Raw genomic sequence first — 144,179 nt, forward strand, 5'->3', positions numbered from 1 at the left:
GTTACACAGGGTAAAGCTAGGATCTGCAGAAATCTATTAGAAAATAGAAAGGGGGGGCTGCTTGTTAAAGAGAAAACAGTAGTCTTGAGAGGCAACACAATAGTAGATTACAAATGGCATTTGCTATTTGCCTTAAATAAGTTCATGGATATTAAATTGGAAAAACCGGAAAACCTATAAGTAGAAAATGTAGTAAGCTTGAGAGCAGAATGATTGTGAGAATAAAATCAAACGAAAAAAATTCAGACTGAAAAATCGCTCACACATAGGCTAGACAAGGAAATTGTCACTGGTCCAAACAAGGAACTTGTGTGTGACAAAAACAGAGTTTTCATTTGCAACAAGAGACCAGCTCAAGACAGTTCAAGTGAAGGGGGTTTATTTTAATAACACACAGGGATTCCATGGAAATCAAAGGACCAGAGCCGTAACAGGGCTCAGCCTAAGATTGGAGCTGTAGGATGTTCTCTCTTCAATCTGGCTCCTGGTCCCTAAGCAGCAAGCATCTGTGGAATTGCAGCATCTCAGGTTAAATGTAAAAGGTAAGCTTTCATGGTCAAAGTGTTTTTGCAAAGCAGCTTAAAATGGTTTCTACAGGATTTGTCAAAACTTTTATTGTTTACCACGTGTTTTGAATCGTCAAGCATAGGCTGTAAGATACATTTTCCTAAAGATCTTTTTAAGTGGACCACAGTATATATTCTGAGAAATGCTGTGCTAGGCATTCTTGTTGTACTGGATCAGTCCAACCTCTAAGCCTCTGCTGGAGTCGGGGCTGACAGGGCTGGAGGAAGGCCAGTATAAATGACTGGGGCCTGGAGGTCCAGAAGCAGGCCAGGTACCCGTCAACACTGAATGTCAATACCAATCCCACAGAACAATGTTTAGCCTCTCTGCCTTTGCTGGGCGGTCTGAAGCCACTCTCAGCATTTGTGAATCTAATATCTGTAGTTTCAGTGCTGGAGGGCAGTCTCCAAAACATTTTGGACAATGACAGCCTTACCGAAGTATAAGGGCTCCCAAAAATTCAGACGTATTTCATTGTTCTCAGTACGCGTAGAAGTTCTAGAGTTCAGCTGTTCTCAACTCCCTTTCCTATAGGGATATTCCTGTGTTAGAGATGAGTTCTGCTAAGCATGAAGAATGACTACAGTGTAGCAACTTACATTTTCATATTGTATTTTGCAGCTCTGCAACATTTGACCGGTTTTAGGAGTTCTTCATGATTTCAAGGGAAATAAGCACTTAAAATTAGGCATTTGTCAAAACTCACTCAACTATACACACTTTAGACGGTAAACTTTATAAATATTTATAAATTATACCTCAATAAACCTGGCTTTAAAAAAGTTAGGCAATTCTACATTTTAGTATATTCTCCTGAGGAAGATACTTACTGTAAGACTTGTGCAATTTTTGGCCAATTCTGGGTGATCAGGTTATCAATGCAGGCAATACGGCTCAGACCAACTCGAGCCCTCTGGAAGATGATGTGGAACACACCTGTTTTCCTTCCTGAGAGATCAGGAAGTTGGCCTGGCAGACATGCAATCGTGCCTCTCAGATCTCCTAGGAGCACACCCTGGTTGCACCAGGGCACATTCCCCAAGAGTGGATCTCCATCAATGACTGGGCATGGCAGGGATACAAAGGAAGGCATGCTCCTGGAGACATGCAAGTCTCAGAACCGTGACTTTGGATTGAGGATTCTGTTAGCCTTGCTGAAACCTTCTTGGAACTTCCCTAAAGCCTGAGACCTTCCTTAATTCTCTCTCTCCTTCAGAGGTCACACTTGCCTCCTGATCTCTCAGCTCTCCCATCCTCCTCCATCTCCTTCTCCTTTTCCCCTCGTCTCATTTCCCCCAATAAACCTCTTGTATATCTAATGCCATCTCAGTGACTGCTCCCCAGAGGACCCGAACTAACACATTGGGGTTATTTATCCTCCTGCTCCTTTCTTTAGCTGAGGGCTGCTCCCAGGGACATGGCCTGGTGGATTCTACAGACTGTTGACAGGCCAAGAGAAAGCCCGCAGGCAGAGTTGCAGGTGCTTGCAGTAGGACACCACGGCATCAACAGGGTAACAGTGGGGCGTGAACATCATTTGGTACAATAGAAATCAGTCTTTATGACAATGGTTTGTATTGTTTCAATAAAACAACTTTCCTTTTCAAAGACTTTCCTCACCTATTTGGGACTTAATTCAGAACACTGCTGCAAAAGAAAAAACTAAAAAGACAAAACTTCAGCTTTATTAAAATGTCACCTTCTGAATTTATCTTGTGACAATTTCCTTCATAAAAAAGAATGTCCTTTAGCTATTTCAGGAATGAAAGTTTTCTGGTTGAGAAATGAGAACCACTTGTTTTATGCATAGTTATATGCTAAATTCATGTTACATCAAGGTCCTAGTGCGGTGTTCAAACCCATTCCTGAAACCAAAACAGCTTGATGGATTTCATAGGATGAGAAGTCCCAGAGTTTACTTCAAGAGTCCTTAAAAGCAGATACAGGAAAAGTAATCAGTCTAATGCGTTTGGAAACACAAATTTAAGGCACAAATAGTGTGCATGTCATACATATATATGTTTATGTTTTATTCCATTGAAGGTAAGAATAAGTGTTCTCATTTTAATTCTACTTAGCAGGCCACTAAGGTATAACAAAAGATTCATCCAGAATGAATATGTAGGGATAAGGAATGTTCCTACAATAAAGATAAAACTGACAGGGCAATTAGAATGATGACACTGTTCTAAATAATATTTGACTTGACCAAGGGGACACATGCTAATAGTCTCGCTATATTAGAATCATCTGAAATGCTCTAACTAAAATTAGTTGCCAGCAAAATACAACAAACGATGTATTTAAAAATTAATTTAATGCTTGGCTAAAGCTTAATTACATATATAATTATCAAACAATAGTCCTTAATTTCCAAAAAGTTCCTCTTTTGAAAATCACAGAATCAGAAAGCATAAACTTTAAAACAAGTTCTCTGAATATTTACAACATGGTATAAACATTATAGAAGACCATGGATATTAAATTGCCCAGGTGTGGCTAACCAGCAAGGCGTATTCTTTATTGCATATATAACTCACATGTGTGGGATTTTAAATATAATGACAGACTACTAAAATTCAAATGCATGTATTTGTAAGCTGGTCAGGGAGTAAAATCATGAATGAGACAAGACAGTCAGCCCCAAACCATGCAGTTAGGTTGTGGGTCTATTATTTCTAAAAATCAAACTTCTATGTTCTTTTCAAAAAACCTACGTTGCATATATCATTTAGAGTTCACATTAAACCCACATTTGACTGTAATGCTGATTCAAGGAAGAAAGTTCATCATTCACCCAATGACTGAGTCCACACCCCATTCTCAATCTTAAGGCAGCACAGCTACAGTGACAGCAACTGCTAACCAAAAGGTGATGAACACTAGTCACCTGCCAGCCCTTTTGTTGCAACAGTGTAGGAGTTTCCCTAAGACAATTTGCTACTGAATAATTTTCTGCTGTTAAAAGGCTTACTCTGTAGGAAAAAAACCCACAAATTTCCAGTGTGAAAGTAACTCCATGGTGGTATAAATATATATATGCATAATCACACAATTTACACTGCATGAATCGTTTATAGAGAACAATTAACTGAGAGGGTTAATCTGAATGACCATATAAAATACTTCTGTAAACAAAGTATGACAGGCAGTAAGGAAAACATTCATAGACTTCCTAGAAATAACGTGAATTCCTTTCATTCTGAAGAAATTGCATTTAAGGACACAGTATTGAATATTAATAATGTTCTTTGTATTAAAACAAGAATCAATATTTTACAGTTTAAGAAACTTTACATATATACAAATTTATACATTGGGAATGGTATGAAAGCAAACAGGCTTTTCAGTCTCACAGATCTATTTTCCTTCAATTAAAGACTTAAATTCTTTCACATTGTGGTCACTTGCAACAGACATAGCATGATCCAGAGCTCGAACACTTGCAAGGAGCTTTACTATCTGTTTTATGTTTTCCCTAAAAGAGAAAAAATGTGGCAGTATTTCATTAATTAGCACAAAAGCCTTTTTAAGGGAAAATTTGTTATTGACTTTACGACCATTTTTGAGGTTTTGCAATCAATTTTCTAAGCATACGTTTTTAAAGAAGGGAAACAAAGAGATAAGCAAGCTACAGTGGTTAAAAAATTTTTTATCCATATAAAAGTGGGTCCTTCTAGTTGTGGCATGTGGGATGCTGCCTCAACGTGGCCTGATGAGCGGTGCCACGTCCGTGCCCAGGATCCGAACCAGCGAAACCCTGAGCCGCAATAACGGGGTGTGCGAACTTAACCACTCGGCCACAAGGCTGGCCCCAAAACATTTTAATAATACTAAGTCTGACAACTAACCAAAGACTCTATATCACTACCATTTCATTAAATAATTACATATAATTACCTTGCATTTCTTTTTTCCACATCAGAGCATCCGATACTATTTCTGTAAATTGTATCTGCTAAGTGTACAAGGTATCGACAGAAGTTTTCTAGCTGAGGAATAGTTCTTTCTCCTTTCAGATTCATGAACCACTGCTTGGGGAAACAATTGATTACCTGTGAAGAAAGATGTAAAATAAAGTAGTTAAAAGAAAATAAATGAAAGTGTGTAAAAGCTGAGTCTAGATAACAGGTACAATGTATTTAACTAGAAGACTTGCTAATGAGCTATATATAACTGATTACTTTAAAGGGATATTCTTTTAAACCTGACTTCCTACATTAACAATACAAATACACCTGAATATACCTGAATTTTTAACTTCAACAGATAGGTACTCACAGCAAAAGATAAATTTCTTCAATATTTAAGCAAATTAGGGAGATCAAATTGACAACCAATTGCTTCATTTTCCAGTCTTCCAGGAAGCCCTAAACGAACTGAATTGTCCTTTACCAGCAGCTTTTGATATAAAAACATATGTTGTAACCCCTCCCTATGCTGAACAATTCAGTTAGTAGGCATTCATGCCAGCAGTGGGAGCCATGCTGGCCCAGAGTGGGGTGAAGACAGCATCACACCAGAGGGTCAGCCTGGGGCAAGAGCCTACACAGGGTGAAGAGGACACAGCTGCAGTATAAAATCCAAGCAAGGAATGGCTGATTTGCACACAGGAAAGGGCAGCTTAGTAGGCGGTGTCAGTCCAAGAAGGTAGAGACGGTTCCCCACAAAGAACTCAGGGATGCTTGGAGAAATGACTGATTTCAGGGCTGGAGCTGAGCAAACACAAGATGAGAATGCAACATGGTGTGCCAGAAAGTAAGAAAGAGCTCCTCAAAATGAGAGGACATGCCAGAAGGTCAAAGAAGTCAACTTGAAGGGACTCCTACTAATGAAATCCAGGAAAGTCCTGCCAAACATGCAGAATCTGAATCTAATCATGAGAGATTAGCAGACAAACCAAATTTGAGAGACATTCTACAAAATAACTGGCCTATCATCTTCAAAAGTGTCAAGGTTATGAAGGGCAAGGAAAGACTTCAAGACAAGGAAAGACTAAAAAGACATGACAATTAAATGCAAAGGATGATCAGGAATTTCTTTTAACAATGATGGATATTATTGTGATAACTGACAAAACCTGAAGAGGAGTATAAGGATTAGGTGACAGTAACCTATAAATGTTAATTCCCTGATGTTGATGGTTATATTGTAATCATGTTGAAGAATATGCATGTTTATAAGGAAAAGACACAGAAATATTTGAGGGTGGGGGATATCATGTCAGAGACTCTGACATGGTTCAGGGAAAAAAACTCTTTGTACTGTACTTGCAAATTTTAATTTTGTGATTGTTTCAAAAAAGATCAAATTAGGTAACTCACATATTTAAAGTAGAAAAAAATAATATTAAGTAAAATTAGTTCTTAAATGAGAAAGGAGACCATTTGTTTAGTAACACACAATAGCATTCATTCAACTGTTAAAAAATTATTATTCTGAAATTAAAACTTTTATTACTGCCTATGAAAATACTGATATAGACAGACGGAAGGATAGATAAACATGTATAACAATATGAATTCTTATATAAAAAATGCTAAGGGGGTTTAACTACCTGGGAGACAAACTGATTTTCAACATTACACCAAATTCAATAATCAAGGGAGTTTCCATAAAATTCTCAAATCTCTCTTTCTTAAAGATTGGCACCTCAGCTAACATCTTTTGCCAATCTTCTTTTTTTTTTTCTTCTGCCTAAAGCACCCCCCAAGTACATAATTGTATATTGTAGTTGTAGGTCCTTCTGACTGTACCATGTGGGACGCCGCCTCAGCATGGCTTGATGAGCGGTGCCACGTCTATGCCCAGGATCTGAACCGGTGAAGCCCCGGGCCGCTGAAGCAGAGCATGCGAACTTAACTACTTAGCCATGGGGCTGGCCCCTCAAATCTCCCTTTAAACAAAGAAAATTTAATTCATTTTAGCTTATGCACTTTAAAAACTACAATATGTGTCAACTCACATTTTGGGCTTTTTTGATGCTGTCATCTCCATATTCTGAATTCTGGAAAGCCATGAGAATGTATCTATTTAATAAACCATCTATTGATAACTCCTGAAGAGTTTTATTTGAGAAAATGCCATACCACTGAAGAAAATTCCCTAATAGCTAGAAAGAAGAAAAAACAATTATTTTTCTCAGTTTTATTGATATAATTGACATATAACACTGTATAAGTTTAATTATAACACTATACATATATATAACTTTAAAGTCTACAACATAATGATTTGATATAAGTATATATTGTGAAATGGTTACCAAAGTTAGTTAACATCCCTCACCTTATAGTTACAATTTTTTTTCCACTTGTGATGAGAAATTGTAAGATCTAGCAACTTTTCAATATATAATACAGTACTGTTAACTCTAGTCACCATGCTGTACATTACAACCCCAGGACTTATTTATCTTCTAACTGGAAGTTTGTATCTTTTGACCCCTCTCACTCAACCCCTCCACCCCCTACTCCCTGCTTGTGGCGACCATAAATCTGATCTCTGTTTCTATAAGTTTAGTTTTATAGAAGGAAAAAAAAAATTATTGAGAGGCAATGTTAAGCAATTAAATTAAGTACAAAGTGGATTAAACAGTAAAACGTCTTATGAAATTCGGTGGACTGTGTCTTGCCGAAGTACTAATAAGCAGTTTTAAAGGTCCCAATTTTCCTACAATGACTGAGGATTTGAATTTTAAATTTTAATTAACGTACATTTAATTAAATAATTAAAATTAACTAATTAACTAAAATTCTAAAAGCCACATGGAGCTAGTGGCTGCTGTATTGGACAATGCAAACATAGAACATTTTCCACCATTACAGAAAGTGCTACCGGGCAAGTACTGATTCTTAGATACATGTCCTCCACTCACAATCGTGCCTAAGCTGGTCCAATGACTACCCAAAAAGACGGAAATTCCTTTTTTTTTTTTCTTTTTCTCCCCAAATCCCCACAGTAGATAGTTGTACACTTTTAGTTGTGGGTCCTTCTAGTTGTGTTTTTTTTTGTGCGTGTGCACGCTTCTTTTTTTTTCTTCCCCAAATCCCCCCAGTACATAGTTGTATATATTTTAGTTGTGGGTCACTCTAGTTGTGGCATGTGGGACGTCGCCTCAATGTGGCCTGACAAGCGGTGCCATGTCCGCGCCCAGGATCCGAATCAGCGAAATCCTGGGCCACCAAAGCAGAGCGAGAGAATTTAACCACTCAGCCATGGGACCGGCCTCGGAAATTCTTTTTTTGACTACAATACTGCATGCCTACTGGATCTCACGAACCTAAACTGAGCCGTGTCGCTTGGACATCTCAAACTATTCAAGCTCAGTACATATAAAATGGAAGCCCCCAGCCCATCCCACCACAAAATGTTCTAAGTTTCCTAGTACTTCTCATCTCAGTAAACGGTAACGCTGTCCAACCAAGTGATCAGGCCAGAAGCCTGGAGTCATTCTTGACCTCTCCCTCAAGCTGTGTGACCCCACCTCCATCCATTCTGTGCATTTCTCTCAGTTCCTGCTGCGGCCTCCCCTAATCTAGGCTGCCATCATCTCTTCCTGGACCTTGCAGCTACTCAAGTGATTAGGAGCATGAGCTCTGGAGTAGTCTTTCCCAAGAAGGGTTCTGTGACTCTTTACTTATGGTTCCCAAGGATGGTGCACAGCAAGTACCTCTCTAGACACACAGGAAAGAAGAGAATTCATCATACACAACAGAGGCTTTAGGGCATTAGGTATTAATTCCTTTACAGAAGCCCCGCCGAAAAGAGCTGCTGAGGAGTCAGACTGGCCTGAGGTAGACTCCCACCTCTACCACTAACAAAGGAATGGCCCTGAGCAGCTTATTCTGTGCCTAACTGTCCCATCAGTACAGTGAGAATAATAGTGTCTAGCTCATGGGATTGTTGTGAGGATTCAGCAAGATAATAATCCATATAAAAGGTGTGGCACAGTGCTTGCAGTAAATATATACTAATCCCCATCTTCACTATTACTGTCCTTATCTACTCAGATGCATTATCTCCACATAGCAGCCAGAGAAGTCTTAAAAATGGCAATGTATTCATGTCACTCCCCTGCTGAGAACCCTTCCACGACCCATACATACATGGTCAACTGATTTTTGACAAAAGTACAAAAACAATTCAATAAAGAAAAAGTCTGAACAAACAGTGCTGGAACAAATGAACTTCAATCCAGGCCTCACGTCGTATGTAAAAATAAACTCAAAGTGGATCACAGGCTTAAATATATAAAACCTGAAACTATGAAATGCCTAGAAGGACAGGAAAAAAACTTTGTGGCCTTCTGTTAGACAAAGATTTCTTTTTTTTCTTCTCCCAAAGGCCCCCCCAGACATAGTTGTATGTTCTAGTTGTGTGTGCCTCTGGTTGTGCCATGTGGGACGTGGACTCAGCATGACCTGATGAGTGGTGCCATGTCTGCGCCCAGGACCCGAACCTGGGAAACTCTCGGCTGGTGAAGCAGAGCGCACAAACTTAACCACTCGGCCACAGGGACGACCCCAACAAAGATTTCTTAGATATGATGCCTAAAGCATGATCCATAACAGGAAAAAGTGATAAACTGGACTTCATCAAAATGAAGGACTTGTGCACTTTGAAAGACTGTTAAGAGAAATAAGACAGGCCACAGACTAGGAAGAAAAAAACAGCCTCTTTGCAAATAATAGATCTGATAAAGTCCCTGTATCCAGAATATAGAACTCAAAGCTCAGTAAGAAAACCCAATTTTAAAAAATGAGCAAAAGATTTGAGGAGATACTTCACCAAAGAATATATACAAATAGCAAATAAGCAAATGAAAACATGCTCAACATCATCAGTCATTAGGGAAATGAAAATTAAAATCATACTGAGATACCACTATATACCTAGCAGAATGATTTTTAAAAAAATAAATAAATAGGGACTGGCCCTGTGGCCGAGTGGTTAAGTTCGCGCGCTCCGCTGCAGGCAGCCCAGTGTTTCATTGGTTCGAATCCTGGGCGAGGACATGGCACTGCTCATCAAACCACGCTGAGGCAGCGTCCCACATGCCACAACTAGAAGGACCCACAACGAAGAATATACAACTATGTACCAGGGGGCTTTGGGGAGAAAAAGGAAAAAATAAAATCTTTTAAATAAATAAATAAATTGACAATACCAAGTGTGATGTGTGGTGAGAATGAGGAATAACTAAATAACTAGAACACTAATATATTGTTGGTTGGAAAACACCTTTGCCTAAGGTATTTATCCAAGTGAAATACAAACTTATATATCCAGAAAAACCTATATCCAAACACTTATGGCAACTTTATTCATAATTACTCCAAACTGGAAACAATCCAATGTCTCTCCATTGGGGAAGGAATACAAAAACAAAACAAAATAAAAAACCTGTGGTATACCCACTATACAATGGAATACTACTTAGCAATAAAAAGGAATGCATCACCGATAACAGAAAACTGATAAATCTCAAATGCATTATGTTAAGTGAGTGAAGCCAGACTCAAAGGCTAGCTAGTACATAATTCCACTCCTGACATTCTCACAAAGAAAACCACAGGACAGCAGAAAGGGCCAGGATGTAGAGGTGGGCTTGGGGAATTCTGGGAGATGGAGCAAGTATTACACATGTTGATTTGGGTAGAGGTTACACATCTACATGTAAATTATAGCTCCTGTATCATCTGGACTGCTTATCTCCTCCCTTACTCTAGCCATCCGGGACTTTTCTCAGTTCTTCTAATGTACCCTGCTCTCCCTCACCTCTGGGCCAACTCTTATTTATTCTTCTGGTCTAATAACCTAAATGTCACTTCCTCAGGGTGGAAGGGGATCTTCTGTGACTCACCAGTCAAGGTCTCTGCGCCCCTTACCTGTGTTCCCGTACCACCTTGAATTTCTCCTTTCATAATTGCTCACACCTGAGAGTACTTATAATAGCTCTCTGTCAACTGTGCTGGATTATGAGCTCCATGAAGGCTCCACTTCTATCTTACTCAGTGTTGTATCCCCCAACTTAGAAGGGTACCTGGCACTCTTTATTTGCTGAATAAATTTACTGTGGTTTAGCAAGGCATTTTGTTGGCTACCCTGGATCTAACATTAGAACTCAGAATTTATTTTCTCCTGTGGAAACATGAAACCTAAATAAACTTGGAATAAAATTAGTTTGTAAAATGGAGAGTGTAGATAGACAGATCTAAGCGTATGGAGTTACTTAATCAAATATTTAAAAACTTTTCAAAATATAATATATGAAGTCAAACAAAACCTGAAGTCTTTTAGACAGCCTACAGACACATACCTTAACTGAAGACCAAAACTGTCGTTGAAAAAACAAGTAGGGCCCAGAGTTTTTATTTTCCAAGACACTAAGAAAAAAGGGGAAACACTCCATCATCAAATGTTTTAAATGTTAGTGCCATCTGATTCCCAGAAGAAAAGATTTCAGCAAGTAAAATAGGTGAACCAAAGAATTAAGTAATTTTTCAAGTTTTCAAACAATTACATTCCAGAACATAGTAAGTTTAAAAGGTAACGGAAATTTATTCTGAGATAATAAGGGAGAACAAAGAGCATTACTTGCTTTATTCTGCTTAAGGGAACGATTTATCCCACTGAGCTAGTCTCTTTGGGCTACAGGTTTACACTACATAGGTAAAGTTTATATTTCAAACTACCTTTAGTTTTTCCAGAATTTAAGAAGCCTTCTCTGGAAGATAATGGAAAATATCATCATCTTTAGTGTTCTTAAGAGTTACTTACTTTTTGGGATATAAGGGCATGAATACATCATCGTCTAAAGTTCTCCTCATTCTCAATAGAAGTGCTTTTAGGTATACCTAAAAAGTTAAAAATAGATCACACATTTTAACAAGGGTTATAATGAAAGTCAACTTTTAGAAAATAAAAATCAGCTATATGCCAAATCATATAAGTAATTGAGTATTCAATTTTGAGTGAACTGTCTTCTCTAATTTTTTACTTTCTTCAGTGAAGGCCCTAAGATCTTTAATACTTACAATTCTTAGTTCACCCCTCATCAATTACCAAGCAATAAAGCCATTCAGAACTCTTTCAACCCCTTAATCTACCATATAAAGATTTTTAAGACCGGACACATAATCTGGTTCTTCTCAAAATGAAGTCAGTGAAAATACAACAGTGATAACGAGCACCTTTTCCAGTGTCAAAATAGCTCATAAGAATGCACACTGAGGGATGGCAGAAATTTGAAGTTTGGGAACTAGTTAAAAAACAATCTTAGTGGTATTAAATGCTGTTCAAATGTTTTAGCATTTAAATCATCATTACCCATTCTACTAGTTTTACACTTTTCTTTTTTCTAAAAAACGAGTTCTTAAAGGAATGTTTGATTAGTCCGATTGGGAGTGTGGGTGTGGCGATGAGGATGAGAGAACAGTACAAGCGGGAGGCTGTCTTAGACGAGTAATATTATCCTCTGTATACATATTTCAAACTGAAAACTACTATCTCAAATTTTGTATATTTCAGGCTATAAAGGATTGGATGACCCACGTGGGAGAATCAGATTTTCAGGTTGGCTTAGAACCTAACCACTTATTTTTCTCAACTCTTGCTGATTTTCAAAAGGAGATGGTAAAACTCAAAAAACAAAACACAAACCTTTCATAGATAATAATTAAATTACCTGCGTATTTTTGTTTTCTGCATTCACTACTGAAGGATATCCATTTATTAATTTTAGTGTAATTCCAACCATTCTTGAAGTCTGTGTTGTAGAAAAAGGGTCCCACATATTTTCAGCTATCACTATTGAAAAAAAGTAGGATGTGCTGAGATACAGAAGTAAATTGCAGCGCACTTAAATCTGATGTTAAGCAGTCCTCAACTTAGAGGTGCCAATCCTGATTTATTTTTTCTCTCTTTAGAGAGAATAACCTTCAGTCATCTTTGTTCTATTAACTGTGGAAATGTTGCAGATTAGGCAAATACGGAGAGAAGATAGATTCCTCTTACTTTCTGCCACTCAGTGAAAGTAAAGATGGGGGGAAAAAGAGTTTCCATATCCTAGGACATGTTGTCCCAGCATCAAGAATTTCTAACCAAACTCGAAACTTACTTTTAATATCATAAATAGGTTCTTGTCTCAATGTTTCCTAATCTCTTGTGAGAAATTGATGAAAATAATGAAATTTTGCTCCCCAGAAAAATGCATAGCCCCCCCAGCTATGTATTCACTTTTGCTTCAGGCAGTCTTTAAGAGTCTCTACAATTCGCCTGTGGATCAGTTACTGACTCCATGGACTGCCCCAAGGTAGTCTGCAAGTCCTAGGTTAAGAGACGTCTACCTTTTAGCCATCTCTGGGCCCGGCTGTAACTTAATCATTTATAATGTAATCTCTATGGGGAAATACATGCTAACTTAAAAAAAATCTTAAAAATAGATTTGAGAAACCCATTTGTTTGAATATTCAGTTCAGAAATCTCTACCTGTTAGTTTAGGAAGAATCACCTTTTCCACAATGGTAGGCAACAGCGCAACATCAACATCATCTTTTTCTTGCTCTCGTTCCTCACAACCATAAAACAGCAAAGATTCAAACCACAGCATAGTCTCAAAGTCACGACATTTTGCCTAGAGAATATTGAAAAGGTTATACAAACATTTAAAATAGTGGCCACTTCTGCTTCTAGCCAGGATAAGAGCAAGAGGAAGTGGGTTTAGTCTTCAGTCATAAACAACTAAAAACTGGACAAAACATATGAAACATCTATTTTCAGACAATGGACCACAGGCAGTACAAGACTATGACCCCTGAAAGACGGGAATTAAATGAGGCGAGCTCCTGGCCAGGAGAGCAGAGCAGCTGGGGGATCACAAGCAGAGCACAGTTGTGCTGGTTGAGGAGACAGAAGTTGGAGTCCAGGAAGGCTGGGACAGCTGCAAGCTGTGGGCAGAGGAGAGGGCTACACGGAAAGAGAACTCCTGAATGTACACAAGTCCCCTTGAGCTTATGCTGTACGCTAAGACACACACACACAGGGTAAAACTCCACAAGATCTGGCAAAGAGTACCTGGGAGCTGGGAGCTGAATGGTTCCCAGAGCTCACTTTTTTTCAGTTGTTTCCATGGTTTCAACCTCAGCCCTCTTTTCCTTATAGTTTACACATTCAACCCAGCCTATCTCATTCATGCCCACAGCTCCACCCATAGGTTGGTGAGTTCCAAAACCGTATCTTAAACATGACCACTAGACGTATCTAGTCAATTCTAGTCTCCTCCCTTATGTCCCAGGCCAATAGTTGCTACTGATTCCTAACTTTATCAATTTGCCTCCTCCTCCCAATTTCCATTTCCACTGACCTAGTTCAGGTCCTCATTTCACACCTGCCTCAGTGAGCTTTCCCATGAGAGTCTAAGGTATTCTGGGATCAAAGGACCAAGTTCTTACCATTCAGTTATGTTCATATCCCAGTGTCATTACATATAATCTTAGTTGACTGCAAAAGGTATTGTATATAAATTGAAAAACAATAGACAGCTCTCTTGAGAAGGGAGGGAGCATTAAAAGGAAAGATCCTAAGATCTTTCTGTACCAATTATAGCTACAATCTGTATCACTTACAGCCCCATGCCCTATCTCCCCTGAAACATACTTTGCTTAAGCTTCTATCTCCAGCTTTGAGATTAAAATCACCCAGGCATCATGTTATACTGCTTTCTAACAGTGACAGAAGCCACCCACCTCAAGAGGAGTCCAAGTGAGAAGCTGCAGCCTTATGAGGGGGTTGAACAACTTCGGCAAACAAAGGCCAATGTAAGCATCCTTGTAGAACATGTAGTATTTTGAACGCCAGGCTTCAAACTGGGATTTAATACAGTCAATTGAATAGAAACTCTCAAGGACATCTTCAAAAACTTTGCTGGATTCTTTTGAAATGCGATCTAAAAAAACAATAACAAAAAAACCACACAGAGAACCATAATTTAGTATGCAGGAGAAAAAACACAGTTCCATATTTTCAGCGTTTTCTTTGTAGCTTGAGTATCAATAAGACAGACTTATTAACAAATAAATAATTGTTAATTGCAATTTAAAAGAAGGGCTAAACTTGGGGCCAGCCTGGTGGTTAGCAGTTAAGACTGTGTGCTCCGCTTCAGTGGCCCAGTGTTCATGGGTTTGGATCCCAGGCATGCACCTACACACTGCTCATCAGGCCATGCTGTGGCAGCATCCCACACACAAAACTGAGGAAGACTGACACAGATGCTAGATCATGGCTAATCTTACTCAAGCAAAAGAGGAAGACTGGCAACAGATGTTAGCTCAGGGTGTCTTCCTCACCATAAAAACAAAAAAGAAAGAAAAGAAAGGATAAACAGAGATAAGTTTAGATTCCAAATGTCTTTTATGCAAACCCAAGTGCAGGTGGTCTTCATTTCACACGGTTCCAATATGTACCATTTTCTGTTATCACACTTCAGTTAAATAACGCCTGTCCCCCAACAACTCAGATCAAATTTCAGTTACCATGGTAGATTAACTGGAGTAATTGCTGCTAACTCTTCAGTCCACAAATCACTGTGTAAATGACAGATGTGCATCTTAATCAGTAACCAATCATATTGCTTCTTTCAAAGTCTGTTGGTGATTGCAGTAACTGACCTAGAAAAGTATCAGCAATGGATGCTAGGATCTTTAAGTGAAAGGTTATTTGATGCCTCCCATGACTTGGGAAAGGGGATCTCTATAATGCAGAGACCTAGTGTGACAACTTAATCAATCTTAATTAACATTGCTAATAGTGGAACAATCTAACATTGGTCATGTGATATTATGCAATCTTATACGAAATATTCTTGCCAAAAAAAGGTTTAACCTGAATCTAATCAAGGCTTCAGACCTAAATTTCAGTTTACAAGAAATACAGTGAATGGAAGAACAAGTTTCCTTAATACCACAAGGAAACAGACAAATACAGAATGTAGGACGTTCTGCAAGTCAAGTGGCCTGGTCTCTTCAAAAGTAATGTCTTAAACAAGTAAGTAATAGGGGCGTGTGTATGTATAAGGTAGCCGTGGATATTCATTAATTCTAGATAAAAAGATGTAACAACCAAATACAGGGCAGGAACCTTGTGTGGATCCTGGTTTAGAAAATAGAACAACCCAGAAAAACAGTCAAAAAGTGTTTTTTGGGGGCTGCTGAGGAAAACTGAATACAGAAATGATATTTAAAAATTTTAATTTTCCTTTTTGTTGTTTTTTGGTGAGAAAGATTGGCCCTGAGCTAACATCAGTTGCCAATCTTCCTCTCTTGTTTCTTCCTTCTCCCCAAAGCCCCAGCACATAGTTGTATACCCTAGCTCTAAGTCATTCTAGCTCTTCTAGGCAGGACACTGCCACAGCATGGCTTGATGAGCAGTGTGTGGGTCTGCACCCAGGATTCGAATCGGTGAACCCTGGGCCGCCAAAGTGGAGTGTGCCAACTTAACCATTCAGACACGGGGCTGGCCGATAGTTAATTTTCTTAGGCGTGATAATGGTATTGTGATTAGGTAGAAAAATACCCTTGTTTTTAGGAGACACATGCTAAAGTTTTTAGAGGGAAGTGCCATGATGTCTATAAGTTACTTTTAAACGGTTCAGCAAAAGGCACACATATCGATAAATAGAGTTAAGGCAAACTTGGTTAAATGATGGTAGAATTGTTGAATCTGCGTGATAGATACATGAGTGATCACTGTGCCACTCTTTCAAATTTTCTGTATGTTTAGAAATGTTCACTCTAAAAAGTGGGAGAAAAATAAGTTTCTCCGACTAAGTTCCAAATGGCTTGCAACCAATATAATTCCAAATAATTATAGCCAACAGTGGAAAATGAAGACTTTTATTTGGGGATCCTTCTGGAAATGCCTGGCACATAACAGTACCAACTAATTCTCTTGGTTGAAATTAGTGGGGACTCCCAAAATCAGGAATTTCCTTCAGGGCTGAGTGTCCTACTGCCAAGTTTTACTTTTCCAGACCGGACAGGCTGCATCAGGGCTGCCCTTGGAATCCGACACATCTGTCACTTAAAATTCTACAACGCTTAAGAATAATGTCATTTACTATGTGAATACTAAATAAACCCCACGACAAGGTGTTACCACTATTTCTGAGAACTATCAAGGTATTTATTAATAAAAATGAGTGTAAGTTTTAACAATGAAGAAAAAGGTGCCTAGTTCTAATGCAGACGCCATGAAACTTCAAATTATTTCATGGTAAAAACCAAATCTAAGTAGAAACCAAATTGACAATAAATTTCATTTCCAAATAAGTGTCTAACCTTTTTCCAGATTGAAATTTGTAATATCTGTAGAAGTTTCTTCATCATCACTGGAAAGGCCTTCAAGGTGATCTGCCATCTTACCGGTTTGCTCTCTGGCTTGTCTACGACGAGTCCTAAACAACAAACGTCAAGTTCGCAAACCACAACAAAGACATTGCTCCCTTCACAAACCAACCAAAAGACAGCATTTTTAGAATTACCTCCTGGCCTCCCGTTCTGCAATCCGACGTTTTGCATGCTCTTGATACAGTGCCCGATCTCGTCCAAAGGAATCAAGATTTGGTGCCATCAAAGCTTTATCTGTAAAACAATAATGGTTAAAATTAAAAGCCTTCCTTCAACAACCTTGAGGAAAGAGTTTGCACAGAATAAGCCATAATGACGGACTGCTTGCTAATCTCAACAGCAGGATTCTGCAGTCAGTGGTAAACCAGACAGTTTGCTAGTTTAGAGCAAATCTCACTATTATTCCATGCTCCCATGAAAAGGAATAGAAAAATTAACGGAGAGTTCAACAACCCTACACAAAGGCAACTGAGTTTAATCAGGTTTTACTCTAAGTAACAGAACTAGTTTATGCTATCATGATGACCAAAAATTAAAAATCTAAATTACCTGTTCAAAGAGAAAAACAATAGATTATTTTTTTAAGGAAGAAGAACTTGAGCATCACATGCTGAATGATATGAAATGACAGCAAAGAAACACAAGGAGGATGAGAAAAAAGCTTTGTTGCATTTACTAATCTATTTTATTCTAATTTTGCTTTGTAGAAATTTATTCTCTATTACTATGTTTAAGGGCAGAATCAACATGTAGACTGAAAATCATATCCGAGTATGACCACCTTATGTTTTCTCAAACACTACTCTTTCAAAGCACAACTTCTTTATTTCTTCTTTTCCCTATTTTCTCTCTCTTTTTTAACTTTTTAGGACAATTTTCTAGCTTTAGCTTCTAACTTTCCTATTTAAATTTCTATTTCAGTTACCATATTTTCAGTTTCCAAGACATAAAGGTTCTTGTTCTTAGAACGTTCCTTTTCTATAGCATCCTCTACTTGTGTTATGTGTCGGATACCCTCTGTTATCCCCCTGAGAATATCAATGACGTTTTAAATTTTCTTCTGCCACCTGCATTGTCTTTGTTCCCTCAGTCCCTCTGGTTCCATTGCTTGTGTTGGACTCTCTGATGATCATTAACTACCTCATACATAACAACAAGACTGGAAATTCTGTGGACAACAGGTAGGATTTGTCTAACAAAGGCATCTCCGTCACATTACTGGGTAGAAAGTCAACTCTTGCGTTGGGGGCCCCCAGATGTTAGTGTCTCAGGGTCTTTTCTCTGGACCCATTCTCTTTCTCCAGAGAAGAGTCCTCTAGTCTCTTGCCTAGGGTAGAAGGAGGAGTGGGGAAAACATCTGTCTGCAATACTTCCCTGATTTCTATATTTCAGTTCCACACTATAAAGATATTCTGTAATATATGAGGTAGAAATGGCAATCAAACAACCCAAGAGACAGGAGGGGGGAAATCACATGCAAAATGAAAGACATCACTTTAAGCCTTTGGCATATTTGTTCCCTGGTATCAGAAATGTGTCACCAATAGCAGCAACAGAAAAGATAAAACCAAAAAGTAGCTCTCTACTTCAGTGTAGCCTAACTATCCTAGACACTACTATTTTTAAAAATTGACTTTCTTACTGAGTTTTTCATTCCTATTTCACAACAGCTCAGATATTAGGAAGTAAGATTGTTCCAGAGTTCACTAATTATGAAGAAAGGTTAGTAGAGTAAATAAGAAAAATGCCCCAGCCCTACCTCAACTGTGGGTTCACTACACACCATAGATGAATTAACTAAAAAATCCCAAACAGAAATGACTCCTGTCTCTTTAAGAGGGATCTTTCATTACCGAAATATTTTAAAGAATATTTATTACTCTAATAAAGATTTACAACGATGCTATGTTTATAGATTTTATAAAATACGCATTGAGGGAGATATGAGTAGATAACTCAAGTGACAGCCTCCTTCAATTCTGTAAGAACTATATGCAGTAATTGTGGTGTTTATAAATCTGAACAGATGGATTTCAGGCTTTTTTGTTTCTTTAAAAAGAGATCAGAAATAGAATTGATACTTCAGTGTCCCAAGTAATTTTCCTCAAATCTTTGGCAATTAATGAATACTCCCTCTAGGGCAGTATTTTTCACTTTCTCATTATCTTTCGATTTCTTTCCAAATCTCAGTCTAATTAACATACATCATTCACCCCTTATTTGAATTCCACAGTAAGTAAATAGCTTCAAATTATAAAGAACAGATTATGGGCAAGAAAAGTACTTGATAAGATACATAGCTCACATAAACCATTTAACTTAAAAGAAAATTACTTCGCTTCATAGGTATAATGGTTACCTGTAATCTGCCCCAGAAATCTGGTTCTGTCTGGATCAAAAGTGATCTGGGAGGGATGCATTAGTCATTTAGGTGCCTGCCCAATACAGCAATAATCCAATTTAAGCTTTTGTGGCAACAAGAGGAGGTCAAAGCCATTCTCATGGCTCACGTCTGAGTCAGAATCAGCTCTGAGGGCCACATTACCATCTCTTTACGGTGCTCCAAAACCCATCCAACATACAGGAGGATGCCTTCTCAGGGATCCAATGTCTATCTAATTTAGAGGACACCCTGAATGACAAAGGATGGTTTTCAGAAAGAATAACACTAGGGCCCTTTGCACTTGGATCATCCAGGGTGGCTGTTTAACATGCAGATTACTGGACACTATCCAGGACCTAGACAGAATCTCTGGGGATAGGACCAGGAAATCTGCATTTTAAATAATACCATGGGTAATTCTGATAGACACTTCTATTTGAGAACTGCTGACATAGGGAACAAAGAGATGACAAAAGAAGCCACAAGAAATCCATGCTAGGAAAATTCCTATTAGGGCACCCAAGAATATGAAGGGCAATGGAAAAATGGAATTAAATGGTTTAAAAGGTCTGATTAAAGCATCGTAACTAAACTAGTTAATAAGAGGTTTCCAATTAATTTTGGTTTTCCATATACATCATAATGAAAAGAATATAAATTCAATTTCTAAATTTTTTCACTAAAATTTCAAGAATTGCAGGCATCAGTTGACTTACTAAAAAAACCCAATATATAAGGCAAACTAGAAAATAGAAAAAATTTTTAAATACAAAAAATTTTGCCTTATCCAAGGGGTGAAGCTAAAAATTAGTCCCCTAACCTTGGAGTTGTATCACTTGTTATATAATAACCCCCCCCCCCCCCCCAAAATTCCCCAGTCCCTAAACTCAAAATCTTTCATTGTGGTCAACAATAGCATTTGTAGTGGTGTTATGAACAGGATGGAAATGGTGGGGAAATCATCTAGGGCCAAAGAGATAGTGGTTTTAACATAAAATACTTATGTCTTTGTCTAAACTCTAAAGAATGAAAAAATACACCCAAAGAAGAATAAGATTGATAGAATATTAGTACATGTTTTTGAGCTCCTTTGAGAAGCTATATATTCTTAAACACAATCCAAGTACATGCTGTTATAATTTTTAGATCTACCTGACACAAGAGCAGGGAAATTTCTTTCTTTAAAAAAAAAAAACAACGCTCTGAGATCTCTAATTTTCAATTAGGCTGTACTAAGTAAACAAGGTTGTTTAATGAATAATAAAAACCTTCAAGATGGACTGACTTGAATGGCTTGAAAACTCCGAAGATTCATCTTTAATATCATCTTGTCGTCTTTGGACAAGGCGGGAAGCTCGCTGTTTGTACAGCTGATGTATTGCTGATTCAAGTTCATTAATCAGTGGCACCTGTAAAAATACAACACACTCCGTAACACCAAACTCCTCAGCTGCTTCCTTATTTGAGGGTTCCATACTATTTCCGGATTTCTGAAAAAGTACCCTCTACGGATCATGATCATGAATTCCCTTTGGGACACAAGCACAATTCAGTTTTACGATGTTTAGGAAACATCACTTCTTCTCTTAATCCATACACAGAGCTATAATGTCCAGTGCCTAGTTATTGGAGCAAAAGTTTGGTTAGGAAACTTAACACTTCAATATTAGTAAAGAGAGCAAGTAAAGAAATGTCAAAAATTTTAGTGCTTTTCTTTTAGAATAAAGTACTTGGAAGTTTTTTAAAGTCCATTTTTAGTTTTCCAGCAGCATGATCTCTCCCTCACAATTTTTGCAGTTTAAAATAAACCATTATTGCTGTATGATATCAAAAATACGCACAGTTCTATTAAGAACAGGGGTCTGCTAACTGACCAATTTTGGACACTTAAATTGCCCTGCCACTCCTTTGCACCAAGTACCTTACAGTAACCTTACACTATTTTGTAGCTTTATTATACATTTTAAATGTAAACTGCATTTATTTACATTAATAAGGCAAATAAAATTTCTAGCTATCACTAACCTGTCTAAAATCAATACATCTCAAACTCAGAAAGATCTATTATGTAATAAATTTTTCCCTATTGTGTAATAAAATAATAAAACTCTTCACATGAATTGTCAGTTTACAAAGTCAATAAGTTTTTCCAGGTTACTATCCATAGCTGAGCATTCACTTGGTTCATATGGAATGCAAAAGGTTATAGAATGAGACCTGATTTAGAAAGAAAAAAACAGAAAACTTTCTCTTTATAAATACCTTATGTTATAACCAAATGCTATGAAACTTTCACAAAACACTAATGACCACTACACATACCTGAGGAAACCAGAAATTCTAGTTTCCTGATGGTTAGTGCAAATGGAAAACACATTACTACTTAGAGTTTGGGAATACTGGCACCAAGTGTTATAGCAGCTTCCTGAACTGAACAGACTGCAAATGGAAAACAAAAAAAGGCAGGTGGAATACAAAGATGTCTGTAATAAAAGCAATTTCATACACTTGCACAATTCCATTGCAAAGTAGCAAATGTTTACAGAAGGTCAAACTGACGGAGTAATTTTCTTCTTGAATATGCCACAGCATGGGCAACAATGTCCCCAAATGTGCACTGATTATTTTTGACAGCTGAGCCCAGAGACACTATCTTTAAAATGAGCTATAATCCATTTTCTAAGCAATTACTGCCATTATCATTGTAACTTACACTTCACCACCCCCTCATTTTTTTTCAAACCATGCAAGACTGCAGACAAATGTACCTATGTGCCTAACGGGAGTCCTTGAGCCCTGGACACCGCTGACAGTCCTCTGCTGCAAGAGCTACACACCTCAGGTTGCACGAGACAGAATTATTCAATTTCTACTTAAAATCCTGATAACGTAACTTTCCTGTTTAGGTAACTGAAATGCCTTTTAACAAAGCCCAGAGAAAATTCTATTGAGACAAAAAGACCTAAAACACATTTTCAGCTCTTATTCATGTTTCTTAACAATACTGATTTATCACAAGAGTATGCACAGTGACAATTTCTTTACCCTCTCCAAACTTAAAACTGTTATTGACTATTATTATTGCAAGACCAAATTTAAGGCGAAGAACACAAGAAGGAAGATGACGATAGGGAAACAAAACAATGGAAAGTTAAAATGATCTGCAAATAATTAAAAATCTAAGTTCAAAACCACTTCAGCTTTTATAACAAAAGAGGGAAAAACAAAGGAATAGTTTATCTTTTTATGGTCTTACTCTGAAACAATATTTTTGTAGTATAACTGAAACAAATATTCAAATCTATCTAAATGTTCCTTAATATTTCCAAGATGACAAGTTATGACGTTATTAACTCAGGAGCAGTCTCTTAAAAAAACTGAACGTGTAGGAAAATGTCAAAATGAAATAAAATACTCATTTTTAAAGGAGGGGATCTTTTAATTAAAATGTAGTCACTGTATAATATATAAGGTTGAAGATATGCTCCAAAAACATTTACCTAAGTGACTCTGTGAAACCATATTAGCACAATCTGAAGTAAACTTCTCTAGTAACAGGGTAATCAATGCAAGATAAGTACCCTACTAATTGTTTGTAAAATAGTCAGCAATTGAAAACCATATGAACTAGATGTCTACTAGTCTCTCTAACCCAAGAATGGTATAATCCAGCTGAATATTACTGTCAATATTTCTTAAGAGTTCAGTTTGCAATTATGAGTAAGTTTACTTAAGTAAGTTCCAAAGCAAAGGCCAAGATATTTCAAGAAAGAACTACACAGGGACAAACCTCACTTATAAAGTATCACTTAAGACAAAGATCCTTTCTCTAGTCACAAAGGTTATTAGACCTGCTCCCATCATGCCCAATAGGCTCAAAAGGGCTTTATTAGTAGGAAGGACAGAACCACTGGCTCTGACACTTAAGTCCCCTTCCCGTCTTGACTCTAGCCCTCTGCACAGAGTCAAACCTATGTTTCTTTCCCACTCCTGTTCTTGTCACCCTAAGCCACTCATCTGCCACAAGATACCATAGCTCAGACTGTAATTGTTTCTCCAGAAATCAAGAAGATAAATTCTACAGAGAGGACCTGATGAATGCTGTCTCAGCCTGCATCTCACCACAGACCAGCTAGAACCATTAAGATTCACGAGGAAGATACAGTTTGGCAGTGTTCTTTTGCCAGCCTTTGGCTTTAGGGTATTAAAGTAATCAACAGAGATAATAAAAAGTTAAGATAATCATTTAAACATACCATATGCTTACAGATTCTATGCTAATCCACATAGCCAATAAGGGAAAATGTGTCTTCTAATCCTATATGACTTTAAAGACAGGATATTCAAAGCACCATGATTTTATTTTTTTTAAAAGATAAAGCTGCAATGTCCACAAATGCTTTTAAAGCAATGCATCAAACAATATATTTACCTCAAAGAAGGAAAATCAATTAAGAGGTCATTTAAGAAGAAAAGGGATTCTGTATGCAGCTAATTTTAAAAATGCAAACAATAAATGGTGCAATAGAACGCAAAAAGTTGTGCCAACTGACTATCATACTAAAAAAATAAACTTGGAAGAAATGAGACCTTAAAAGAAATTATGGCCAATGAATGGTTTCTGAAATGGATGAAGCATAGGCTTACTTAGATGAAAATTATTAGCAATGACAGCCAGCTTTATCTAGAGTAAAAAATAAAAATTAATAAAAAATTTGCAACTTTATGCATATTTGGAATTACTTGTAGAAACAGTTTAAAGAGAAGTTTAGACTGAAAGACAATTCCATCAGATGAGTCCCTTATATTCTAATAATTCAGGGCAGGCCAATAATCTACCACTACATTAAGGCAGGACCTGCCAAAGTCTCATTTAAATGTGTTCTGAGTTATCTTTTTTTGTCGTCAACAAAGGCACTATATTGCCCCCAAGATAGAATGCCGCTAATGAAGTGAAGAAGATGAAGCATGACTTTTCATCACTTCTAAAGTCGAATGCAATGGATATTCTAAACTTCTAAAGCTGATATTCAGTGTATTTCTGAAAAATACAGAAATGATCTACACAAGGCCACCTAGACCTCCCTAATTTTGCCTTATTCAAAGAGATTAATATTTTTACATTCTTACCTTTTCACTGAAACACTCAAGCAAGTCTTGGACATACCCTCGCATTTCTTGCAAAAATTTATACCGTTCACCAATACCCCCAGAAGACCCTTCTAATCTTTCAATAGCCCTGGTAGAGTCCACTCGGCTTTGTAGATGCTTCTCATGCTGCTGTCGATTTGTTTTGTGCAGTTCTTTCATGGAGTCCAACCTTAAGAACACAAAAGGATAAATATAACACATTTACATCCAAAAGTCTATGCTGTCAGAGACTCTTGCAATATTATAATAATGCATTTAGTTCCACTATTTGAATATAAGAATACTTGGAGTGGCATCTTTTCATCTGTACCGCTTTTTTCTCAAGAAATGGCAGTTTACAGACTTCATATAAAGTTATTTGGTGAGCTAACCAAAATCTCACTGTTTTGCTTTGCCCCCCATAGCTTGACTATACTTTTTCAGAGTCCAAGAGGTACAAACTCAGAACTGTCTTCAACAAGATCATGGAGTGGCATTTTTTATAACTTTTCGAGGCTTCCACAGAAGTAATCCAAGAAGGTAGCAGAACAAAGTATGAAGTCATCTTCTGTTTAGCTTTTGAAGATGGGCCAGGGAATCTTCTTCGCCGATATCCTGCATTGGCTACCCCAGACTACATGTTGCCTGAGGGAACAGTAAGCTAGAGGACAGGTCTTTAAGAAGTTGATCTGCCCTACCTGTCTTTAAGCTGTTTCTTTACCAAATCAATAGTAACGGGAGTCATCTCATTACTGGGTGTTTTGAAAGGGACTGTATTATCTGTTTTTTGAGATTTGGCATCAGATGATCCATAGGCTGTATAACTATAAGGAATGCCATAGGATGAACCATAAGGCATTGTCTGGTAAGTGTTCTGGTAGTACATATTCACTTCAGTGGGCTGACTTGCTTGAACCTAGAAAAGAAATGGGACATACATGAAAATTAGTAGCTAAAATCAGGAAAATAATAACCCCATGCCTTTAGGGTTTAAAAAAACCCCTAACAGCAGAAATTATACCCATTTTCCAATCAGCATGTAATTAAAATAAATAATTGCAGAGTTCTTCAAAATCAAATAAAAATAGGGCTGGATGAATGTTCTAACTCTTATGGAATAACTGGATTCATTTATAATAATTTTCAGAAAAACAGAAGGTCAAAAAAGTTTAAAGTTGAAAGGTACATTAAAAATAATCCAAAGCCACCAATTTATCAATGGAAGAGGATGAATGACTTGCCACGGTCACAGAATAAATACATAAGCCGAGATTATCACCTAAGACTGCTGACACTGAGACCAGGACTTTCCCTGCTAAACTGCATTTTCTTAACATAACCCAAACGCATGCAAAATTCTGTGTCAAAACACTAGTAACAAAAATAGTTTACATACATGACACACGTATAGTTTACATACAACATTTCCACTGTACTACTTGCTTCTAAAAAACACATTTTTATAGCTATTTAGGAAGACATTTTCATCTACAATAAGTTTTCAGACTACTGAGAAATCTATTTTCTACAAAATACTTTTTAAGTCAGAAAAATGAAGGTATACAGGAAAAAGACACTTTATCTCTACAGAGGTTTATCAAACTTCAGTGTGCATCAGAATCACCTGGAGGGCTCATCAAAAAGATGCCTGGGTGCCCCCTCAGAGCTCCTCATTCACTAGGTTGAAGGAGGGTGAGAACCTGCATTTCTAACAAGCTCCCAGATAGTGCTGATGCTGCTGGTGCAAGGACCACTTTGAGAAGCAAGTGATCCAAGAACCTAGAGATTCTTCCATCATTCTACCCGTAAAAAGCAAAATATTCTTCTAAAAGTTTATTGGATACATAACTCCATGTAATTTTCTTAATTATGTTACTTGAATAAATGACAAAGACTCAGCTCAATATGCAGTACGTTTTTACTCTAACAAAACAGGCAAAAAAGGTTTATTTACTTTTGCATTTTTGAAGTTTAATTCTTTAGTTCTTACCTGAGGGATATTAATTCCTTTCCTTATCTGCTCCTGCTCCCATCGGCTGAGCTCTTCATCTTGCTCTCCAGTTACTAAAGCATCATCATCACTCCCCTCAATACCTGTAGCCAGAAGCAGCAAAGAAGAGTGAATAATACGAGAGAAGCAGGGAGGGAAGAGACGTGATCCTCTTATTTCACAAAAATTAAGCAGAACTATTGGTATTAACTCAATCTTACTAAAATGTCTATCATGATCTCCTCTCTCATTTGACACTCCTGACTTTGCTTGTCTTATACATAGTATCCTTTGAAGGAAAAGGCAATATCAACAAATGATTAAAACCTCAGAAAGATTTCCAAATCCCTGTGAGCTTGACATCAACTCAACAAAGGGAAGAACTAAACCTAACGCCTCCTAAGAATGTTGAGCCGATTATATAAATTTATGCATGCCAAGTGCTTAACACAACACTGGCCACACAGAAGTGCTCAATAAACGTGAGCTATCACAACCTTGCTATAGTTTTCAAAAAATTCCAACAAGACGCTTGTACTCAAGAACAGTTCTCTACATTAAACATAGTTAAATAAATGGAGGTACTTTTTATTTGACTATGGTATCAAATCACAATTAATAGCAATGTAATGGACTTATTATCCCATTAAATCAAGTTACCTATTTCCTCAGCAATCTTTTGTCTTTGTGACTTTTCTTTCACAGAGAAAACTATCCGGCGCTTCTCATCATCATCTTCATCATCGCTGGCATCATTCTCATCTTCTCTAACAAGGCGGCCCTTACCAGGCTCGCTATCATGAGGAGTGAAATCTCCCAATTCTCGGGCCATTTGACGCTTTTTCCTTGCAGCATGTATAAAAGCTGCATCTGGAATTTCTCCTGGAAACAAATGGTAAGGGTTGTAAAATATGGCAGCATTAGGGTTATAAAGTTATTAGCCCCATGATCAAGTAGTTAAGTTTGTGCACTCCACTTTGGTGGCCCAAGGTTTGCTGGTTCGGGTCCCAGGCGTGGACCTACACAGTGCTCATCAAGCCATGCTGTGGTGGCCTCCCACACAGAAGAACTAGAATGAGTTACAACTATGTACTGGGGCTTTGGGGAGGGGAAAAAACCCAGGAAGACTGGTAACAGATGTTAGCTCAGGGCCAATCTTCCTCACTCAAAAATAAAAAGCATAAAATTTCTCTTTTCTTGAAAATATGAAGGGTAAAACAATCTCACCAAGATTCTAATGTTAGTTGCTGGCACACCCTTCCCAAACTGTACCTGCAATCCAATTAATTTACTTTTAATTTAGTTTAAATGGAAACAAAGTCAATAAAGAACCTGAAAAAATATATAATGGGGGGATCTAGCAAAACAGTTTTATTTTAACTAAATTCTTTTCATTTTTAAGAAATAAACAAAAGTCACAAAATCAAATTACTTAACTAGAAAACAGATAAAAATAAAAGAGATGCCCATAATCTCACAACCCTAAAGGACACTACTAGATTTACAGTATATTTCTCTTGCAAATAGTTCTCAGTTCACCTGTTAAATATATTGAATATATATTCTGTATCTAATTTTTCTTCATATCAAAACATAATAAGCTTTTCTCCATATTGTTGTTTTGCATAAATATAATTTTTAATGGCTTAACAACATTCACTGAACAGATAAAGGATAATCTACTACATAATCCAATCAATTGACCTTTTCACCTACAGTAAAAATTAATGTCTTGCTACTTGTCTAACTGTTATTTTAATAACTATGTAATATCCCATCATGTAAATGTACCTTAATTTACTAAGCCATTCCTCGCCTACTGGACACCTTGGATTCAAACAGGGATGTCATAAGAAACACCACTTAGCTAATGCCTTCCTTAACAACCATCTTTACAGATGACCCATCTTGAGGGCTTACTTCAGTTCTGATAAGTATTTCAAGTACACACCTGGACGGAGAACATTCAAAGAAGATAAAGCATTTGAAAAAGCTCCGCCAGCCTTTGGCTTTTCTTCCTCCTTCTCGCTTTCCATATCCATCTCATCTTCACCATGTTCACTGATGATAACTCCATCTTCTTGACTGGTGTCCTTAACATGTCCTGTTTTGTCCAAAGACGGTTCATCTACATTTTTTAAAAAAGAAATTAAAATATATTTAAAACAAAATCCATCAATTAAAAAGGCATTTTTTATTCAAATATAGGCTCAATTCATTAAAGCTTGAACTATTTTTTAAGTGTTTATAAAAAATTCAAACCACTGATGTATGAAAATGAAATACCACAACAGTATGCATAATTGGGAGGTAAAAACAGAGGGGATAGAGGATTTGAGACCCTGCTCAATCCTACCTTTAGTTAACTTCATCAAAATTTTACTTACTTACTAATCAGAAACAGTTAATCTGTTTCTTGCTCTAAACTCTCATAGGTAACTGTTCATACCTCTTTGAAACATTATCTCATTTTACACGTCAGTATTTTATTACACTCTAAGCCCATTCGAGGCAGCTTTCTATCAAAAACAGTTTACAGACTAGATAAACCTCCCTGTAATGAACACTTTATGGGATATCTTCTCAGTTCTTAACCCTTTGTCACCCATTATCTGAAGGGTTGAGACCTAAAAGTCACATGTACTCTGTGCAACCCTGATCCCACTGCCACGAGTGAATGTCTAACCACTGCCATGAGTGAATGTCTAAGAGTGAATTTGTGACCAAAGCAGAGTCACCCTGATTCTCTTTCTGGAAATCTGGAACTGGAACAGAGAGATGTGTCAGAGACCAGGTGGCACAAAGAACAATCACATGTAAACCAGGAAGGGAGCTGTAGAGTGGCCATAACCTGCCTGGACAGAGAAGAAAGCTCTCTAATTCTCAGGCCATTCCTGAAGCCAGTTTCAACACTGCTTTCCTGGGGCCAGCCCTGTGGTCAACTGGTTAAGTTCTTGTGCTCCACTTCAGCAGCCCAGGGTTTCGCCCGTTCGGATCCTGGGAGCAGACATGGCATTACTCATCAAGCCATGTTGAGGTGGCATCCCACACAGGACAACCAAATGCACTCACAACTACGATATACAACTATGTACTGGGGGGCTTTGGGGAGAGGAAGAAGAAAAAACAAAGACTGGCAACAGATGTTAGTTCAGGGCCAATCTTTTTTAAGAAAAAAAAAAAAAAACTGCTTTCCTGCCATGGAGTTCCAGCGGGCACCACTGTATCTTTACAGCGGTTTACTTTACTTGTAACTGAATAGTCTACTACACCCTCCATCCTACGCAAAAATCAAGAAAGTCAAAGTGTCTTTCACCTTGAAGCACTGAACCCAGCAATGAACACAATAAACAGTGAATATAATGAAAGAGTAAAACAAAAGTTTTTCTTTTTAGTAAATTTTTTTTTAAAGATTGGCACCTGAGATGTTAATAGATGTTAATCTACTGCCAATCTTTTTTTTTTTTTCCTTCTTCTCCCCAAGGCCCCCCAGTACATAGTTGTATATTCTAGTTGTAGGTCCTTCTGGTTGTGCTATGTGGGACGCCGCCTCAGCACGGCCTGATGAGTGGTGCCATGTCCATGCCCAGGATCCGAACCAGCAAAACCCTGGGCTACAGAAGCGAAGTGCACAAACTTAACCATTAGGCCATGAGGCCGGCCCCGACAATAAAACCAAAGTTTAAATATGAAAGACATTCTTTTGTTGCTTCCCTAGAATGTGCCCCTCCCAAAAATTGTTTCAAAAGCACTCTATTCTTCTCAAACCATATTCTACTCCCCTAAATAAGGGTCCTAGGGATAATACGACCTCCCCTTTTAACTTTACCGAGAAGATTTAGGTCATTCTCTTTGAGGCTCTTTAATTTTTTTCATTTACCATCCTACCTCATTAGCCACAGACTTCCTTCTGAAGCGCATTCTGAGGCCATGAGATTTTAAAACTCACTTTATCAGATGTCTATGGTTAGATGGAGTCAAAAGCTATCCATTTCCTCCTGCACTAAACCCACACTAAATCAATGGCTTTCTTTTTCTTTTTTTTAAGATTGGCACCTGAGCTAACACCTGCTGCCAATCTCTTTTTTTTTTCCCCCTTCTTCTTCTTATCCCCAAATCCCCCCAGTACATAGGTGTATATTCTAGTTGCAGGTCCTTCTAGTTGTGGCACGTGGGATGCCGCCTCAGCATGGCCTGATGAGTGGTGCCATGTCCACACCCAGGATCCGAACCGGAGAAACCCTGGGCCACCAAAGCAGAGCGCATGAACTTAACCACTCGGCCACGGGCCGGCCCCAATCAATGGCTTTTACAGACAAAACAGAACTGCGAAAGGTCTACTAGTTTAGATATGCTCAGATAATGAATTCTGCAAGATCCAATGTTTCATTAAATTCATAAGGATTTGCTTGTGATTGAGTAAATACAAGTCCAAAACATGGTAACAGCTGAATTTTTGTTAGTGGTCATGTATTATCTTTCCAGACATCTTTATAAAAAGAGATGCTAAACCACCTTTTTCTAGGCTCCTCTTGTGCCCTCAGTTTCTTCAGCTACTACTCCAGGAAACTTGCTCTCACATTCTCTTTACCTTGAACCTGGCGACGTTCTCCCTCTCCTCTCCCCTTCTGTCTACAAAGAGACACAGGCTTCTCTTTACCAAAAGGACTTCTACTTGATCCCAATGGTCTCTCCAGCTATTGTCCTCTACTTCTGTCTCTGCCCAACTTTCCAAAGCAGCAGTGTGGACCTGCTGCCTTCAACCTCCTTACCAACTTGTTGCGCCTCAACCCTGGCAAATGGCCCTTGATTTCTCCCACTCCAAGCTCACCAGCTAAGCCGATGGCTGCAGCCACAGCTAATTCATACAGTATCATGGAGCAATTTAACAAAAGATGCTCCTTCCTCAAACAGGCAGCGCTTGGCTAGTGGACTAGCGTCTTTTGCCAGATGCCCTCCTCCAGAAAAAAACATAGCAACCCTGCCAAACCTTCCTCCGTCCTTACTTTTCCTGACCTTTCTGGTACTATTTCATATAACTGACGTCATCATCTTGAAGCTTCCCTGTCTTTTCTCCTTTGGCCTGTATGATTCTCTTATGTCTTTAACAAATCCTCTTCTTTATGTGCATGCTTTTTATAGGTAGAAGTCTTTGGTCCTCAGGAATTTTTCCTTTACGCTGCTCCCTCATCAATTCCATTTACTTTTGGTTTTAATTATCATCTCAATAAGCACCATGCCTAAATCTACATCTCCAACTATTCACTGGCTATTTCCACTCAAATTCAAGTTTAAAACCGAACTCGTTATTTTAGGAATATCACAAGAATAGGTTTTCCAAGTCGATACTACCCTTGTTTTGAAGTTAATGCATCTCTGTCTAGCTAAGGAGGGTAGGGGTAGGAAGATCTTGGGATTGTAAGTAGATTAATGAAAGAGCTCCACCGCACCATCATTTCAGGGATAATGATGACAATCTACAATACAGAGCCTCCACCTTTGGGGAGGACATTAATTGAGCTATCTGGTGAGTGGAATACCAGAGTTATGTGAAAGTGGAAGATAGAAGGGGTCATGGAAGATGGCCTCATAAACCTGTACTTGCTTCAATTTCTAAACTCCACAGCAAACGGTCCTTTCTCAGTTCTCACTTTTCCTGACTTTTCTTGTACTTTATCATCATACACAGTCGGTTTTCACAAGATTTGGAAAAAATGAAGCAGTTTTCTAGACTCCAAAATAATCAGTTCTCCTAAAAATATTCTTCCTCCCACCTGCCTTTCCTACTTCTGTCTATAATACATAATTATTCTCCCCGTCACCCTGGCACAAAGGCTCAGATTTGACTATTTCTTTTAAATCCAATAGCTAAAGCATACATCGAGTCTACCAATTCTTCCCTTGGAACGTTTCTCAAATAATCCTTTCTTTCCATTTCTTCTCCCACACCCACAGCAAACATTTTTAACTCATCAGCAATTTCCCACTGAGTCAGGAAAAGCCTCAGTCTTGCTCAACTGAGACCTTTTTAAACCCACTATTAGAGAGTCAAAGCTGGTCCTTGCATTTAAACTGCATTAGGCCTCCAGTCTCTCCCCGTGCCAATCCAAGCTGCATGCTAACAGCAGGTTAAGATTTCAAAAGGCATTTATCATGTCAACATCTTGGCAAGCCACTGAACACAGCAATCCTAAACTCTTTACTAGATACTGAACATCCTTCATAATCTGTCAACAACCTAACTTTCACCCTAAACCTCTATTTCCTCCACAAATCAACTACTTTTGCCTGTCAGGTGTACTTCCTCTTTTCCAAAACAGGCTTAGACAGTTTTTTCTTTGATAATACCCCCACACCTTCCCTCTTCTGTCTTTTGGAATTTAAATTATCAAAGATCTAGCTTCAAATTCTACTTTATCTATGAAGCATTCCTTCTTCCAAATCTGAAAAAAAAAAAAAGTGTAGCTACTCTTTAAACCTCTGCTGGACGTTCTGCCAAACACTGGGCCCAATTATACATTTAAGTGATGTTGTCTCCAAAATTAGACTGTAAATTTGAGATATAATGACATACTTTTTTCACATTAAGCCTGTAGCTGAGAACCTAAGAAATAATAATCCTATCTTTAATTCCATAAAATAACAAGATTTCCCTAAGGCATTTGCATGAGAATAACTCAGACCATAGTGCATTATAATAGATCCACTTTCCTAAAGACAAATATCTACTTAAACTTTTTTAACTTGGGCTGTGAGAGGACATGAGAGATGTGAGACGTCCGTACAGCACAGGCAGGTGCCTCGCCCTGAGGAGTCTTCAGCCATGTAGCTGACAAGGCTGCTGAGTGGCAGTTATTATCAACATTAAACTTAGGGCACTCCTAAAAAAGTTCTCTAAGAATTTAAACTACTGTGGAAATATCATCAAAGAAACTGAAAACCTGTCTCTCTAAAACACAAGTACAGGAATCTGCACAGCAGCCCCTCCAACAGGAATAAACCTGGGTGTCAGGTCTGAATGGGAAACCTCCCTTCTTTGTTCAACAGCAGTCTGAACGCTGGCAGGAAAACTGGAGATGATTTAGTCATTGCAGCAGAAACATTCCAGTGGCAGTGATTCTGTCTTTTTTAAAAACGCACTTATAATGCAATTTGTTAGAATTATGTATGAATTTGTAGAATTATGTATGAATTTGTAGAATTACGTATGGCTACTCATTTTGGACCCTTGATGATGATAGTCAACTAAACGAACTCACAATATATATAGCAAATCCACTCAATCTCTGTGAGAAAGAGCTTTCATTTTGTCATTTCAAAAGAATCCTATTAGTTTGGTACCTACTGTCAGCTGATGAGTTGAGTTCTGTCTTAATCTTCGATTTTTCAAGATCTTCTTTATATTCTTTCTTAAGCAATTTTACTATCTTTTTGCTATAACTTGATTTCTTCACTTTGAAAACTTCTTCATTTTCTTAAAAAAAAAATAAACACAATAATTCAAAAAGGTAAATATACCCCTGTATTCATTGAAGCATTATTCACAATGGCCAAGAGGTGGAAGCAACCCAAGTGCCTGTCAACGGATGAATGAATAAAGATGTGGTAGATACACACACACACACACACACACACACACACACACACACGCACTTATATACACACACACAATGGAATACCACTCAGCCTTAAGAAAAGACAAAAGCGTGCCCTTTGCAACAACATGGATGAACCTTGAGGATATTACGCTAAGCGAAATAAGTCAGAGAAAGACACATACTGTATGATTTCACTCATAATGAAAGATAAGCAAACACACAGATAAGGAGAACAGATTGGTGGCTACCAGAGAGGGGTTTGGGGGAGCGCAAAAGGTGTAAAGGGGCACATATGTATGGTGACCGACAGAAACTAGACTTCATGGTGAACACAACGCAGTCTATATAGAAAAAGAAATATAATAATGCACACCTGAAATTTACACAATGTTATACGCCAATATGACCTTAATAAATTAATTTTTTAAAAAAAGGAGCGAAGTCTGTAGTAACCATTTTCAGACAATATCTTCCCTTCTAACTTTCGCATGATCTTATGTGCTTTCCAAATTCTTCAAAATATATACTCATACAACCCAAATAATTACATAACTTGGAGTTATTTCAAATCTGTCATAGGCTCTCAAAAGCTTCAGTCAACTTTATAAATTAATCTGGAAAATGCAAATTTGAGACTTTTTTTAAAGGCATAATACATGTAACTGCACAAAATTTTCCTATGTCTTCTTGTCTTCCTTAAATCATCTATTTCAGGAGGAAAAAAATCATTGAAAAGGCACTTAATCACCAAATTATTAAGGTATCTGAAACAAAATATCCCAAATCAAAAGGTGCTGGTTAACACAGCTGTCAAGTCAGAGTAACTGTATCTATCACAAACTGACATACTGTTATTTCAAGACTGAGCTGACAGCAAATCACTTTTCAAAAATACATTTCAAGGATGTATCCATCGTCTTTGACTTGAAAATTTTAAAGTCAAACGCAAACACTTTATCAAATAGTCCCTGCAACATCAATAAAAATCAGGCTGTACTCCTCTCAAACTTAAACAAATTAAAATAAAAATAACAGAACGGCCAGAGAAACTGCCAAGCTTACTGGAAATACAAAGCATCTCAAATCAAGATGCAAGGGAGATTTCCAAAAGCCTCCATTTCTTTTTTCGTAACACGGACTTAATTGGGTTATATAAACACACCCTAAACTGGTCGAGAAATAAAAAGACTTAAGATTCATTTACGATCAGAAATCTAAAATTTATTGTAGCCTGGCCTCCCACACAGGATTGGATAAACTGCCTCGAATCACTACTACACAGTCTCTCTTCGCTGTCCAAAAGCCAACGGGGGAAGGCCAGACATCTGTTTCCCCATTTACTTTGATGGGGAAACTGAGGCTCAGCGATTGCAAGGAACTGGCCCAAAGTCACTCAGAACCAGAGCTTCAATTTCGGGCTTTTGTTGCCAGACCTAGCACTCCTCTTTAAACACCCGGCCTTCCTGCTCAAGGATGTCTCAAACAGAGCTCCCAAGAAGCGTGGCCACAGTGCCCTGCAGAGGGCTCAGGGAACGTGCCAAGAGCAGTCAGGGAACACGACAACTGCTCCCCGAAACACACCCGCCAGCAAAGGGGCAGGACAGGGGACAGTGACTTTCCACTTGAAAAACTCAGAATGACGGATCTGAGCTCCGAGCTCCGGCCCCTCGGAGTAGGAAATGCACAGGAGGACGGTGACGAGGGGGTGGTTGTTAAAAAAGGGCTGGCGGCGGCGCGGGCACGCGTCCCCCGCCGGAGCAGAAGGCGGGAGGAGGGGAGAGACGTGCAGCAGGTCGGGCGGGAAGGGACTCCATCCCGGGGTGGGGGGGCTGGGCGCCCAGGGAAGGCAGGGACCCGCGGTGGGGGCCGGGGTGGGGATGCCGGAGCCTGGGGTCCGCAGCGCGGCGGTTACCTTCCTCCTCGTCCTGGAAGCTGAGCAGGCTGGCCCGGGGCACCTCTTTGTTCTCGCGCGGCCTCTTGCGCGGCTTCAGCCCGTTGCCGGGCTCCGCGCCACCCGGGAAGCAGCCCCCGGCCTCAGCCCCGGGGCCCGGGGTCAGCGCGGAAGGAGGCGGCAGCCCGGGGCCCAGCAGCGACTCCCCCCCGGGGGCCCTGTCGCCGCCGCCGCCGGGGCCCGGCTCTTCGCCGGTGCCGGGCGGCGGCAGCAACGGCGGCGGCTCCTGCTCCTCATCGCGCTCTCGCTCCTCCTCCTCCGAGTCATTCCGCTTGCGCACGTTCACTCGCCGGGCCTTTCGGAACATTCCCGCGGCCCGCACGGCTGTCTCACACTCGCTCCCACACGGCGGCCCCGGCTGCGCCGAGCTCGCGACGGCGCACGCGCGCTTTCCCCCAGTACTCCAGCCGGGTCCCGTCTTCCCTCCTGCTACGGCGCGCAGCGCCCCGCCCCCCCCTCCCGCGAGCACGCATGCGATCGCGCTCTCACCACTAGGAGAGAACTCCGCCCCTGTCGCGAGAACGGCAGTTTTTTGCACTGTCCTCTATCGGCGTGGAGGACTATTGGCACGCAACTCTGGGGCGCCGGTGCTATCCAACGGGTCACAAAAAGGATCATAGAGACGACAGGAAAGAGTAAGCTCTGTCGTCTCCCGGCCGACGGTGCTGCAGTGCGTCTTCCGCACTTACGCGGAGCTGTCACGCGAGGAAACCTCCCGCCAAGCGCTGGGAGGGGCAAGTAGAGAGGGAGGAGGGGCAAAGGGAGGCGAGGGGGTGGGGAGTGGGGGGTGGGGGGGAAGGGGAAGGGACGGGGAGGAGGGAGAAGGAGAAGCCGGGTTTGGGGAGGGAAAGTGGGGTGCAGTGGGTGGGATATTCTTCTCGAAACTATGAATTGCGGTGTGATATAGTGTTATTACTGACTATTGAGTAATACTTCGTGTTTCTGCAGCCTTATAGCTACAGAGCACTTTCAAAAACATTGAATTTCATTTATGATAAATTGTTAGCCGGCCTGATATTTTAGCCCCTTTTCTCTGTTGCAACGAAAGCAAAAGTGTTTTAGTGCTTGGGAAAGAATGCCAAGTTTGCTAGCAGTTTTATGACTAAATGCTTTCTGAAACGTGGGTAGTTTCAGAAACAAACGAAAGGAACATGGACTTGTGGGCTGGGAATGGAGGTGGCACGTTTCAGACCTGCTGCACGGAGGTGACGGTCTTAACTGGCAAGGCGGGAACAGGGCCCTGGACTCCAAGGTTGAACTCACAGGCTTTCCCGTTGCATCACCAGACTTGGGGCCTTTTCCTTCACGTGTGCGTGTATATGTGAATTCGTTTTTATGTCTCAAAATTCAAAAGGTGGCAAAGGGCATTCAGTACAGTGAACAAAGCCCACCCATGTCTAGAAGCCTTCCAATTCACCTCCTGGGCAGCGGTATTAAAAGTTTCTCATGATCCTCCAGAGATATTGTATGAACATAAAAGCAAATATGTATATTTTTGTGAATTACCTTCTTTGCACAGACAGTGTGTCAACAGTGCGTTTTTAGTCTAACATAAACTGGAGATGGGTTCACATCTCTGTGTAAAGCATTCTTGTCTTTTACCCTGTGGCACAGTGATCCATCGTTGGAATGTACCATAATTTATTTAATCAGGCCCATGAAAATTGACATTAAGGTTATTTCCAGTCTCACTATAATAATCAATGCTGCAGTGAAAAGCTTTGAAAAATGGTCGCATCTGTGGGATGGACTAGAACTGAGAGGTCCAAATGTATGCATTTGTAGTTTTGCTAATTCTCAATGGCGCTTTATAGAAGTTGTGTCAATTTGTGCTCCTACTAGCAAGTATGAGAGTACCTGTTTGCCTACACCAGCCTGTCAAACTTTCACTTGAGATTTAAGTTCCAAGGTGAAGCAGAAGATCCCAAGCCCATCAAGCATTTCTCTTTCATCCACATCTGCCTCTTTTCTCTGGTCTTTGATTGGATTTGAAATCTGCTCACCCAGGACTGACATTTGGGTATTGGAAAAATGACCCAGGCTAAGAGCATCCTCTGTAACATTTTCGTCCAGTCAATAGGAAAAGGTAATAACATCTGGCTTCCATTCTACTCGCATTACCCAAAGTTCTTATATTCTGGCTGTTCAGCGTTGATTTAAGTTCTGATTGCAACAGAGTGTTTCATTGGTGAAACTGAACTCCAGTTCCTATCACAACAGATTCACATTGTGCCTGGTCAGCCTCCAGACACCTGAGCCGAGAGACAGATTTACAGTAACATGATTAGGGTAGAGGGAGCCAAGATAAGGTGCAGAACAGAATATGTTAATATCTTGGCCTAAAACTTCAAAAGATCTTCCGCCATAAAAATGGTGATTGAATATAGATAGAAGGGAGAACGTGTGTCCTTTTAAAGCAAGCCGAGATATTAAAAGACAGCAAATGCATTTATAACTTTGACACTCTTCCTATTCAGAACATTAAAGGGCAAAGTAAAACACTTAAAAGTTATCTTGCTGCCCAAGCAAGCCAAAGGTCCTTCAAATAGAGGTTATAGACCTTGTGGAAATTAAACTCCTGAAACTGAATAGCTGCTCTTATTGCCCGTCAGCCAGTATATTGTCCAAAACTAATTATTTGATAAAATACTTCTGTGCTTTGAGTATTAAACTAATTTGTTTATTGAATATAGTATGTTATCACTGTTTAACATGGTGGTGTCTTTAGTATTCTGAGAAGACAAAGACTGCTTACATAAAACTGTTACATCGCCCGTATTTTTTGAATCAATGTTAGTTCAGTTCTTTTTAAAAAGTCGTCTTTCCAAACAGTAATTCTGATCAGTTTTTTTTGTCACCAAAATGTGACTTTATATGGATTAATTGGCTCATAAGTTCAGACAAAATGGGCAAACCAGTTTTGTTTGCTGGCTCAGTCGTAGGCTCTCATCTAGAACAATGGTTACCAAATGCAGGCCTATGAACTGGTGGAAAGTTTTCCTTGTCAGTTACCAAGTGAAAATAGTAAGAACAGTCTGTTTATGTAGAGTAGCCAGATGTCTTTCTTGGGGGAAAAAAGGGTCCTTTATTCTGCAATTGTCTTTCTCTTTCCATATTACGATACTAAAATCTCTTTCCTTTTTTGAAATAATGGTGATAGTAGATGGTAGTGTGTTTGTTTTTACTCTTTTATTTGGCAAACCAAAAGTAGTAAAAGCTACAAGTCCTTCCCCATTTTTTATTTTATCTAAAAATTTTATTTGACAGGCGAAATCTAATAGTCTAGGAACCCCTGATCTAGGAATTTCCCTTTTCTTTCTAAAAATATAACTCGATAACTGTATTCTGGAAAAAAACTGAAGAAATCGTTTCATTATTTAATTAAGTTTCTTTAGACCTTGCCTTGCTGAAGGTGGTTCTGCATGAAGTTAGAGTAGAATGTAAGCTCCCTGAGGGAAGAGATCTTCTGTTTTGTTCACTGCCATCTTCTCAGCATCTACAATAGTACCTGGCACACAGGAGGCACTCAATAAATATTTGTTGACAGGATGACACTGGGCAGTATCTGTTTATTTCATTAGTGATAAATGTTTTACCCTATTTTGATGTAAATGAATATTTTCTATAGCTTCCATCCCTTTATTCTCAAAACAAGATTGCAATACATTTGTTATAAATTATTGAATAGATTAATTCTTAAAGTAGTAATAGACATCTCCCCCTCCACCTTTGGGAACTGCCCCCAGTAGGGAGAAAGGCAGCCCCAGCCAGTGAAGACTGGAAGCCTGGTTACGTTGCGCTGACTGGGCGAAGGATGGGCACCTGATCCAAGGCGGGCCCATCAAATTCTCCCAAGATTTTGCACTTGAAACAGACACTAAGTCCGTACCTGAGGCTGGAATTGCAATGAACTGAAAAGACAAAGGAAAGCCATAAATTACCACGTCAATTCAAAGCCGAGAATACTAGTCTGTGGTAGCAGGAGAGAAGAATGAAGCAGATGTGCTAGAAAGCAGAAGAGGACAGAGAGAGTAGCATGTGGGATTCCAGTGGCTTTCCAGGTTCTTGTTCTCAACTTCTTGAAGCAGGACTGTACGCCTATCTGCTAGTTCCTTAGATATCCCCAGAATCCTTAGAATAAATTTCTTTTTTGTTTTCTTGTTGTTGATGATGATGTTTTATTGTTTGTGGGTGTGCGTTTGCTTAAAGTAGTTCAGGTTTGTTTCCATGACTTCGAACCAAAGGACGCTAGAGCCAAAGAATTCTAACAAAGTAATCAAGAGTTATTTTAATTTTGTAGTAATGTTAATTTTATCTGTGCAAATTATACAATTGTTTGGGGGGGAGAATGCCAGTTTAATAACTCTTCAGCTGTAGCTTTTGTTCAGAGAGGAGCTTTCTTTCTTTTTTTCTCTTTTTAAGCTATCCATACAGATATGCTCACTGGCAGTTAAGCAGCATGTAGAAGTGAGGAAAGCTCTTTATCTTGCAAATATATAGTTATTGCAAATAAAGAGAGACAAGTACCTCTGTCCAGAGCATGTGAATGGTTCTAGTTTAAAATGTTAGAAAATTTCTAAATTCTTTGCCTCAATCTCCACATTGAAATTAAGGCATTGTATCTAATTCAGCACCATTAATCAAACCATTTTCATTGATGGAACCCAGATTTAAAACATTCAGGGTTTTAAAAGTTAAAAAAAAAAAAATTTGTCACATTAATATCCCCAGTAGAGAGCCGCTCAACTTTTATGAATATATTGGCAATTGACCTATAATGGGTATTCCTTCATTTTCTTAAGTGACAGTTTCTTCAACAAAAAGAAAGTGAAATTTCCCTTCTCTTTATCCAAACTTAGAGTGTCATTAAAAAAAAAGTAAACAATGTTTTGTTTCCTTGCATGGAAATACTGAGCTTTTTCAGTATTTTTAAAGTACATCCACTATTTAGACCAGGTAATTCTATTATCATCCATTCATTCAACAAAATTTATTGAGCATCTGCCATGTTCTAGGCATTGTGCTAGGCAATAGGAATACAAAAGAGAACAAGACAGATGTGTTCTTTCTCCTTCTGGATCTGTAGTCAGGTGCTGGAGAAAGAATAAACAAGTAAATAAACAAATTAATTATTAATTGTGGTCAACATTGTAACCTTGGGCCCTCTGGGACCAGTTCTTTTGACCCCACTTATCAACAGAGTGATTAAGAATTGCCTTTCAGACAATTTGGAAAGTCATGTAGTCAGAGCATGTGCAAAAGAAGAAATCTTGACCCGAAATGACCACAGAACCAAAGATTCTCTTCCCCATGGAACCAAAGGACCAGAACATGACTGGAACTTAAAAGTCAGACTCTTAGCAGAAGCAAGCGGTCTGTCATTCAGGAAGATCCTGTGTTAAAATTCCTTCCCCACTTTACCATAAATGTTTAGAACCTCATCATAAATGTTTAGAACCTTACCGTAAATGCTTGAAGCCCACCAGTCGAAACCTGTCCTGCCACCATTTCCACTTGCCAGCCTGTTCTCCCTAACTTCTTGAATTTCACCCCAAATCCTGAACTGGGGAGACAGATCTGAGGGCAGACACCCCCTGTCTCCCTGCAGATGAATCTCGTGGAATAAAACTGATTTCTCTCCCAAAGGCTGATGCCATAATTAATTGGCTTGTTTATGTGCATTGGGTAGGAGAACCCCATTTTTGTGTGGTAACAATATTATGAAGAAGTCACTAGGATACTACATCTTAAGAACCACAGATGTAAAATGATAGAAATTTCAGTTTGATCCATTTTTTTTCCCATATGCCAATAGCCATTTAAATATCTTTATCATTAGTAAATGTGTAAGGATTTTTGGGGATTGAAACAGAACGTTTTCCTTCAAGATGATTACAATTAATAGCTCCAGAATATCTCCTTTAGTAAGCTTTTCTTAGACTATTTCATATAAAGTGAGGAGCAGTTGAAATCATTTTATCCAGTTCAGTATTTTACATCTTCTAGTGTTACTGTGTGAAACTAGAATTCATAATCATAGTGTCGATATGATATTTATATTACATTCATAATGGGTACTTTATGAATACATCTAAGAACTATACAATCAATGCAAAATCAAAAACAGTAATGTATCCTTTCCAAAAGAGCTCACTAATCATCTGTTACCTCACTATCACTCATACACTGTCCTTCTTGAGGAAAAAAAATTAAAAGCAGATACCTTGTTAAAGACAGCAGTGTTACAAGTCTCTCTTCTGGGTATAAAACACAGAAGAATTAATGTTTCTTTCTTCTGTGTTATTTAGTTTTACTAGAGGGCAGCAAAGTTGTACAAATAAATACACAGTAACATAGTATGATTACAGAGAGGAGAATCAAATCAAGCTTTAAGTTCCTTAAAAACTAAGCGGAGTTTTAAAAATAACATTTTTCTAATTATGAAGTACTACCTGCACATTTTAGAAATTTTAAAAATGCAGAACAATACAAGGAAGAAAATAAGAATCACTTATAATCTTATTAACATAAAATTTTTGGTGTCTTTCCTTCCAGAACTGTTTATGAATATTCATTCATTCCTTCTTGGTGGCTTGGACATTCCAGTGCATGACCTATTTAGTCTTAGTTCTCTAACCCTCACCTTTAATAATCATGTCCATCACGCCACTTCAGCCTCCTACCGTAATGATTGCATGTTGGACCTTCTGCAGGTTACTGGCGACTTCCTGGGAGTCTTCTCCAGTAACTGCATCACCTTCAGTCTGTTTGCTCTACGCCCAGTCCCGTTAACCCATCCCTTTTCACTGCCCATCCTCTCCCTCCTGCCTTTGTGTCCCTCCTTATCCAGGCTGGATTTCATGGGACAAAGTTATAGTCACTCTCATGCAACACCTTCAGCTCTCTTTGCCCTCTTCCTTTGTTGTACTCATCCAGCAAAACCCTAGCCATGATTCAGCCAGACTATGGCCTTCTCTGTATCTGTCCCTAATTAGCTAACTTTCCTGATTTTGTCTCAAATTAACTACAAACTTCAAGTGGACACTAAATACGTGATTTTTTTCTTTAGAATGCAGTATTTTAATATTCCTCTCTCTCTGAATCAGACAGATGAAGTAGCCAAACAATATGTAAAGTTATATGGGATTTTAGTATCAGTAAGCTCAATTGTATAGGTAGATAGGTAGAATTTTGTACTCTCCAAACGGAGATCTAATAATCTATTTCATCTGTGAAACAATTATAAATATTGTTCACTAACCTGGCTACAGTAAAAAAAAAAAACAAAAAAAACTGAACAGATTCTTCAAAATAGAGACTTTATAGGACACAATATCCAACCAGAGAAAAAGTTAAATGACCAACCAAATCCAGAAAGCTGAGCAACCCTTCCTGATTAAAAAAAAGCCTTAACTGCTTGGGAAATAATGAGCAGTCATCTAAATCTCTGAGTCAAAGAGGAAATAAAATATGAAATAAATTATCTAAAAACTCTAAAAATTAATAGAAATGTTGATATTTCCATATAAAAATATATGGTACATAGCTAAAGGGATAGTCAGAGAATAATGTGTAACTTTAAGTTTATAAATACAAAGGTAATGACAGAAATAAAGTATTCAACCTTAGAAATAACAATAACAACAACAACAACAAAAACCCCAGCAAAACAAAGAATCTGGGGAGTAGGAATATTCAAAGATAAAACTATAATTAATACATCAGAAAATAGTCAAATAAAAACCAAAACATATGAATTATAAAGAAAAATCCAATCCTAGTAAAGGAACAATACAAAACACACATGGGGCATGGCCGAGTGGTTAAGTTCACACACTCCGCTTCAGGGGCCCCAGGTTTGCCATTTGGGATCCTGTGCACAGACCTACACACTGCTCATCAAGCCATGCTGAGGTGGCATCCCACATAGAGGAACTAGAAGGACCTACAGCTAGAATATACAGCTATGTACTGGGAAGACAAGAAAGAGGAAGCTTGGCAACAGATGTTAGCTCAGGGCCAATCTTCCAAAAAAAAAAAAAAAAAAGACCTACACACACATACCACCTACAACTTTAGATATAACCAGAGATAAGGAAGAACCAAATTAATCATGAGAAAGTGTTATATGGAATGCAGTGACAAAACATTTGGAATTCTACAAAAAATATATTTTCTAGCAAAATACAAATTTCACAAAACTGACTTAAGAAGAGCCTAATATCTCTTAACAAACTAATAAGCAAAGAAGAAGCAGGAAGATTTTTAAGTAAGAGATAAATAGACTTTAGGTCAAAGATGTGGGAGTGACCACATGTTTTTATCAATTCCTTCTCCCGTCACCTCAATGAAACAGTGACAAGGGACTTAAAAATGTATGAACATACGGCACTGAAGAGATCATGAGACAGCCATCTGCTCATGAGGGATCTCAATGAATTTATCCAGTGTTTTTAATGTTTCCTTGGTAAGTTTACTTTCCCATACCATGAGATTATCACAGCACATCTTCTCAAAACCCTTAGTGCTATCAGCAACTAATGACTACAGAATTTTTTTTCGCTTTTTCTCCCCAAATCCCCCCAGTACGTAGTTGTATATTTTAGTTGTGGGTCCTTTTAGTTGCGGCATGTGGGGTGCCACCTCAGCATGGCCTGACCAGTGGTGCCATGTCTGCACCCAGGATCTGAACCAGCGAAACCCTGGGCTGCCAAAGCAAGCCACGTGAACTTAACCACTGAGCCCCCGACTACAGAATTCTTTACTGAAGATAGAACCATCAGAGTGAAACACATCTACAAACCTCAGAGTGAAACACATCTGTACTCCTCTTCCTTGCCTCCACTCATGTAAATGAAAAAGTGTCCTTCTTCCTGTCAAAGACTAATCCATCTACTTGTGCACTGTATTCTGTTCCCTAAGGACTTCACTTTTTTTTTTTGGCCATCTCTGTCTTCTGCCTCATCAGTTCTCTCTACTGTGTCACTCCCATCAGCGTGCACACCCACTTTAGTATATTCCATCCTCAAGCTTCCTTTGACATCTCTCTCCAACCACTGCTCCTTTTCTCTAGTCTCCCTCACAGCCAAACGCCTCCACACACTTGTCCCCACTCACTCCTGGCACTTCCTCATCTCCCAGTCATTCCTCAAACCTCTCCAGTCTGACTTCTGTCCCCACAACTTTACTGAGATTCCTCTTATCCAGGTCATCAATGACTTACCTCTTCCAAACCCAGAGGACACTTCTGTGTTCACCTTTTTTGACCCCTCAACCCAAATGACCCCACTCTTCTACTCGAAACACTCTCCTTTCAGTGGTGTGCTGGGGCTGGCTCTTCGGGGCCTATAAGAGCTAATTGTGCACATCTCTTCTCAGCTTCAAGTTCAATGATGTCACCCTGTAGCTTGAAAGTGGCCATGGTAGGTGTGTTTACACCATGAAAATCAGCAAATGCCTCAAATAGGATCTCTTTTTCCTGGAGAGCTGGTTATTAAACTTTTACTAGAACACTGCTGCTTCAGAAACCCCCCAGATGTGTTATTTCCTTCTTCAATAACCTTGGCAGCTCCTTTGTGGATCTCCTCTAAATGGTCCCTAAGTATTCAAGTGCCTCACTATTTGATCCTGGGCCCTCTTTCTCACTCACTTGTTAGGTGATTGAATTAAGTCCTGTGGCTTTAAATACTCTCATGATAAAGATGATCTTAGGCCTGTGACCAATATGGATCAGGTGGTAAACTGAAGCTGGATTAAGTATATTCCATTAAGTATAAAACTCTAATTCAAGGCCTAGTCCTGGTGGCTTAGTGGTTAAGTTCAGCACACTCTGCTTTGGCAGCCCAGGTTCAGTTCCCAGGTACAGACCAACACCCCTCTGTCAGTGGCCATGCGGTGCTGGTGGCCCACGTACTGAAAAATAGAGGAAGACTGGCATGGATGTTAACTCAGGGCGAATCTTCCTCAGGGTAAAAAAAAAGTTGAATTCAGTAAGTAGTCTCCTTTTGAGAAATTGCTCCTGGTTTGCCCTAAGCTGTAATAGAGGCTGAATGTGTAACCATGGAACATCAAATGACCGTGTGATCTTAGCTGCCCCAAATGAACTGAAGTTTTCTGATCTACCAAAATGTAAAGTTGGGCATGCAAAACAGACCTCTGTAAATGAGTGGAAGTAGTATATGTGTAATTTGACGCTAACAGATCTCAAAGACACAGGCAAGTTGGGAGAGCACCTGCTCTCCATGCCTTGTCACTCTTATCCTACCTGTCCCTCACACCACACCTAAGGCCTCTTGAGGAATTCCCTACAATCAATTGATTACGGAAGGAAAGATGCAAGTCTAGTTCACATATGGTTCCACGTGATGTGCTGGCACCATCTAAAAGTGAGCCCTGTAGCGTTGCAGCCCCAGTCAGCAGTAGACATGGAGGAAGTGGTGAGGGGTTCCTTCCAGGAGGCAGAACATCGAGCAGTCCATCTGATCGTCTGCTTTGCCTGGGAAGAACAGAGCTAGCAGTACACATCTGTTCTGACTTGTGAATAGTAACTGATGGTTTGGTGATCCAGCCAAACCATGCCTGTCCTTCCCTAGCTATTCCACTGCTTACACAGTGGGTTCATGAACAAAGTAGCCACGGTGTCAGGGACGAAGGTTTTGTATAGAATCAACAACATGGACTCCCTCTCACCAAGACTGATCTGTTTGGTGCCCAGCCTGTCAGCAGCAGAGGCCAGTGATGATCTGCCAATGTGGAACATTCCCTGGGAAGACTAGCCAGTTTTGTTATACTAGACCCTTTCCGTTATGAAGGGTATCACAATTTGTCCTCAGTGGACAAAATAGATGCTTATTCTATGGATTTACCTTTCCCTGTCTGTGATGGTGCATTTTATGTGTCACCTTGACTGGGCTAAGGGATACCCAGATAGCTGGTAAAACATTATTTCTGGGTGTGTCTGTGAGGGTGTCTCCAGAAAAGATCACCGTCACCAATGGTGGCATCATCCAATCTGTTGAGGGCCTGAATAGAACAAAAAGGTGGAGGAAGGGTGAATTCTCTCTCTCTGCTTGAGCTGGGACATCCATCTTCTCCTGCCTTTTATAGCTGTTGTTTTTTCCCCAGTCTAGAATCCAGTAAAGTTTGTGCATTATATTTAGTTGTCATGCTATTTAGTCTCCTTCATTCTAGAACAGCCCAGACTTCTTTTAAAAACTTTCATGACTTTGATATTTTTGAAGAGTCCTGGCCAGTTTTTTTGGTTCGTTTGTTTGTTGTTTGTGTTTTTGCATATGTCCCTCAATTTGGATTTGAATTAGATGCAGGTTTAACATTTTTGGCAAGAATGCTACATAGGTAATGTTATGTCCTTCTCAGTGTAATCACATGAGGCATCCCATGTGCCAATTTGTCACAAGTTAAATTTGCTCACTTAACTAAGGACCTTTCTCCATCATAAAGGTTCTAATTATAATTAATGCATCATCTGTGAGATGATGATACTTTTAGATTGTGTGAATATTCCTCAATATTTCATTTAATCATTTTGGCATCCGTTAATGGTTCTTTTCAGAATTCATTATTACTGTGGTGTTTGCAAAATGGTGATTTTGTATTTCTATTATTCCTTTTACATTTATTAGTTGTCATTCTTCTGTAAAGCAAAACTTTCTCTTCTCCTTTCCAATTTTTTTCTTTCCTTTTTTTTTATGACAGTGCAGACTAATGGAATCTTTTTCAATATGTTGTAATCCATTCATGTAATTGATCATATTGATGCTCAAATGGTCCGTCATGTGGCCAGTGGAATCTTTTAAGCTGGCTCCTGTATCTTTTGATATGTCCCCATCAATTTATTGAACTTTTCTTACTTTCTGTCGCAATAAGATATTCTAGGTTCACCATGTATTTTTGCTGCCCTAGCTGCTGGAATCAGCTATTTCTTCGAGGTCATATTTTCATTGTTGTTGTTGTTTGTTTTAGTGGGGAATGGTTTTGAGAAACTAAAATTTAGGTGTTGGGTGTGCTCTTTGCCACAGAGGTGTCATTGCTTCTTGTCCCTCTCAGTGGATAAAGCTAGGAAATATATGTCTTAAAGATTATGAGTTTGTACGATGCTGTTAGTTCTAAACCCAGGCTGCTGCTTCTCCTTCCCTCAGTGTATATCATATTTCCCACCGTTAGAACACTGGCTCCCCGAAACCTTCAGTGTATTTACTCTTTTATGCAATCCGACAATAAACACAAGATAGTTTCAGAATTGTTGTACCAATGCTACTGCCAACAACAAGCTTACTAAGTACAGTTCATAATTTCTTTGCAGTTTTTCCAACTAATAGTGTTTTATTTCTTTAATTTAAAAAATCTTAAAATAAATGTGACAAAATGTTCATATTTCCCAATTCTGGATGATAATTACATGTGTTAATTATATTATTCGTTCTTTTCTTTTCAAAACTTTGTATTGAAGTATAATATGCATATATAAAAGTGCACTTATTCTAAGTGAACAGCTAAATGAATTTTTATCAGTCGACATATATATATATCTATATATAGATAGATAGATCTGTGGGGGGAGGGTTCTTTACGGTAAATACAGAGAAGTAGAATTGTTGGCTTCCAGCTTGTGAGCATTTTAAGACACATTCCTAAATTGTACTTCAAATTCGCTCTAACGGTTTATTCTCCCACCAACACTGTATGAGAATATCTATTTGCCTATAAGCATGCCAAAACTTGATATCAAATAACTTTTTTGCCAGTCTAATGGATGAAATATGAGTATCCCATTGCCTTTCTCTGAGAGGTAATTTTTTAATTCAGTTATTGGCTACTTGGTTTTTGTCTCATGTGACTTGCATGTTTGTTTATTTCCCTGTTGTTCTAACAGATTGTTCATCTTTTTCTTTGTGCTCCCCATATTTAAAGTTGTTTTCTAGTTTCATTGTAATCGTATCTAACTTAAGATTCTGATGTTTGTTAGGAGGTAAGGCTGTAGCTTGAAGTACTGAGCACTTGTGCCAGCATCACTTGTTTATGTAAAAATACTCTTATTGGGTTTTCCTTATTATAAAAGAGATTGTATGTTTATTCCAAATAATTTAGAAAGTCAAGATACTCAGGAAGAAGAAAATAAAAATGACTTCTAATACTATCACCCAGACACAAGATCGTTATTATTTTAGTATGTATCCTTCTTTTTTTGCTTTAAGCACCATTTATCGAATTACTTTCCCTTTTCCCATAGATTTGTGACTTGACTTTTTTTTTTCCCCCTGCAAGGGAAGATTCACCCTGAGCTAACATCTGTTGCCAATCTTCCTCTTTTTTTTTTCCCTCCGCAAAGCCCCGGTACATAGTTGTATATTCTAACTATAAGTCCTTCAAGTTCTTCTATGTGAGCCGCTGCCACAGCATGGCAAAGTGGTGAGAGCATGGAACTTTAACCACGACGCCATCAGGGCTGGTCCAATGTGACTTTACTGCCAATGTGTACTAATTTTTAAAAATGTGGGGTCTGTTTCTGAGCTGCCCTTACAGCTTTATTCATTTGTCTCCCTGTTGTTGTGCCTGTATCTTTTGAAGGGGTGAGTCTTTATGATATGTTCTCTGTAGAGCCAGCTCGCCTGCATTGCTTTCCTAGAGTCCAGATTGGTGGACATGACTTGTGTGTCATCCTGAGTTGTGACTAGGGACTCTATTAAATTTAAAACACTTTAAACATTTGACTAGAAAACAGGTTCAGCATAAAACAAAAAGGCCTCTTCACATCATTTTTCCAGAACAAATCAAATCAGCTTTGCAAATGTCCTCCTGTAAATTCTGAAGAAAGAGAGACCCTGAAGTAATTAGTGAGCGAGTCTGGGAAATGGAAATTGATTGCCTAACTCCCATTTTTAGTTTAATATGTGTAAAATGCTATTATTATCTTTTTTTTCTGCTTTATCTCCCCAAACCCCCCCTGTACATAGTTGTATATCTTAGTTGCAGGTCCTTCTAGTTGTGGCATGTGGGACGCCGCTTCAACGTGGTCTGACGAGCGGTGCCATGTCCGCGCCCAGGATCCAAACCCTGGGCCGCCGCAGTGGAGCGTGCGAACTTAACCACTCGGCCACGGAGCCGGCCCCATGCTATTATTATCTTTTCTTCATTCCTTTCTTCCTTCCTTCCTTCCAGGGGGCTTTCAGAGGTTCACGCGAGAGTTTTAACCCCTAACTCGTTTTTCTCATAAGGCTTTAAATTCCTCCACACTCCCATCTCCTCCCTGAAGGGCTTTCAGAATCATGACTCTCAGTGTTGAAGAGTGGGTTATTGCATGCAAAATCAGGGCAAATCTCCTAAAATTCCCAGCTCCAGCGCTGGCAAGTGAGGAAATTGGACATTTCAATACTTCAAGTGACCTCCACACTCTGAAGTCACTGTCTTTGTTTGGTTCCTTGAGTGTTTCTTTCCACCAGAGTCATTGGGGCGCTGGGGTGGACTTGTACTGGCTCATGAGAGCTGATTGTTAAGTTTTCAGGAATTTTGCAAGCTGGTTGTTAAATACGGTCATTAATGAAAATTCAATTTTATAAACTTACAATTAAAAAATTATATGAAAATCAAACATAATGAATCTTTAAAACTCATCACTTCATAATTATTCTACTACATTTTGCTATTATTTATGCTCTTGAGGTTATTTGTGTCTATTGTAGCTGTAGAGTAGAAGTGCCATATAACGATGTCCTACTGCGCGTCTTTTCTCAACTGTGTTCATTGACTTCTCTTAGTAGCTTGAAATTGGTTATGGTGACAGTATTTACACCACTGAAATTGGAAGAAACTACATATCTGTGTTTGACTCGTTTTGTTGAGTGTGATGAAGAAAATGTTAACAATACAATTTAAACTTTAAAATATATCATGTCTATAGCCCTTACATTGTGAATAATCCCAAAAATTGAGGAAATATTCCTCTAGTATTTGAAAACTATTATTTGATTCAGCAAAGAGGTTGCTTACATCATTGACTAACAAGTGACATTCCCACATACATCTTTGTTATTTAACTTTCCTCTTACTCCTAACGTAAATGAGGATATCAACCAACATTTATGCCAGAACTGTACTCGCTCTTCCTCATCAATCGCAACCCTAGATTGGCTTTGGATACAAGAATTTGGCAAAAATCAACTAAAGTGTTCTTTGAGAATTAATTGTTTATGTAGGCTTTATAATGGAGTATTATGTATCTTATTATCATTTGTAAATTGTGTGCTATACATTCTTTATATCAGTAAAATTTATAATAAACTTATGTATATATCTATCTATTTCTATATATATATTTTAGAATGCTTATAGTTAAGCTTTTACCAGCATACTGCTGATCAGAGGTGACAAAAGACTACCCTAGGCTAGATGGGGTCCACTAACATGGTTTGTTTGACCCATAACAGTGTTATTTAAAGCAGCAAACCAACAAAAGTGGAATATGTGCCAACATTTACAAGTTATGATATTTCATACAAAAACCTGGAATTCCTGATTCTCTTGAAGGATTAGATCTGGCCCCCTTTTATTCTCCCATGGCAACACTCAGCCCACACTGAGCTACTGTGGACTCTTCAGATGGGGCATGTGCTCTCAGTTTGTCGCTATCCCCACCACTCCCAATTGTATCCCCAACCCTGTGACTGAGCACCAGATGCCATTTTCCCCCGTGTGTGTGCTGTGGATTTTCTGTTCTCCTTTATTATCCTCTGTCAACACAACCTAAATTGCATTTTCAGTCCAGAAATCTGGTAACCTCAGGCTTGATTTATAAGCAAATTAACTTTCCTCTTATATTGATTTAAGTCTCATTGACCTGCAATTATTTCTTATAAGAATCACTTAAAACATATGTGTAAGGGCTTTGAAACTATTAAAAGCCACCAAATGGAAGATATGCACATTAAGATGCTCATAATTTCTAACATCATTAATTTTATACTTTATTAATAAAAATCCCTTAAAATTCAATTTGTTACATTTTCATTAACTAATGACAGTAAATATGTTTATTACTAATATTTCACTTACGTTCTTCTTGCCTTTCTTTCTCCTCCTTTTTTTCTCCCTTCTTTGTCTTTTTCTATCACTAACCTTACCTCCAAAGTACAATGTCAGTAATGAGGTCATTACATTTTTCTATTATAGTTATACTTTGGTCTTAGTTTTGGCCTAATTTAAACACTGACATTATGGACTCATGCTAATTAGCTTGAATGGCCAAATCCCCCACCAATTAAGCAAATGTAGACATTTCAGGTTATTTCAGTTATTCTGTGTTAAGGTTAAGAGAAAAATGTGATGAATGTGATCCAAAGTCATCAACTCCAAGTCATCCTGTTATTTCATAATACAACTATTTCCTATCATTGTAGTATCACAAATGCAATCATCTTTCAACTTCTTTGCACTCTGAGTTTAGACATTTGTACCAAAATTACCATGGATTCTTTATATTCCACTTTAATGGTAAGTTGGGTCTCCAGGGAAAATTTTCTTTGCACAATGATGAGTCAGTTTATTTTTAAAAAAATGTTGCCTTGGTTCCTTGTATTGGATACACACATACACATGTAAAACCATTTTGTGTTAACCTTGTCATGCAAAGTGTCTTTAACTTCCAGTCTGAAACTTCCAAACGGACTGAGTCCTAAAAGTTCTTTTGTTAATTACCTGTTAGTAATATGAGCATTTTTACCCTCTGGAAGAATGTTATGAGTGATTATTAGATTCCAAGGCTAGCCCCTAGTGTGGTTAAACATAGTTCTAATGGTATTCATCCAAGTTCTGATTTCTGGAGCAGGAAGGAGAGGAGGAGGAGAAGGTGGATGAAGAAAGTGAGAGGAGAAATGGGAAGTGATGCCTCAGGGACAAAGGAAGAAGGAGGCAAAGAAGGAGAAAGAAAGGAAAGAGGAGGGCTAAAAGAGGAAACTTTCCTAGGATTTGCTCTAAGCAAAATTTTGAGGTATATGCAATGGTTTTTGTTACCTCTAATTTTCGTTTCTGTATCCCCCTCCTCAGAACCCTACTGCCCTCATTCAATCTTAAGGCCCCACCTGCTCCGGGCCTGTTCCACCTCCAGGCTTCAAACCTTGCTTCCTCCACCTCCACAAACACACTCATGAAACTCGCCTTTCTCAGTGCATTTGTTCTTAGCAAGATGCTTGGAAAATGTCAGTCTAAGAGAACTTCATCATTTTGTGGAGCTCACAGGCCAAAACCTCTGAAATCTATCATTCTCTACTTAGGGGAATTCCAGGCAATGTAACAAAATGAAGCAGAAAATATTAAGGCAGAGTGTTCTAGGAAATTCCTTTCTTGGGGGTCATCCCCTCTGCTGAGCTCCACTCAGCAGTCCCTGGTGTGCGGTTTCTCCATTTCTGATCTGACATTTCCGCACAGACCCCCAGTTGTAAAGACCTAGCTTCTAGCTGGCCCTCAAGATGTGTTTCTGGACTGAATCAAGTTTATTTTTTAGTTTCTTTTTATTTTGGTTTTCAAAACAGCTCCCATGGTTGGGTGCAGAATGGAGCAGAGAAGGCAGGTTATGTGTGCGTGTGGCTCTGTGAATATGTGTATTTGCAAATGGGGGTTGGGGGGAGGCGAAGTTGTGGGTAGGGATACCCATGGCCTTATTGCCAGATTCCTTGTTCAAATTACCCATAGTTTGCCAAAAGTTCCAGTAGGTGGACACAGTTACAAAGTTAATAAATGAATGTGACAACATAGCTTCTGTTACTTAGAAGTGGGAAGGTTTTAAAGTAAGAAAAGTGGGGGAAGTTATTGGTAATGCTGTCAACGTTTTCAATACTATACGATTTTAAGGATGATTCCCTGTTGAAAAGGGCCATATCTAAGAAGGAGATATACATACATGCTTGCCAGCCTTTGTGTAACAACGTGGGCTTCTCTCTGGGTTTGCTCTCCCCACCATTGTGGATGACTAAGCTCTGCTCTGGGGAGGGTTGCTTGGCCTCGGTGCTGATGCGAAGCCTCTTCAGACCGCAAATAGCCAGGTATTCAGTGGGGAGAGTGTTCGTACTGCACAGAGACAGCTTGAGGTCCCGGACCAGCGTGAAGTTCAACAGGAGGCCCAGTGCAGATGTGTCTGTGAACCAGATGGTCAGGTGGCCACTGTAGCTGGTTCGCTCTACCGCAAAAGGCAGCACAGTTTTACAGCTGCACATCAGGTTGGCCAAACTGTAGTCACAGTCCGGGATGCCTGCAGAGCAGCTGCAGTTCCGAATGGTGTTTTCCTTGGTGAAAATGAGCGTGCTGTTCTTCTGACCTCTTGTGAAGCAGTCGAGTGCAAAGATGCCCAGTGCACTGATTAGAAGGAGGCTGTGCCCAGAAGGGGGAGCCATCCTTGTCTGAGCATGGGCCGCCGTGCTCGTGTTTCCCCTTCACGAGCCAGTTCACTGGAACTCACCTGAAAGAAAATATGCAGCTCTGTCGTCACAGGCTCTCATTAGAAATATGCAGCTTGTGGAAAAGGAGCCCCCTACACAACCCATTGTAAACTTTTCTCTCTTGCAGTTCTAACAAAGGCAGGCAATGCTTGGAGCCCAAGCGCAGGGAATACTCTTCTCAGGGCCTCCTGAGAGGCAGCAGCCAGTCCCCCAAACTCTGCTCATCTGAGGCATGAAACTCCCTGTGATGTCTGCTGATAGCGAGATTAACATAGCAAGCCAACAAGCGAGCACGAGCAGATGCCGGAGAGGAGACCTAGTGCATCCTGTCTCTGGGCAGGATGTGGAGGGATCTGAGTGCGCACATCCTCTCAACGTCCTGTTGCTTGTGCTGAGTACCTGTCAACCCCCGAAACACGCACATGCCCTCCTCCCCCTCAATATCTGACTTCTGGAATTCAGGAGACAGTTCCTTGTTGGGTGCAGCTACCCAAGTGCTGCCTATTAAATAGCATAGCATGAATACCAGTGAAACATTTAGTTAATGGTAAACTTGAAGTTCTAACTGGACAAATATGCCCCCTCGATCACATTAATCTGTTTATGGTCCAGTCATACTTTTCCTGGCCTCCTAGAAATGTAAGTATTAGAGTCAATTTTAATTCTGTTAATGGACAATGAAAAGGCTAATCACACACCAATTAATCACAACGATCTTGATTTATTTACTCCTTTCCTAGAAAAAAAATCTTATGAATTGATTTTATCAAGTAATTTATTGTAGGGCTCCAAAACTAAGCAATATGTAAGCACTGCTAAATGATCTAAATAAGATAGGAATGCATGCGTAGTCTAAAGAGCAACACTGATGCCCAGTTTGGGGGAAAATGCCCTACAGTGTCTGGCATATTATAGCTATATGATCTTCTATTATAGTGTGATTGGAATAAGATACACATTATGAAATAGGACTCCAGATTTCAGTTTTGCAAAAATAATTAGATTTCCCCTGAATTACCTGATGACTGAAGAGAAACCAAAGGATACAACTCACTTCATCTTTATTTACAGAGCACCACGGGTATGGCAAGATGCTTGCAATGAGACTTCTGACTAGGAGAGTCCAGAACTAGTGACAGGGCCCCCACAGCAAGGGCTGGGGAGTACAGATGGAAGGGTCAGTCTGGGAGTGAAACGTGTCCAAAGAGGATGATGACAACAGGAAAGAGGCTGAGCAGACATGCAACATGTAGGGAGCAAGATGAGGCCATGAGGTGGCAAAGCAAGACATGAGGAATCCAAGGGAGGCAAAGCCAAGAATGCCAGGTGGACAGGCAGGCAGCACAGTCCGTCAGCAGGTGGCTGGAGTGCTGGGGAATTAAAAATAAGCTCAGTGGGGCTGGCCTGGTGGCGTGGTGGTTAAAAAGAAAAAAGCTTGGTCCAGTAATCTTGAACAGAAGAGACACTGGTTCACGGTAATTGTAACTTCATTCATTCATTCATTTATTCAGCACATGCTTATCGGGAATTTATGGGTGGCAGGCACTTTGCTAGCCCTGAGGATTTAGCCCAGAATAAGACAGTGAGCTTCTGGAGCTTACATTCTCATGGCTTGATTCTGCTCCCAGAGCCCAAGGCGGGCCAGGCCTGCACGTGAGGACCAAGGGGCTGCAGCAGTGGGAGGTGGAGGGAGGCCAAACCAGGAGTTAGGTGCCATCCAGCTCGGGCTATGTGCCAAGACCAAGCAGAAGAAACAGAGACAAATGAGACCTGGACCCTGTCCTCCAGGGGCTTATATGTGAAAGAAGAAGACAAATAAGACTGAACAGAGAAGGGCTGTACAGAACATGCAGATGGTTATAGGAACAGAGCAGAGAAATAGATTAAAGTCCATCTGGGGGACTCAATAAGGCGCTTTCTAGTGTTTTGTGTTTATTTTGAAGTTGGCACAGGGTTTTCTTAAAGGACTTATTCATTGGTTCATTTTGTAAAAAAAGGAGGGGCTTTAAGAAACGTGTAGAGGCAGAATTCTCCCTAAATGAGAGGCTTAACAGTTTTACATAGTTTTAGAATGTAGTGGTGACTACCCCACTTAGTAAGGAACAATGAATCATTTATTAATTACGAGACAATTTTAGATGACCAGCCGTCCCAGATTCCACTGGAGGTTTCTAGGACTTCATGTCCCAGGGACCCTGTCATCCCAGAACTAGGAATGCTGCTGTGGATATCATTGGTCTGCTCTGATCCCAGCCTTAAAAGGAAAGAGAGGGAAGAGAGTCTATACATCAGCCTGGAACCTGGTGAGAAAAGTGTCTACCTCATTCTTCAGGTGCTGATACCGTTCAGAGGCATGCATGGAAGAAGAAAGGGGCTAGGATGGGAAAGGATATTGATTTCCTGGAACAAGTGGGGCTGGAAGTCCCCAAAGGGATTTGTGAGCAACTTCCCAGCAGTCAAGGCCCTAACTGGACCTCAGGGTGGCCCCTGCCTTCTGGACATCAGGGAGCCCAAAGGCCAGAACCAGGAAGTGAGATGCAGGAAGCCTCGTGAAGGTGTGCAGAGTGGGACTAATATCCCTGGTAAGCAGTTTATGGGGTTACCACGAAGATGCCAGGTGGACATGCTTCTCCTTCAGTTTTACCATGAATTCCTTTCTTTAGGTTTGTTGAACATGGATTGTGAACACCCTAGTTTCACTATGTATTTATTCATTTGTGGGCAGATTCCAGCAGGGCATAAGCAGAACGGGCACAAATATCTCATGTTGCCCCTGCCCATAGTAGGGATTGTACTTTTGGGAAAGAGACTTTTCTCTGGAGGTTGCTCAGCTTGTACAAGGGAAATGTGGTGGATCTGTTGGTGACCATCTTGTCTCCAGAAGGGGCGAGCTTGTTTGAGAATGAAGCCAACACAGAGAAAAACAGAGACAAGAAGTGGAAAGACATTCCTAACCTTTTTTGAGTACCTGGGTCAAGCCATAACTGACATTCTTCTTTGATTTTTTAAAATATGTGAACCAAGTTTTTTTTTCCCTACTCAAGCAAGTCTGAATTTGGATTTCTATAACAAGCGGTTAAAAGAGTCTTGGTACACTGACACTTGGTAAACTATGTTTTCTTCATTCATTCGATAAACATTTGTTGAGTCCTTCTACTGTTTGGCACTGTGCAGGAAACTGAGAATGTAAAGCCAATAAGAGCTCCCTCAAGGGGTTATACCCTGGTGGAAGAGACACTTGAACCAATAATCACAGTACTGTGTGATAATCATTATAATAACAATTTGTATGGGGTGTTAAGTCTGCACTAACTTTGTCTGGGTGTGGAAGATGTCATGGCAAGCTTCATGGAGGAGGTAACATCTGATTAGGGGAATGTCTCTTGAGTGGGAAAAAGAAATGGAAAATTACCTATGTAATTAGTATAGAGTGACCAGAATGTGAAAAATCCAAATGTAGGACAGAGAGGTTGACAGGCTGTGAGGTGGCAGGGGTGTCAGTGGGAGGGGGGAGTCAGTCTGGTTGGACCAGAGCTCTCTGACTTGCCCTGACTCATCATTTTCTCAGGATCCCAGCGTTTTTCTGCTCCATCCCTGAGACTTGCCTCCCATGTCCTAATAGGAGACCCCTCCACACCTCTGCTATGGGCAGGGGCGATGTGATGTATCTGTGCCCATTCTGCTTATGCCACACTGGAATCTGCCCACAAATGAATAAATACATAGTGAAGTTAGGGTAAAGGTCACTGCCTCCCTTATAGTAAGGTCTAATGCCATTAAGGTTGGGGGTAGGGGTGAGAGAGTATGCTCTGCTCCACACAGTCGTTCAAACTTTTGTCTATAGTTCTACCATCTTCTAGGGCCCTCAGGTCCTCCGTAGGATTTTCTGTCTGCATTTCATTGGCCAGAACTCAGCCACATAGCACCATGTCACTGCAAGAAGCTTGGAAATGAAGTCCAGCACTGTGCCACGGGAGGAGAGGAGAATGTGGGTATTGGTGGGCACTAGAAGTTTCTGACACACCTAGATTGTAAGACATAATAAATGGCTTTATACAACCATTACAAAAGCTCAGGTGGTGTCAATCCACCCACATTTTTCAGGAAAGATGCTGAAAACCATGTATGATCATTAAATTTTTGAGCCTTTAAGTCACTGAACATGTTTAAGAACTAGAGCTACTATTCTGAATCAGTTCAGATATTATTTTTGTATTGCAGCTGAAGAAATATCAATAGCAATTGATACCAGCAACTAGCTGCATGAAAGCAAACACTTCTGAATTAAGCAGATACAGGCATCAGTTACTTCGAAACAAATTCCACACAGATTCCTTCTCAATCTAGGATTACACCCAAAATTTAGATAATGTTTATACTTGGCTCCAAAAGGAATGTTTCAAACTGAACTAGTTGTGTTTATAAGAAGATATTACTAGTAAGGAGATACTGTGTCAGTGGGAGGATAGCGTTTGGACTATTTGCCAAAAACAGACTTGAAATGTTATGAATAATGATGTTTTGAACTATAGTCTTAACACAAAAGGCAAAAAATAGAATTGTGGAAAACTATAGTGGTATTCTCCAAATCCTTACAGCAATTAAAAATCAAGAGCGATTTAAAATTGTAATGCTGCAGTGAGTTTAATTTGAAATTAAAAGTGATTTTTATTTTAAAACTGAAAAGTCTCTTAGGGAAAAGACTCAACTGAAGGAAGCAGAGAAATGAGGACCACAAACTGATGAGATGCTCCAGCAAGAAGCAGATGGTCTGAAATACAAATCTGAGCTGCAGCACTGGGAAGAAAGGCAGAAAAAAGCCGGTGTCTGCGCACCCCATATACCCACTTTGAAGCCAGGACTTGGGGAGCTAGGCAAGGATGCCTCTCACAAATGCAATCTCCAAAGTGTGTCCCTGCAAAAATCCTTGAAGATTCTGAGGAGGTAAAAATGAGAGGAATTTCAGGAAATAATTTGGAATCAGGGGTGTATCCCACAAAGTGAGACGTATAGTACATTCTTGGGGTGTATTTTAGAAAAAGGGACCCGGGGGTTTGCCAACTCTGAGAGCTATACGATGGCCTCCCTCACCCCAGAGGTCTAATGAGTTGTCCAAGGAACTTAGCATGGACTCTGGGAACAAAGTACTAGGTGACCGATTATAAGGCAGTGTGATTGGTGGGTGCTTATTAAAGGCAGATCAAGTATTAAGCAGGAAGAAATGGGAAAGGCTCCCAAAGGGGGTGCTGTTTGGGCTAGGCAGGAAGCGGGGTGGGATGAGGAAAGGTGAGGGGCTGCAGATAGAGGGTCACCTGAGCAAAATCTCAGGGTCTAGAGTACTTGGCGTGTCTCGGGTGCCCATGAGGCTGGGAGCACAGGCAGGACAGGATTAGACAGGACTGTGCCCACCAAGCTAACGGGTTTGGTCTCCAAACTCTTCTGATCTTCATTCCATCAATAAAACCTTTAAAAACCCTCCCCAATAGATGTAATTTTTTAATTTATAAATAGCATACTTTTATATTACCTACATTGTAAACAGTACACAAAGAGTAGAATTTTTTAAAATTTGAGATGAAAGATAAAAATTAACGTTAGGGTATTTTCAGCTCTGCCCTACTGGCTTGGCTTGTGCACTCCCTCTGATGTAAACATCCCCTTTGGAGGCCCCTGAAAGGGGCAAAGATGAGGTGCTGAAGGTTTATAAGCCTGGGAGATCTGTTTAGATCTGTGCTTAAGGAAAGTCATTTAGGCGCCAGGTAGAGATCGAACTGGAGGAGGAGAATTGAGAGAAAACAATGAGTTTGAAGCAAGAGAACACTTTTCTTTTGTATTTTCTTTGAAGGTTTACCTCTCTCCATTTGCTGACTCCTTCTAACTCCAGGATCTCCGGATAAATCTACTTCCACATCTGGAATCCTTGAGGGGGTGGAGAGGACCAAGACGGCAAGCTTTAGGAGGTAGGGATGAGGGTGAGGCTCCTGCTCTGCTGAGAGAATGCGGCCAGGACACTCTGAAACCCTCGGAAGGAACAGGTGGTGTTGGAAGCAGGGGATCCCAAATGCGCAGCACTGGAAAGCATTCCTTGTTTCATTCTCAGCATCCCAAAATGGCTTGCCTGGGACTCCAGTCATGAAGACACCCACTCTGCCCCCTGATAGCCACGAGAAAGGCACAGTTCATTTTCTCAGACTCTTGGTGGTTAGTTAGACTGGCAGCAAGACCAGCTGCTAAGGAAGCTAGTTATGGGCAAGGTTATGATGTCGGTGCAGTATCTTTCCCATCCCCAGGGTCCACTTGCTGTGCTTTCATTTTAATTCCTTGGTCATCCCCTCATCCACTCTTTCCAGATGCCCAGGACTGAAAACGCACTCTTATATAGGGGTCTACTATCACTTGCTTAAGCCCTAATACGAATTTAAAGATTCTATTTTTTCCCTTTTCTCCCCAAAGCCCCCCAGTACATAGTTGTATATTCTTCGTTGTGCGTCCTTCTAGTTGTGGCATGTGGACGCTGCCTCAGCGTGGTTTGATGAGCAGTGCCATGTCCGCGCCCAGGATTCGAACCAACGAAACACTGGGCCGCCAGCAGCGGAGCGCGCAAACTTAACCACTCGGCCACGGGGCCAGCCCCTCTAATACGAATTTAAATAAACACGTTCTTGCCCAAGGGTATTTGCGCTGTAAGACTTATCGCTGTCTTGTCCCGTGTTAGAGGGATAGCAAGGATTAAATAGGAAGTATAGGAGAAGTGCTGGTGGAGACTGCTCTCCAGGACCCCAGAACTGAGTGGTCACCTGTTCTCAGGTCCAGTTCCCACTTGCCCATGGCTGTGCAATCACCCTTCCCATGCAGGCCAAGGAGGCAATGTCGGCTCCTCTTTAGTATGAAGATGAGATGCTCATGGAGACACTGTACGAAGGCTTTAGGTGTAGGACCTTGAAAAACTCTTTGAGAAAAAGGATTTTTAGCATTTTCCTTTCCTTTGGCTCTGTTCCACAAGTGCACCGCAGGAGGTAGGTTAGAGATAAACACTACGTAAGATGATATTCAAAAGAGGAATGACATCCTTGTTGTTTAATATTTCAAAGCTTATAACGTTGAAAGTTAAGTTAATTTGGGTCTCTCCTCAATGTTTTCTTACTGTGATGAGTGTTGTCTTTTCTTTCTTCTTCACATTCCACAACAGCACAGCCCCCATCCCTGGTAAGAGCCGTTGAATTTTCACACACCCTCACAAGTGTCTAATTGTGAAGCCACTGCCTTGTGCAGTTTCTGTTGACGAAGATCACTTCCCTTTCGTTGAGGTTCTTTGTGAGAGGCAGGAAAGGGGACTCACCGTGATTCAGAAATGGTCATTCTCGTGTTTGATTTATGTAGTAGGACCTAAACTATTTGCTGTCATCTGATATATTTCCTCATCTAGAAAAAGAGGAAGTAAAAGTCCATGTCTCCATAAGTGGGAATTTAGGCAAAATTAGCTTCAAGCATGGAATTTGGGCCTTAAGAGGACACAATTTAACTATTTTTGTGATTGTTCGTGTTCAACTCATTGTACACTGTTGGGTCAGTCAGAGAGTGTTTCTGAGTCATTTCTCTCAGTGTGGCATGGGGATGATAATATCTACCATGCTAGGTTATAATAAGAGTAAAGCAGGATGCATGTGGCAATGTAGATAGTCTACTAGTGCTATTCATAAGTACTGTTACTACTACTTGTAAGTATACTGCAGTATACATAGTATTATAATACTATTCATAAACTACGATATTTTGTAATGTCAGAATTATAGTGATAATAGAAACATATTTGCGTGCTCTGTCAGGGCATTCCAAAAGCCACCCCAAAGAAATCTAACTGGTTCATTTAATACACTAGTTGCATCGAAAACATTTGAATAGAGAACAGGCTCAATAAAAACCAAAAAGACCTCTTCGCATCATTTTTCCTGTAACAAACAAGTCTGATGTAGAAATGTCCTCCTGTAAATTCTGGGGAATGGGAGGCCTTGAAATTACTAGTGAGCAAATCTGGTAAATGGAAATAATTGTCCAATTCCCATTTCTATAAATTTACATGTGTGTAAAATGTTTAAAGGAACAGCAGGAGTACGGACTATGATCAAAACGCTTTATTTCTGGCCTCCTAGTGTGCCTGCTGGATACTGTGGTGGGCTGAATAATGGCCCCTACAGATGTCCATGTCCTAGAACATATGAATGTCATCATACAAAGCAAGAGGGACTTTTCAGATGTGATTAAGTTAAGGATGTTGAAATGGTACCTTATCTGGATAGGCCCAATGTAATCATAAGGATCCTTCTAAAAGAGCTACTGGAGGGGACAGAGAAGAAAAAGGCAATGTGACAACAGAAGCAGAGATTGGAGTGATGTGGTCACAAACCAAGGAATGTCAGCAGCCTCTAGAAGCTTGCTGAGGCGAAGAATGGATTCTCCCCTGGAGACTCCAGAAGGAACCAGCTCTGCTGACACCTTGGCTTTGTCCCAGTCAGACTGATTTTGGACTTCTGACATCCAGAAATGTAAGAGAATAAATTCATGTTGTTTTAAGGAGCTAAGTTTGTGGAAATTTGTTACAGTAGTAATAGGAAACGAATAAAGAGATTATTAGGAAACTACAAACTACCCACATCAAACCACTCCTTTGGACCAAATGAACTAGCCCCTCTTTATTCACAGCCATTCAGTATTTGCTAATGGCTTCGTGTGTCTTATTCTTTCACTAGACCGAATCATAAGCTCTTGGAGTAACTATGTCCTAAGCTCCTTTACTATTCTTCTGAAGTACCAAGCTCAAAGCTGTCCTAGAGTAGTCCCTTCATGTGGGACCCAGCCCAGTCTAAACAATGCATCCGGACGTGGTGCATAAGTTCAGCAGGTGACTGTACCCAGGTGGTTGTTTGCATATGCAGAGTTGTCTTAGGAGAAAAGAGGAGAGGTGAAGGTGATGTGTGAAGGCCCGGGGAAGGGATAGTGGAGGGACAGGACGGCATTCGTCTCTTCTCAGCCGGGACTAATTAGTGCCGTGGGCTGAGTCTAGTGGAGCTGCAGGCAGAGGCTGTATGGACCACTCTCAAGAACTCTGAGATGTGGGGCACAAGTGGTCCCTGCCCAGGTGACAAAGTGTGACACTGAGCGAGGGCCAGAGTCATTCTCTCCCCTTCTGCTCTAGTGCAGGACAGCTCTGGCACAGTGAGGAATGAGGCTCAAGCAGCACTATTTGGCCCATCCTGGAGGGCAGACAAGGATGCCCCTGGACACTGCTCTCTAGGCAGTGAATCAATGGGGAACCCAATGGCAGAGGCAACAGTCAGTGGCGGTCAGGGATAGAAGAAGGTGAAAGGACCATTTGTGAGCACAGGTAAGACACCTCTGGGGACCTGAAGAAATAATTGGAGGAGACTCTGTTGTGTAGACAAAGTGGTAGGAAGGAGGCAAGGACCTGTATCAGGTAGATGGGAGCACAAACCAGCAAAAGGCAAGCTATTAGTGTTGATTTAGCCTTATTGGTGTCTGTTGGTTGGTAAGTCTAGGATCTCTTCAAGTATCAATTAGATTACTGCTTTGACATTGAATGTATTTAATAATAGAAATGGAGTAAAGTGCTCAGAAGCTTCTAAACTAAGATGATTAAGAACCATCTGAAAAGTAGACATTTTGTGTTTTGAAAGCATTGAGCTCAACTGGGTGTTGATTTCACCCACTAATTTGCTTATTGGATCTGGACTCCTTACTGTTGGTACACTGTGTAAGTCAGGCTCTGATGTGACAAGGCCCTGGTCTTCTTGTTGACCATGGTTTCCCCAGTCCTTAGCACAGTGCCTAAGACACAGAGGCACTCCGTGAATACTGATACTATCCAGATGAGTCCCTACATTAGCTAAGTCAAAGGTGCATATTACGAATCCCTTATTCCCTCTTTGACCTTTCACCTCTGAGAATTCTAGAGTGTATCACGTTATCAAACCAGCAAGCAAAATTCATCTTCTTCTTCAGCAGGAATTTCAGCTTATGGCCTAGCCATGACAGAGGGAGCATGATGAGATTTTGAGTCTGCATGAGAGGGTGGGGAATTTTAGCCCAACATCCTACACCTTGCCTATGAGTCTCCTTCAACGCCATTGAATGACATCTGGCAAAAGTCCCATGAGGCATCCCCAAGCTCTTGTGACTTTACCAGTAAGTACCATCTAGATTCATAGTTGCCTTGGAACTTTCCTGTGAATCTGATGGGGACACAGAGTGAAACACACTCACCTAGAATGGGGACCATGAGTCCCAAGTCAGGGTCCCAGATCACTGTCCTTCCAGCTCACTGCACACACCCTCCCAGGGCTTAATAGAAGCATGAGCAGAGTTAGTATGTATTGATCTCACAGATATTGATGAGCATCAGAAGCCTTTATCCTAATTGCTCTTGGTTGAAGGTTGATACTAGCTCCTGCTGAAAACAGCCCACAACCTCATATTCAAGTACCCAGTCTTGTAAAACTAACTCAGGAGAGCTCTGTTCAATTGCTGGGCCTGTATTATATGACTGTGAGGTTGCCAAGGAAAATGAGTCAGAGTAATCCCTTTGCTAGGAGATGAGAAACAAAAAAACGCTGGCAGACCTTTAATGTTTTAATTACCTGCTTCCAGAACAATAAAATGGGATTCAGATCTTCCACTTAGAGTTATACATTATTATGGTCCCATAAAATGCCTTGAACTGTTTCCTCAAGTTGTAAGCCTTAAAATTTTCCTTTCATCTGTATTCAACTATTCCAAAGACTAGACTTTAGAAAAGGAAGAATTAAATTTTCCTTTAGTGGCTTTAGTTACAAATATTGGAACCAAAGGCAATTTAAACTTTGTTACTTTCTTGAAAGATTTTTAAGGGTTTTTAAATACCTCCTGGGAATGATGACTAAAGATAATGTGGAATCCTGGAACAGAAAAAGGACATTAGATAAAATCTAAGGAAATTTGAATAAAATATGGACATTAGTTAATAATAATAATGTATCAATATTGGTTCATTAGTTGTGACAAATGTATGTACCACACTAATGTAAGATGTTAATAATAGGAGAGACTGGGTGTGGGGTACATGGGAACTCTGTGCTCTCTTCACAATTTTTCTGTAAGTCTAAAACTATTCTAAAATAAGTTTATTAAAAAAGAATGCCTTCTGATCTCATTGGTGACTCCTTGAGGATTATGTTTGTGACAACAGCAGAGCTCCAGTGGATATTTGGGTATCACAATTGGGCTAAATTGAGTACCCATGAAATGGCGTCTAGGTGTGATTCCAAATGATTTCTTGAGAACTCCTGGCCACAGGGAAAATCTGGCATCCTTAATGACCTTGGAGACCAGGGATTTCAGAGATGCAAATGGAAAATGATCCTTTTATGAGAGATGGATCAAAACTGGAAAGGAAAGGCATGAGGGAATACTGCAGGAACAAGTCCTAAGGGGAGTGTGTGTGTGTGTATAGATGTGTGTTGTCTTCCGTTGTGTGTGTGATGCCTCCCTCAAGCGGCTTATGTTGCTCCCTGTGTCTAAGAGTGTTTTCTATTTCTCATCTGCTGAGAAACCACTCTCATCTCTTAAACTCTTCGAATTCCTCCTCTTTCACAAAACTCTAGTAGGCCAGGGGCATGGATGAGAGTTCTTGCCTGCCTCAGACCTATTTTTCTTATAGGGCCATATCCATCTACCATAAAAGAAATTACAAACAAGTTTTTATAAGCAACTATGTAATCATACAAAGAGCCCAGTACCTGTCTGTGTTAGGTTTTTAAGCCACTCCAATTGGGCTGTTCTTACCGTCCCTCCATTGATTGGAACCATTCTCTTCAGGTTCCCCGTGACGCCCAACCCCCAACGTGCCAAACCCACTGGTTCATTTCCTGGTCTTATTTTGTTTGACTGCTCACCAGCATTTGACATGGTTGCCTACTCCCTCCTTCCTGAGCAAAGAACTTTCTGTTCTTCCATGACACCACATTTTCCTGTTTTTCTTGCTCCTTCAGTGGCTGCTCCTTCTCGGTCTCTTTGGCTGGCATCTCCTCTTCTTCGCTGTCACCATTGCATGCCCCTGGCTTAGGCCTGGCTCTCTTCTCTGTGTATGTCCACTCCCTTGGTGATTGCATGCTAATCCATGGATTCAAATATTATCTATATGCTGATGATTAACCGGCTCCCAAACTCTTCCCAGAGCTTCCTGCTCATATACCCAGCATCTTACTTGATAGCTTTACCTGAATATCTAACAGACACCTTGAACTTCACTTGTCAAATATACAACTCTTGATTCCAAAGAGAGTTCAGACCACTGAGTAGAGAAGAGCTGTTACTGTATCCACATTTTCCTGCATAGACCTTTACTGCCCCTCAGCCCTGCGTTCCCAAGGCTAAACTAGCTAAATGTAGAAAATGGTCGTTGATAAGGGGCAACGGACTTTCAAATAAGACATGTGGGAGATACGTGTGTTGAAAATTGACTGAAATTAGGAACTATGTATGCATATCTTTTATTGATTAATAGCATTGAACAAGTGCTTCTTTTGTGCCAGGTACTATTCAAAGTACTTTACATGTTTCATATCATTTAATCCTTTCAATAATCCTAAACGTAGATATTATGGTCCCATTTTCATATCAGAAAATGGAGACACAGAGAGGTTAAGTAACTTGCTTAATATCACAGAGCCAATAGGAAACAGTTAAGCTTTGAACCCAGACAGCCAAATATACTCTAGGGAGACATGGTGAAAATTACAGTTTTTCCCACCCCAGGGTCATGTTCCTACTCAAATCACATTGCATGCCTTGTATTCTATTATTAGACTCTGGTCTTTAACCTAAATTGTGTATAGAAATCTTATGCCAGAGGAATAGGAAACAAAAGGAATTAAGTGAGTTCTATTATGTATAAACATTTCAGAAACACTTATTAAAGAAGGAACATTTATAAATTAGATTTAAAAATAAAGACAGCATTAACCACGTGCTGCTTCTGCTAACATAGGCGTGGAATGTGGGACAAAGATGATCTCAGAGAGTGAGCCAATGGGAAATCTTAACTGAAATATGTTGCTTCTGCACCTTTTGACCTGACACAAGTCCTTGTGAGAATTAACTAACCAATGACTGCAAACCCTCAAGCCTTTCCCTTGAATGACGTGGGATATGCTCAGCTAATTAGATTATTGGGGCTCAAACCCCCAACCCGGCACAGCTGCCCCCTTGATCACATACCTATGGAGCTGTGTGGTCTGTCTGTTCTCCCCACGGACACAGAGACACGATCCACTGGACACTGAATTCTAAAAATTGTTAGTACATCAGCTTTAAGCAATAAAAATGTTGGTGTGGAAAAGAAAATTGGGAAAGCTGGGTAAGGTGTTGAAAAGCACTCATTTCTATAGGAAATTTATTGAAAGTGTTATTTTCAGAAAATGCCCAATTTCCGTAAAAAAATTTAATGAGAAATCTTTTTTCCCCAAACATATTGCATTATTCCATCTAAAAATAAAAGTTAAAAACTTCCTAAAGGTCACTCTTTTCATTAAAAAACTTCAAGCAAATGAGATCGGATATTTTTGGTAGGTTTTAAGGACAGGTTTTTATAAATATTATGCACAATTCTTTTGAAGCATTTCCTTTCCACAATATACACCAACACACTTATTGCTGAAAAACTGGCCAAAAACATGTTTATTAAACAATGAAATATATACAGGACTGTGTAAGGACTACTGGTTTGGACTAAAACATCCGAATCATCTTGCCTTTTACTACACTATTAATCATGTTTTTTTCACTTTTGAATAAAAAGACCAATTTTTTTAAAAGTTAGCTAACCAATCCAAATGTTAATGCTCACCTAAACTTAGTTTCTTCCTATCTTCCTATGTTTTCTAATGAGTGGTATGTGAGAAAGCAGTAAATATAATACTATTAGGTAAAAACAGAGCAAAGAAACAATATAAGTTGATGTTTTGAGTTCCTGCTTTTCTTTGTGATCACAATAAGAAAAAGAGACATGGTACCTATCTCTTTTATTTAATTGTTATTTGGCATTGAAGGCCAACAGGAAAATATAGCCAGACTTTTAAAATAGAAACAAGCAGTCCAGATTCCATGGAGATATCTGTTATATAATATTAGCCTGAGTGAGTTTATCTGTTTAGGGACTAAAGAAAAGACCATTTCATTCTTTGCTTAATGCACTGAAAACATTTCCTTTTAAAGGCAAAATCTCAGTAAAGAGCAATTCATATGCCTGGAACCCGAAAAGAGTGTTTCATGGTGAAAGCCGTCCATAAGTGTACATCATGTTCAGGAAAAGCAAATACGTACTCCAAAAAGTAGGTGACGCCGACGGTGGCTCTTCAAACTGTCACAGAACTTTCCTGCCATGCAGCAGAAATTCTGAAGCTATTAAAAACTGTCTGTCATGCTAGATATGCCTTTTAAAAAAGAAGAACAGAAAAATTACTTACATCCCGGAGTTCCAACGCGAGGCTCGCTTCTCCACCCGGCAGACCTCTGCCTGATCCTTCACTCCGGCTTGACAGCTGGTTTAATTGGCCAGGCAGGATGGAATGCATGGTCCTGCACTTGCTGTTCTTTTCCGTTTGCAGAGGGCCAGCGGCCCTGGTCATTTCCATGGCAACCAGAAGGAAGCTGCTGGCCTACCAGTTTCATTAACCACACAGCAGGAGAGAACCTGCCTTGGTGACGGCTGGCCACTCTTTTGGGGTTCTAAAGTGGAAAGTTACCAGGAGGAACTAAGGAGACTGCTGCTGTGTGCTGACCCCAAAAGACTGACAGTAATGGAAGAAATTCGACTTTAGCAGGAAATGAATGGATTAAGTGTAGAGCATAGAGACTCCTTGATACTTTTACTTTCATGAATTGTTCCACTCTTTTTGGCCTGATGCATTGTTACTTAAGGCAAATGCCTGAACTAGTGTAAAAATTGTCCTATTGTGGTTGTTCCAAAGAGAAAATGAACTCATTTCAACTCCAAAGATGTAGTCCAGCTCTCTCTCTCTTTTTTAAGTTCATTTTTAAAAATGTTAAAAGCCACAAAGCAAATAAACATGTAAAAAATATTCTGTATACATTAACTAATGAGGGCTCACTGAGTACAGGAGAAATCAGGTGGATTGTAGTGATGAAGGAAAGTCTTGCTAATTAAAAACACTAGGAAACTAGAGCAATTGATTTTAATTACCCGGATGTAGATATCCAACATTTTAATGAAGAAAGCACCTCGCTAGGGAAATTCATTCGTTTATTTGCTCTTCATCTAGTGAACTCTTACCACATGCATGCACTGTGTCAGGAGTTTTAGCAGTCAACAGAGATAAATGTCATGTTGTTGTCTTCAAAGACGTTATAGTAGGAAAGAAGAGATTATATAAATTGATTGTGGGAAATGTTTGAAGGGAGGTACAAAGAGAATATGTGAGCGTTTTAGAGAAGGCGGGGCTGCATTTTGGCAGGGAGATTGGAGAAATCTTTGTAGATAGGTCGTTTCATCTGGGCCTTAAAGGATGGCTAGGATTTGGGGGGTCAGATACGGGGGAAAGGACAAGAATGCCTCATGTAGTGATTCTCTGCTCAATGGAGGATGCAAGCTGATGATAGATCAATGTTTCCTCCTTTCTCACCCCATACAGTCTTGACATGTACATCTGGCTTCTCAGGCAGTCCACAGGATCAAGCAATTAAGAAAATTGTTGGAGCAAAAGTTTGGAGATGGGAGAGTACCAGGCGTACTCAGCTCTTTTGAAAGCCAGTGAATCATAGTCAGGAACAAGAAGATTGAGAATAGAGAGAATCCACTGTCGTTGATGTTTAGTTTCAGCAAAGCAAACATAAATTCTACCATATGAGAATGGTGGACTTTGGTTCAACTCTTGATTTTTCTACCTTCTAGAATATTATTATTTAAACTTTATCAGCCTGTTTCCTTATCTCTAAAGTGGGGATAGCAATACTTCATTGAAAGGTGAGGTGACGATTAAATGAGATGGTATATGTGGATGGAATGCCTTAGGATGGAGGAAGGGAAGGCTGATCAACCACACACCAACTTTCCCAACTTTCCAGAACGATTGTGGCTAATACAATAGTTTAGCATACTCAAACTCTGCTCCAATGCCTTTCTTTCTTGCCTGCTTCTGCTATAGAGATTGGAAGACTAAAATACTCAGCTTACAGAATCCTCAACTACCATTGCAGCTGGGGCTCCAGACATGATTTAAGTTTTATTGATCATTTATCCTTGATTCAGAACTGAGTCACATGGAGAGAGGACCGTGAGACTTTGTTTGGGAACTGAGTTCGGTGAGGAGTGAGAGGAGAGTTCTGGGCATCTCTATTGCTGGTGTGGGTCTCAGCAGAATTGGCCTGGTCTGGCACTAGCACTCTGGGAGTGGGTTTCTGATTGGCTTGCTTCCCAGTTGTGGCAGATGTGTCATGACTCAGAGCTGATGACTGTGGCAATGGCTTGCTGTTAGAGAAGGTGACCTCTTAATTCAGCAACTTTCTGCTTGTGGAAGAGGCAGCAGCTCCCTTGATAGCCCAATTCTGTGATGACATTATGAGTTCAGCCTAGAGTCTGTTCAGTGCCCCTGCTCATTCAAGAACTATCTGTATGTCTTAAGAAACTCCTAGCTGTTTAAACCAGCTAGAGTGGACTGTGTTGTCTGTAACCACCATGAACCCTGAATGACATACCAGTGACTAGTTCTGGCCAATATAAAGTCAATGGAAGTTTACTGATACTGCCTTTTCTGCATCTTCTTCTTGCTTGAACATAGACGCAGACTGGAGGAACAGTTCCCGTCACTAAGGAGGGCACATCAGGAACATGAAGGAGCCTGGTGCCCTGAGGACTTTGCTGAGTCCCTACAGCAGCTCTGCAAAAGAGAGATGATATCACCTGATCACAATTGTTTTAATCACTAACTAAGATAAGCTACATGAAGTATTGAGTACAAACTGTACACAAAGGAGGCATTCAATAATGGTAGCCGTTATAATTATTACTCTTTTGAACTTTGTCTATTTATGATGTCAGTCCAGGACCTCTTGCTGAGTGGGGGATGGAGACAAAAGCAAAGATGGCGTGGAGGTGGATTCCTCCCTGGAAACTTGAAGGCCAAGCAAACAGTGGCTAATGAAATATGGCTGGATCTCTGTGTGTGGCATGTTAAACATTTACCACGGGTTTTATATCGCTCCATCTTTCTAAAACATTGACTTCCATTTGCTTTTTGTGTTAACTGGGTCACAGAGTTTAAGTTGAGTTAGCAAAAATGTGCTCTGGGAAGTCTAACGAAACCATGCCCTGGACTGCCTGTTAGGTTCAGCTGCAGAATCAAGGGGTGGTGGATAAGTGTGTGTCCACGGTGGGCTTGAATTCTAGTTTTGTCCTTGACTAATTTTGCTTTCTTCCTTTCTTTTTAACCACAAGAGCAAGTCAGGCTACTGATAGCACATTCAAATAATACCCAGTGTGTTAGGTTAACAGTGAAAATCGACACCTACCTTTCCAACTTATCCTGCAGAAATAACACTGGTCTAAGTCTGCATTGAAGCAAATCTTGCTTTGTCTTCAGACTATGGCAACTGCTTTGGTTGTTAATTAACATGCTGGTTCCCTAAACTCTTTTACAACCAGGCCTCAAACTCAACTGTTTCCAACAGCCTTTCTCCGTGAATTATCATCTGAAGTCTCCTACCAATGGCTTAACCACCTCCAAATCATTACCGTATCTTCTATTACTGTTTGTATCAACCTGGGCGACTTCAGGACCCATCTCAGGTTCCCCCTTTCCTTCCCAGCTCCTTCTGCGGCATCGCCAACATGCACATTACTCAATTCACTGCAGGATACAGACATTCGTGTCCTCCCCTAGTAGCACTGACTGTGCTCTAGGTCTGTCATCAGTATAGGGCTCTGTTCCACCTTCAAGATGCCACTGCTTCCTCTTTGTTCTTTCTTCCAGGCTCCTGCTCTGCTCCACTCTCATAGAAACCTCCATATGTCAGTGCTTTACCTCATCTGTTCTATCTGCTCTTGACTCTGTGGTCAGCTGCTTCCATTCTGCCCTCCCCACTGATCTGATGACCCCCCCATCCAATCTTTGCTGTATGCTCCATACCAGCCCACCCCATTATGCCCATTATCTGCTTTCTCAGCTTCTACTCTTAGGGTGCAGACACACATGGAGAAAATGCAAAGAACTAAAAGTTCATAATACTTGGCTTCAAATGGACCCCTGCCACTATCCCACCATCCTTTCAGTCTGCTCTGGCTCAGTGGCTTTGATAATTATTCTCTACCTGTATCGAATACTCATCCCTACCACAGCATCCTCATTCTTGTAAGGTGGCCTTGCATTTTATTTTCCTGAGAGGAGCCAGGGACCTGTTCTGGGTTTTCTAATCATCTTGCTTACAGCAATATATATCTTCTTAAACTACAAACATTTTGGATCAAGTACCTCTTATGCACCACTCATATCCTTTCAGCCACACTTGTCTTTTATTCCAGCCACCGGTTTTGCCATGGGTCCAACCAGCTGCACATGGAGGCAACCTGCAAACACCTGTTGCCTCCCATCCTAAGGCTTCTCTCTTTTCACTGTGGCTTGGGACACTGCTGACACCTCTCAACATCCTGCAACATGGAAGTGCTGGGGAGTTAATGCCTCATGGAGTATTCTTTGACCAATGGTGGGATACAAGCTGCTGGATAAATGCTTCCTCCTTTCTCACTCCAGACTGGCAGTCCTGAGACGCATGTCATACGGCTTCTCAAGTGGTCCATGGGATCAACTAACTCAATTAACATACCTTGTGCTGCTTCTCACTGCTTCACTCTCCTTCACTCCTGCTTCTTGGGGTCACCATCCCTAATAAAGTACTTACAGATATGTATTTTTCTGATGTTCCACTCTCTGCAGAAATCTGGCTAAGACATATCCTTTATTCTTCTTTCCAGATTCTAAAATAAATTCTTCCTCCTCTGAGATAAAAACCAGCCCTTCCCATTTCCTGACAGAGCTTTCTTCTATAATGATATCCTCACCTCTTCCAGTAAGTAGAATCTTGATAGTTTTAAGGAATGTATGCTCAGAGCTTCAAAAATCCCACTTTGTGAGTACCTCTCTTAAATATAATTACTTCCGTAAAGTGAAGAGAATACCTGAAACATCAACATGTCTGAGACCCTTATATGGTTTTATAAAGTACTAAAGTAATTTCTAATAGTACATCACCTTAATAGCAACGTTATCCATGAGCTGACCTGGATCTACAAAGAAGTAGAGATCCTCCCACTTTATGATAAAGCATATATAGAGATTAGTAGAGAATATCAAAGGCACCATATGATACAGATGTTGGGCAGCTGGCTAAGCTTGCTCTTGTGCACAGCAGTATCACAGCTGACATGATTCCAATGTGTATCTTGGCAAATTAAAAAATTACTACCTGTCTTGGATTGTGGGGATCATTGACAAATGGTAAGAACCATGAATGTTGAAGCCAAAAATGCCAGGGACCTACTGTACTTTCTATCTCTAAATCTCTACTCTCTAGAGTTGGACTTGAGATGTGCACAACCTGCTCATCTTAAAAAAATAAACCTTCGCTTGACTTTATAGTGCCCCTCAGCTTTCATTCTGTTGTCAAATAGATCTACTGAAAGTTCACTCTAAGGAACTTCTCATGACTTTCTTTTCAAATCCAGTGACTATTTTGAAGCCTTAATCTACTTACCCTCTCTTTGGAGATTGACTATTAACCAACTTTTCCTTGGTCTTCCATTGTCATCCATGATTCTGTGATTTTTCTCTCGTGTTTATACTTCATTGATCACATCATCTCTCTCTCTCCTTTTGGTTCCTCTTTCTCCTCCCTTTGAGTACTACCTAAAGCTCAGTCCTTGACCCTGATCTTCTTTTATATTTCTTCTTCATGCGTTCCAATCTTTTGTTTCAATTATACTAAGGTTACTCTCACTTGGAGAAAAAAACTCAACCTAGGCCATTAGAAATAGGAGGGCTGTCTTCTTGATACTTGGTCATCAGTCCTCAGTTTGAATCTCTCCAGAATTAAATGGTTTACCTCCTTCCACAGCAGCTTTTTTTGTTTTCGGAGAGGTCTACTACGTAAAATGGTTTATTATGTACAGCTGAGTATGTCTCCTGGTAATTTTGAGATATTGACTGTTTTTCTGTCCTCCAAAGTAATATTGAAAAATCTTCCCTCTTCTTCTTGGTGACCATTAGCAATACCCTGTTGGCTCATATAAGCTCCTCTTAGTCACTCAGGCCCCAAGCCCTAGGAACATTTTTGATTCTTCCTTCTCCTTTAGTTCAAGAGTAAACAAGTCACCAAGTACTGCAAGTCTTGTTTTGAATTTTCTCCTGCAATGGCATGTTTTGAGGTAGAAGAATTAAATGCTGTAAAAATAATCTTATCTGAAATTAATTTTTAGAGCTAATGCAATCGTGATAACAATCTCCACTGGATTTTTTTCAAAGGATTTTATACAAGTATTCTGAAGTTCAACTGAGATAATAAACAAAGAATATTCCCAAAATGAAGATGATAAGGGGAGATTAGTCATTTGAGTTCTTCAAACAAAGTGACAGTCATTAAAATAGTGTGGTACAAACTTGGACATGGACAAACAGATCAATGAAACAGCATAAACACCTAGAATTATAGTTTATTAAATATTGAAAAAATGTGATATATAAAAGAAGACAATACATCTCAACGAGGAGATTGAAGATTACTCAGCAATGATTCTGGAATCTCTGGCTAGGAATTTGGAGGAAAATCTAAATTTAGATGGTCACTACATATTGAATAAACTCCATACGGGATTAATGAAAAAAATTAAACCATAGAAAAAGAAGAAGAAAATTAAATGAATCATGATTAAATCGCTGGAACACTGAGAAACTTTTAAGATAAGATGTTATTGATAGCACAGCCACTTTGGAAAACAGTCTGGCAGTTCCTTGAAAGGTTAAATACAGAGTTACCATATGGCCCAGCAATTCCACTGCTAGGTGTCTATGCAAGAGAAATGAAAACACATGTGCACACAAAAACTTGTACATGAGTGTTCATAGTATCATTATTCATAATACCCAAGAAATGAAGACAACCCATATCTATTAACTGACAAATGGATAAATGAAATGTGGTATATTCATACAATGGAATGTTCTTTGGCAATAAAGAGGAATGAAGCACTGACACGTGCTGAAACATAGATAAACCTTGAAAACATTATCTAAGTGTAAGAAGCTAGTCTGAAAGCACTATGAGTGGTACGATTCCATTTATATGAAATGTGCAGAATAGGCAAGTCCATACAGACAGAAAGCGGATTGGTGGTTGCCTAGGGCTAGGGGTTGGGGTGAAATAGGGAGCGATTGCTAACGGGTGCAGGTTTCTTTTGGGATGCTGAAAGGTTCTAAAATTGATTGCAGTGATAGTTGTGCAGGTATACTAAAACCATTGAATTTTCACTTTAAATGGGTGTATTGTAAAGTATATGAGCTATATCGCAATAAAATTGTTAAAAAAAGAAGTAATTGAGGAAGTCAGAAAAGAAAGTATCAACCTATTACATTCCGAAAATATGAACCTTATTCTAGATCTTTTCTTAAATGAGAGAGGAATAACTGTATATGGTGTTCAAAAGGGCAGAGAGATCAAATGAGGTAGGAACTGAAATGTTTTCATTGGATTTCTTTTTTTTCTAAACTCTTATTACCTGTGAAAAAATCCATTAAAATGTTATGTAATCATATTTCACAATAGCTTACTTTTCAGCACAATCAATCAATAGTCTTTACATTTCTCTATGAAGTCTCTATGAAGTATGTCACATAACACACCCTCTCCAGAAATCACTGTTTACTAAAAACCCGATGCTGAGGGCCCAAGATCAGCCTCTCCATTTCTGAACTGAACCCACTAGGTGCTAAGACTGTGCTGTAAGGAAAAATGATCCCAACTCAGACTTATTGGAAAAGGAATGAAACTTCAGCAAAGGGCACTTTAAGAAGTACTTTTTGCATATGGTAAGAAAGCAGCGAGTCCTCTAAGAATAATAAAGGAGAGTGTGTTACAGTTAAGCACGCGATTTGGAGTGAAGAATTCAGATGTCGCTGCTTTGCTGGTCCAGGCTGTTAACACTCTCCTGGTTCTTCCTTCATTAGGAATCGCAGAACTTCGTCTGTGGCACAGAGATGCCACACTTCCAATATAGGGCAAACGTCTTCATTCTCCTGGCAAATCCATTCAACCTTCCTTAGCTTTCCAAAGTAGAAATCCTTTGCTTCTTCAATTTGTCAGCAGTTTCAGTACACTGACCTGCTGCATTGATTCGGCAGCTTCATCACTCCCACTGCCTAAGCCAAGATGCTTTCTCTCCAGGACAGAACCTGTCTTAGTAATTCTCTGTGTCTAAACGGGCCTCTGAGGAGCAGGACTGCGGGCTTATCCAGAACTGTGGCAACACGGGAAGATGTTCCTGACGTATCTTGACCTTGTCTAGCAGCTACGGTAAGGTCATAGTATTTTCCACCACACTCTGCATCAAAAATTTTCTTGAACTATTGAACAAATTAAAAAAGACTTGAAACTTTTCTTTCAATGATTTGCCTGCAAGAATTACAGATGGTCCCCAACATGATGGTTGGACTTAATGAGTTTTTGACTTTACGATGGCGAAAAGTGATATGCATCCTGTAAAAACTGTATTCTGAATTTTGCTCTTTTCCTGGGCAAGTGATACATGGTACGACCCTCTGTCATGATGCTGGGCAGCAGCAGTGTGCTGCAGCTCCCAGTCAGCCCGTGACCACGAGGGTGAACGACTGATACACTTACGACCATTCTGTTTTCACTTTCAGTCCAGTATTCAACGTTACATGAGATGTTCAACACTTTATTATAAAATAGACTTTGTGTTAGCTGAGTTCGCCCAACTGTAGGCTAATGGAAGTGTTCTGAGCATGTTCAAGGTAGGCTTGGCTAAGCTATGAGGTTCAGTATGTTAGGCGTATTAAATGCATTCTTGACTTATGATATTTCAACTTACGATGTTATCAGGATGTAACCTCATCATAAGTCAAGGACAATATGTATTTTGTCAACCTTCATTCTCTCAAAACCTGCTTGTAGTATTAAAAAATTCTGGATATATTCATGTTCCAGCTTGCTTGGAGTTTCCCTTTCTTCAAGGTAATAGAATCAGGGAACCGCATAGCCATAAACTGACAATAAGCAGCCCCCACACACAATTGTTCCGTCTTTGTTAGGGCCAACTGCAGAGACTCATTCAAGCAAGCCAGTATCACCTTTTCCTACTGGAAGCAGACGCAGCATTGGAGTATGATAATGGAAGGAAACCTTTATGCTGTAGATATACAGACATATTTTAGAGATGCCACGGAAGTGGGTGGCTGGTCATTTAGAAGGTCATCATGGTTGAAGGTGTAATCTAACTCTGAGGCACCAGAAACTCGATTTTTTCAGTGAACTTGGACTTCATCATGCTCTGAGGAACTGGCTAATGCTATCCAAAGTCTCAGGAGACTGATATATACACCTGGTGGGCATTTGACTGCCTGGGTAATGGTGATGCGGGACAGGGGGAAGGAGGGAGAAGGGAGTGGACAGCTATTAGCTTGTTCACTTTGTGCGAAGAGCCCAGATTGCAAAATATATGAGTAAGAGGGAGGGGACTCATAGGAGATCTGGAAAATGTATTGGCCCAGGTATTCAAACAGCCAGTGTAATGGAATGGGTAGATTTATGTATCCAGGTGGAGAGCCAGTCATTAGAGAACTAGCTGTGCTTAGTTCCTGAGTCCCCACCAAGCGTGTGCCTTCAGCTAATCTGGAAATCTGCTGGCTGCCTGCTGAAGGGAAGGTGGCTGGAATCCACCGACAGTTCCACATCATGGTGTATTCTGGGGCATCAGCCAGCTAGATGGAGGGGACCACGGCCAGAGGACTATGAGGTGTGCAGTAAAGACTGGGGCTCATCACCCAAGAGAGGGTGCCTGTAGAACTCAACACTGGGGACCCCTCCAGCTTAGTGGTGCCATCCTTCACTTACGTCCCGCATTTCCAGTTAGTCTTGCCCCTCAACCTAGTTAAATACTCACTTCCTGATATTTGCTCAACTATCAGGACCATGAGCGTCCCCTCAGATTCTGCTTCAAATACTTGACAGCTGAGCCAGCAACCTTCTCCATACATTCCCCACAGGCCCATGGATTTCTGACCAAGCACTCCACCTACTGGTGACACTAGATTCTCATAGACTCAGACCTTAAACCCTGCCGTCCCAATGTCTTACTGACAACACTTTGACAGATTCTGTTATGTTAGAGGGGATGCTCACACTTGCTTTATCCCATGATTAACAGAAATTTCAAACTATTGAAAAAAATGTAATGTCTGTTAGAGGCGCTATCCATGAAGCAATAAGAGATTAATTTTATTATAAGCCAGACACTGATATGATGAAGTCAGAAACAAAAACTAGCTTCTTGTCTCGGTGCCCAACTAGTCAAGAGGATGGCAAGAAAGGCCACTGAAGTCCTTATTCAGCCTCATCCTAATTCGGACCGATTCTCCTAATATGCAGCCTTCAACTCCATGATTTGGCAAACCCTGGACATTTTAGATCGTTAAACTACCACTTGTGTGACTTGCCCAAAATAATATTTTTACAGACTCATGGAATCCTACTAGCATTAGGTGACAAAGCAATGTGGTTATTTGGTTAGTTAGAAATGACATTTAGTGTCAGGATTCTTAAAAAATCAATTCTTCAGTATTTTAAATGCCATTTTACAAAAAGCAGAAAATGCTCAAATGTGTTAAACTGGTTGATAAAATGAAAATGACAGTAATAAAATTTCTAATAAAAAGTACAGTATAATAGTAAAATTACTGCAGAAAAACCACACCGTTATTGTGGCAAAAACAGAAAACGATGCATCTGCATAACATGTTATTTGTTTTGGCAGGTGAATCATAATCCTATACATCGCAGTTGTGAAATGGTTGAAAAACATGAAGTAAAAGTATTACGGAATTAAAGAACTATTTTTTAAAAATTAAGAAGTCATAAATGTAAAAAATGAGCAGAAAAGAAAGTCTTACTGCAAAGTCTACTGACCAACAAGAAGATTCTGCTTTGCTATGTTTCTAATTTCTGGAACATCTCACTAGAAATTGTGCCTCCAGGGGCTGGCCTGGTGGTGTAGCAGTTAAGTTTGTGCACTCCACCTCAGCAACGTGGATTCACGGGTTGGGATTCCAGGTGCAGACCTACACACCACTCATCAAGCCATGCTGTGGCAGCATCCCACATACAGAATAGAGGAAGATTAGCACGGATGTTAGCTCAGGGCAATCTTCCTCTAGCGAAAAGAGCAAGATTGGCAACAGATGTTAGCTCAGAGCCAATCTTCCTCACCAAAAAAAAAGTGCCTCCAAATGGAGAAAGCACATATCAAATAGTCCATACTTGCACCATCAAGGTTGAAGAGTCTGTCTTGTTGATCAACTGATGTTTATTGGACACCCATGATGCACTGCACATTTCGGAATATGGAAGCAGAGCAAAGAGAAAAAAGACAAGTATACACTCCATAGAGTGTATTCTTGGTGAGGGTACTCTGGGGCTAGGTAAGGGGATGTATGCTGATAAAATGATTAATAGAGTAATTCAACTCATTTACATATGTCTGGTTTTTGATATATAAGTGGATCATGAACTCTTAATTTGTCCTTTCTTTCTTGTTTTTCTGTTTTTTCTTCTTTGCTACCCTCCAATATTGAATATCCTCTTGTTCCCTTAATTACTAAAATTTCTAAACTTTGTTAGGCATAGATCTGCCAAGTTGAAAATGCCAGATGTATCTGCTTCTACAAGAACAACTAATGATGATAACCACAGCAAAAGCCTGTATGGCAGTTAATAAGTGTCAGGCAGTGTTTTAAACTCTTCATGCATATTACTCATGTGGTCCTCTCAACAACCCTAGGAGGCAGATGCTATTATTATCCTTACTTTGCAGATGTGGAAACTGAACAACAGGGAGTGGCTTGGCCAGGCTCTTACAGCTGGTGAGTCCTGGAGCTGGGGGGGAACCCAGGCAGCTGGCCCCAGAGCTCTATTCTGAAGTTCTAAAGACGATTTTTATATTTTCTTCTGAACATTTGAAAGTTTTGCTTTTCGCATTGGAGTTTTTAATCTTTCTATAATTACTTTTGAGCATGATAGGATTTAGGTATCTATTTTTATATGAATAACTCGTTTTCCCAGTTCCATTCATTGATAAGCAAACATAAAATTTGTATGGATGTATGAGATCATTTCTGCTTTTTACACTATTCTCTTGGCGAATTTGTCTATGTCTGGGCCTATATCAGACTGCCTTAATTAATTTAAATCCAAGAAATTCTCTACCACTTTATTCCTCTTCTCCAGGAGGAGTTTTGGTTAGTCTAGACGCATGTTCCTCTCAAAACATTTTAGATTCAGCTTTTCCTATTTCCCAGAAAACCCCCTAAGGATTTTTAAGAAATCAGGCTTGCAATAAATCTATAGATAAATTTGGAGAGAATTCACATTTTGTGATAGTGACTTTTCCTATCCGTGAATATGGCATATACCTCCATTATTTGAATATTCTTTAATGTCTTTTAATAGAGTTTGAGAAATTTCCACATAAAGATCTTGCACATCTTTTATTAGACTGATTAAGCAAAGTTTTATTGAAGTAAGACACCCTTACAACAGAGTTCACCATTTGAAGTGTGTATAAGCTCTATGGATTCTTACAATGTGAATATGCTTTTGTTACCAGCACTCAGATCTAGGAAAAGAACATTGCCAGCACCTCAGAAGTCCCCTTCCAGACTCTACTCTTCCTCTGGATAGCCACCACTCTGACTCCTAACACTCTAGATTGACTTTACCAGTTTTTGGACTTTATATATATGGAAACTTGTTTGGGTATTCTGTCTACTTCTTGCACTCCACATAATGCTTATAAGATCCATTTATTTGAGTAGTAATAGATGACTCATTCTCACTGACTGCTTTATATTATTCTGTGACTCTAACCCAGTTTATTTATCCATTTTACTATTGATGGGCATTTGGATTGTATCCAATTTCTTTCTCTTCTTTTTTTTTTTTGAAGATTGGCACCTGAGCTAACAACTGTTGCCAATCTTCTTTTTTTTTTTTCCTGCTTTTTCTCCCCAAATCCCCCCAGTATATAGTTGTATATTTTAGTTGTGGGTCCTTCTAGTTGTGGCATGTGGGACACCACCTCAGTATGTCCTGATGAGCAGTGCCGTGTCTCTACCCAGGATCTGAACCAGCAAAACGCTGGGCCACCTAAGCAGAATGCGCGAACTTAACCACTCGGCCACAGGGCTGGCCCCTCCAATTTCTGATTATTACAAATAGGGAGGCCATAAACATTCTCATGAATGACTTTTGGTGAACATATGTGTACATTCCTCTTGAATACATGAACAGGAGTGGAATTGCTGAGTTATAGAGTACATGCATGTTTCACCTTTAGTAGATGTTGCCAAACAGTTTTCTAAGCTTCTTGGGCCACTTTGCACTCCCACCAGTATGAAGTTTCCAGTTTTTCCCCATCTTTGTCCACACTTAGTAGTGTCTTATTCATTTTAGTCATGCTGGTAGGTGTATAGTGGTATAGAATTATGGTCTTAGTTGACATTTTCTTGATAACTATTTAATTTAACTATTTAATGGATATCTTCTTTGTGAAATGACATAATTGTCTATAATTTTGCCCATTTTTCTGTTGGGTTATCTGGCTTTAAAAAAAGTCACTTTGCAGGAGATCTTTGTATAAGCTAGATAAGAGTCCTTTGCTCAAGGTCTGCATTTCAAATAGATTCTCCCACTCTGTGACTTACCGTTTCATTCTAAATGGTGTCTTTTGATGAACAAAAGTTCTTAATTAAAAGGTCTGCTAATTCACTTATTTTTTCCTTTTACTGTTGTCACACTTTACGTGTCAGTTAAATAAATCTTTGCTTACTTCAATAGCATGAAAATATTTCCCTATGTTTTATTTCAAAAGCTTTATTGTTTTATTAGGTTGCATCATATGAAATTACCAATAGCCAAGCTATAAAAATGGCAATTTCATATGGTTCAACCTAACATATTTAATCTACAATCAGTCTGGAGTCGATCTTCATGTTTGGTATGAGGTAGGGGCCAAGACTTTTTTTTATTTGACTGTCCCAGTGTCGGCCTTTCATAAATCAGATGACTGTATCTATGTGGTTATCTTTCTTGATTCATTATTCTGTTTTTGGTTTGTCTATTCTTGTGTCAATACCATACTGTCTTGATAACTATAGGTCTTTTATAAATAGGTCTCAGTTTGTTCTTCTTCAAGGTTGCCTTGGCTACCTTTAACCTTTTGCATTTCCATTTAATTTTAGAACCTTCTGTTTTCCAAGTATTGCTTTATCTATCTTGATACTATTTTATGTGATGCCTTCAAGTTTAGAATTGTTATGTTTTCTTAGTAAGTTGAATTTTATATCACAATGTTAGTTACTTTATTGTTATTTTATCCATAATGAATATGGCTATTCTAGATTTTTTTGTTTATATATTTATATATTATCATCAGTTTACTTTGACTATCCCCTCTTCCACATGTTTTGAATTTATCTTTTGTCAGTAGAATATAGGTGAATTTTTAATCCAATTTGTTTTAATGTGAGAATTTGATCCATTAATATTAATATTATTATTGGTATATTTAAACTTGTTTTTATCATTTTACTCCAAAATGGATTCTTTTTAATTCCAACCACATCCTCTATTTTTATGCGAAACTTTCTTTTTCTTTTTTAGATTGGCACCTGAGCTAACGTCTGTTGCCAATCTTCTCTTTTTTTCTTCTTCTTCTTCTCCCCAAAGTCCCCAGTACATAGTTGTATATTCTAGTTGTAGGTCCTTCTGATTCTGCTATGTGGGACGCCACCACAGCGTGGCCTGATGAGCGGTGCTAGGTCCACACCCGGGATCAGAACCAGCAAAACCCCAGGACCTCCGAAGCAGAGCTCGGCCTTAACCACTTGCCCTGGGACCAGCCCCTATCCTAAGCTTTCTAAGGTTTGCTTTGCCAAGGCCTATGGGGCACACCTGATAATGCTCATCATTCCTGATTTGACTGTCATAAATCTTAAGCCTTTACTCTGGATTTTGGCTCATCAGCTCATCTCTATTTTGACAGTGATTTCTTGATAGTATTTCCTAAACAAGATCTCCAAACCAGAATACCACACCAGGGAGGTTTGCTAACATGAGCACCTATGTAATACGAGTCCTGGGGCTGCATTAGGTGACGATCTTGTCAAAGAAATCATAATATGTATATAAAAAGAAGAAAGTGCCAGTGATAAGGAGGGAAACAGCAAATCAGTCACACACCAAAGATACCATTATTCTCTCCTCGGTCCCTCCCCCTGGCTAGCTCAGGTTTCTGGTAATTTCCAAAGGAAAGCAGTGCCCGATTATGTTTTTTTCAAATTCACTGAAGCACAACTTTTAAGGTAGAAAGAAGATAAAAACATTTCCTAGGAAAGCTTAAATGTGATTCAATTTAATCGGGAGACGGCCCTCTAAGTGTTTGATCCACCGTGAGCTCAAGCAAAGCAATGGAAGCCTTACTTTTTCTTGCACTAGATGGCAGTGTTTCTCTGCAAACCAAACCAGATTTACAGGCCGGCTGACCAGCTGGCCCACTTCCCCTAGGAGGCGCCCAAGCGCTCCCGGTAGCTTCCTGACTCAAGAAGCCAAGTTAGAACCGGTACAAGCTTCTATTTACCGAGGGAGGCGCGATGCCCACGGTCCCCTGAGGCTTGTGACTCAGTAAGAAGTCGGGAAGGGAAAAGAGAGTGAGCGAAAGAGAAGACAGGGTATACTTAGTTACAGCAAACGCTTCAGTGAAAATGCACCGGGAAGCAGACGCCTGCCTGAGAAAGTATCTTTGGACCTAACTTTGCATTTGAGGACAGATCTTTCTTTTCTTCTCTTTGACGTTCCATGTTCATAAGCTTTCTTCATTCCATTGTCTTGGAAAGAATATTAATAATAGTGCTGCTTTAGGTCTTAGTATGACTCAAGTAGGGCTCAATTCACCTTACAAGGTGCTTACTTTATGTCATTGTGTCTCCTAATTTAAAGGAAAGGTTTTTTTTCTAGAACACTTCTTTTAGTATTGTCACTTTTCACTGATAGATATTAATGGAGATAATTCCATGTTAAAAAATTGTGCTAGCACTTTGGTGGGTACAAAGAAGTACTTGGTAGGTACTGAAAAAGTACTATTATACTGTTGCATAAAGTATTGGGTTGTCAAAAATGAGGCAACCAGCCCCCTGTCTAGGAAGGGGCTGTATTTTCAAATTTTTGGAACTCAAAATACATTTTCTAATTAAAATGTTTTACATGGGCAGTTAGTTCTCCAAATTAACCCATAATATTACTTTATGTTTTATCATTTTCTTTGTCATTAGCGTAATCTATGGTTATAAAAAATAGCAATATAAAGAAAAATATTGTAATCCCTTCAAATCCTGTCCCCAGAGACAATCACTATTAACATTTTGGTGTCAATATTTTTCTCTGTGCATTACAAACAATTGTTGTCACTTTTTATTATTAAGAGCATTTCCCTTCATCAATAAAATTCCTTCAAACATGAACTCTGGAAAGAGACTGCCTGATTTGATTTTTGGAATTACTGTTGAGCTTGATTTCTCTATCTACAAAGCATAAATAAGATAATATAGGTTATGTGCTTGCCATAGTGCCAGGCTCATAAGAAATGCCCAGTAAATGTTAGCTTTTATGTGTTTATTACCACTATTACATAAACTTTTCTCCTATTATAAAATTATTATAAAAAACTTAGAAAATACAAAGTATAAATAACACAAAAATCACATATGATCCCACTGCACAGAGGTGATCATTGCTAACCTTTCGAAAGTTTTTTAATACTTCTCTTTTTAAAATCTAAATGGGGATCATACTGTATGGTTTTGTTTACTGTGTTTTGACATTATGATCTCACACAAAAAAAAAAAACCTAATTTTATTGACTGCAAAATACTCTATTGTATGGATGTAATTCAGTTTACTATTTCTCTATCACTGGATGTTTGAGTGTCTTCCGATTTTTGCTATTATAAACAATGATGTGATGAATCGCATAGATATAAAGCTTTGTGTGCTTTCAGCTTATTTCTCTAGATTACTGTCATAAAAGTGGAATTATCGAATCAATGTATATGAACTATTTTTAAATTCTTGATATATATTGGCCAAATTCTTTTTTAAAAGTTTGAACTGATTTATATTTCTACCAGTCTCAGTAAGAGTGCTTGTCACTTTAAGTAGCCCTTTATTTTGAATTTTGGCTAATTTGAAAAGTAAAAAATGCAATCCCGTTTTACTTGTTGTTACTTGGATGAATAAGACTTTTTTTCTTCATATTATCATCTATTCTGTGAAACATCTTTTTCCTTTGTCCATTTTCCTGTTGTGGTCTTATTTTTTTAAAAGTCAATTTGTGTCAGCTTTTTGTATAATACATATATTAACTCATTGCCATATTCATAGTAGTTATTTTTCAAAATTTGCAATTTACTCTTTATTAGGCTTATAGTGGGATTTTCTTGTGGAAAAGAAAATTCAAATTTGAGTGCAGACAGACCTGTTTTATGTGTGTGTAGGAGGATTTCTTCTTTTGCTTTTTGCTTGAAAACGTCCCTCCTCACCCAGAGATCAGGTTAAATTTTCTTCCATAATTAACAAGTAATCCATGGGGTAACATTTTGAGACCATGTGGCTCTTCCATTTCCCAACGAACTTTCACCCACTGACTTGAGTATCCATTGATAGTTCTTGCCTGAATTAATTGTTTCATTGATGATTGCAATATATATTTAATTCTGAAAAATTTAGCAGTTTTAATCCATCTGGAATTTGGTTTGAATACAATATGAGATGAAAACTTAAACTGACTTTATTCCCTCCAAGTATAGATATTTACTTTTTATTAATTAGTTTTAATTAAAAAAGTAACACGTGTGATAAAAATGCAAACAGTTAAAAAAGGAAATACAATAAAGAGTAAGTTCTCTTGTTACCCTAGTCCTTCAGTTCCCCTTTTCAGAGTGAACGCTACCCGTTTCTTGTATAACTTTCTAGAATGATTCTAATATATAAGTGCATATATGCACGTGTGTGTGTGTTCATCCATTTTTACATAATGGAATCATACTGTACATACTGTTATGTACCTGGCTTTTTTCTTAACATTTCTGAAGTCCATTTCTTACCAGTACATGAAGGGTCACCTCAGTCTTTTTAATTTTTTCAATGACTGCAGAGAGTGATATTATATGAAAGATGTGTGTATATTTGACCCATTTCTAACTTTAAAATAGACTTTTGTGAGCTAGACTGGGAATGTGCCATGTATAATTGTGACTTTTCTGTGGGAATAGATGTGTTGTCATCAGTGGCCCCTGGAGCATTTCCAACCCCCGCAGGCAGGTAAGCTCACTGAGGGCACTGCCTGTCTTCTTCTCTGCCGTATTCCCTGTGTCTATCACTGGGATATAAATCAGCCCCTTAGGCCCCCTAAATTTCTCTATTTCAGCCCTCATCCTCAACTTGTAGCCCTGAATACATGACCTCTTCTACAGATCTCCTTTCCTTTACCCCCCTAGAGGCTTCTATGTACTGGATAGTGAGTGTGGTAACTTGGAGATGCCTGAACAAGTGCAATAATTAGAGAATTGTTAACAGTTAGCCCCCAAGGGACCAATCATAAATGCAATTTAATAAGGGCTGGTTTATGAGCACACTACTGGACATGACCTCTTGTAATGACCAGTAACTGCCCTTCCTTGATCATCTCAGTCTCCAACTACCACTTCCTGTCTTTGGAACACCCAGCTCCCACGATTTTTAGCCCAACCTGGACCTTTAATCCATTGTTGGATTTATCACTATTTCTCATCACCATCCTATCCTCACTTCTTTCCTTGATTGGCTTAAACAGTTCCATCATGACATTCAGAGAAAGGGGAGAACAGAATGAACAAGAGTAGTCAGAGAATGTTGGACTCGAATGGAGTCTTCGATGAATGAGTGATGCTGGTGTGTTAGGTTGTGAGGGCTGCCATAACAGAGTACCATAGACTGAGTGGCTTAAACAACAAAAATTATTTTCTCACAACTCTGGAGACTAGAAATCCAAGATCAAGGTGCCCACAAAACTGATTTCTTCTGAGGCCTCTTTCCTTGGCTAGTTGGTGGTTGTCTTCTTGCTGGGTCCTCACACGGTCGTCCGTCTGTGCATGCCTGTGTCCTAATCTCCTCTTCTTATAAGGACACCAGTCATATTGGATTAGGGCTGCCATCATGGCCTCGTTTTGACTTAATTGCCTCTTTAAAGACACTATCTCCAAATACTATCACAGTCTGAGGTTCTGGGAGTTAGGACTTCAACATATGAATTTTGGGAACACAATCAAGCCCATAACACTTGGAAAGACGTGGGGAAGGGGAAAGATTTCCCAGGAAAGGAAAATGTAAGCCAACCCTGTCAAAGAGTGAGCAGGGTGTAGTGAGCTAGGGGGTATGGTCCTGGCCTGGACTGGGGGAGTTGATTGGAGGTAGGGAGATAAATAAGTACAAGTGAGCAGGGGAGTCAGCCAGAGGATTGGGGAGGTGTGGCCAGCCATGGAACAGAGCAATGACATGATGGAAGTGACATTTTAGGCAGGTTAAGCTGGTCTTATATTAATACCTGTAAGAATGGACCTGAGGTGATGGGGGAAGAGATGGGATGTGTGTGGACGGAATAAAACTGGAAAGAGAAGCAAAAGATTTGAGAAATGATTTGAAGGAGGAAATAATAAGACTTGGAGACAAAGGGCATAAGGGATGGAGAGGAAAAGAAGAAGCAGAAAATTTTCCAGCTGAGAAAAATTGGAATGGAGGTGGTGCCAGGGGGCAGGAAGCTAGATGACACATACTCTATTTAAAAGCAATCTTTTTTGAATAATGCTGAAATGAACATAGGGGTGCATATATCTTTTTGAATTCATGTTTTCATTCTTTGGATAAATATCCAGAAGTGGAAAATCTGGATTATAGGAATCAACGTTATCTTGATAAAAATTAATTAAATTAAAAATAAAGAAAAGCAGCCTTTACCCTAACTGTTACTGTCTTGTTTGTCAGAAACATAGAATTGTAGAGTTGAGAATGACCCCAGAAGTCGTTTAACCCACTGTCTTCATTTTGTGCACATGGACAAGGCCTGTTTTGTTACATCCTGTATGTCGTCACTTCGTTATTTTACTATTTCCTCTTAGTGTAGCAGTTCTAAACATTACGAAACCCACGGAAAGTAATTGCCATATAGCTCACTAAGGGGAGGAACTCACTCCACCAAGAGGTGGGTCTGGGGCCTGCTGCTCCCCTAACAGGCACTGACTGGGCAAACACAGGCATCACCAGGCCTGGGCACCTTGCCTGCTCAAGCTGAAAGCTGAAAGCCAAACCAGATGACCTGCTGGGGCCCCTGCAGCTTTGTGACGTGGGATGCTCCCAAGCCTGGTCCAGAGCGTGGGTGGCTTTATCTTCCCCATCTACATTCTCCAGCTTTCACGAATGAACAATACCTTTAACCCCCACCATCTAGATAAGAGATAACGTTTAAGATTTAAATAGAAGAGGTAACCCGACTAGTTAAAACAACAAGAAGATATCAGGTCTTTTACCAAGAGCTGGGGCTAAGAAGGGGTGCAAAGGATGAGAAAGAGAACGCCACAGGCATTCAAGATAAGCAGGTGAACTTCCAGCCAGAGCCTGGGGCTGTCTAGAACAGAGACTGACCATTTCGTGCCCGTCACACATGGTCTTTCAGTCCTTCTATTCCCAACTCTGAAGCTGAACTGGGAAACTTGGGCAAAGCCAAGTCACTCCCTGGAAGATGGGTGGAAAGTTCTCCAAGCCAAGGTGTCCTAATGAACCTGGCAGAGCCGGGGCCTGGCATAGAGTGACACCCTTCCGCCGGCTCTGGTTTCTCCCCAGAGGGTTGCATAGCTCTCTGTCTTTTCTTACGTCACCAGCATTGTGCTCCAGCGCTACTATCGGTATAGTTATAGGTAGCAAACAATCACAAATAATTACTCACTCCCACCATTTCCTTCAGAACCTCAGTAATCAGCCACACGCTCCCACCATGAACTGAGCTCAACCAGTTAAAACTGATTGTAAATTTTCTTTAAAAATAAGTCCACACTTTTTTGCAGAATATTGTTATTATTTTCTCTGTAGTAATTTCATGGATGTTGAAATATGGGGAAATTTTTCTGAAACTCAGGGAATCAATTGTTTCAATTATTTAAAATATTTCTGTGCCTGTTAACGGACTTGCTAGTGTGCTAAATAAAAGTTACCCAGGGCCACAGTTTGCAGCTCCAGAGGCCACAGGCCTATCCTCTACCATCCATGCGTATTCTTTCCTGCTTGCAGTTGAAAATGCAAGAAATCAGTTTTAAATATGTGCCATAACATCTTTTTCCCAGGGCAAACTGACTTCTGTAAGTTGTTCTCCACCGTGTTCAATAGATTCTGATCATACACAGATCAAGATTAAAATGCATTTTGTAACTTGCCCTATTAATGAAAAAATTAATGAAATAAATTGTTTCAGTTTATTTCAAAATCATCTCTGATTTTTTACTTTCTTATTTTTTTTTGCATAAGATTCATGTAATAACAAACATGGAGAAACGGCACAATTTTTAAAAGCCACCAAATTATAAATAAAATGAAAACTGATAATATAAATACATGTCAAATTAATTTGGTACAACTTGTATTTCCTCTTGGAACTACATATCACATTTTAATCGCATCTATTTGAACATGAGAGGGCTAACAATTTAATTGCAATTTCTGTAAAAAGGAAACCTTTTGAAAAAATGCTGTTTTTTAAAATATTAAATGTTTGCCTAGAGTCATTTGTACCTGTCAGAACTCAAATATGGTCTTTCTAAAATTATTTTGGATGCTAAGGAGTGAAATTAAAATCAATAACAAAGCATATTATATTTGATTCAGATGATTAACATAATCATAATGTTGCTATATCTCCTGCGAAAGGAAAGCATGCAAATTAATATGGGCTAGTGTGAGAATCCTTAATAAGGAATCCTTCTTAATAAGCCATACATTTTTAAAAGAAGAACCCTAACTCAGAAGAAGAAAATGTCTCTATTTAAATAAGGTGAGAAGAACATTTTCATTTTTACTTGAAAACTTTTTTCTTAGTTAATTATTGCATTACCTTTTTAGAGTTTTACAAAGTACACCATAATCAGAAGGCAAAAAACAAACAAATAGAAACTTGCACTAAACCTATTTATCAACAAGCTAATAAATGGTAGTGCATTGTTTGTGTGTGTGTTTTGAGGTTTAGAAAAAAGAAACAGATTCATTACCATGAGCAAACACTCTATTTTCATTGATTAGCTCAAATGGCAAAGAATTTTTAGGTCACATTTCATCTTCATTGCCCATCCCAAATGAAACGATAAGTAGCAGGATTTTGGCTTGTTTGTCATTGATGCACAGTGTAGCTGGGAACCCACAATTCAGAACCAATCTGCTGCTTGGTCTGAAGTACAGCCGAGCGCTGTTGGCCCCTGTGGTTGCTGGCCCACCCAGTCTCTCTGCAGAGAGGCACAGAGCGCCCCCCTCAGGGAGGTCCAGCGGCTTACTGACTCTCTCCCCATGGAGGTCCTCCAGGCAGACATCTCCCATCCGAGATGCCCATGCATCGTTTCCCAGGGAGGCTGGCTGTGTCGTGGAATGAACACAGGCTTTGGACTCAGAAAGATCGATTGCCTCTCCCTGAAACTCAGTCATCCTATAAACCAGGGCTAAGGAGTTCTTACCTCTCATCTAGAGAGGCTGGAGCGTTACATGAGATAACCGAAGTAAAATGGCTGGCACAAAGCTTGCACACACTTAGTACATACACAATAAAATGCCATTTGATGTAGACTTCTAGGCTTCAAGCAATTTTAACCTGGCTTGTATGACCTTGAGCAAGTCATATGACTTCTCTGAACCTTGTGTTTTCATCTGTAAAATGAGTCCATAAGGCTCAATCAAGACGGGGACTGTTAAAGTGCTTTGTAAATGGTAAGGCATTAAAAAATGTTACAAACATATCTTTCAGCACACATTTTTCTTATGTCAGCCTCGTAAGCAAGGAAATACTCTACTCCCACAAATGAAGAAACTGAAGTTCAAGTACAATAAAGTGAAGTTGCAGAGCTAGGATGCAACCCAAATATTGTCATTATAACGCTCTCCTCAAACATTGTATGCAAACGCCAGTACTCAAATGTTATAATCGCAATACCATGCTCAAATATTATAATATAGTACCAATATTCACATATTATAATTATAATGCCATACTCAAATATTATCCTAAAATACTAATACTCAAATATTATAATCGTAACACCACACTCAAATATTATACCTTTATACTAATACTCACATATTATAGTTATAATGCTATCTTCAGAGCTTTCTTGTAGTTATCTCTTTGTTTTGTGATTTGCCATTTATTTCCAAGTTGTTTCTCCGTGAGCATCCATCTCCTGCCATCCTGACCAAAGTTGCCCGTGGACAGGGCCAGCTGAGCACAGTGGCCGGGCACTAAATGCTTTAGGAGGACCAGCTCCTCACATCTGTCATCTGCTGTCATTGATCTAAGGCAGATTGATTGTCATCTCCTGTCTGAAGACTTTCCTGCTCCCTCCAGGCTGCAGGGTCTTCCCATTTCCTGATCTGCTGGGGTGCTTAGAGCCAACACCACCAGATTTCCAAGTATGGTCAGTGTTCTGCAAAGGTTTCCTTCTTAATTTGGGGGTTTATTGTTTCCTTTGAGAGTAGGAATCACATTTCGAGAAGAGATTAATAACACCTAATAAATACTTCTTGATTAATTCATTTGTTGAAGTGCAGACCCCCAGGCCTCAGTTTCTCACAGGTAACGTGTCAGACCCTATATCTGTGATTTGCCTTCTTCACAAGTAACACCCACACTACAGAAAAGGACCAAAGATGCAGATTCACGCACTGGATCCATAAACCACCATGGAGGGTTGCTTTTCAGGAAAAAAGTTTAAACTTGGATTGTTGGGTTCTGAAAGCTCCTTGACTCTAGAATCCTACAAATTTTTTATACGTAAGTGGTGTTTTAAAGCTCAGGTTGGTCTCTCTACATGATATAGTCTTTTTCTTACTACCTTGAGGAATTTGCGTTCTTTAAAAAATGGTCTTAATACTGTATAAAATCTCACAATGCCAAACGGATAAGCCGTCACACACAAGAGGAATTATTTTTTGTAAGGGAACACATGAAAAACATTCATACTTCACCAGTAGCTAAATAATGGAAATGGCAACAACTTATATAATTAGCCAACGTTTTAAAAGGAAAATTTGCTGCGCCAGTGAGGTCCTTGGCAAAATGCTACATTCATGAATAGCCAGTTACAATGTAAATTGGTTCAACCCTTTTGAAAATCAGGTAGCAGTTTGGATCTAAGATCTAACATCATGAAAATGTTCATATTTTTTTACCTAGGAACTGGACTTCTTAGAATCTCTCCTAGGCAAAGAATTCAAAAGAAGTTGAACACTGTGTGTTTGAAAATGTTCACTATAACCTTTATTGTTAGTATTGAATACTTGGAAACAAGCTAATAATAACTACCAGTGTATGGGCTCTGCAGCTCAGAAACAGCTTCCATGCACATCATCTCCTTTGATTTTATGGGGGCCCTGGGAGGTAGGTGATGTTACCCTCACTTCATAGATGAAGAGACTCATGTTCAGAGTGGTTAAGGTATTCAGATCACACTGTTGGAAAAAGGTAGACTAGGGCTGAGGTTTTTGGATTCCAAAGTCTGGGCCGTCTTGCCTATCGGATGACATCCCTCTGTATACATGTCCAGCAGTAAGGTAAAGGGTAACCATATGAACTTAATGAAATAAATACCTAGCCATTAAAGTAATCATTATGAAAGCCACACAGCAATATTAAAAGACACTTGGCTGAAAAAACCAAAGTACAAAAATCACATCTTCGCTGAAATTATTATATAGAATTAGATAGTCATAGTAGTTTAAGGACTAGAAGGGAAAGGAAGAAATGTGAGTCACTGAGAGGTTTCCTTTTACTGTAGTACCACTGTATTTATAATTTCATGTTTCTATGAACCATCTGGCACCCTTTAGCTCTTTAATGGAATCATAATTTTCTCAGGAAAAATAATATCTATAAAAATAGTTGCACTGGGTTGCATGCCTTTTGAGAACTCTAAATATACAAGAGTCTGGAAATCAAAGTAAGGCTTTTCATGGAATTATGGATCCATCGAGGAACAAAGGCCCGTGGAGGATGGGCCGGTGCTGGTGGCAGAGGCTGGGCGGGGCAGTCACAAGTCCCCTGTATTGGCTGTTTCATCTCAATGACGCTTGTGAAGCGAATCTTGTGTGGAGCTCGGGGAGGTGGGGCTTCCTTGTGAGGCTGACAAAAGAGGGCTGGGCTTGCCACATGGAATCAGGCTCAGGGAGGCTGGAGGAGCCTCCATTGTCCTCAGATCCAGTGATTAAATGTCGGATTAAAGAGGAAACATTCCTTCCACCCTCCTTTGCCCCCCAAACTCAGCTCATCAGGCCCATTCACAAGCCTCCTTCCAAAAAATATTGACAGGGGTGCCTTCTATTCATCGTGGTCACAGCTGACACTGCCACCCAGACAAAGGGGCTTCGGGAGGTTAATTAAAACCAGGTAATAGAAGGAATCAAGGACCAACACTTCAAAAATGCCGCAGGGGCTCTGGGGCAGGAGAAAAGACATATGGTGTGACAGCCACTTTCCGGACACTGGTCCACTCTCACACTCTGCCTGTAGCTGGTTATTTTCTTGTGCTGATGGACATGTGGAACTGCTTTATCCCGATTTTTTACCCTTCTCCTGACCAAGCACACTGTGCCTTGCTGCATATCTTAGTCTAGCTAGTTTTCCACCTTTTTCAGACAGACGTGTGTCTGGCAGCATCACTTGCAGACTCTTCATCCAACTGACATGGATATTTAGTTCTCTATGTTACTGTTACTGTGGGCATGATTTTCGGGAGCATCCATGCAGGATCTGCCAGGATGCTATCAGACTAAGCTAGTATGTTGGGCTAAACTCAGTCTGCCCTACTGGGTCACAGCAGGTGGGGCAGAAATATTGACAGGTCAGGGAGAAATCTTTATGGAAATATGACCTGGACTAAAGGGATACAAACATTAGACCCATTACTTAGACCTAAATATTCATCAATGTATTCATTTGCTTTTTTAAAGGAAGATATATCGTGTAGTGCCTTCAAAATGGGAGGCACTCCGTAAATATACATTGCAGGTTGAATAAATGAGTGACTTAGGGAATCAAAGCATAAACTCCTGTGCCAAATTGCCTAGACTTTCTCACTTACTACCTTTGCGACCTTGAACAAGTTACTTAGGCTCAGTTTCCTCATCGGGAAAATGGAGATGATGATGATGATGACAGTACTTTCCTCACAGGGCTGCTCTGAGGATTGAAAGCATTAATATATGCAAAGCTGTTAGATTAGCATCTATCACAGAATACATGCTTTGTAAGTGTGAACTACAATTACTATTATTACTTGCTTTCAGCAAATAAACTCTAGAAGTGTGTTAACAGCATACCTGCTTCCTACAGTGCCAAAGAGAATAGAAACATCAATATAGAGAAGGATAATACTATTTATTTATATTGTATATCCTTAAGCACAATCCTAAAAGAAATTATTAGCACATAGATTTCAGGAGTTTATTAAAATGCAAAACTCAAAGGAATGCAAGGATAGTTTGATATTATGAAATACGATATCAAAATTCACTATATTAATAGGTCACAGGACAAAAACCCTGTAATTATATTTTTGACGGGTGGCCAAATGAACTTTTCATTAAAATTTAACAGTCGTTTTTTAATTTAAAAAGTTTTAATTAGATTAGATCCTGGACACAATAAATTTACATATAAACACATACACACATATTAATTGAAAAACTATCACAGTGCTTGTTGGGAAAATGCTTTTAGCATTATCAAAGATAAGATATCAAAGATAAGATGACATTGACCACTATGGAAACAATTATTTAATATTATTCTGGAAGTACCAGCCAATGCAATTAGGCAAGAGAAACAAAACTCTATAAATCTGGGGAAAGAATTATTTGCAGGTGATACTATTACACACTTTTAAAATCCACAAAAATCAATTGAAATGCTGTTAGAAACAACAAGATAACTAAGTAATGTGCCTGGTTACAAAATTAGCTATACAAAAATTAATAGATTTTCTATAAGTAAATACAGTGGGATGAAACTGATCACTTCCAAGTCTTATAGGCTAGATTAATTTTTTGCCTCTGCAAACCAGGCTTCCGGCTGCAACAGGATGAATTCCTGTTGGACAGACTGAAGTGGTGGCTTGGACAACAGGCAATTCTTCATCAAGACGTACCTTTTTATTCGTTCTAATTACCTGCTGGCAGGCACTAGGTTTGTCTGTTTTGTGTGTGCCATGTGTGTCAAACCGAAGTCTCTGAAGTTGTTTGAATAAAGTGGACTAGTCGTAGTTATATGAAGATATAAAGACTAAGCCAAAAGAAGCAGAGTTCACACAGCTTCATGCATCTGTTAACCTGCCTTAGACACATTTCCTTGTGGTAGGTAGGTATTTTATGCACTGTTTGCCTTGAGATAGTCACAGATTTAATCAATTCTTTATGGTACTAGGCCTTTTGTATCCACAAAGAAAGATGTTCCATGATGATCTTAATAGCACATCTAGTTCAGAGAAATCCAATCAGAAGTTATTTCTCAGATCATTACATTTATACATAAACTCCAAACACCATATATTGTTTATAAGCTTACTTTCTGATCTCTTGCCGTCCAACCTGACATGTTGCTTTATTGTGATTAGCTCTATATAATAGTTTACTTTTTCCTCTAAAATATATTTTAAGGGCTGAACCTATTTTAACAGCATTTTTGAAGCTATGTGATTTATTCTTACTTATTCTCCACTGTCAAATATGCATTGTTCAAAGATGGGTTGCCATTTCGAGTGCTAACTGGGTAGGGAATATAGAATTTGGTAAGTGATAAAGCTTCATGCATAAATCCCAAACCACTAATACTGAAACCCACTTCATCCAGAGAATCAGAGGAATCCTGTATATGACATAAATGCTGGAAAAACTGGAGGTGCCTGTCTATGTTTGCAGAAATTATCAATTAAAATATGCTAATCATTTAGAAAAGTCCTTAAGATTTATTTTAAAAATCAGCTCAAAGAATTCTGATTATTTAGTATTTTTTGACAGTAGATACTTGAAAAACATGTAAGAGGTTAAAATTAACCATAAAATACAACATCATTCAGTTTTGTGCTCTCTACACATACGTTACCACATGAATAAGAGGAAGTGACACTTACCTTTCCCATAAAAGAATGCTTCACTAGAAGCAACTCCAACATAGACCCTTAAATTTTTAGAAAAATTAATTTCTGGTCATTATTCTCTTTCTAAAAAGATGATTTCATTGCAGGATCCACAAAAAATGAGTCTTTAAATAGCAAGCTCCTTTAGTATAACTAAAAGTATTTAACTTATAAAAATTATGAGGCTGGCCCAGTGGCACAGCAGTTAAGTTTGCATGTTCCGCTTCGGCGGCCAGGGGTTCACCAGTTCGGAGCCTGGGTGCGGACCTACTTGTCAAGCACTGCTTGGCAAGCCATGCTGTGGCAGGTGTCCCACATATAAAGTAGAGGAATACGGGCACAGATGTTAGCTTAGGGCCAGTCTTCCTCAGCAAAAAAGAGGAGGATTGGCAGCAGATGTTAGCTCAAGGCTAATCTTCCTCAAAAAAAAAAATAATAAAAATAAAACAGCAACAACAAAATTAAGAACACATACATCTATTCAAGAGCCCATCCAATAATTTTCTTGGCTAAAAATTTTTTGGCAGATACATCTTTGCTTCCCTGATTTCTTCTACCTCCTCCTCTATGATCAAGTTTCGGGATCAACTTTGAAATATATTACAAAATAAAAACATGTAGCAAAATTACTTAACATTCCTATGTTGAATTTTGAATTTCATTCATTCATTCAACAAATATGTATCAAAAAACTACTCTGTGCTAGGCATATGTGCCCTGAGGTTATAGCAGTGAACAAAATTCCTGTGCTCATGGAGTTTACAACTCTGATTCTGGTGGAGATAAGAAAGTGGTGACTTTAAAATGTTTTAAAGTCTGTTGAATGCTGAGTTTGTCCTAAATAAAAAAGGGGAAAGAAAGCTCCTGGTCAATACATGTATCTCGCTAATCTAAATCCTTCTTGAAAGTAGGCAGGGCACTAATCCCTCAATTATCAATCATCTGGGCATTCTGTGATGATTGTGTTACCTCTCTATTGCGTTGCACAAACAGAGAAAAACCCTTTTCCAATTACCATCCCCCTTTGGTGAGTCCCTTGGTGGGAGCCACAGGCCATTGGAATTGGCTGACGGTTTCATACCCGTGTAGGTGCCCTTCTGGGAAGAACATTTGCTTTGATGGCAGGGAACCCACCTTCAAATCTCACCTCTTACCATGACATTGGGCCAATTACTTGTTTTCTCTGAACCCAATTCCTCACCTGTTAAAAGGGCATGTTAATTCTCCCTCAAAGGACTTTCATTCAGATTAATGAAATAGTTGGTGGAAAGTGCTTGGCGGGTGGGGGTTACCTTACCCAAAGACCCCATTTATTTGTTTTTAAGATTGGCACCTGAGCTAATAACTGTTGCCAATCTTCTTTTTTTTTCTTCTGCTTTTTCTCCCCAAATGCCCCCAGTACATAGGTGCATATTTTAGTTGTGGGTCCTTCTAGTTGTGGCACGTGGGACGCTGCCTCAGTGTGACCTAACGATTGGTGCCATGTCTGCACCCAGGATCTGAGCCAGAGAAAGCCTGGGCCACTGAAGTGGAGTGCACGAACTTAACTACTTGGCCAGGGGCTGGCCCCTCAAGGTCCCTATTTAGTGGCAGAGCTGGGATTAGAACCCACCTCACCTCACTCAGGGGCCAGTCCTTCGTTGTGTACCGTGTTTGCGTTTAGTAATCTCTGATGATTTCGGCCACAGGACAAGACAGCAGATGTATTCATCATTCATTAGTAGATGCTGATGCTGCTGTGCTGCCTCACGGACTCCTCTGGGTCTCAGTTTCCCCTTATGTAAGATGAGGGAATTGGGCGAGACGGTCTTTAGGGTCTCTCAACCATGCACATCTGTGACTCCAGATAGGGTGACCCACCATCCTGGTCTGCCTGGGACTGAGAGGTTTCCCTGGACACGGGGACACTTCCAATGTTGAAAGCAGGTGAGTTTGGACAAACCAGGATGAGTTCATCCTAACTCCAGTCTTCCTCTCCTCTTCATTTCCACCATAACACTGAACACCTAAGATTGAACGTAACCCTGCGAAAGAATTCAATGTGAAGTTAGCAAAGAAAGAGTCACGACCACATGGCCTCTTCACGTCTTCATTCGTCCTTCTTCTCCCTTAGCAGTTTCCTATCTGAAAGCTGTTTTGCAAACCTGCTTTTAATTATCTCCTTCTGTGGTTTTAGGTTCATATAAAGCCGCTGACCAGCCATCTCACTGGGAAGAAACCAGTATTTCCATAGTCCCACCACCTGGCCTTGTCAGCATTGTCCTTTGGTGAGTGTAAATGCAAGTTTCTTCTCCTGCAACTCCTCTTCTTTATTTTTATCTTCTTCTTTATTATTATCATTGCTACCAAAAGGCAGTCACCTCCATGGGAACCACAACAAAAACGGAGCTCTCAGAGCACAGTGTTTTGATTCTGAGCGGAGGCTGCACACCTTTCGGCTGTTCCCTGGTGGGGACACTGGCTCTGCCAGCCCCAGCTGAGGTATCACTTAACAGTGCGGGCCTTCGGGGGCAGAGCCCGCTCAACATGTTTACAAGATGTGTAGCTATTAGCAACATCTTACAGCTCACGCTAATTAATGAGGAGAGCGGCTGATGAAGCCCGGCTCTGAAGAGGGCCAAATTGCATCAGTGTTTGGCTTTAAATTGATACCAAAAAATAACTCGTCACAGGTGTGTTGTGAGTAGCATCATCCCCCAGCAGGTCGGTTGTTTGCCACACTTCAGCTGCAGCAGATCCCAAAGCAGCCAAAACGCCAGTGTTATGAGTTTATTAAAGTCGTTTAAAATGGTTAAGTGTATCCATTATTTTAGCTGAGTGACAAAGACTCTCTCCACGTGCGTCAACTCCTGTGAATCCTACACCGGGAACAACCTGGTCATTGGATCCTGCCCCCGCAAGGACAAGGATTTGTGTTACATTCTAAGCCTTGTAACAGAGGGGCCACTCTCCACTCTGACACACATGCCCCTGTTATTTCATAAGGAACACGTTTCCCTCACGTTTACAGTGGAATCTCTCCATGCTGAATTTTCTTAATTAAACCAGTAGATGCATTCTATTTCTTATAAAATCACTCTTTTACTTTATTAATGGCTCCTCTGGCAGACAACGAATTTAACAATGGTTTGTCCAACTTCTGCTTATTTGAGGTTTTAAAGGTTTCATTCGGTTAAGGAAAATAACTTGGAATTTTGAGGTCACTAAACACCACTCTCCCGGATTTTATTGTCCTGGATACCAAGTTATTTATTGCTTTTTGTCCCCTGGTAGGAAGGTGGAGAGTTTTATCATGTCCATTTTATGAAGGATAAAATAACACCCCTACAATACTGTATAATCTTACCAGAGTTAAATAAACAAATCATGATAAAAGTCAGTATCTTGCAACTTCCTGGGTAAAAGGCTATGTTATTTTTGAGATATTCTCAGTAGGCTGAAGTTGAAGGGTTATTTTGGCTCATTCTTAGCATCACAGAAGAGATTCCAATAGCCATTGGGAAATTGATCAGGCGCCAACTAAGACCCCTTTCAGGACGCATAACCTACTGCTAACAGTGGTTCCCTTTGGGCGGAAGGGAGGATGGTCACAGGGGGACAGTTGATGAGACTGACTTTTTGTCTTATCTTCTTCAGTATATTTTGAAAAATTAAGGAAACACTTGTGTCTTGCTTTTCAATAATACAAAAAATATATATAAGATCTTTTTTCAGGCTGCTGCTTGGTTATGTTTTCCTCTGAGCAGACACAGAAAGGGGAATGGACTTAGGGCTGCCCACTAGGGGTGGCGGCAACCGTGTGATGAGATGCGACAAAGAGCTACACACAAACCGGAAGGTAGGAGGTAACCTCTGCACCCAGGTTAGTCAACCCTCTTGTTTCGGGGGTGCTTTGAAGGGAGGGTGGGAGAGAGAGCTGCAGTTGGAAAAGATGATGGCTAACTGCCCTTGACACCATTGCACGCCAACCTCACAGGGGCGCTGGGAGGATTGCTGCTGCTAATTACACAATGTTGAGTGCTCATGCTCCCTGGAGCAAAGGCCAGCCACATAAATGCAAAATAGCAACAAACACTGCCCCGAATATTGCCTACTGACTTTTCTCTTGAAATTCAGTCTCGGGCTGCTCTCCCTCTTCAATAGCGTATAAACCACTTCTCATAAACTGTGGAGGGTTCTGCTGGATCCACCAGAAGCTGCCCTTAGGCTGGCACCTCCACAAAATCCTGTCCTCTATGTTGATCATTAGAGAAAATCTTCTTCCTTTCAGCAGGTCTTTAAACTGCACGTTATTATTCCTGTCGATTCTAAAACCTGTCCCCAGTCTGCTTTGCATAATAGAGAGGGCAAAAAATAGATTTCTGAGAGTCCAGCATCTATCAGGGATGCAGGAGTGCAACTTCTTCTCCTCTTCTCCCATGATTGCTGTCACCGTGATGGGAGAACAGGAAAAGATGGACAATTGATTTCCCCCATCCTAACCTGATTCCCTCTACTCTCCTTCACATCTCTCATCCTGGCCGTGCTTCCGACAACAGCCAGCCTGCAATTAAAAGCAACCACTTTTATGAGACATTGTTTTGCAAAAGCAAATACCCTCAATGCGTTGATTTAGAAGGTTTCAGAGGAGCCATGATGAGGCCGCTTCTGCAATGCCAGGCTAACTACTTTTGAAAGAGGACCATATGTTGCCTTTACAACATCCCTTTGCTGTTTAATTTGATGAAACAATGTACCATAATCAGCCGTGAGGACAGCAGACGTGATTGATGGAGAGGTCCTCACGTGGTACAACTCTGATTTCAATATCACCACGCTAATCCCATTATTCGCTTGAGTTGGCTTGTTTTGGGCTACCTTAAAAAAAGTTATTTCTTTAATGGTCAAATTGCCCTGAGGTCTGGAAGATTTAATGTATCATAAAACTCATTAAATAACCAGCCTGGCAACCCCCACTACTGGGTAGTGTTCTGGCATATGGGGGATTTTAGCTGAAGACTCCAGCATTCATTTATATGCCACCCACCCAAGGTTCAAGGGATAATTTTAGGGTTTAGAGAGAAGTGTGTTCTGAGCCAGCATTCCTCAAACGTTACTGTGTGTATGAATCATTGGAGTGTCTTATTAAAACAGATCCTGATTCAGCAGGTCTGGGATGGAGCCCGAGATTCTGCACTGCTGATAACGTGATGTTGATACCTGTGGTCCAAAGACCATACTTTGAAGGGCAAAGCCCTGGAGGATCTTGGGAATATCCAATAAAAGCAGCTAACATTTATTAACCACATCGTCTGTCTTATAAGTACTTTATATGTGTTCATTTATTTAATCCATACTCTCAAGTACACAAGGTAGATGTTACCATCACCCCCACCTTATAGATGAAGAAACCAATTCACAACCTACCTAATTAACTTAACCAAAGTCACAGCTTCTCTGTAACTGCAGTAAAATTCAAAGCCATGTCCTCTGACTGCACAGCCTGTTGGTCTTTCGGTTTTGTTTTCAACCCCGACACTATATTCCTTCTCACACAGGATTTAATACTCTGGCTCCATCTTTAGTTAAAGAGAGGTAGCTATTGTATAGATCTTCCATGGACCGGTACTGGGTGCGGTTATGAAATTCATCTTGGGGGCTTTAGCTTTCTCTTTCTGTATCCCTTTCTCTAAGAGGTAATCTTTGCCAAACTGGGATGCTGACAATCCTTAAATTTTACAAGGAGTCTGTTGCATCAAGGCGATATGTAGCCCGGGCAATGAGCTGCTGGTACTCTAACCTGAGCCATCTTGGCGTCTGTCCCTTCATGTTGAATTGGCGCTCATGATGAGCCTGGTCTGGCAGCCTTCCCAGACGGAGAACAGCAAAGGAAGAAACAAAAACCTTCTAGAGGTTTCTGAGGGACCTTAGGGCATCTTAGAAAACCTGTGTGAGGTAGAACAAGTCTGTTTCTCACAATCTGTTTTCATCGGCATTCCTGTTTGCCATTCATTTTACCCGTGGGCCATGGTTTAGGCACAGTTTTCTCAAACCAATAATTTTTTTCTGTGAAAAATGTATTTTTGATGTTGAATTTTTGAGATTTTAAAAAAGCAAATAGATTTGTTCTGTTGACTTGACTTCACAAGTAATGAAACAATAACCACTGTCTCAGCATTAAACTGGAAACTGTAATTCACTTCTAAAAATAGCCAGATCTATAAACACACCTAAAAAGCAAAAAGCAGCCAAACAACGTCAATTCAGAAAACTCTCTGAACTCACCCAAATGTCCCATTTTATACAAATGAAATAAGAATTATGTGTCAAAAAGATAAACCAGTTTCCAGCATTTATAGCATTTCCTTTCAAACAAATGTTCTGAAGAGAAAGAACAGTATTAGATGGGAGGTCAGGAGGCCTGAGTTTTAACCCGGTGTGAATCTGAACCTTGGCTTACTCGTCTGTGACATGAGGGGGGCAGACCTCCAGCCCTGACAGTTGATGAACTAAGTCTTACCTGGCAATGCAGCCCCAGAGGGAGGCTCACTCATCAGGTTGCTCATTAAGCGACAACCATCACCTTTTGCTTTCCATTGAGTCTTTTGGATGCTTCATAAGACACTAGCATTTTCCACTTTACCCAGTTGAGGTTGCTCAGAAGCCTCATAAAATAGATAGTTTTTGGTTGCTGGACCAGGCGACCAGGCACTGTGCTACACATAAATTACTCAACTCAACCACAGTATGAGACCCTAGTCTTCCCATTGTACAGACGGGCCGGGGAAGTTCTTAGCGGGGTCACTTTATCACACGGAAGAACATACATGTAGTCCAAAATTGGTTTCCTTCCAGAGACCTACACACAGCACCCACCCCTCCCTGCTGATGATGCAGCTTGCTTTCTTTAGCATCAGATCTCCTTTTTAGAGGAGGAAGCCTTTGTATTTCAGCCTACCATTTCCTATTAAAACATACTTCTGCCAGCAGCTTTGGTTTCTCATCAGGAGTAAGATAATAAGCATCCCTGAGTATTTATTCACTTTTCTTCCATCTTTGTATGGAACTTGGGCCAGCTCTGGTCTTATTCACCCCTGGGTTCTTTTTAATCTTAGTGGATTGTAAGGAGAAGCCTGCCCCAAATAGGAGACTGATTCCTGAAACTCCTGCCTTTTCTGATAGCTTTCACTGTCAGTAGTCATTGCATTACAGAATTCGTAGGGAAGTGCCATTTCTCTAAACATAGTTCTTAAAAAATATTATTTCACTAAATAGATGCATTTTCTTTTTTTTATTGAGTTAATGATAGGTTACAATCTTGTGAAATTTCAGTTGTACATTAATGTTTGTCATTCATGTTGTAGGTGCACCACTTCACCCTTTGTGCCCACCCCCCACCCTACATTTCCCCTGGTATCCACTAAACTGTTCTTAGTCCACATTTTTAAATTCCTCATATGAGTGGAGTCATACATAGATTATCCTTCTCTATCTGGCTTATTTCACTTAACCTAATTCCCTCAAGGTCCATCCATGTTATTGCAAATGGAATGATTTTGTTCTGTTTTGCAGCTGAGTAGTATTCCGTTGTATATATGTACCGCATCTTCTTTATCCATTCGTCTGTTGCTGGGCACTTAGGTTGCTTCCATGTCTTGGCTATTGTGAATAATGCTGCAATGAACATTGTGGTACATAGGACTTTTGGGATTGCTGACTTCAAGCTCTTTGGATAAATACCCAGTAGTGGGATGGCTGGATCGTATGGTAGTTCTATTTTTAATTTTTTGAGGAATCTCCATACTGTTTTCCATAGTGGCTGCACCAGTTTGCATTCCCACCAGCAGTGTATGAGGGTTCCTTTTTCTCCACAACCTCTCCAACATTTGTTACTATTAGTTTTAGATATTTTTGTCATTCTAATGGGTGTAAGGTGATATCTTAGTGTAGTTTTGATTTGCATTTCCCTGATGAATAGATGCATTTTCTTAGCCTGAAGTTCTTCATATGTCATGGCCTCTGTCTCTGAAAGGCTCTAAAATGTCATGAAGAAGTAGGAAAAAATCTTAGGTTTGATAGGTAAGGAATGGATGTTACAGGAAAATGTTTTGCAAAGTCCTGGGAATAGCGGGGAAAAGATGGAAAATGGAAAGAGACCCCCGGGTTTGTTCTGTGTGCAGCCATAGTGTGGGGCTTGCTGTTGTTAAGTTGTTTGTAACTTCCCCATTCCTGCTCCCTGATTTAAATGACTCATTTTGACTTAGGTGGCTCATACGTGCAGGACATGCTATAGGGTTGGGTGACTTCATAAAAAAGGTTCAACCATATCAGGGATGAAGGCTGCCCACTTATTCTCTCTGGCAGTCTAATACTTTTGCATTATTCAGATTTCCAGTAGCCAACTGGCATTGACTTTGCACATTTATGAGTTAAGAATATAGTTATTGTTGGGAACTCTTAATGCTGCAAAATATCAGCACAAGATGTAGACACTGACAAGGGAAAGGTTTTAAGGAAGTTCTGAAGTAACTCGGTACTGCTGCTTGCAAAGTTGCTGATAGCTCTGATTTTTAAAAATCGTCTTTAGAGAGCATAGAAACACGTGATAATGAACTTACTGAAATATGAGAGAGGAGCTCCTAGTATTACAAGGAGTTTGGCCATCCTGGGCCGTATCTGATCAAGAAGGAAAAGTTCTTAATGCCAAGATGTTAGATCAAGTTCAGGTTTGAAAACATTCTTAGTCTTACCTTTTTTTGTCTGTTTCTTCTACAAAGTGATAGAAATATGTAGGACTCTTGTCTACTATTCTGCTGCAGTTATAAAAAACCGAAGAGTTTTTTTAACCCAATTCAGACTAAAAATTATCGCCAAACCAATGATAAATCACATAATAAAAATATTCACCTTATTTCCTGTAAAGCATTCCCCCTCAATGATTTTGCATTAGTTTGATTTATTCACAAAACAATAGAAACCGCCATAGGAAGATAAAATGGGTTTTATATAATTTACACATAATTGCCCATTAAAAAGGTTCAGAAATCTAAATGACTCGTTTTAAAAGACCAATGCAGCCAAAAGGAGGGGAGGGATTGTAACCAGTTTTAAGCAACAGGTACTCAAATCAATAGAAATGAAAGTTTTTGATCTCTGTCCCTCTCTCTCCCTCTGCTCTCTGTCTTTTAAAATCACACATTTTCAATTAATTCCATTAGATTTTCAGCTGCTTTCTGAGAAGCAGGGTACCCCAGCAGAACAAAATGTTTCCTGCCAAACAATGGTCCTGCTTCATTTGATGCCTTAAGCAAAAACCCAACAATATTCCATGAGACCATTACACGCGATTTTTATCCTTTCCTTTTCTCTTTTTAATGTTTCACTTGCGGTAGCAGGGCGGGGAGGAGAAAAGGCTAAAACAAACTAATTTTTGGTCATTTTATTCCTTTCGCAAACAGTTTGAAGACTAACCAATTTGTACTTACAAATCTGGGGCATTAGCAGGCGGGGACCCTAAATCCGCATGCACACAAGTAGTAACTGTTTGTATGCCAAGCTGTTTGTAAGCCTGATTTGACAGGAGAAAGCTATTCATTCTTTTGTCAACTGTCAGCCTAAAAACGTTAACCTGCCCGAGTCCCGGGGTATGGGAGCGCTAAATCTTCCGTCCGACGACTGTATAATGAACAGACTGTTTCATTAGTGGGACAATTCACTCGACAAATCCAGCCCAAACAACTTATTTCACAATTTGTGAGCAGAATTAAATTTAGGGGGAGTCTTGAGAGGGGGGTGGGAGGGGAGGAGGGGAGTAGGTGAGCCTCACACAATATAGCGAGGGATCAATGTGTCGGGACAAGTGTTCCAGGCAATTTTGCCGGCAGTCGTGGGCGAGGCTCGCAAGGCCACGGCATGCAGATCAGCGGATTACGGGGGCGTAGCATTAGGTCAAGTGTCTCGAGGGGGGCTGATAAACACCCCAAACCTGACAACAGATTTTCCTTTCTTCCAGCACCACTTGTTAAGTGTCAGAGCAGATCTTTTGAATGGCAGTCGAGTTTACTTAGAGGTCCTTTCTTCAAGAAGACACTCTATCCATTTTCTGAAGCCCATTCCAGGCTGCCTCGGGAATAAATTTGCCCCGCATCTCACACACAAAAAAACGTCTTTTTCCTCCACATCTTGACTATGCGCCTTTGTCTCAAGGTGTGTGAACCAGAACAAAAATCCACATCGAGAGCCCTAAGGTTTCAGAGCCTCTGGGTTTAGCTTTAATACAAATTAAACACTTTGAAGATTACACAATCAAATGCTTTTTTTTTTTTTTTTTGGTCACAAAAAACTCATTTTTAACCTTAGTGATGTATAGATTCTGCTGAATGGGAAAATTTCAAGCAGCAAATGGTCATAGAATAACTTGATCTTAATCATATCCTATATAAACATTGCCACGAATTCAAACCGAGTAAATAGCCAGCGTGCTCTAATTCTTATGAGAATCCCCAATGACAGAAGCCATGCTTAATTGTATTAAGTTGTAACTCTGTGTTAACTCAAAGTACATGATAGAAAATCTGTGTTGTAACATCAAACATTTTCTAACTAGGTTTGAACAGAAATACTTATTTTTCACTTTGAATGTTCTAAATGCTTCAGTAGGTTCAAATCTTTGAGGATTCTTTGTTGAAGCTTGGTTTTGCCTTAAGGTTTTACTTGTTATTTCTTTTGACCGTTAAATTTTAAAATAGGAAATAGGAAAGCCCCCTGAAAGGTAGGGTGTCCCTTTCCCAGGCATTTTAATTGGAACTCTTGGGCGTAATAATTTTGAAGCTATTTTCCTTTTAATAAGTATTTTGGCTACATTTTTCTAATAACTTTTTTGAATTGAGATAATGGAAAATGTTATTGAAGTATTGAAGATTCTTTAAAAAGAGAATATTTTTCATTTCTGTTGCTTGCTCTACCCACTCTATAAAGAATATTCAATCAGGCAAACTAGGAATCAGGCCCAAAATGCTTCTCACTTACTCATCCAGAAAATTTTATGTCACTAGAGCTGTTATACATTCTAGTAGGTAACTACTCACCTCTTTGTTTATGAGGATTTCAAAACTAAATATAATAATTACGGGGAGAGTCTATCATCACTGCTGATTCCTGTTAGAGTAAGAGATGAGTCCTTTCACCTCTTTTCCACTCTTTCTTGGGAAAAAAAATCCTTACTATATGTCATAGTGCTGAACACAACTTCCCATCAGGATCCTTTTCAGCCTATCCGTGGACCTTGGGAATTTCCTATGTTCCGTGGAATAATTTCTCCCCCACCTCCGAAGACTTTGAATACCTTGAGAAAGTTAGCTTGATATTTGCTTTCTTGGCACAGGCCCCAACTAACCGAAAAACTCCCAGTTAGCCAGTCTGTTCCAATGGCCCACTGAGTTCTACGACGGCAGGAATGCTATGAATAATAATGGGGACACGCAATCCCGTGCAGCCTCGAAGAGAATTCAGTCTAATCACCCGGAAGTTCTGCTTCGTCACAGTCCTTTCTCTTGCCATAAACAGCTTTGGCTCCCTCTTTGCTTGCGCATCATTTAAGCCCTTTCTACCCACCCTCCAATCCATCCAGGGGGCCTCCAGGGAATGTTACCCTGGGGTTTCCCAGGACTTCCCAAGAGGCTCCATCCAGCAGCTCTGTCCTAGAGGCCTCCTTCCAGTACCAGAAGAAGAAATCCACACCTACTCTTGTAGAATGTTCCAGGAACACAGGACAGAATAAGGAATAAAGGGAAAGTTGTCCTAAATTCTGCACCTAGAGATAGTCACTGCCAATAGACTAGAGACTGTCCTTCCAGATGTCTCTCTATCATGTGCACATTTTGTTAAACAAAAATGGTACCATACCATACATGCCATTTTATGCACTACCTGTTTTTACTCAACAATATGCTGCAGAGATTTTTTTCCACATCCCTGTCTCTATGTCTGCAGCTTCTTTTTAAAGGCAGCATAAAAGTCCATTGTATAGATATTCCTTAATTATCTAATTAAGCCCTTTTTTGTGGACATTTAGGGCGTGTCCATTTTTTTCATATTATAAAGAATGCTGAAATGAGCATCTTTGTGCAAACATTTTTGTGTACGTCTCTTTGGAAGGTTAGCTCTCAAAGAGGAACTGTTGGGTCAAAGAATATGCATGTTTTTGTATATGTAATTAAGCTGTCCTCTGGGGATTTCTTAGACAATACGCATCCTGCCTGCTGACTTTTTAGGGGCAGAGCACACAGTGGCTGGGAAGCCATATTTACCTGTATTAATTCAGCCTCTTGCAGCCTGCAGCTCTTATGCCTTGAAACTGAGGTTTGTCCTGTGTTTTCTCTAGGTTCTCATCAGAAATGAGATTTACAGTATAACTCTACCACTTTCTCTTTCATGCCTAAATAACATATGACATTTTAGGGACCAATTTCTTAATGCTTCCAAAAGTCTCTTGAATTATAAATTGGTGATGTAAGAGAAAAATTTTAATCCTTCTAGTTCATATGTCCTATGACTTAGTTGGCCTGTGGATAAGCTCTCCACTGCTTTCTCTGGCTTTGTCACCCTCCTTTGTCACTTTATGTGAAAAGACAAACCTTAGCACGTGACTCTTACTTCTAGTCATAGTAGAGATTCAGTTTGTTTTCTTTTTGGTAAACATTTATTGAAATTATAAAACTAACATGGGCAAATTGTATAAACATTGAAAAATAGGAAAAGAAAACCTAGCCCCATTTCTCCAAGTAGTGACATAATCTTTAAATTATCCTCTAGAAAGTTACACGTTTGCCCCATTAGTGAATTCACCCCTCCCTTGTGGCTGGAATGTGGTATTTCAACTTAAATCAAAGAACTACAGGGATTTCTGAACTTAGAGGACATTGGCCTCATAAAATAAACAGTTTTTTCTTTGTAAAATAAGATTAATTTCTGATTTTAAAAAATAACTATTTCTACTGGTACAGTAAATATGAGATTTGGTTAAAAAAGAAAAAACAAAGAAAAAAGGAAGTCCTCCCTAAGTTTTCATGATTTCCTCTTTGAGTGAATGATGCCCTTGTGCAGAAGGAAGTGTCAGCACCAGGCTTTAGGTCTTATTTAAATGAATTTCTGAATGTCTGGGATAACTTCCCATGATGCTACAGGAGGGAAGAACACAGCCAAGGTTGTGGTTGTGACACGAGATTGTTTGGTTTTCCACGTGGTCCAGAACCTGCACTTCCTGCCCCTCCTTCAGTGCTCCTCTTCGCCGACGGGTGTCCCCTGGAGTTTCGTTTCTTTGATGTGTGCTCATGGATTCTTACTTTTGCGTATTTTGACATTCTTCGTTTCCAACAGCTGTGGGCTAAATGCTTGCAGGCAGTGAGTGGTTTCATTCTGCAGGCTGCCAGGATGCTTGCCAAAATTTAATGTCTTCTCATCCCGCGTGCAAAGCCTTTAAAAGTGCTTCGTTTTCTTTTCTCTTATTTCTAAAAGTCTTGCCCTCTGTTTTAGGAGATGTGGCTGGTGAATCTGGATGTCATGTTGGAACATGGTTTTTTCACGGGGTTTAATTTCTTGCTCTTAAAAAATTAAATGTACACTGCTTCCTTTTCTCTTTGTTCTCAATAGAGTTGACTGGTATTTGTAAATCCCACACTCATCAAATTATGTCAAGTAGAGAATTTGTTCAACATCTTTGATCCCAATTCGGTGGTTCTTGAGAATTGTTAAAACAGCAGCCTCTGAGTCGAAAAGAGAATCAGGAATTTAAATTGTGTCGAATCCTTGGCACGTGAACTCCATGAATGTGTGGAGTTTTTGTCTGTTCTGTTCACTGTTGCGTCTTTGGCAGTGCCCGGCACATACAAGGAACTCAGTAAATATTTGTGGAATGAATGTGTGAGGGAATCCAATAAAAAAGAATGACATACTTTGGATAATTCAATGTAGTAGTGATGCGAATCCGTTTTCTCACTCTCTCATGGATTTGTAAGTGAATGAAAGCTCTGTGACTTTGTCAAATGTCCTAAATTATCTGAGTCTCAGTTTGCTCATCCATAAAATAAACACTTGGTTACCTTTGAAGCCCCTTCCAGGCCTGAACCTTTATCACGGTATGTGATGCATATGTACCAGTAATGACCTAATGTGTGCACCTGTTGCCAAGTAGCACCGCTACAGAAAAGATAGTTCCAGATGGAAAATTCCTCAAAATAATTGGGAATGGAGGCACTGAAGAATAAGTGTATAATCTCAAGGGAACACTATTGAATGATAACGTTAATTTGAATGCATAAGTTGCCTCCCTCCCTCCTTCCTTTCTTTCATCCATCTCAGTGCTACATCAGGTGATTAATTGATGGGTACTCTGAATAAAAATGAATTTGAAAAATACTCAAAGAAGAAAGAAGGCATTTTCCAGTTTTTCCATACTTAAAGTACAATACTTTCTTTGTACCTTCAAACCTGGGTAAACTTAATATACGGGTTAAGTGTTGTAGCTAGGATTTTGCTGGTCCATACCATCTTAGTTATAATTATTAAGGCAACGCTCTGAAAAACAAATTTAAAGACAATCAATTGAATATAATCACATTTTCTAAGTAGCTGGACATGTTCTGGAATGAATTTATTTTGTCTATTTTAAAATGACTGAAAGTCCTAGAAATTCTATTACTCTCACAGATTATTCTATATTTTCATGGTTCTCATCTTTAACTGTTTTCTGTCTGCTTAGGTATTTCCATGTCACTGTATTTTTCTCACTAGTTCTTTTTTAATTCATTAAAGGAAAATGTTTGAGCAGTAAATCCCTTGACCTCGCAATATAATGTCTTTATAGCTTCTTAATCCTATAAGTGAAAAATCCATCTATTTGTCTAGTTGCTTTTCTTAATGTTATATGCCTAGTTCCAATATATTAGCCCGGTTGTTCTTATTGCACTGAAGTGTACAAGAGATTGTACGGACCCATCCACATAATATAAACTGATGCATCTTTGAGAGGGGAAAGAGAATGTAAGGAGGCAGAGCCCCATGGCTTTCTCTGAAAAAATGGTAAAAATACCTTGTGGGCCCAATACAGATGTTTCACTTTTAAACTTAAGGATAGTTTAATTTTAAATGTTAGTTTTATTTAATCATTTACTTTTGTTTTAAGGAGTTTTTTTTTTAAGGAATGAAGAAATAGGGAAAGAAGGAAAGGAAGGAAGGAAGAAAGGAAGGAAAGAAAGGAAGAGAGAAGGGAAACAAGCTGGCTATTGTTAAGTCAGTGCCCCTGGCTTGTCTGAGTAGAGAATGTTACCGTGATGATAGCTTTCCAATGCACAGCAACTCATCAGAGCCTCATGGTCCCTTCTTCCTTCCGATTTTTTCTTTCCCTCTCGATGTCCCTTCTTTCTTCTTTCCCTGAATATTTCTCCACTATTGTCTATGACGTGCCTGTCACTCAGGATACGGTGGGGACGAAGCGGACATGATACCCCACCTGGAGCTGATCCCCTCCTCGTGGAGGACAGAGACAGAGCAGAAAACCACAGAGACTGAGGAAATGATAAATTCTGATAAATGCTGTGACAAAGGTGACAGGGAAGGGTCTAACGGCGGGACAAAATTAGACTGATGGGTCAGCAAAGAACTCTCTAAGGATGAATAGAATTTATCTAGGAGCAAGGTACGTGTGGATGAGTGTGTGTGTGTGTGGATGTGTGTGCAGATGTGTGTGTGTGTGGATGGGTGTGTGTGTGTGGATGAGTGTGTGTGTGTGTGGATGAGTGTGTGTGTGGATGAGTGTGTGTGTGTGTGGATGAGTGTGTGTGTGGATGAGTGTGTGGATGTGTGTGTCTGTCTGTCTGTCTGTCTGAGAGGGTAGGGAAGGTTGAGCCCAGGCAGAATGAATAGCAGGTGCAAAAACCCTGAGATGAAAATGGCTGAACGTGCTAGAGGAGCTGACAGTGGCCAGAGTGGCCGGAGCCTCCAGTGGGAGGGGGCAGGGCTGGCCATGACAATGGGGTGGGGACCAGCATAGGCAGAGCCTTGTGGGTTGTGTCTGCCATTTTGGATGCTATCTAAAATGTTCATGGGAATACACCAAAAGGCATTGAGTAGGAGGTTAACATGATGTGAGTTTCAAGGAGATTTTAATAGCTTTAAGGTTTGTCTGGCTACCTCTAGGGAATGGCTGGCAGTTATCCAGACTGAGGAATGCCACAATGCACTGAACTAAAGCATCCCTGTAGGACATAACAGTAGGAGCCGAGTGTTCAGGTGCCTGTGTTTGTAAGACACAGGTCTGGCAAAAGGTGACATTAAGTGAAACTTTGTAAACGGAATAGCATTTTACATGTTTTCTAGGAAAAGCAGCCCATGGAGAGTCCTTGAAAAAAACAAGCAAGCTAACAAACAAAAACACCCTGTTATCTTTCTAGTTGAAAAAACCATTTCATATATGAGGTTGCTTAGCATGCTGTCTGAAGGATCCTCAAGGGCCATGAGCCAGCCCAGTCATCCTACTTTAATCTAATCCAGAAAATTTCAGAATACCTCCTCCCCGCCATGTGCTGGTGTCAGTTAAGGTGGTTTTGGCTGCACCAGACAGAAAACTCCTACTCACCCAGCTTAAACCGGGAAGCATTCAGTTATTTCACAAGCGAGAGATCCCCAGGGAGGCTGGGTTCCGGCTCTCTGGATTCCCTTGGCTCTTCCCGCACTGGTTTCATCCTCAGGCTGGTGTCAAGGTGGCTGCTTTTATTTCATGTGTCTTATCCAGACAGAAAACATCCCTCGTGAACAGAGGAACAATCTCTTCCTGTATCTCTTCTTAAGAGCAAGGAAACCTTTCCCTGAAGCCCCTCAGCAGACTCCTCCATATCTCATTGACCACAAAATTGACTCATGACTATGCTGGAACCAGCCATTGGCAAGGGGAATGGAGCCAACGCGATTGGTTTAGACTCCTCACGGCCCACGTCCTAGAGCCTGGGCCCCCTCTGAAGCCTATGGATAAAGTGGAGAAGGGGAGACACCTGAACAAAATCAGGATTGTGTCAGGAAGGAGGAGAGAAGTGCCTGAGGGTTAGGCAGTCAACAGCATGTACCATGTCACTGTAGGGCAAACCATCGCCCTCAGAACCTCACGCTCCAGGGAGGAAGATGGAGATGCACACAGAACTTGAACATTGATCAGAATTGTTGCATTCTGATATAAGAACACACTTTTCCATTGGAGATTTAAAAATCAAGGTCGACACTTCCACTTCTGGGTATATATCCAAAAGAATTTAAAGTAGAGACGTGAACAGATATTTATACATCAAAGTTTGTAGCAGCATTATTATTCATAATAGCCAAGAGCTGGAAGCAACCCAACCCAAGCGGCCATCCATGGATGAATGGATAAAGGAAAGGTGGTATATCCACACAATGGAATGTTATTTAGCCTTACAAAGGAGTAGAGTTTTGGACAAAGGACGGGGGAGTGTGGAATAAAAATTGATGAATTCTTTCCTGGCCTGCACCAGGGCTGGTGATATCTGCCAAGCTCATTGAAGAATTGAGTAAGAATCAGCTGAAATATAAATTTCTTGGTACAAAAAAATTTTTTTTACAATGCCCCAAAACCAACATAGAGTTTTTCTAGTTTATTAAAAGAACTTTTTTTAAATTGTGGTAAAATACACATAATGTAAAATTTACCATCTTAACCATTTTTAAGTGCGTAGGTTGGTAGTGTTAAGTATACTCACACTGTTTGCAACCAATCTCCAGACTTTTCAACGTGCAAAACTGAAACTCTATTTCTATTAAATAACTCCCCATTTTCTCCTCCCTCCAGCCCCTGGCAACCACCATTTTACTTTCTGTTTCTATGAATTTGACTAATCTAGATACTTCATACAAATGCAATCATACCATATTTATTCTTTTATGTCTGGCTTATTTCACTTAGCATATTGTCCTCAAGGTGCATCCATGTTGTAGTGTGTGTCAGAATTTCATTCCTTTTTTTGGTGAGGAAGATTGGCCTTAAGCTAACACCTGTTGCTTATCTTCCTCTTTTTGTTTGAGGAAGATTGTTGCTGACCTAACATCTGTGCCAATCTTCCTCTATTTTATGTGGGATGCTGCCACAGCATGGCTTGATGGGCAGTGCTAGGTCCACGCCTGAGATCCAAACCCATGAACCCTGGGCCGCCAAAGTGGAGTGTGTGGACTTAACCACTACGCCAGCAAGCCAGTCCCAAATTTCATTCCTTTTTAAGGCTAAATAACATTCCACTGTGTGGATACACCACCTTTCCTTTATCCATTCATCCATGGATGGCCACTTGGGTTGCTTCCACCTCTTGGCTATTGTGAATAATAATGCTGCTATAAACTTTGGTGTATAAATATCTGTTCACATCTCTGCTTTTGATTCTTTTGGATATATACCCTGAAGTGGAAGTGTCAAGCTTGATTTTTAAATCTCCAATGGAAAAGTGTGGGCTTATTGTAAAGATGGTAGTTGAAGGGGGGGTGTTATGCATGTTTCAGGATCTTGCTGCCAGTGTGGTACCCAGCCTAGCAGCAGCTTTAACAGCATCTCGAAGATGGTCAGATGGGCAGCATCTCAGCCCCAGCCCTGCTTACTGAACCAGCATCTCCGAATCTAGGGAATCCTCAGGCGATTCAAATGCACGTTAAGATTTGAGCAGCCCTGCCCTCAGGTACACTTGTTTTCCTTCCAGAAGGTTACAATCAGATGTATCTTGCTCTCTTAAGTTTTACCTACATTCCAAAATTTGCCCTTCTATCTCCCTTGTGCTACATACAAAGCATTTGCTTTCAGAGACTTGATATTTAACATCGCAGCTGCAGAGGTAATTTTTTCTTTCTTTTTCCCATTTACCATTTCATCTGCCTCTAAAAGAGGCAGGAATTAGATCCGCGGGAATGAGGAAAGAAGGCTCACGTGGAGGTGACGGCTAATTCAGTGCCATCTTGAAGATTATTGGTTTAATGCAGCAACAAAGCAAACAAACCAAAAAGAGCATATTTTAGTTTTGGTTGAGAAGGGTAGGACAGAAGAAAACAGAAGGATGTGAAAAGAATTGCTAAGCGACTGATAAATAGGCTTAAGTTATTTAAACTGGCATGGAGCGCAACTTCAACAGTATGTTTTGCATCATCTAAATTTCTAAATACCTGGAGTATATTTGTAAACATGGCAATCTAACATGTTATTGAACGGCACATTCATATTCAAATCAGCATAAATGAGGATTTAACAGCTGATTGCACAGCGTGAATGATAGTAACTAATTGTCAAGTCGGAAAGTTGCGTAGATAATAGTACTAATTCGATCCGCATGCAGCCGCGGCGATGTGACTTACAGTAGCAAATTCATGCATTTTAAGCTTGCTGCCCAAGTCCCCGGACATAAAAGCATGATTCTGGATTAGGGGCAAAATGGGCAGTCGGAAGGGAAGAGAAGGGTAAGGAGGGAGAATCGGAGTTAGGTTTGAGGGGCGGTGTGAAACTTTTCTTTCCCTTCTCACAGGCCTTCACCTCTTTTATAACAGTCATCAATGGCGCTCCCTGGCCATTCAGCGCTGTCCCTCTTATAGGAAGCAATTGTTCAGAGGTGTGGCTCATTTCAGGCATTAATCTCCAGTGAATGGCGGCTGTGTTACCCATTTTGTCTTTGCCTGGAGCCTGCAGGCAGCTGGTCAGTGGAAAGTAACAATGACCACAGGAGCAGAATGGGGCAAATGCTCTGCTGCAGATGCTGCGTCCCCAACATTGACCTTGGTCTTTTCCCTCCCAGGGTGGCTCGGCCCCTCGCAGCAGGAACCTGGCTTTCCTAGGCTGCCATTGTGGGCGAGGTGGCAGCTACCTGCAGGGTTTGTCCCCTCCTCAAAACATTTAGACCCAACAGGCAGTCACAATGAGGGCTGGAAACTGGGGCCAACGTGGACAAGGCTGCTGAAGGCAAAACACAAAAACAAACCCCCTAATTTCCAGGGGGGACTTTTTCCGCAGTGATTATCGGCTACGCTCTCAGCAGGTCTGGTCGGGTGATCTGAAGCCTGGGTGTTGGGCATTCATCAGGGGAAGCGCCTGTTCTTTCAGCCCAGTGCTCACCTCCTGCGTCCTCCATCCTCCAGCCCCGCCAGCCTGCTCTGTGTCAGCGAGGAGCACTAGGGACTCTGGCCTGAGGCATTTGCAGAACACGGGGAGGAGAAGAAATGTAACAGATACTCCTGCCTTCTGCCAGCCCCTATTGCCTTCTGTGCCTCCAACTCCCCAGGGCAAGATATAGATTCCTATCCTTCTCTCCATCCCCGTCTTCACCCCATCTCCATCCTCCATCACGTCTCCTTCTCCACCTCTCTCTACTTCCATCTCTCTCTCATCTATCTATCTATCCATCCATCCATCTATCTATCTATCTATCTATCTATCCATCTATCCATCTATCTATCTATCTATCTATCATCTATCTATTCTACACAGAAGCATGGATTGGGGCAAGTACCACTTATCATTTCTGTGATTAAATCATTAATGACTCCCCATTGTCAACAGAAAACCCAAACTTCTTACTAGAACACTGAAAGTCTTTCATAACCTGTCTCATCTTGGTTTTTCAGCCTCTTCTTCCCCCTCCCCTTCTCCCTCCCTCCCTCCCTTCCTTTCTCTTTTCCTTCCTCTGAGGCGACACTGTGCTAGGCACGTGACATCCTGCCACTCCCTCCCACCCACTTCCCAATGACCACCCTTCGTCACTCCTCTCACTGCCCCTCCCCATCTCCATCCCCACAAGGGCCTGGTCTCAGAGCCACGCTGGACTGATTGTCTTCCCCAAGTCCTCTGGCTCTTTCCCCTCTCTCAGCCTCTGTCTTTGAGGCTTCCTCTCTGGAATGCTTGTCCCTGTGAACCCACATCCCGTGGCATGAATGGCTCCTTCTTTAGAGCTCCCACTTGTCAAGACCGAACATGGCTGCATCTCTTACTGGACTGCAGATGCCCTCCTCATTGTATCCTAGTGCCTAGAAGGGCTTCCAGCTGAATAATATGTGCATGGAGGAGCAGAGGGAAATAAGCCTAGATGGCCAATTCTACCTAGATGGAAGTCATGACCTTGGACCCTGGAGCCAGCTGCCTGCTCGGTCCTACCTCTGCCACTTACCAGCTGAGCACCCCTGGGCCAGTTTCCTCACCTCTCTGAGCCTTGTTTCATCGACTGTACAGTGCCTACTTCATAAGGTTGCTCTGAGGATTGAATGAGTGAATGCAAGCGAAGCACTTAGCATACTGCGGATGCTCAATAAATAGAACGTGGGTTCCCCCAGGGCAGCGCTTCCTCTTTTCCTCAAACTCATGTTACACATTTCATAGACAGTTTTGGTTCCCAGGTCATAGAAGGACAAGTCTAAATCCTGGAATAAAAATGTTCATTTTAGGATTTTTGCATTGGTAATCAGTTGATGAAGACAAGCATCATGGCAAGGACTGGAGAGCCAGGTTCTTCAATGTTCTCAGTTACAGAAATTAGAGGGTTTGTTTTGGGTCTCACTTCTCTTTTCAAATAGACTTGTTTTTCTGTTTGTTTTTGAAGTTTCTCTCTTAAAAATTACGAAACTTTATTTTTAAAGCAGTTTAGGTTTACAGAAATAGAGTTGGTTTTGTCATATCTTTTATATGATTCTGATTTCACAGAAAAAGTCTACAATCTACACAGTTTTATGTGTGCCATGTAAATTACGTTTAGTTTTACTTTTATAATTTTCACACAGAAGAATAAAAATGAGAGATTAAATGAAAGACTTGTTTAACAAGAACAAAGCTACTGAGTTGGGAATGTGGAAACCTTTATTTTGACAGATTGGGAACAGTTTATGGTTCAGATTAGAATAGTTTCTGAAATTATCCAGTACCCTCCACAAAATGTTAGCAAATAGAATACAGCAATGTATAAAAAGAAAAATATATCTTGACAAAGTGAGGTTTATCCAAGGTGTGGGAAATTGGTTTAACATTCAAAAAGCAACACTGTCATAAAGAAGAAAAACCTTGTGACCATATTAATAAATGCAGAGGAAACATTTGATGAAATTTATTACCCATAGTATTTAAAAACAAAACAAAACACCCCAAAACAACAATAACAACAAAAATAAGCAGCTTGCAACAAACTAGAAACTCAAAGAAACTTCCTCCCTAGTAAGGGGTATCTACCAAACACCTAGAACTAACGTCATACTTAATAGCGAAATATTGGATTCTTCTCTCCTACAGCCAAGGCAAGGATATCTACTCTCGTCACTTCTACTCAACAACGCCGTCGAAGGCCAAGGCAATGAATGAGGCAGGCACCAGAAACCAAAGGCATAAAGATCAGAGAGGAAGGAGTAAAACTACCTTTACTCACAGATGACATCATTGTGTACATGAAACATCCAAAGGAATTTGCAAACAAACTACTAGAATTTTTTAGTGAGTTTAGCACAGTTTCAGGATAAAAGGTCAATGTATGAAGATCAAATTCTATTTCTCTATACAGGCAACAAACGATGGGAAAATAAAATTAAAGTACACTTTACTTAAAATAACATAAGCGTCAAATACTAGGAATAAGTTTAAATTTAATGAAGATGTGTAAGACCTCTACACAGAAATTTATAAAATAATGCTGAGAGAAATTAGAGAAGTCTTAAATAAATGGGGAGATATACCATGTTCATGTGTTGGAAGATTTAGTATAAGATGTCAGCTTTTCTCAAAGTTATCAATAGAGTCAGTGTTATCCCAACCAAAATCCCAGTAGGGATTTTTGTAGAAATGGATAAACTGATTCAAAATACATACACAAATGATCTACAATAGCCAAAACAATTGTGAAAGAACAAAGAAGAACAAAGTTGGAGGAGTTACGCTAGCTGATCTCAAGACTTACTAAAAACCTATAGTAATCCAGACAGGGTGGTATTAATATAAGGATAAAATGCAGATCAATGGAACAGGATACAGTCTAGAAACAGACCCACAATGGTTGTTGGGCAACACATATACCCATGGTCAATTGATTTTTGATAAAAATGCCAAAACAATTCAATGTGGAAAGGAAAACAAATCATCTCAGTAAATGTGAGGAAAAAATTGATGGGAAAACTAGATATTGGCATAGGGAAAAAAAAAACCTTGACTCCTACCTCACACCACATATATAAATTAATCTGAGGTGGAAAATTTACAAACAGAGGAGAAAACCCTCACTATTTGGGGCAGGCAAAGATTTCTCAGAAAGTCACAAAAGGCACTAACAATAAAAGAAAAATATTCAAACATTGGACTTTATCAAAATTAAATACTTCTCCGCAAAAGAAACATCATTAAGAAAGTGAAAAGTCAAGCTACAGATTGGGAGAAAATATTCAAGAAACGTGTGTCTAAAATATATAAGGAATCCCTACAAATCAATAATTTAAAAAATCCATAAAAAATATGTAATGAACCTATTTTTAGTTTTAATAAACTAATAAACGGAAGATACTTGAATAACCAAGAAATACATTAAAAAGTGTTCAACATCATTAGGCAACCGGGGAATGCAAATGAAAACCACAAAGAGATACTACAACATACTCAGAATGTCTAAAATTACAAGACCGACAATATCAAGTTTGGCAACCTTACGTTGTTGGTGGCTGTGTAAAACGGTACAATCTTAAACATTTATCCACCTTATGAGCCAGGAATACCACTTGTAAGTATGTATCCAAGAGAAATGAACACATTCCTCAAAAAGATGTGTCCAAGAATGTTCATGGCAGCTTTATCATCATAACCGGAAACAACAACAAGAGAATAGATAAACAAATTACAGGATGTTTTTACAATGGAACACTACTCATCAATCAAAAGAAACAAACTATTGATACAAGTGACATCATGGATGACCCTGGGAAACATTATGTTGAACACAAGAAACCAAGCACAGAAAAATACGTATTTTATAATTCTATGAATACAAAGTTTAAGAACAATCAAAACTAATCTGTGGTGATAGAATAGCGCTGGTCGACTGGAAGAAGGCACAGGGGAATTTTCTGGGATGATGAAAAGGTTCCATATCCTGCACTGGGTGATGGTCATATAGGTCGCATTTATTAAAATTCAAAGAGCAGTAGGCTTAACATGTGGGCGTTTTACATTATAAAGTAGTACTGTCAGCACGGAAGAAAGAGAGAGAGAGAGGCAAAGAGCGAGAGTAAGAGAGAGAATTGTATATTCCAGCAGGATTGGCTCTTGTATTAATCAAGTAACAGAAAATAATAAAGATTATTATTATGATCACTATAAGCATATAATGCTCATAATGCCACCCACTTTATAAGCATACAAAATAAACTACTAAGTCCCTATCCTATGACTCTTGGTTCCTGGATGGCTTAAACTTTCTTTTAAAAAGTAAACTAGGGAATAATGATTCTTATTGGGGTAGAAACTAGCAGAACTTTATTCTAAATTCAAACCAATGCAAGGCTTCCAGCCTTTGGGACAGCCTCCCCATGCTCCAGGTCCCTGGAGTATCTCAAATAAGTTGGCAGTTCTGCAAAAAAGACACTTGCTACAAGCAACTTCCTTAAGTTGAAAGCCCAAATGGCTGGAAGTCAATTGCATCTCCACCCCCTCAGACTTCCCGCCTTTGATGGGTTTCTCTTCTGTCCCAGCTATGCCACAGGAAGCATGTTGCTAGGCGCTTCCCAGCAAGGAATAAGATTGCAAACATAGGGGATATATCCTTTTGCTTTGTTTTGTTTTTCAAGAGGGACTCCTTGTGATTGAATCCTGTGATGACCATGACTATTAAACATAGTTGCTGCTGCTGTGGCTGGTAGTGGAAGCGATGGACTGGGTGATCTCTTCAGAGAAATTGACATCAGATTTGGGGAAAAACATTGGGTGATTCTAGGCAATGTGTCAGTTAACAGTTCTTATTATTAATCCTGGAAGCCTGCTATTTCTTTGAAAAGAAGGAAAACTGCAATTCTCAGCAGCTCTTCGTGCCCAGCAAGGTAGAGACAAAGTCTGTATTAATTCAGGTAAACAAAATTGATGCTTCTGAAGAGTTCAAGGGTTGGGGAGCAGGCACGCACACGCCTGCAGTGCGTCAGGCATCCTGTGACTTGAGGATGAAGGCCACATGCTCAGGAAGGTTGGTCAGGATGACAGAAGAGCCTGCCTCTTTGATGACGTTGTCAATCTGCCTGCCTCTGTTCTTCCTGTTCTATGAGAAAAATGAACATTTTGCTTGTTTAAGCCATAGTCAAGTTTTATGTCACTCATTGCCAAACTCATTCCATATTGAAAAAGACTCCTTCATAAGTAGAGAGGTAGATATTACATTTTATTTATTTTCAAAAAGCATCAAAGATGGCACTTGGCAATCTCATTTGTAATTATTCACCCCTCCATGTATCAGTGCCCTTTGCCAGGCCACTTGGCCATTCCTCTGACTTGGGGCCCCACCAATTACTTTCCCGCCTCTTTGATGCAAGGCTTGGCCGTGGGCTTGCTCTGGCCGGTGGAACGCTGGTGGACGCAAATGAGCAAAGGCTTTAAGTGTGGTTGGGAGTGGGGGGCTTGTTCCCCTCTGAGAATGTGCCCCTGGAAGCTGCTGTTCTGAAGTGATGAGAGACAAAGGGAATAGATCAGACACAACCTGCAGCCTGGATCCCACCCAACAGCCCCCAGCCTGAAGAAGAGCTCAGCCACATCAGCCAAACTTCAGACAACCTGCACACCACGAGCATGAGTGTGACTCTTTGTGGTCAGCCCCTGGGTTTGGGGATTTTCTGTTCTGCAGTCATATTGTGGCCGATCCAGTCATATTAAACCTACAGTTTTGTAGGCTAATCTTTCAGTTAGCAATATGCTGTCAACAAAAATATGCTTCTACAACCTGAGTGTCAAAGGTTGCGTACTATTCTTTAGTATAGAATAACCTAACTCTTTTCATCCATTTCCTGTGATCAGACAATCAGGTGTTTCCAGCATTTTGCTGATAGAAATAAAGCTGCCACAAACATCCTATGCATGTTCTCATGTTCCCTAGAACAAATCTTTAAAGAATAAATTCCTAGAAGTGGAATTGCTAAGTCAGAGCGTATGCACATTTTAAGGCTTTTCATACGTGTTACCGAATAGCTCTTCAGAAAGTTTGGAACAATTCACATTCCTACCAGCAAGGAATGAAAATACTCATTTCCCCAAATCTTTCCAGGATTAGATATAATCATGCTTGTCCTTTTTGTGCCAAGTCTTGATGGATGCTAGTGACTCTTTATTTTTTAGTGTTTTATGTGTTTTTCTTAATATAAAAGAAACGTAGGGGCTGGCCCTGTGGCCAAGTGGTTATGTTCACAATCTCCACTTCGGTGGCCTGGGGTTTCGCCAGTTGGGATCCCAGGCGTGGACATGGCACTGCTCATCAGGCCCTGCTGAGGTGGCGTCCCACATGCCACAACTAGAAGGACCCACAACTAAAATATACAACTATGTACTGGGGGGATTTGGGGAGAAAAAGCAGAAAAAAATAGAAGATTGGCAACAGTTGTTAGCTCAGGTGCCAATCTTTAAAAAAAAAAAAAAAGAAGGCAAATTTCATAGAAAAAAAAAAGAAATGCAGGTTAAATATGGAAATATAAGTATGTGAAAAGAATAAAATATTAATCACCTTTGAGGCTGTTTCCAAATGATACCCAATGCTAGCATTTTGCATAAATCCTCTGGTAGTTTATATATTCATGCTTATACATATAACACATACACGTGATATTTACACATTATTGCAGGTCCCAAGTATTACAGGTCACACACTCAGATGTGAATGGAGAAACTTAAGTTTATTTCTCTATAACGGAAACGAACTTGATCTTGAACTCCAATTCCAACTTGGTAGAAGAAAACACTTAAATTTGCTGCCTGTTATGGACTAAATGTCTGTGTCCTCCCTAAACTGATATGTCAAAGCCCTAACCCCCAGCATGGCTGTGTTTGGAGCAAGGAAATATTAAGGTTAAATGAGGTCATAAGGGTGGGGCCCTGATTTGGTTGGACTGATGTCCTTATAAGAACAGACCCCAGAGAGCTCGCTTTCTCTCTACGCACCCAAAGAAGAGGTCATGTGAGCACGCAGCAAGAGAGTGTCCGTCTCCAAGCCAAGAAAAGAGAACTTGGAATAAAGCCCACTTTGCCAACACCTTGATCTTGGACTTCCCAGCTTCCAGAACTGTGAGCAATAGATTTCTGTTGTTTAAGCCACCCCATCTGTGGTTATTTGTTATGGCAGTCCAAGCTGACTAGGACACTACTTAAATTGTTATTTGATAATATTAGGTTAAAACAGCTTCTTTTGATTACTCAATCTCTTTCAGAAAAATAATCAGTTTTTCAGGATTTCTCTCTGCTTCCCTCTTCTTCCTCCTTTTCCCATGGGGGTAACTCAAGGTCAGAGATGGCTTCGTGTCTTGTGACATATGAGTTGCCGCGTCTGCTCTTCCTCCATGTTCTGTCCTCCTGCTGGCCTCCTCTAAGTCCCAGGTCATCTCTCCTGCTCATGGGCATCTCCCCTGTGTCTGCAGAGAGGCGTCTACTACCATCTTGGGCACCTGCTGGCTGGTCTTGCTGCTAAAGTCTCTGGTCCCTGGGACAGCCCCTGCTTCTAAGATCACAATTTACTGCCCCCTTGTCTTGGTCTCAACTCTCATTTTGCCTCTTCTTCTAGAGCAGTGGTTCTCATCCAGGGGTGATGTGGGCCGCCATGGGGATATTTGGCAATGCCTGGAGACATTTTTGTTTGTCACATGGAGGGGGTTGCTATTGGCATCTACAAGTTTGAGTCCGGGGATACTGTTAAACATCCTACAGTGCACAGGACAGCCCCCACACCAAAGACTCATCAGGCTCAGCAATCGTGTTGAGGTTGAACAGCCCTGTTCTAAAATAGGAATCCCTGATTTTTAGGCACATGGCTGCCAACACTGAAGGGTGTATTTCCCAGGCTGTCTTGTAGTTTGGTGTGACCATGTGACTAAGTTCTGGCTAATGAAACTTAAGCTGATGTGGCTGGCAACTTCTGGGAGCTGTCTCTGAAGAAAGAAAGCATGCTCTTCTCCTCTTTTCTTCTTCCTCATGATTGGAATGTGCTGATGATGGCTGGAGTTCTGGCAGCCATCTTGGGACAACAGGATGATTTTGGGGGCATCCAAAGTGGAGCAATGAGGAAGAAAGCGTCCCTGACACTGTGAAGCACCACGCCACTCTAGAATGTCTGCCTCACAACTCCCTCAATTCACAATAGAAATACCCTATCTTTTTTCATCCCCTGTTATTTTATGTCCTTTTCTGCTGCTTACAGCTGAACTTACTTCTAATTAGTACAGTGTACCGTTTTCACCCACCTTCTGCACCCGAGAATGTTCTATATACTGAGATCTGTCATGCCATGATGTTGAGGCTACATTCTGGAAGGAGCTGAGCAGGCGTGGGAAGTGTGAGCAAGAGGAAAAGAAGTAAAGGTGGAAACGGGCCAAGAACCAGAGGGGGCTGGACACAGGCTTCACGCTTCCCGGCAGGCTCACGTAGGGTGGGCCTGGAGTCTGGCCGGTCCCCACAGCCAGTCTCTGGAAGATGTCCCCACATCCTCACAGCTCAGGTTGGATCTATCTACCAGACCACGCATGGCAGCCCCGATTACTCCAGCCTTGGTGGCAAACAATGGTGGTGATGGGAACTTAGGCTGTGGCTCCTGTTCATGGTTAATGGTCGTGGGTGAAGAGAACTAAAATAATCTGATAGGTTGTGCTACTAGGTATAATTAATTTTGAAAGTCCATAATTAACTGCAAATTCAAATATGCATCAGACCTAGTGTTCAAAGCCTCAGCAAACTGAAGTAGGGAGAGCTTATCTTTAATACCCTCCTGACCTTCAGTTTAGGCTCTGTCCCCAACTGCCTGAGGTTCCCAGTGCCCTTAGGCAAGCTCTTGGGTATCCTGTGGCTTCGTGGCAACATGCCCTGATATGCCCTTTGCTCTCACCAACCCCTCCTCTGGATCTTCCCAGCCTCCCTCTCTGACACATCATCCATTCCTTTAAAATGCCATCTTTGCTGGGTGATAATAGCTAAGGCGCTCATAATTTCTGCTTGGTTGAAGTGTTGGCATATTAGTTTCCTGGGGATGATGTAACAAGGTACCAACAAGCAGATGACTTAAACAACATAAGTGTATTGTCTCGCAGTTCTGGAGGCTGCAAGTCTGAGATCAAGGTATAAGCAGGTTGGTTCCTTCTTTTTGTTTCTTTTTGAAGATTGACTCTGAGCTAACGTCTGTTGCCAATCTTCCTCTTTTTTATTTTTTTCTCCCCAAAGCCCCAGGACATAGTTGTATAGCCTAGTTGTAGGTCATTCTAGTTCTTCCATGTGGGATGCCACCACAGCATGGCTTGATGAGTGGTGTGTAGGTCTGCACCCAGGATGCTAACTGGAGAACCCCAGGCCACCAAAGCCAAGTGTGTGAACTTAACCACTTGGCCCTGGGGCCGGCCCTGGGTTGGTTCCTTCTGAGGGCTGTGAGGGAGGGATCTGCTCCAGGCTGCTCCCCTATGTTCTGGTGGTTGGCCATCAATCATTGGTGTTCCTGGGCTTCTAGACACACCATTCCAATCCATCTTCACGCGGCATTCTCCCTGTGTCTCTTCTCATCGTCTTCCCTCTGTGTGTGTGTGTCCAAATTTCCCCTTTTTATAAGGACATCAGTCATTTTGGATTAAGGCCCACTCTAATGACCCAATTTAACTTGATTATCTGTGTAAAGACCCTGTTTCCAAATATGGTCACATTCTGAGGTCCTGGGAGTTAGGACTTCACCATATCTTTTGGGGGGGGGGCACAATTCAATCCATAGCAGTTGATCAGCCAAGTGGCTCAGTTATACTTTAACAGAGCCCTCTGGACGTCCACTGTGGCTCAGGTAGGAGAATCTGAGGAATCTAAATGTGGGAGGGAGTCCATCCTCCCCTCACTCCCCTGGCCCAAGGTATGTGACTCTCAGTCACCTCTCATGGGAGCCGTTTTCTCTGGGTATCTCAGGGTAAGGTCAGACCTCAAAGCTCCATTGAAATTCAGAGATTCACACTCCTCCATCTCTGCAGAAACCTCATGGAAACAGTGCTGAATGATTGCTTTTTAAAGAAACACAGTCTTGAAGCAGTCGAATATGTGTCCGGGGAAGGCTGTGGACCTGAAACCAGTGAGCAGTGACTATTTTTTTTCAACTAGAGAAGAAGCCGGTGATAAATATTAACAACATAGGAAATGTTTCAGAAATCAGGCCAACAAAACTTAAGCAGGAGTGTCATGTACAGCTTCTTATAAATGCTTCTTGTTGCCACTAATCCCAGTTTTAATTTCTAGGCTTATTAAAGACTTAAGGCTTTATCTCCATTTCTTTCCCCTGGAAAACCAGATGCATGTAATGATCTTTATTTCTGTAATTTTCCCCGTGGTCATGGTGTCTGTGCTGCTTAATCTTTTTTATTTCCTCGTGGATTAATGGGTGCTGGGTGGCTCCATCTTTGTCCCCTGATGAGTCCTAGAGACAAGCATCTGTGGGATCCAGCATCGTTTCTGAGAGCTGGATTTTCTCCATGTAGACAGTGGGGGCGGGGGGGGGGGGGGAAGGCCCTGGGTACCAGCTTTGCTGCAATAGCTTGGAACAGAATCAGCGTCACCACTTTAGTGTCTCCCCATGATGGTGTTTATGTTTCACCCATGGAAATTGTCCAGATATCTGTTGCAAGTACAAACCCCTCAAACAACGCAAAAGAACAGGGAGAGAACAATGATCATAGAAGTAGAGGCTTAGAGTCAAAAATGATCTTGGAGACAATTTAATCCAGCCTGCCTTACACAAAACAGAACAGAACACCAGAGAGGCTGTGTGGTTTTCTAAAGGACACACGATGAATTTATGAAGGGAAGATCCAGGCTTGATCTAATGTTCCATTGACTGTAGCCTAACGACCTGTTTGCAACCAATAGTGAATACTTGTATTTCCCCTGCTTCACGAACATCTGAAGAGTTAGGGGATTAAAATTTCAGATATCCACCCCAACCATGTTCATATGCTATGAGGACCAGAAATCTCAATGAATAGATACTTTTTCTGGGGGAGCGCTTAACACCCATATTGTTTTTTCTTCCCTGACCAAAAAAAAATCTATTTGAGGACATTCCAAAGAGTGTAAATAATATGTGACCTCTTTTTAAAAACAGACTTCAAGCATTTGACAGGGAAGTAGCAGAAGAATTAGTTTTAAAGTATACCATTAGTAAGGGGCAGAGTACATTCATGTTTTTAAAATTAAAAGAAATAAGAATGTTTTAAGAGCTTTGTTCTGGTTGTTCATGATGTATTTGCCACAATGAAAGGTACTCAGGATTTAGATGAATTCCCTACCCTTCTTGCTCCCCTGAGCTAGTGAGGGTTGGCGGTGTTGTCACAGCCCAATGAGTACTATGGAGTTTCTGGGAGAAGGTTGGTGTCCGGCTGTGCGTGGGGCTGATGACATCTACAGGGAATTTCTCTAAGGGCAGAAAGGATGGTGGTGATAAGGAAGTTGGAATTTTACAAATAGGAAAAGAATGTGACATAGAAAATACAAACTAGGATATAAGATGACAAATAAAAAGTTTTACAAATAGGAAAAGAGTTTGGTTCAATGAAGACAACTTGGAGGCCAGGCTTTCATGAGTTGGTTGGTCTTTCTTGAGTCTGAGTAAGAAGGCTGAGTGTTGGGGTTAAAAGCAGAGACAGAAAAGAGTGGATAGGACCTGGCTGTGGGGCTGTGGCAGCAGCAGTGCTGAAGTCTTATAAATAGTGTGTGATTTGCAGTTTGAGGTGTGTGACCTTTGGCCTCCCCAATCTTCATTTTGAGTCAACTGGTTCACACGACTGGAGCCTGGTGGTCAAAAACATGAGCCTCAGCATCAGATATACCTGGTTCAGATCATGCCCCACTCTTCATCACTTGTGGGCCTTTGGACAAGTCGCTTAGCTTCTCTAAGCCTCAGTTTCCTCTACTATAAAATGGGGCTAATCACATAGACTTCATAGAGTTGTAGGGTTTCATCAAATGATGGATGTGAAGTGCTTCTTACTGCACCTGACACACAGTAATTGCCTGGTAATTGACAGCAATTATTACTAATTATTACTGATACAAACAAATGCCCTTCAAAATTGCTTTAAAGTAGGTGGAATAATTATCACAGCATTTCTTTATTTCAAAGATTGTCGTTATGGATTTTCTTGGTTGGCTATGTGCCCTGCCTAGGAATCCGGTGCAACTCCTCCCTTCCTTTAGCAGAGAAAATGTCTTGCCCCCAAAGTTGCTATAGAGCTCTAGTCTTTTCTTCTCTCTACCTACCCAAAAGAACTCCATTCCAGGCTGCCTCCTCTCCAATGACAGATTCACACACACAGCAAGCAGTCCACTTCTTGGAAGCTTAACGTGAGACTTTTCCAATGGACAGAGCAGGCCATTGGGATCTCTCAAATTAAATATCATATGACTCAAAGGAAGCAGTGAAAGTCAACAGACAATATCTAGAAAAAGGACAAAAATAGTCTTACTGTGCTCTGTGGACATCAGATGGTGACTGCAGTTGACATCCAGCTCCTAAGCGTGCATGTGAAGGGGGATGTAAAAAGAAACAGAACGTGTTCAAAGGAGAGGAGTTGAGATGCGCAGGGAGAGTGAAACTGATGTTACGAGAGACACAGCTGCAAGGACTGGGATGAAGAATTGAGAGAACAAAAGACGCAAGACATGATAGTTTCTCCTAATAGTTGAAAGGCTATCGTGAGGAAGGCATATTCCATCTGGATGACCTCAAGAGGGGCAAATAGAGTCAGTAGGTGGCATTCCAAAGAGAGAGGTTTGGGGTTTGTTAGAAAGAAGAATTGTCCAAAGATGGGATCAGTTGCTTCAAATGGATATTAGCTATGGTTCTCCACAGGAAAAGAACCAATATCCCACTCCTCTCTCTCTCTTTCTCTCTCTCTCTCTCATCTATAATCGTAATTAGATTTCTTATGGGCTCGTACAGTTGTGGAGGTTGCCCAGTCCCACGATCTGCCATCTGCGAGCTGGGGACCCAGGGTTGCTGATGGTGTAAATTCCGGTCGAGTCCAAGGGCCTGAGAACCGGGCTGTACGTTCCAGTCCAAGAACAGGAGAAGACCAATGTTTTAGCTTAAGTCGGCAGGCAGAAAAGAGAGAACTCAACCTTACTCAGCCTTTTTGTTCTACTCAGGCCCTCAAACGGTTGGATGATGCCCACCTGCATTGGAAAGTGCAATTGCTTTACTCAGTCCACCAATTCAAATGCTAGTCTCTTCTGGAAACACCTTTACAGACACACCCAAAAATAATGTTTAACCAGATATCTGGGCATCACATGGCCCAGTCAGGTTGATACATAAAATTAACCATTACAAGAATGTTGTAGAATGAGGTTCCTGTTACTGGAAGTATGTAAGTCTTAACTACATCGTACATGATGGAGAGGGCAGGGAGGAAGGCATTAGATGGGAGGTCTCATGGCCCATGAGGCCTTTCATGTCCTGTCTGGATACCTGCCTCTGTCTCTGCCTCTCGCCTAACCCACCATCATATTTCCCCCTCTGTATGGAAACTCAAGACCCCTCTGTACGAGTTTTCTAGGGCTGCCATGACACGGGATAACCACAGCTTCATGGTTGAAAACAACAGAAATTTATTCTCTTACGTTTCTGGCAGCCAGAAGTCTGAAATCAATTGTGGGCAGGGCCACACTCCCTCCACAGACTCTGGGAGAAGCCTTTCTTGCCTCTTCCAGCTTCTGGTGGCCCCCAGCACTCTTTAGTTTGTAGCAGCGTAACTCTAATCTCTGCCTCCATCTTCAGAAGTCCTTCTTCTCTGTCTCTTCTCCTCTTCTTGTAGGGACAACAGTCACTGGATTTAGGGTCTACCCTAAATCCAATATTATATCTTGAGATCCTTAACTAATTACATCTGCAAAGACCCTATTTCCAATAAGGTTGCATTCTGAGGTTCTGGGTGGACACAAATTTTGGGAGGACACTATTCAACCTACGCCACTCTTCCTTTTGCGTTATTTCCTTTTTCCTTTAGTCAGAACTATCTGATACAGGGTGTTGCTGCTATTTATTTTCCTGGTGCATAATTTGTCAGGAACATTTTGCCAAATGTAAATAACCTCCTCTATTCTAAAGATCCAGTTTGGATTAGAATCCAATCTCAGGAGACTTTAGAAGGCTGCAAATTTAGGGCTTTCTTGAACTCGCCTCAGGAAGGGTGAAACTGTGAGAGGATCAAAAGGAGCTGTTCACGACAGGCCAGGTTTGTGCAGTGCCTAAGGGTTTCCTTGGGCACACTGTCGGACAGGTGCGGGCTGGCCAGGTTCTTCCAAATGTCAGGGCTGGGGACGTGCTGACAGCAATGCCACTACTTTTCTTAATCAGTGGGAGTTTCCACTAAGACGAAATTCATTCCTTCATTCATTTTATACATGCAAATAACTGAGGAGCCCCCAGGTGTATAAGGACTGAAGGTGGCTTCTTTGGGTTTCCTTTTGCTTTTTTTTCCCTAAAGAATAATGGTTACAGTTAAAACCTCTCTCTAAATTGCCGCAGTTTCTGCAGCAATGAGTAACGTTTCAAGTTTTTTCTCCTCCAGTTTTATTGAGATATATTTGACGTGTAACACTGTATTCCTTTTGGATATATGATATAATGGTTTGATACATGTGTCAAATGATTACTGCAGTAACTTTAATTAGCATCCATCATATCACATAGTTACAAATGTTTTTTTTTCTTGTGATGAAAACTTTTAAGATCTATTCTCTTAGTAACTTTCAAATATATGATACAGTATTGTTGACTGTAGTCACCACGCTGTGCATGACATCCCCAGGACTTATTATCTTCTAGCTGGAATTTTATACCTTTTAACGCTCTTCACCCATTTCACCCACCCCCCGCCTCTGGCAACCACCAATCTGTTCTCTGTATCTATGAGTTCAATGTTTTTAGATTCCACATATTAGTGAGTCATACGGTATTTGTCTTTTTCTCTCTGGCTTATTTCACTTAGCATAATTGCCTTCAGGGTCCATCCATGTTGTCACAAATGGCAGGAGTTCCTTCTTTTTTATAGCTGAATAATATTCCATTATATATATGTGATATATATCTGTAATATGTATCATTATATATGTGTGATATATATAGATACCACATTTTCATTATCCATTCATCCATTGATAGACATTTAGGTTGTTTAGTTTGTTTCCATTGGGTATTGTAAACAATGCTGCGACGAACATGGAGGGGGTGTAGATGTCTCTTCAAGATAGTTATTTCATTTTCTTTGGATATATGCTCAGAAGTGAAATTACGGGATCATATGGTAGTTCTATTTTTAATCTTTTGAGGAAACTCCATACTATTTTCTATAGTGGCTGCACCATGAGTAACATTTTTAAAAGCTGATTTAGTTTCATAGCTTCTTTAAAAATGCTCCATTGTTTCTGACTTTAGGGTAGGTCCTTTTTTTTTCCTCAAAAGACCCAGATAGTAAATATTTTACAGATTTCAGGCTCTGTCACAACTACTCACTTCTGCCATTGTAACACAGAAGCAGCCACAGCAATTAGTAAACAAACGAGCGTGGCTGTGTTCCTAGGAAACTTTACTTGGATTTCATATAATTTTCACGTCACAAAATATTTCATTCTTTTGACCTGTGTCTCACCCACCTTTTAAAAAAATGTAGCCATTTAAAAAAATGTAAATTCTTAGCTTGTGGGTCATATAAAAGTAGGCAACAAACCCTGGGAGGCCTCAATGAACCTAGGGAATTGTTGCCCAGACAAGATGCAGGAAGGATGGACGGAGCTTGGCTTCAGGAATAACTGCCTTCAGAGACCCCACAAGTCCCGAGAACCCCTCTCTGCCTCTTGTCTCTGCTTCTTTCTTCTCTCTAGCTGCAAGCTATCGTTTTCCTCATGTAGGAAACATGACCACTGAGGCCTTTTGAGCCTCACGTCTCAGAGGCGTGGCCGTGGGCTGACTCTACATCCCAGATCTACACATCTTGGGGCAGGAAGGCACTGGTCTGCTTGGGTCAAGAACCAGACCAGGAAAAGACATCTGAGGCTGGCAGTAGGAGGAGGTAGGAACACGATGGATCCCATGGGATCCAAAGGGGTGAAGGGCAGCTCCCAAGCAATAGTTGTCTTCCTCAAAGACTCGTAAAACAGGATGTGTGTGTGTGTTTGTTTGTGTGCGTGTATGTGTGTGGTGGGTGAGACAAAACATCCATACATTACAAATTCCCAGAGTGTGTTCCAGTAGGCTCTTCAGAGCACGTGCTGGCTCCCTGATTGCACACATTGCCTTTTGAGGACCCACAGGACTGATTGATAACACGACCAGAAAAAGAGCTGTTTGAGGCATGCTGGGAAGGTACATTAACACGAAGTATTTTGCATTTACAAATTTTAACATTCCTGCTTGTTTTGACCCAGAATTTGATAGGCGTCTTTCATGGAGAAACTTTTTCCATCTCTGGACCCAACTTTTGCTCTCATTTCAGAAAGAACATTTTAATGGCTCCCGCTCTTCTCACGGTGAAGTTGCTGCTCTTTTTGCAGAAGTTTAACTAATGGCTTCTCAGCAAGATCAGGGCAGACAGGTCACCGCAAACACCCCGAGGTCTGGCTCTCTGATAGAGCCAAAGGGATGACAGCACAGGGAAGGACGAGCTGGGGCAGGCGGTAGCCGGCCGTGGGCCTGCTTTCAGGCTGTTTGCTTGTTAGTCCCTGGATGAATGTGGAATTTCACAGTCTGATCAGAGGAACAACCCACGCGTTATCAAACACTCTGCAACTAAGAGGCCAATGGTGGGCCGTGGGGCAGTTTGTGCTAATCAGACTTTCTAAATGTGCTCTTGTCCTCTTCATCCTACACCGTGAAAGCGGGATGCTCCCTGAATTCCTTGGCCGAATAGCAGGCAGGGAACAAGAACATGAGGCCCTCGTGGGCCCATCACAGCATGGTTCTTTCTACAAAAATTACCCACAGCCACTTGGGAGGAGGCAGTGGTAAAGGGGAAAACAAAAATATTAACCAGACCAATCCATTCCCCAACTATTAGGTGCTGGAGGAAGAGAGTCGAGACCCAAGTGAAGAGGGAGCAAATTGCCTTCACACACGTCTGTAATATCAAGGCAGATGCAACACTTACTTGGGAAGCGGGCAACGTTTGTCTCTGGCTTCCTTCATTCTCCTTTTGGGATCTCCTCTCAATTTTAGCATCTTCATTCATTCACCAAATGTTAATTGAGGACCTAATATATGCCACAGACTCTGTTGGGGGGCTGGAGTGGATAGAAGGAATGAAATGATTGAATCTTACAGTCTAGGGAGACCACCTCACATGTGAGCCAATAATTAGGATACGGTATGATAAGTACTATAAGAAGGGAAGTCAATCAGGGTGGGCTTCAGAGAGGAGGTGGCATTTGACAGAGGTCCTGAGGGATGAATGAGCTTTGCTGGGTGCAGAAAAAGAAAGGCTATTTTAAGGCAGATGGTGTAGCAAGAGGTGAGACAGAGTGGTGGGTTCTAGTGGATGGAGGATTGGTGAGTAATTCAGTGAAATGAGACCTCAGGGTACCTGACAGGTGGTGACCTGAGGTAAGTCTGGATGGATGGATTGGAGTCAGGCTGTATAGGGTCCTTGGCTTGTATGAAGTGCTCAATTAATAACTTGCTCAAGGGTGAGAGAAAGAAGGGTAGTAGCAAGCACATAATAGTAAAAATGATAATGACAATAAAAGTAATAGCTATTTACTATTGGCTGACTCATTCATTGGCTTGAAGATTTACAGGGTATTGGGAGAGAAATAAAGAATTACACAAATTCAACTGCTTATTACATTGCACTATATCACATCTCTCTCTCTCTCTCTCTATTTACCTATCAACCATCTATCAGCCAGCCCTGGTGGTCTTGTGGTTAAGATCTGGCATGCTCACCGCCACAGCCTGGGTTAGTTTCCAAGTCAGGGACCTACAACACCCGTCTGGCAGTTGTCACACTGTGGTGGCTGTGTGTTGCTGTGATGCTGAAAGCTATGCCACCACGATTTCAAATACCAGGAGGGTCACCCTTGGTGGATAGGTTTCAGAAGAGCTTCCAGACTAAGACAGACTAGGAAGAAGGACCTGGCCACCTACTTGTGAAAAAATTAGCCACGAAAACCCCAGAAATAGCAGAGGAGGAGCATTGTCTAATGCAGCCCTGGAAGGTGAGAGGATGGCACAAAAAGACTGGGCAGGGTTGCGCTCTGCTGTCTACAGGGACGCTAGGAGTTGAAATCAACTCAAAGGCACTAACCACATCTATCTATTTCTCTATGAAAGACAGTAAAAGGAAGCTTTGGACTGCTCTGATCTTGAGTCCTTCTGTGATGGGATGACAGTGGGTAAGAGGACAACATCAGACCATCTGTCCTTCCCGACCCAGCATCTGTTCTGGGGAGTGGCCACTCTGAAGGGGACCAGGCCCCTGTGAGATGCTGAGGGCAGCATCTTAGGGGGAGGTTTCCCTCCCAGGGGTCCGGATAATGCCCTTTTGTGGAAGCCTTCCTGCAGGGTAAGGGCACGACCTCAGACAGAGTTCACTGAGCTGGCCAGGTCTGAGCATGACCCTTGGGTGAGGAGGGCATCGAGTTACCTGGTAAAGCAAAGTTCCTTTTTCGGAACAGGGGGTGCGTTGACATTACGTATGTTAACATGAAGACCCTTAAAGATTTTCGGGGATGAGCAGCAGCAGTCAGCATCTACGTGGATTTTCTGAGATGCTCTTTTCACCTGTTGTGAGAGTCAGGTCACTGCCCAGGGCACTGTCATCTGGCAGGCCAATGGGAGGGGGCTCGTTTTGACAATGCAGGGAGAATGTGTAACAGATCCCCCACATCATGGAAACTCTCTCTCTGGAGTAACTGGAGAGACTATAGGACTCGGCACTAAGGAAGGAGGTAGCCACTCACGTGCTTCCTGTAAGAGGTGAATAGCAGGCAGGAGCGTACGGGACAAGCATGCCTCGTCCTACTCAGTGAACGCTCCTTCCGCCGTCATCCTGGGAAGGTCAACACAGACCCACTCCATTGACACTGCCACTTTGCAAGCCTTAAAGAGTTCCCCAAACTGCTTCATGAAAGAAAATGTGTCTTATTATAGTCACGGCTCCTTTTGGACCCAAAGTAATACAGCTCAGTTTGATCCCTACCTTATTCCCCAGACCAGGCTCAACCACAGCAATGTTAGTAATAGGGACCTTTTATTCAGCTCTTATAGGTGCCAGGCACTGTGCTGAGCGCTTTGCATCATCTGATGCTCTCAAGAACACTAAGACGTGTAAATGATTACTATTTCCATCTTACAGATAAGGAAACTGAGGCACAGATTTGCAACCACTGAATATAATCATAAGAATATGCCTCTGGCTCTAGAGAGAATTCAGAAATAGGAGTGCCCCACAGCTCTATGTCAATTTGATGGCAGCTTGTTGAAATAAGCATATAAAAAAACCTCTCAAATTAAAAGCCCCCTTTGAAAGCACCCACTCTGAGCTTTGATTTGAACATGGCAGGGACATATCCATGGATTCGGTGTGCTGAGTCTGCATTTAATGCTGAAATGTTGTGACGACAGAGAGAGAGGCTGAGGCTGACATCAGCATGACAGCTCATGCCCCAGTCATTTGCCTAAAATGTCATTCAATGTTGATAAGCTCTTGAGCTCTCCATACTGCAATGTTTTCTTTCCTTTTCTGTTTTGAAGGGAGAAGATCAGCATCCACAATCACAGGGATAAGCAACAGAATTTTGCCAAGAGACTAGAAGTAGGGACAGAAGGAAGGTTGGAGTTATGGCCCTGCAGTTACAATCTGTGTGTATGGATATCTGCCACATTTTCTAGCTTCCCAGCACCTTTTGAACACCTCTCTTGTTATGACTTGGGACGTTTTTTCTCCCTAAGGTGGAAGGCAGACACTGACCTTCCCCACCTTGTTGTCAGCTGGGACACAAGTATGTGGCTTGGGCTGGGCTGGCAGATGCACCTGTGACCGACTCTAGTTTGGAGGAAAGGAGCATGAGAAAACAGGCACCACAGAAATCCCTGTCTCTGGCGAGGGTGGTGCTGGGGGCATCTGGCTTTGGGGGGCAGCAGTGACAGAAATCCTGAGTCCAATGTCCACCATGGTGAGTGGCGTGTCTGTGCCCAGTGGGCCAGTGGTGAGATCTTTGTTCTGCCATGTGGCTGGGTTTCCTGGCTCCAAGGCTCATCTTCTGGGCCTCCTAGAGACTGAACTCCCTAAGAACCCTTTGATGAGCATCTTTCCTCCTTAAGCCAGCGGGAGTGGGTTTGGCTGTTTGCTGCTAAGAACCCCACCCGGATCTCTGTGATCCTCCTTGCCTCCCTTGATTTCCTCATGTGCAAAATGGGGATTGAAGTAACGCTCAGCTTGCAGCATTTTCATAAGGATTTTATGAGATTCTTTAAGCAAAGAACATTTTGAAAATTCTGAGTAATTGTGTAAACATCAGTTATTTGAATTTAAGAGGAAGCCATAGGGAGCAGCCGCTGTGGAAAATAGTTTGGTGGTTCCTCAAAAAATTAAACGTAGAATTACCATATGATGCAGCAATTCCACCTCAAAAGAGTTGAAAGTAGGGACTCAAATAGATATTGTACACCAATGTTCACAGCAGCATTATTCACAATAGCCAGAAGTGTTTCGGGAAAACACAAGTGTCCATTGGGACAATCCCAGTGTCCACTGGTGGATGACTGAATGAACCAAATGTGGCTTATCCACACAATGAACTATGACTCAGCCCTAATAAGAAATGAAATTCTGACACATGCTACAACGTGGCTGAACCCTGAAGACATGCTAAGTGAAAGAAGCCAGATACGAAAGGACTGTATGATTCCACTCACGTGAGGTACTTAGAAGAGGCAAATTCACAGAGACAGAATGTGGAACAGCGGTTACTAGGGAGGGGCTGGGGGAGGGGATGGGCGGTTAGTGTTTAATGGGTCTGGTTTAGGTTTGGGATGGTCTAAAATTTCTAGAGATGGATAGTGGTGATGGTTGCACAACAATGTGAATGTACTTAATGCCACTGAACTATACACTTAAAAGTGGTTAAAATGGTAAATTTTATGTTATGCATATTCTATCACAGTAAAAAAATAGTCCAGAAGCAGGAGGAGGAAGGGAAGAAGAAGGAATATCCCAGGGACACATTAGATTTTCAGAAACTTTGGTGTTAGCTGTTTTTTGTTTAGCGGATTAAAACAAAATTCAGAAATTTGCCAGCTTGTTCTGCTAGGCAGGCTGGGAGGAAACAAGGAAATGGGGCTGGTGGGAATGTAATGGGTTGAACCCCTACAGAAGGGAGTCGGGCAGTAGCTTTTAGAGCAGCAAATATCTTTACCCTTTCACTGGGCAGCTTGCGTAACTTAGCCTGACCAACACATCTGTTCCCACCCCTGCCTGCTCATATCCAGTCTCTCCACCCTCCGTGCTACCTCTGGATTTTAATAGGAAAGAGATTTTGAAGGGTGGGAATGACCATGTGTGTGAAAGTTGACGTTTCTTCTTCCTGTATAGCTGAACCTTGGAGAGGAGATGTTTGTTTAGAAAAGTTTTCACAAATCCTTTGTTCTGGAGATTTCCAGGAAAGGTGACAGTGAGCCTTCTTAAGGTGACTTTTTATATACCAATTAAATGTCCTGATTCAAGGATTGTGGGGCAGGAAGAGAAGTGGCGGCAGCCTTGGGTGTTCTGATGTGAGCAGCGCATCAGTGCCTAATAGCCTCTTTGCTACATGTGGGTACAAATAACCAATCTTCTGCTTTTTCAGCCTCTCTAGCCTGGATATTTTTTTCCCTAAGGAAATAAGAAAGTGTCACTGGTTGCTACCTCTATGTCCTATGAGTTTATGTCTCTATTTTATGTTCTGGAGGGGAAAAAGCTCACAGTCAGAGGGAAAAGTAATTTTTCCTGTTGCTAATAAGCTACGTATGGGCAAAAGGTTAGTTTCTGAATTTCTTTCAAAGATTCTGCGATTCAAAACAAAGGATTTGGTCAACTCTAATGGACAATTGTGAGAAATGAGAAATTAAAGGGGGTTTGGAGTCTTTCATATATTTCAAGTTTAAAAACAATTTGGTCTCTGCATCATTAAAACTAAACTTTCACCTGCTACAAATTTCTTTCTTTCTTCTGAAGGCTATTGTTGGTTTGAACAGAGAGGAGAGGAAGCTGTCAGAGGCCTTTTACACTGTGCAAATGAGAGCAGAAATGAGCAGGGACACAAGTATTAATGAGAATGGCTGCTGATCAGAGGATGGGACACAGAAACTTTATCTTGGATTTTAAAAGTTTTTCAGTTGGTCATTGGTGGTCACAGTAAGATGAATTGCCTTTAGAAAATAAATATCAAGTGATGTGAGATGTTCTAAATGATTATGCCCATGCTTTGCAGATCTTGTGTTATGACTTAAACTTCACGTTGAAGCAATCAACCTGTACTTAGAATTTCTAGATCTTTGTATATATTACTGCACATCTATTTTGAAAAAATATATAGACAAATACATAGCATTTGTATCAATATGTATAAAAATAGACGTCTTTCAAAAGAGAGGCAAATACTATAGTTTCTTCACCTATCAACTCACTCAAGTAAAACTTAATCTATTTTTCATGTATCTAACGTTTCATATACCAATCTGTCAAATGGTTTTTCCTGCACTGTTATCTTATTTTATCTTTAGAACAACTTTGTAGGTCAGGGATTGTTATTCCCATTTTATAGATGAAGAAACTGAGGCTCAGAGAATGATATTGACTAACTACTGAGACAATCGGTTGAACCAGGGAGATGCATGGGAAGATGATGAGTCTCTGAAGAGGGCAAATAAATCAGAGTGAAAGGGTGAATTGCTGTGAATACCATGAACCAGTTTAAAAAGATGAGACATGTCACTCTCCCACTTGGAGTGGGGGCACAATATCAGTGCAGGACACTGAAATGCAGAAAGGTATTTAATATAGGAAATTATGTTACATAAGTGTTGGAAGGGCTGGAGAAGCAGAGGCAGAAGGCATTTGCTAGGCTTCAAGGTCACATCACAAGAGCTGTGTCCAGAGGGGAGGAAATCTCCATCATCAACAGAACAGCCTGGTCTGCAAAGCCAATGCCAGAGTGAGCAGGAAATCTGGCTGGTGCAATGCTCGTGTCTGTCAGAGCCTACCCGTCAGACACCTCTGCCTCACCTCTGACTTTCAAATTGTGCACAAGTACATCTGATTGGCAGAACCTAAACAGCATCTAGAACTCTGGTGGGAGAGAGTTTGGGAAACGTAGTTTAAAGCTTCCAGTTTCTGAATACAGGAGGGGACACAGGAAAGGGGTAGGGGGTGGGGTAATCTGAACTATGGTAACACATAGACTCCCCACATTCAGCGCCTTTAAGGATAAAAATTTTATTGTTCAGGTAATAGCCCAGGGCAGGGGTCAGGTCAGTGGCAACCCGGCTCCATGCAGTCATTCAGGGAGTCAGGCGGGATGGTGGCTTTGCCATCTTTACCATGGGGCTTCCAAGGATGTCCTGGCTGTTCATCCTCTCAGTCAGCGAGAAGAAGGAAACAGCATGGAGGGACACATGTGCGTGAACCTGGGAGTCCCAGCATCATTTCTGTTTGTATCTCATTAGAGAGAGCTTAGTCTTGTGGCCACACTTAACTGTAAGAGATTCCGGACAACATTGTGTAGCTGGACAGACAGGTGCCTGGTGCCTCTACTAAAATGAAACAATAAAAATAAAGATTTTAGGACAGCTGGCATTCTCTTATAATGAGTGGAAAGGATCCCATTTTCCAATAGGTGATTTCCAGCCCAGAGATAGACAGTTGCTCTTGCCGATTTTCATTCCTATTATTTGCAGGTGTAATTTGGTGAAGTTAGCCCAGAAGGAGCTACAAGTCTCATTATAAGCGACCTGTGCTTTTTCTCCCTTGCTCCTCACCAAGTTAAAATGCACGTTCTGATTGAGGATAATACATCTGCTCAAGCTATGTTTCCACGTATGGTCAGTTGTGAGGTTATTGCAATTAATTTCTCTTGTCAAAATAAAAACCTCCTGTGCTACTCTGTTGTTATATATTTTGGTTTGTAAACTCACTATTGGAGTATTTCTCCTCACCCTTCACACACCCTCCCAAACACACACACACACACACACACACACACACACAGTATTTTGCCTGCAATTAGAGGTGCTGCCCACAGGTGGTAGTAGTGTGCTACTTGGGCAGATGTTCAGAACTGAGGGCACGTGGTCTCAGAAATCAAAGATAAATTTTAAACTGACTTTTAGAAAATAAATGATATAATAGTTTGACAAAATAGGCATCCTTAAAGAATATTCCTAAACCCTACCTTTTAAAACCCCCACCCCTCAGACTTACATGCACACACCCTCGGAAGTCAGATTTCATTTACTAAAGCACAGGTCCTATCGTGTCACATCCCCCAGGACTCTGTTGAACTCATGTTCTCCTCTCTGGTTCACTCCCTAATTCTTCTTGTTCACTTACTACGGTGTGCTCTGGTCAAACTCCACTCCCTGAACGTAGCTCTCAATTTCTCAACTCCTAGCCTTTGCTCAAGACGTGACTTCTGCCTGAGAGTCCCTCCCCCTCTCATTTTGCAAGGACCAGTTCAGATACTGCTTCCTCCATGATGCTTCCCAAGATACCGTGGTATAAGGGAGCTCCCTTCTCTGAACTCTCTACCTTTCTCATGGATGAAGATTGTTACTCTCCCCCTTGTGGTCAAGTTATTTGCCAAGGTCTTAGAATTCCTATTAGACTGTAAGTTCCTTTGGGCAAGGACCATATCTTACTTATCTTTGCACTGCTGGACAACCCGTGTCCCCTTTCTATGTTTCTAGTGACTGAAATCAGTGTTGTTGATGAGTCAATAAACACATGCATGGATGAATTAAAACAAAGCCTTAACGTGGCTGAACCTAACCCTTGTTCCTAGAATTAGTTTGCAATGACTCTGACTGCTACCATTAGCAACTGTCTTTGGACAGAGAAATTTCAGTAATCTTTAATTTTTGCTTGTCTTATTTTTTTTCTTTTTTAAAATGTAGTAAACAAACATTTACCATTTTAATCATTTTTCAGTGGTGTTAAGTACATTCACGTTGTTGTGCAACCAACATCATCATCCACCTTCAGAACTTTTTCGTTTTCCCAAACTGGAACTCTGTACCCATTGAACATGCACTCTCCATTCCCACCTCCCCCCAGACTCTTAACCGCTACTCTACTTTCCTTCTCTCTGAATTTGACTATTCTAGGTACTTCATAAAAGTGGAATCGTACAGTATTTGTCCTTTTGTGTCTGACATTTAATTAACATAGTGTTATTTTCAAGGTTCATCCATGTTGTAGAATGTGTCAGAATTTTCTCCCTTTTTAAGGCTACGTAATATTTCATTGTATGTATACACTACATTTTGTTTATCCATTCATCCATTGATAGACATATGGGTTAACCTAACCCTTGGGCTATTGTGAATAATGCCACTGTGAATGTTGGTGTTTAAGTATCTGTTTAAGTCCCTGCTTTCAATTCTTTTGGGTTTATACCCAGAAATGGAACTGCAATATCATACGGTAATTCTATGTTTAATTTTAATTTTTTGAGAAACCGCCATACCATTTTCCACAGTGGCTGCACCGTTTTACACTCCTACCAGCAATGCACAAGGTTTCCAATTCCTCCACATTCTCACCAACACTGGTTATTTTCTGTTTTTTGATAATAGCTGCCCTAATGGGTATGAGATTTTATCCCACTGTGGTTGTTTTTATATTTTAAATAAAGAAAACACACTAATTTAATTTTTTTAATTAAAGGGAGTAATGTTCCTATTTCCCTCTCATCACCAATTAATTTGCAGGCAAGTGCTTCTCGGGCTGGTGAAAGCTTCTGTGGCCTCATGCTGAGTGGACTGTAGCTTGCACTTGGCTCTCGTCGCATACCCATTCTTACTCTCCCGTGAAATGAGATGATGTGATTAACGGGGGGAGTTTCACCTCAGATCGTTGGATCAGTCAAGGGACATGAAAGTGTGAACAAGAAATTCTCTAAGGCGGTCCTCTCAGGGCCCACATGGGCTGTGATCACCACTAACGGCTGTGCTGTATTTGAGAAAGTGACTTAGGAGCTGCGATTGCTTTTATATTTAACAGCTTTATTGAGCTATAATTCACATACTGTACAATGCACCTATTTAAAGTGTACCATACTATAGTTTTGGTATATTACAATACCAATTTTTTAAAATTACATGTATCTTAAAATTTGCCGTCTTGACCATTTTTAAGTGTACAATTCAGTGGCACTAATTACATTCACAATGTTGTACAACCATTGCCACTATCTATTTCCAAAACTTTTTCATCCTCCCAAACAGAAACTCTGCAACCATTCACCAATAACATCCATTCCCCTCCCCCCAGCCTCTGGTAACCTCTAATCTACTTTCTCTAGGAACTTGTCTATTCTAGAGACTTCGTATATGCGAAATCATACAATCACGCAATATTTGTTCTTTTCTGTGTGGCTTATTTCACTTGCCATTATGTATTCAAGGTTCATCCATGATGTAGCAT

The 144,179-nt window shown here is 40.4% G+C and overlaps 2 protein-coding genes and 1 long non-coding RNA gene across 4 annotated transcripts; 1 reads left to right on the forward strand and 2 right to left on the reverse strand.

The window, feature by feature from the left end:
• Positions 1 to 2,865: 2,865 nt before the first annotated feature.
• Positions 2,866 to 36,449, reverse strand: PAXBP1 (PAX3 and PAX7 binding protein 1). Its single transcript, XM_070597178.1, has 18 exons — positions 35,987 to 36,449; positions 33,822 to 33,950; positions 28,428 to 28,604; positions 27,137 to 27,358; positions 26,477 to 26,580; positions 25,185 to 25,402; positions 24,487 to 24,676; positions 20,642 to 20,765; positions 17,108 to 17,207; positions 16,905 to 17,020; positions 14,316 to 14,515; positions 13,060 to 13,204; positions 12,257 to 12,378; positions 11,350 to 11,426; positions 10,889 to 10,955; positions 6,533 to 6,679; positions 4,468 to 4,622; positions 2,866 to 4,045 (listed from the first exon to the last, which is right to left on the reverse strand). Exons 1-18 carry the CDS (start codon positions 36,330 to 36,332, stop codon positions 3,928 to 3,930), a joined length of 2,757 nt encoding a protein of 918 aa, XP_070453279.1. The 5' UTR covers positions 36,333 to 36,449; the 3' UTR covers positions 2,866 to 3,927.
• Positions 36,450 to 37,839: 1,390 nt separating this feature from the next.
• On the forward strand, positions 37,840 to 63,045 carry LOC139079795 (uncharacterized). Of its 2 annotated transcripts, none has more exons than XR_011533731.1 (3): positions 37,840 to 38,111; positions 59,159 to 59,415; positions 60,317 to 63,045. It is a non-coding gene; the product is annotated as an uncharacterized lncRNA (long non-coding RNA). The 2 variants fall into 2 exon arrangements; XR_011533730.1 differs by lacking the exon at positions 37,840 to 38,111 and adding an exon at positions 58,316 to 58,459.
• EPCIP (exosomal polycystin 1 interacting protein) lies at positions 52,510 to 69,125 on the reverse strand. Its single transcript, XM_008526400.2, has 2 exons — positions 68,988 to 69,125; positions 52,510 to 54,491 (listed from the first exon to the last, which is right to left on the reverse strand). The coding sequence occupies exon 2, from the start codon at positions 54,424 to 54,426 to the stop codon at positions 53,767 to 53,769; it is 660 nt and encodes a 219-aa protein (XP_008524622.1). The 5' UTR covers positions 54,427 to 54,491; positions 68,988 to 69,125; the 3' UTR covers positions 52,510 to 53,766.
• Between the last annotated feature and the right edge of the window lie 75,054 nt (positions 69,126 to 144,179).

This window comes from Equus przewalskii, chromosome 27 (assembly GCF_037783145.1).
Source record: "Equus przewalskii isolate Varuska chromosome 27, EquPr2, whole genome shotgun sequence".
Taxonomy (NCBI): Eukaryota; Metazoa; Chordata; class Mammalia; order Perissodactyla; family Equidae; genus Equus; species Equus przewalskii.

What these genes read in the sequence shown, in the direction of transcription:
- PAXBP1 (XM_070597178.1), bottom strand. Translation starts at nt 36,332, where the DNA reads ATGTTCCGAAAGGCCCGGCGAGTGAACGTGCGCAAGCGGAATGACTCG. An exon ending in AAGAAACAGCTTAAAGACAG is followed by an intron (nt 24,677 to 25,184) that starts GTAGGGCAGATC and finishes TGTGTTCTTAAG; the next exon opens with GTTGGACTCCATGAAAGAAC. An exon ending in ATGCCCTTATATCCCAAAAA is followed by an intron (nt 10,956 to 11,349) that starts GTAAGTAACTCT and finishes CTTTTTTCTTAG; the next exon opens with TGTCTTGGAAAATAAAAACT.
- EPCIP (XM_008526400.2), bottom strand. Translation starts at nt 54,426, where the DNA reads ATGGCTCCCCCTTCTGGGCACAGCCTCCTTCTAATCAGTGCACTGGGC.